Below are 121,348 nucleotides of genomic sequence, written 5' to 3'. Positions count from 1 at the left end.
TGGCAGGACTGGTCAGAACAGCAATGTGACAACATGACAACTGGTCGCTATTCCCGTTGCTGGGAATGCGATTCAGCCTGAGGCAGATCGTGCCCTGCCCCGCCCTATCCGCCATCTTTTAGAGAACATGACTTCGCCAGTCACATCAGCCCAACTTCATCGGCCGCTCTCCTGCAGCGGCTAACTCCCGCCTCCGGCACCGAGAGCGAGTCCGCCCGCTTGCGGCTGCCGGCCGGTCGCCACGCCGAGCCGAAATAGAATACAGAAGTCGCCGCGCGGCGTGTTTTTGCGCCGCCCGGCTATCTGGAGATGCTCCGGTGACCCCATGCTCTAGAATGGCCGCGCCGAGGAGGCTTTCGGTGTTCGGCCGGCACTTGGCGAGGTTTTACTGGGGCTCTAGACGTCACGGCGGGATGGCTATACAGACGAAAGACAGCATGCGTTTCTGAGTTTGGTCCATTCTGAGCCCAGGGCCGCGGGAGTCAGTGTTAAATGTGTCTGGGCCCAGGTGACACGTGAAACTCGGAATTCTGGGAGATGGTATATATCCGTGAGGACCAGGCGATACTCATGGGTGCGCGCAGGGAGGATAGCACAGGGGTCACAAGCCATCCTTCCCATTTCGCACACGTCAGACAACTAGAGCGTCCAACCACCTACAGTCTTTGGCGAATCGCACAGCCATTTATTTATACAATATGTCTGAAATGCACTTGCTGCACACCCTACCGACAGGCAAACGCGAAACAAAGTGCTTAAGCTATCACGAAGAATATCCCGAATGGTCCTTCGGGTCCCTCGTGACCAATGATCATCGGCTAGATTTGAGCACACGAAGAGCCCGAAGGGCTGGTCGGCAACGAGAGGTCCCGGCCTGCGGACCGGACCCTCAAATTCCTGACACAGGCCCCTCACGCCGATCAAGGGGTTTCTGAGTCGATGAGGGCCTTTTTGTCAGCCAGACACCACCAGTAACGAACAGTCGGATTCGCGTTGGCCTCGGCCTGTGTACCTACTTTCCAAGCACAGACGGAGCCCGCGATTTACATTGGCCGCAGCTCTTTAGTCAATAAGGGGCCCCCTGTGTCGGCCGGAGACGCACAGTGCTTAACAGGGTCCTGTGTTGGCAAGGAGCCCTGAACCGGCCAGGGGCAGTGTTCAAGTGGGTCCAAGGAGGGGCCCGAAGAGGGATCTGAAGAACATCTTGAGACCGACGAATTAGGGCCCGGTGGATGACCCGTTAGCCGTTGCACTGACTGAATTATCTGTGCCAATTATCGACTCCCTGCAGAGATAAGAGAACTTTTTGCGTCATTGAGGGCCCTGCGTCGATATCGGTCCAGCTGCCCTGGTCTGAGATCCTCCTGCGTTGGGAATGAGATCAGCATGTGATACATTCCCCTAAGGGCGGCCGGAAAGACCAGGGAACCCCGCTCTGTGTCTTCAGCATGGCAGCCGGTAGGCACACGGCGCGAGAGCGGAATGACCCTTCAGCCGCTGACCGGAAACGAAAATTTGCCCCCCCCCCCCCCCCTCCTGCCCTGCCCCCGTGTTTTACCCACAGGTCTCTTACTCGTAAAAGGTGAGGTGTCTCCTAAATGCTCCATAGGGCACATCAAAATGAGGTCAAAAATTAATACAGACCAGCTCATGCCTGCCTGAAGAAGTACATCTTTATTTCAGAACCGACTAGCAAAACAGATTACCTTCAACGTTTTGGGCCTGCGTGCTCGCGATCTTTGGAGCAAGAACACCGATGGTCTGGGTTGAATTTTCCGTAAAACCGAGCATCTTTGGCCACTGAGGCTAACACTGGGCGGCGGGTGACGGGCGTGTGAGAATGACTGTCGTAAAATATTGATTCCGAAAGTCTTTAAAATCAGTTCTTACCGGTCGAAGATTAGAATAAAGATCAGGCGCATATCTTAGCGTTGTAACTTTGAAGCTCTCCCCTGAACAAATGAGCAGTCTACAGAAACACGAAAATCGAGTTTCTACCTTTACTTGTCCAATTCCATCTCCAGATTGCAGTACCAATTTCGTCCTTCCGTTGGCTACAGCGTGATGTTCACCATGGAGCCGACGCCGCGTCGTCAATGAAGCTAGCAGTGCTGGACCTCAAGGTTTTTCTGTTGAAATTTCGAATCAAACACTTTATGTATTATAGCTAATCACCAACTCCTTTTGAAGAATGCTGCATGTTCTTAGAAGAACATGGATTAAACACAACTCATCTGAGTTCACAACCCTCAATAACTTGATGACTAATAGCTGTCTATCTCACCCCCCCCCCAAAAAAAAATCGGCGGAATCTCTGAGTGTTATCGATTCAAAAATAGTTCACTAAGCCATTGTAGACTGAATAGCACCGGTAGCTCATTCAAAGGGTCATTCTCCATTTAATCAAGGTGTCATTTAAAGTCTTGCTTCTTCAGGGTGTTGATATCAAAATATAAACAGAATTGCACCTTTCGACGGTTTCTGACCTCTGTTTGAAGAAAAGAAGGCGAATACTAAGTTAAAAAATAGTGCTCTCTCGAAATTAAGGGGGCCAAATCGGTGATTTTTTGGGAGGATCACCATCAGTGGTCCTTCGTCAACCCTGTGCTCCCCCTTGCCAAAACTCTGGCTGTCCAGGTGATGATAATGCAGTACCTGAATTTCCAGTAACAATACGGGACCCTTGGTTCGACGCTTTATCATGGCGCACGGGGCACAAGCGACGCCATGCAATTCTGGGTCCGAGGTGGTAGCATGGCAGAGACACGCCCGCCATTCCAGCCAGAAGTTTCTAGAGATGGGGCGCGATAATGGAAAATTTGGGCGCAGGAGTTCACACGACGGATTGTAGCGTTTTCAATTATCACAACATTGCTCTATTGCAACGGAGGTGAGTGAGGCGGTGGATGAGATGGGGCGGGGAGGGGCTCTCCGCCGATAACGTGCACCATGCTGTCAGGGCTTCGAGCCTATGATACAGGACGCTGAGTGCAGACCGCTGGCAAGGACATCTCAATTCTGCGTGAAGACATAAGTCTGTGAGTCTCGCGTGATAGCATGCAGCTATGCAAGGTCAGAGTGATGGCATGGGCTTCTGAGCTTTCGGTGATAACATGTGGACCTGATCCTCGAGCGGCAAGATGGGCTGGAGCGATGCGTATGTGCGTGCAGCTGAGATTTGAGTGAAAATGGACAAATGCTCTCCATACACCACTTAGTCACTGGTATTCTAGTAGCCAACCAATTCGCAAATGGGTGATATCAATCAGAAGCCAAAGCTGTGAAACCAGTTCGGCACACAGTCACGACACACTCGGCTTTGCTGCCGCCGCAAGTGCGTGAAGGAAAGCCGCATGACCACTTTCTAATGACTAATGGTCCTTCATTACACTCTTAAGAACTGACCGCCAAAACCTTCCTGTTTAATAGGATTATGTATATGCATGGATTCCAGAAACGAGTCTCCTGATCTGGTCTTAATTCCGAGATTGCAAATCTACACGACGTAAGATTTGCAGTGTAAATATTAAGATTGTTTGTGCTGGGCTTAATTCGTGGTTTGACGAATGAAGCTCTTGGATACGATACGCCCATGATGACATTGTCGAAAGGACGCTCAGGATCAGAGTCACGTTTTTTAGCTTTTCAGGGAGTGATGGATGGAACACAATTTTCTCTGAATACAAGGGGGTAACTTGTTTAGTTTAATAGACCGGCTGAAACCAGTTTATCTTGATTTTTTTTATTTTGCAACCGTAACTCTCAAATTTTACGAAAGGTCGCCCACGTTTCGGTAGCTATGTCACATTTCTGCACTGGTAACAGATATTTTGATGTCTCTACCTATTGGCTATTTATACGTCCCGTATAAGGTCTTTTCACTAACGTCACCAACATTTCCTATAGCAAAAACCTTGGCCCTAAGCTGTGGAACGACATTATGGTTCCATATTTTCCAAGAATAGCTGATATCCCTGTATCGAAAACCATCGTTAAGAACATCATCCGCAAGCATTTCGTGAACACATATTAACGTAACAAACATATTTGAAGACATTGCCATCCTTGTGCTGTACATATCCAACGCACTTCATATTTGACCTCCTTCATGTTTCATAATCAATTTCTGATATAAAGTCATGCACATATACCCAAATTAATGGCGCTGGCTCCGGGAGTTCTCCCAGCAACAAGCTCTGCTTAGCTGGGTGGACTCCCTGGAGATCCAGCCCAAAACCCAGCACAAAAATGACCAGGTAATTGCCCCCTCCGACTTGTGACTGTATAACCCTTACTGACACCGGGAATTGAGTGGTTGTAGATTATTGGGCAGTTGTAGCGGGCTGTCATTAGCTGATTTTGGCTAATGACTACTTTAAGCCTTTTCATCTATGATTTTTCCCTCCCTCTCACGTAAGCCTCCGCCAAGCTCCTGGCAAGGTTTGGAAGGGTTTGAAAAAAGCTTATACAGGACAGGTTTGAAATACACTTAACTAGCAACTGTTTCCAATTAGGTAAGAGATCTCTGGTGTTCCGTTTAGTCCAAATGTTCACCTAGCATTTTTATATTATTCAATTGTGTAATGATTGATATGATTTGGATCTCCCATGTGCTTTTCCAATTGATTTTCTAGGAACAAAGCTTTGTTTGCAGATTTCGTGGAAAGATCTCCTGGGATCCCGCCGCTACATTAAAAAAGCTATCAGCGATATCCCAGGATCCAAGGTCCACTTCTACTTAAAGGCCGCGCTATGATCTCCATTAAAGAACGCACTGTAATCCGGCACCCATTTTTGGGGTGCGCGCACCCGTGTACGAGGGTTATTGTGGTCTACGGATACGTGAAAAGCCCACTTATGATTTTGTAAACAGTTCGTGTCTTTTGCACGCTCCATGCTGGTTTTGCCTTCGAACAGCTTTAGGCTGGGCGTACCGGTTGATCTCTCTCGACGGCACTCGAAGAGTGTCCTAGTTGGACCGGGCCGGGCTAACTGGGCAAAGGTCAGATTACACAGGTAAGGCCAAGGCCAAAATTCACCGCGCACAGATAGTAAACAAGTGCCTTACTCATTCTTGCCCCTTTGTATTAATGTTGCTTAAAACTGCGCTGCAAAACTCAGTAGGACATTGCAAAACTTCTATCGCTATTTCAGCGTCACCAAAATTTCCTATTGCAAATTCGGCTTCCGCCAAGCTCTTGGCAAGTTTTGGAAGAGTCACACCTCGGCGCCGCCGATATGCCATGGAAGCGCGCTACTGATAGGAGCTCAGCCTGCAGCTGATATGCCATGAAAGCACGCCGCTGATAGGAGCTCAGCCTGCAGCTGATATGCTATGGAATCGCGCCGCTGATAGGAGCTCAGCCTGCAGCCGCGAGGTTCATCCGCTGTATTGGCGCTCCTATTCGATGGTGCCCCCCCCCCCCCCCCCCCCCGTCCTCTCCAGAGTAGAGATCTTTCTCAGCACGGGTTGTGCGTCTCCTCACTCACTCTGAAGTTTGAAACAATTGTTTCTGTAACATGTGGAACGAGTGGAAATCCTCCTCACACACACACACACACGCGCGCGCGCGCGCGCGCTAGTCATTGGCAGGCGACTACGGCCTTGTTTAAGAGCAGGGTTAGTTTACGAGCAGCCAAACCTGGTAATCATTCCATAAAGCACATTCAGAAACATACTTACCTGCGGCGCATGCTTACACCGGAAGTCAGTCGACTTGTAGTTTTCAAGGAGTGCAAGAGCACCGTTGCGTGCGTCTACCACGCCAAGATACGGCTGCATCGCATTTTTACTTCCACGGTAGTGCTGCCCGGATTACGGCAGCAATACGACTGAGAGCCCAAAAACACTACGCTGCCAAAAATGCTGTGCAACATTTGGACGAGCGTCTCGTAATTGCTGCGATGGCGTTCACGACCTGCGCTGCAGTGCCAGCTCTGATGACGTCCGGCGAGGCGGAGCGGGCCGGCCGCGCAGCCTGCCGGCACAGGTGACCGGGCTCGCCCAGGCTCCCCTTCCGCCAGTCGTACGGCCGTCATTAATACGGGGTCACACTCGGCCATTGGTCACAGCCTTGGCGGCAGCGACTATTGTGCGGCGCACGGTCGAGCTGCGCCCTCCCCTGCTGGTCTGCTCGTGGGCCCGCACAACCTCGGAAACCGCCGCGCCTGTCGACCCGGGGAGCGCCGGCGTCCACTGCGCATGCTCTAGAGGCCAGCTGGAGGCAGCGAGGAGCTTCCCACCTCTGAAAGCTCAGGTAGAGACCGCCAGCCCCTGCAGACTCGGGAACTCAGGAAGAAAGTGTTGAGAAAGATTCGCTGTCAAGAGCCCAGGGTGTACTGAAGGGATCGGCACGCATCTGTGAACTCAGAGAGCCGCCCAGGATTGTGCGCTCTCGGGACTCCAGAGAAAAACTGCAGGCTGTTCATCATCTTTGAGAGCTTCAGCGGAGACTACCTGTACCCGTAAAATCCTTAGATCCAGTTAGTCCATCCAGTTAGAGGTTCCATCCATCCATCCAGTCAATCCAGTTCGAGGTTGTATGAAGCTGCACATACGTAGGTACCCAGGTAGATGTTGTTTGTATCTTCAGCATTTCGGGACCCCGGGTAGAGAATGTCGAGGGTGGCGTACTCCCAGGATCCTATGTGGTGCTTGCCGGGACTTGCACGTGCAGGAGGCCAGGATTAAAGCTGTTGTGCATGCACATGCACGTACACATTTCTGAGAGTCCAGTTAGGGGCGTATCTACCTTATATCTGGGCCAAGGCCTCGTTTGCACTCAATGGGCTGCTGTAGGGTTTCTGATGCATAGTAAACTGCCTTAGGAACTCGGAGGTCTCTGGATGAGGCCTAAGAACCCTTCCACGTAAATGTGCGAACCGGGATGTACGTGAACGTCTTTTTATGCACAGGATGTCAGGCTCGGGGACATGCTGCTGAGACGCTTCGGCCGTCCACGGAGCCCTGTGAGAGCCGAGAATTACATTCCAACTGGTGTGAAAAGATGGCTGGAGACGAGGCGTGCAGGGCCCTTTTCAGTCACACTTCGGATGCTTGAAATATTGGATCAGTGTGGCAGCACGTAAATGATGTCCTTGGTCCGGGACAAGGTGCTCTGCTGTTGATATTCCGCAGCCGCTTCGCCATCGCCACGTCGTTGACGCCCAGGCCCGCAACCATGCTGTGTAAAGCAGCATATGGTGTGTGTCCCTGAGGCTCCCTCCTTACACCCATGCATAAGCCCGGTGCGCTGCGGTCTCGTTCGTTTGTTGACTGTTTCATGCCCGGCCTAGACGTAATCCGCTCGGCTATTTGTACCATTTCATTAGGCCGAGGATAAGCTGGTGCCGACTTGTCCAACCATCTGTCACGGCTGGACGTGACGGTCATTAAGCCCGGGCAGTCCCCAAAGCCAGCCCCAGACGGCCGTTTTTTCCGGAGCGAACTGCGATTCCAGTACGAGATGGGCGCGCCGGCGGAGAAAAAGTCGCTCTTCGAGGCCTCGGCGCCGTGTGTTATCGGTGTGCAGGGGCGGTCGTGCAGCGATCGTCGGGCCGCGCCGCGGTCGTGCCCCAGATGCGGCCGGCCGGCGGCAGCGTGTGAGTCCCCGGCGTGAGAAGAGCAGGAACAATGGCGCACTTTTGCCGCGCCTCCCGGGCGGGGACCGCCCTCGCGCCCGGCCGACCTCGACGTCTGCACGGCACGCCGACGCCGCCGATAAGGAGAGCTGGGACGGCCCAATCTACGCATCGGTCTAAGAGCTCCTCAAAGGGATCGGCGAGTGAAGCGAACGCGATGAGGCTGCGGCCATCGCAACATTGGGCACCGGGAGATGGCGCCTGTCCATAAGTGAAGCAACTATCAACTATGAGGAATAGGGCTGCTCTAGCTGTTGCTACGGTAAACCGCTGCTCCGGGAAGCGTGTTTCCGGCTGAGCCTTACTGTTCAGTCGAACACGCTCCGTCCTCATTCTGTCTGTTCAGCATTGTGACACGCGCAGTTTGTACTCCGCATACCAGAGCACACAAATCAGCAACAGCTGTCCGCCGTTGAAGGTGTTCCGATACCAGCGGGTGTTCCGATGTCCGAATCAGGGCAGCGGACACTGCCCGGCGCCCGATTAGGGCACAGGTCACACCCGGGGGTGCCCAGTGGTAGATCAGAGCGGAGTCGGCTCCTCTGGCTAAAAGAATGTATCTCAGTTGGCTTTGAGCAGGAATGGACGCCAGTCCCGATGGGCGATTTGTCTCTCCAGCATCTTAACACAGGGGATGGACTGTACGACATATCGTGACTGGGTGCTATCTGTGTTTCTGGCACGTTTGAGGAAGCTCACGGATGGAGAAAGAGCAGTATACAGGAGCGGCTAAGGTGGGGGCGTCAAAACGCCCTTGTCATGCTGTGCGATCTAAGGCAGGGTAGGCGTGCTCGGGTGAGAGGACATTGTACTTGCGTGCCAGGAAAGAATAAGCACAGTCAAGTTTTTTGGCCGCGAATGGAGCGAAACTACCAAGGCAAAATGGTGAACATGATGACGCAGGATCAATTAAATGCCAGCCGAGGGTATTTCATATGACATTGAAACTGTTGGCTTGGAAACATATCGTTATGACGTCGCGCCCTTCTTAACGTAAACGGAGGATGTTTCCTACCAAATACGCACAAACTGCCTTTCCAGCCGCATGCTGCGCTCAGTTTTGTCATGCATCTTCAACTGGACAGAACAAAGATGTCTTGCGAGTCAATGATGCGACTGAAACAAGCAGCCTCGATCACAAGTCACAACACAACTTCTTTTTGGAATAACCCACCGCAAACCTGCTTGGGTGAAAACCAGTGTAGCGTCTCGCGGAAAATCATGTCGATCTTGAGAGCAGTGTCATCACTATACTCGTCCGTCCCTATCTCGATAACCGACGTGTACATGCCACACACTACCAGGCGATCACAGCAGCTGCAGCTGTTGATTAACATTCTAACGATCGTTCGATCGCGTCGGCCTATTGGCGAACCCGTCCAATGCCCATGTTTTAAGGTCTCTGTGAGGTGGCTTAACATAGCTATGGCTGACATCGAGCAGTTGTTCCATGTCAAGGTCTGACATGCCGCGGGAGCGCTTTGCGCGACAGGCTTGACAAAACAGCAACTATAAATTCATGTGCATGCTACCTTCGCGTTCATTTCATGAAGCGCACGTGAGAAAACGACTTCTGCATTATCAGGCGTCAACGCAGTGAAGTGTCATTTTGCGTGTACCAGCTCCGGTGACTGGGATGCGTAGGGTGGACCTGGAAACAACGGTAAACGCACCTTGTTGCTGTCGGTCTCGTGGCTCCGTAGGTGACGTTTCAGGAATAATATAAAACCTGGACCAGTGCGATAATGTGAAACCGGCTGTGTTTTTGCCTGCCGGCCTGGTTCTGCGGCGGTGCGGTTCTGCTGTTGGAGCTAAGACTTCACTCAGGCGGTAAACGGGACATGATGAGAAGACGCCGTCCCAAGCAGGTGCAGAGTTTCATTTATGTATGACGTGCTGCGTTGCCGGCATGGAGTCAGCCGTTCTGTTTCGTACTCCAATGCCTGGATGCAACCGCCAGTGTTAATGGCCAGCGTCTACTCAACCAAGGTTTTGAAGACGACGTCGATGCATTGATCGAAGTCATCACTCGATGTTGACCTGACCGATGATGAAATCGGTACAGTTCGGTTTAGAAATTCTTGCAAAACACCCTTTGGGGTCATCAAGGCAAAAAGCTTAACACCAGTCGTAATGCTCAGGCGTCACACATGACCGACAGCTCAGTCCGTAAAAGTCATCCCCATTTGGAAGGCTTTAATTCGGTCCACGGATGTAGGACCATTTTGCGGCGGCACTCTCCAAAAATATTGATTGATACCTCCCGCAAGGCTTCTGAAACATTACAAATAACCAGCCACGAAGTTTTATACGAACCGAACTGCAGCTGTGTGTTCGGGAACAGATCTATCACGACCTGTTCAACTGTCTGCAGGATTGACATGTCAGAGAACCCAGCAAGGCCAAACCACGGAGAAGCATCTCGACTTCTGCTCTACCCCGCAGTCCTCCAAGCGCGTCAGTGCAGACAAGAAAAAAACGAATGCGACCTCACTCAAGAATGCAAGCGCTTGATATTGCCGATCAGTTAGCGTCCGTACCTTCGCGCGACGGACACGACTTTCTCATCAACGAGCGCCGCGTCGCAAGCAGCAGCGGTCCGCGGGTGGAGCTGGTCGCCCATCGATCAGGACGCCGCCGCGCCAGCCGCGCCGCGCTTGATCAAGCTGCTCGACACGCGGCTCTGATTGCCCTTAAATTGCGCTCGCGACCAATGGGGTCGATGCATCAGCGACGCGTCTGCCCTTCCCGGACGGGCTCGCAGCCCGGCCGCATCGCTCACGCCGGTCACTTAACATACGTCCAGCGGCGCCGGCGTATTGTAATGCGCCGCCTCTCCCGGCGCCGGCTCGGACACGCGGCATTCCCGCCGCCGCCGTGACAAATGCGGGGCGAACGCGCCGGAAAATGATACACTTCTGGGCGCCGCGCGCGCCGCCGCCCGGGCGGTCCTGTCAACCTGTCGGGATGACCCTATTCTTACGCGTCATAAGCGCGCCCGGGTCGGATCAGATAGCGCTGCGATTGTCGGTCGACTGGTCCCAATAGCGCGGCGCTGGTCGCCGGGCAGTCGCGCGCAGCGACGCACTGCCACCCGACCTGTCCCCAGATCGCACGGCCGAATTCACGTAACCCGGCCCGATTCGAGCTGACTCGAAATGACCTGATCTGACCTGATCCGGCTTTCCTCAGCGGACGAAAAGACCTCTCGGCGGTTGAGGGACGTCCGGCCGGCAGCAAGCCTCGGAGAATTAGTGCTGATCTGACATGACCCAGCGGGGACCATCGCGACCCACGTGCGCGGACGAAGGACGCGGAGGCGGTCCGACGCGGTGCCAGTCGCCGGCTCCTGCCGTCCGGTCCGTAATGCGGGCTGCGGTCGGTCCGGGCCCGAATTAGGCGTGATGTCACCGGTTCTGGGTAGCGGCGGCATCTCAGCGCGCGGTGGGCCCCAGCTGGCACTAGAGCACCGATTAGGCCGAGAGTAGCCACCGTCGGCGTTGGCGTGCGAGCGCCCGAGGTCACCACACTCTGCGACAAACGGCAGCGCACTGGCCTGATTGGGCGTACCCCGCTGTTTACGTGACGACGCCTGGCCGCCTTGGTGATCCGAAGCACGGCCCAGTGCGTCGCCAGTGATACCACGACGTCATGATGTCGTCATTGTTTGCTAAGCCGTCCTAATGATCACTGATTCGACGAGAGGATTGGAGAAAACACGGCGACGAGCTCGCGCCGCTTGAGCCAGTTCGGACTGAGGCAGCTGAGCTCGGCCAGTCGGCGGTCAACCTCCCGTCTCACGGCGCCTTTACAACCGCAGAACCGCATCCTGAACCCCCGAGAGTAAATCGTCCCCGCCCTCCGCCCGTCTTCATGTTCCAGTGAAGAGGAAAGACTCTCGTGGACCTCATGACCGCCGGGTAACCCTACGTGGCATCCGACCGATGTGGGCGGGGGACGGCACGAGGCTCCCGGGATTGCGGAGAGGCTGGGCAGGCAGGCGCGCCCCATTCCACCAGAACCAGAAATGCCCGGAATGTCGGACGGGTTAGCAGACGGCGCGATATAGCTTGGCGGGTGTTTCAGGGCCTGGCGTCGCTGGCGCGCCCATGTGGTCGGCCTTGCGCTACTGGTGTAGTTTTGGTTTAATCTTACCAACAAGGCGCCTTTTATGGGATTGGATGAATGAGATGGTAGCAGGTGTAATTATCACTGTGCAGATGGCACCCAAGCATAAGCGAATGGATCCGGTCGCTTTGGAAATCTATATGGATAACAGCTCTCACGGGATTCGAATATCTTAATTGCACTAGTTAAGAAGACGGAGGTGCACGAAGCTTTGCTTTGCACGCACTAGAGCATTGTGGATCTCCCAGCCTCTCTTGTGTTCTTTTTTCCTTCTTTCCATACTTTGACAGTCAGGCAAGTTGACAAACCGGCAACAACAAGCAACAAGTAGCAGAGCCGGACGCAAATAGCCAGCGTAGTTGACGAGCCCCAAAGCAGCAAGCTCACACACAGAGCTGTGGATGGAATCAAAAATCTTTAAACTAATAATGTTGGAATTCTGCGTGACTTCGGCCCTGCCAAGAACTGGTTCTTTTGTAGACAAGGGTAATACATTTGGAATAGCTTTCGTTCCTGGTTAGTGAAGAGAAAGCATCGAAAAAGGATATTGTGCACAATAAACTGAGCAAAGGTCCATGTGGTTTTGCGATCCCATCTGTCTCGTTTTTGTTTTTCTTTCCTTTTTTGTTGCTGTTGTCACAGCGTGTCGCATTTGACACCATTCCTGGAAAATGTGATGTTTTGTCTTTCCGCTTTATTATTGGCGTACCTTTAGGTCGGACAGCTGTGGGATCGCTGAATGATTGGTATATGGTGCGCCCGCATACGTCGTAAATCTTTAAACTAATAACGCTGGTCGCTGGCCTCAAGCCTCTACTTCCTCTTCTTTTCGTAATACGACAAAAATTATATAAAAACGGAATACGACAGACCCATGGTCTGCGCACGATTGCATGTGAGCCTGTCAAAAATCGGACAACCGCCCCGTGCGCCCGCGCGTCGTGTCCCAATTTCACCCTTCAGTGATCCGCCGTTTGCCCCATGGACGGCGCCACGCAAAACGAGACAGACAGACAGACGCTCCCTAAGTAAGTAAGATGTAAAAGTTGTATGAATGCTACAGGGTTCCCACATATAGCATAGGTAGGTAACACATCGTCCCTTCTTACCTGGCAAAGGTCTTCGCGGATTAATAGGGGAGATTTGGACGTTGGTGGATGATACGCCACCCTAGCAGAACTTGCCACCTTTTGGACGCCATGAATGATGATAAAGATCGTGAACTCTGTATAGTCAATCGTGATCCAGAGTATTCCAAATAAATCCACTCAGAACATCAGCATTGTCTCAATATCATCTGACGTGATCTTTGTAGTGCTCCCAAACACAGCTCCAGCACGACCTGTGACATTGACTAAAAAGAACACATGCCTATACACCTCCTCACTCTTGAGCGTATCAGACCGACCCACGCCCGGAATTTGCGGAATTCGCTGTATTGGAGGGACGTGGATATTATGAACTGCGAAATCTTCCTCGTTTCTTTGACACAACGCACCGTTTTGACCCGTAACTGATGCACATTTACCGGAGACAATGGCAATTCACCGGGCCAGTTTGTTTTCTTATCAACAGCAGGCGGATTGTATCATGCAAAACTGCACAGAAAACGTTCGAATGCGTTGGCAATGTGAGCTGAGACAACTTTATTTGCATTCTTCAAAATTTCAAAGTTCGAAAGGCGAGGCTGTTTTCAGTCGCAACGTCATCCATATGCCATTTGTCGGTTGCGAAATCGTACTAATGGGAGTGCAACTCAACCTGCCGCGGTTAAAACTAGAAAATGGGAAGAAAAGGAGTTGTCCTGTCAAGTGCTTTATGCCCACAAACTGACCGAACAGAAACCTAGCCCCAAGAGCCCACCTTGGCTCATGTTCATATATTTGCCCTGTCACTGAATTTTAAATCATAATGAACTGTTACTGGCATTAGATAAAAATTGGTCTTTTTTAATGTTTACAATACTACGCCTCCTGTTTCCGATATTTCATTACAATCAAATTTTTCCATTTCTTGAAGCTAGCACCCCTTTGTGATAGAACCGAAACCGAGCCTAATACAAAATGCTAGTGTCAAAGACTGAATCAGGCTGTCTTTCCTTCTTAACATGACCTTCTCCCACAAATTTTTCGTCAGAGCGGATTAGAGCCGCCCATGGATGAATAAAATACAAGTTAATTGTGAAGCCTTTCTAAATGCTTAAAAGCATTTCGAGTAACAAGTGTAAGTAAGATGTGCCATCTTAAAATTGTCATATCAGTATTGTTACGTTTCGCAAGAATTGACAACGATTTGAAATGTGCGTAGTCTCAATATTTTGATGGTGAGTACAGGCGGGAATTTTGACGAACATGTCCACGGTTTAAAGTCTTTCGGTCTAAGCATTAAATCGCTGTATTATTCTTAATATAATATTCAGCATCCATATATTCCTATTTACGTCACCTTCGAGAATATGTTTATTACAGATGTGATCACCCGTAGACTATTATCTTCACACCCGGCGAACCACAATTATCATTGGAACGAGGCCATAGTTTAAAAACCACTGAGCTATCTCACTGGCGGATCCGGCCAGCAATCACTGGCCCAAGCGACTCGGGACTGTTCCTCATCGAATTCAGCGGCAGGCCAACACGTCACTACCGTCATGACAGCGGCGGCCTGTTAAGATGGTCGTTTTTCTCCAGCGCCCTGCTGTTCGCTAGCCTTCGCAGCGGGCCTGCCAGTGGCGCAGGTCCAAGCCATGCCTCAGCGTAATTAGTTGATGCACCTTATCTCGGTCGGCGCCCCTGTCGCCGCGTTTGCCAAGGCCCTGTACCGACCTAATATGTACCTATACAAGTGCTGCCAACTGGTCGGCTTCGCACCACAGATGCGTTTGAGACGCTCGTGGCCGCTCGTCTTCGCCGGCGATGCCGTGCTGGCGGGGCGGCGCGCCAGGTTTGCCGGTTCAACGCGGGAGTCCGGCGCGTTCCAGTGCTGAGCGCACATCCATCAGAGGCGGCGGCGCCGGGCCCTGTTCCCGATAATGTTTCTCGCTCGGCCGGCTTACGACGGCGCATCATCACGGCAACTGTCGGCCGACCACCCGCCGCATACGCCTCGTTATCTCTCTATTTGGCTATCGCGCCGGCGCTAAATCGTGGCCAGCAAATATAGCGCGTCAGCCGTCTTCAGACTAACGACGGTGGGCGGCCTCCCCACCAGACCCCGCGCAGCGACCTGGGGAAAGGGCAGAGCAACCCCCGCCGCGGCAGCGCCGTCTCACGAGGCCGACGGAATTTGAGCAGACGCCCGATCGATTGGGACGGTCGTTTGTCTGCCGCCAGCCCCGGCTAGCTTCACATCTAATGGTGGAGCATCCGAGCCCGATATCTCACAGTTCGCCGGCTATCCAGCCTTAGAGGTGTTTCGTTCTGCATGGCGTGTGGCGAAGGTGCTTACGGCCGTATTCCCAAAACTTAATAGCATTACACACCCGTATTACACAAAAAAATGATGGCCAGCCCAGGACCGGCTTAAAGGCTGCCGTACCCAGGCAGTTAAGCGGGATTGAGACTACTATTCCCTCTGGCGTATGCCAGAAAAATGAAAGGTGGTTGTGACGAACCAACTCAGTTTGAAACTGAGAGGATTAGGAACATTCCAGGATGTCATACCTTGAAGCCGTTTTTTGCTGGGCATGAAAACGAAAAGGCACGTAATGGCTTAGATAAAAGCTGCATATGCATGTCTATTTGTAGACAGGATTCGGTGAATAGCTAAACCACATGACTGCGCATTCAATAACGCGAATAACCACTGTAGTCTTGCTATATGGCGAATGCAGCAGTTAAATTACTAATTTATTAGTTCATACGATAATAGATATTATTGATCCGTAGGTACAAGCAAATCTCGCATAGCATTGCATGTTATGTAACAGAGATAGCTAACCATATCTGCGCACTTCAATACAAACATATAACCATGTGCATGCAGGATCTGCAATATAGTCGCGAACGTCAAGTTAAGAGTACTAATTTATTTAGTTCTATATATATATATAATATATATATACATACGTTAGGTACAAGCCAAATCTTCTCTAATATGGCCTAAGTTCTATCAACTTTGTTGCTGTGAGGACCCTGGTTTGTTGTCGGAAGGAAAGTTAAGACCAGCCTGGCTCATCACCGGCAGAGGTCGTTCACGGGGCCGACAGGATCTGAGCAGTCCGGGAAGGGACTCATCGTCACAGGCTTTGACGATGAGCTATAACAATTGACTCGTTATAGTAATTGCTGCAACAATTTCGTGCTCTGTTCCGTCTATTAGCGTCACAATCTTTCGCACCGATCGTGACGAAAAAGTAAGTCACGATGCCGTCCTGCTCCCAACGAGATTAGAACGACCCCAGTGCATTGCCACATAATCTAACGATATCTTGCGCAGGGTGAGAACCGCACCGGCCGCGTCCGTCTTCGGGTCGGTTCTGGGTAATTCACCTGCGAAAGGCTAGCGCGCCTCGGCTTCTGAGATCAGCACCGATTCCGGCCACCACCAGCGCTCAGTCCGCGTTCTCGAGTAGCCTCGCGTCCGACGCAGCCTTACACCAATTCAACGCTCAATTCAATTCAACGCTGTTCTGATCGCAGTCAGTTCGCTTCGGGACGAGCGGCGCCTTTCAGTACGTCACGTCACAGACGCGGGCTTCCTCCCTCGGGCACTTTCGGATGTGAGGGCTCCAGAGTTGTGTTCGGAGTGGGAAGTCATCTGGATGAGGACTGTAGACTGCGTGAGGTTTGTGAAAACCGTAAGATGGAGGATCGGCTCTGTACTCATGGATTCCAGTCATTGCATTGAAGGCGTTGGGTGTCCTCAATGGCTCGAATGCAAACAAATTTGTGGAGCAGCACTAAAACAGCGATTTTCGCACATCATTTGGTTTTTTTTTGTGTGTGGGTACCCTTGGGACGATTGGCCATGGTCATTCCAGAAATAGGCTAACCTGGTGGGACTGGGTAGTAAGCCTGCTACCCAGCGGCGTGCGCACCGGGCAGAGAGCGGATCCAGACCTTTTCCACCAAGCTCCCCATGCAGGTGTCGAAAATTATGTTTATTGTAGCACAGCACAGAAAGATTGGACTTAGAATCCCTATTGCCTTTCCCTCCCCAAATTTGTCTGAGAACCGCTACTCCAAGTGTTCTCAGCAGCGCTAAGCACAAATCGAAATTAAAGACTTACACCCAGGATTGTTGAAACCTTTTACGACCCACGGCTCGTGTCCACGCTAATATACGTATACGTCCAAACCATGACGCAGCCATACGCTCCGAATTGTCGCCCTCCTTGCAGCTGTGGCCCGTAAGTTACCATCTTGATACCGTCTTATTCTTGAGTGATGTTGGTGTGCTGGTGTTATTTCGAAGCAAAGTCAAGCTGAAGTTATCTCAACGTTTGTATTTATTATGTATTGGATCGATAAGACGCATCAATCAGTTTGCACTGACTGTACCAATATCTGTGGCCAATCAAAAACATCTTACATCTTTTTAACAATCGAGTAGCGTAACGTATGTAAGTCTCAATAGAAACCCTTTCGGAGCAACTTAATGCGGTATATGAATTAAGCGACGTCACATCTAATGAGATTTATAACCGAGATTTCACTGAATTGATTGGCAGACGTCTACCACAAATTTCTTGCTATGACTGGTCATAAAACACAACCAGAAAAATGATGCATCAGATGACTACATCGAGTTATTTGGGGATGCTATATTACGCAGCAGCGGTGCATCGATACTATCTTAGCATGGATACATGCACATTGTATTTTGTAGCTGATCCTCAAATACACGCCTATTGACACGTCACAACAATCTCGTGGAAGGGTTTTAGGATGCAACTTTCACGTCAAAGCTGAAATAATGCAAAGGTAGTCCTCCAGTTTGATGCAGGCGCGTTCATTTCAGTCAGCGCAAGTTCACAAGCATACCTAGGACGTTTGCAGAGGTTGGTTGGGACAAACCGGGGTAATGAGAGAAGAAAAATGAAGATGCCGCGCGCTTGTGGCATTGTTCCTATTCTAGCGGTACTTGCATCCCTTCGGCACTGTTGTTTCGCCTGAACGTTACAAAAGCGATTGGAATGTTTTCCTCTCTCGCCGTGCATGTTATGCCCACTTGTCACCACAGCTTGGGAAGACCGGAATGTTCACATCAAACGATGCACGGCGTTCATATTAATCTCTGCAGAAGATTGCACGATGTTCTGGTGCACTCATGTAACCTTGGTGCGATGGAATCGACAAAAAGGCGTTCACAAATCTGCAAGGATCGATGGTGGACTTTATTCACCTGCTGGGCCAGAAAAGTCTGAGCGAAAAACGACTGAAGCCTGCACAACGAAGCTCTCTAATTCATACGACAATGCCGCGACCGCGACAATAAACCAGACCAATCGAACGGGTAATTTATTCTCTAAATTGGCACTTATAGATCAGATAGGGGCGCAGCGCCAGTCTCTGCAACAGGCCGGTGACATAAATGTGAAAAATAGGGACGGCGCGATCACGTCAGATGAGAAAAACGAGCGAATAAATGTCGACGGACGAGCCAATCACGACCGATACCGATCGCCAATCCCTCCGACATCGAATAACTGTTTAATAACTTATTATTCTCCATTAGCCGCTACCCAGGCTAGCGTTTCCAGCACCGTCGGAGTTTGACAAACGGTGCCGTTACCGTCCTACTAGCCGTTAGTCCGGTTTCGCGGCGCGTTACATCATGTTGCATATAATTGGGTGGTTGCGAGCACCGGAGATGTATGCACACTGACGCGGCCCGGCGAGGCACCCCCTGCCTCGCGCCACACCTGAGCTCCGGCGTTTTCGCCGGTGCCATGAAAATCCAGTTAGGTGTTAATGCCTGCGATCTGCCTGGCACGGAGGCTCGGGAGATCAGGTGCGGCTTTGTGGAGCGCCGCGCTTGAGATCGCCGCGATGCCGGCTCGCCATCCGCCGTCTCCGAGCCGCGTAAGGCCGCGGCGCGCGATGCGATTCATCCGCGGAATGCGGACCGGGTTAGCCGCGAGCCGGCGCAGCACGCCACAACTGGAGCGCTGCCCGCGTGGCACGGGCCTCTCAGCCTCTTAGCGAAGCCTCGGAGCCGGGCGCTCGCCCGGTGGGGCCCGGGGCTGCGCCAGGGGCCCGCGGGCGGTGGGCGCGGAGGTCGGCCCGGCCCTGAGGCAAGGCCGTGCACGGCGGGATTAGGCCGCGGTGGATTAGCGAGGCGGTGAAGGTGTGGAAGAGGTGTCAGGGCTGTTCAGGGTCGCCTGCTGCCGCCGACTTTATTTAGACCGGGGGAGACGGACCTATGACGTGCGCCGGCAGGCGCCGTCAGGGCCAGGTCGGGCCTAGACGGCCCTTGCGCTCCGCACGGCGGGCGCAGATCGCAGGTCTCTTCGCCGAACGGTCAAAGAGCTGCTCTCTTCGCACTATCATTCGGCGAATCGTTGCATGCAGCTGGCTTGCCGTGACCATTGGTCGTTTCGAGTGGTTTGAATTTAAGTGGTGTTTGATAACCATTGCTGACACATTTATGCATATTTCTCCCCGCTCGTCATTGAGAACGTACTAACCAGGCTTGTTGATAGGTCATCAATGAGTCATTTGGCAACAAAATATCGGAGACTAATAAGAAATGGACGATTTATAGAGTTATGTCTTAGAACTGAAACCTAAAGCTGTTAATTATGTGGGATGATTAAGACCTTGCACTAACATGCACTCACATCTTACCTGGAGTTGTAACCCAGACGCATCGTATGAGCAGCCACAGCTATATCTAGTCAGAGACTGGGCTAGAGGTGAAGCATGTGCATGTGTAGCTACGGTTTCCAGCACGTTAAAGCTCAGATGTCTCAGCAGAATTGATTCGGGGAGTACAGGCCCTCGCAGTAATTGATATAGCTTTCGATGGCGGCAAATAACACCGATCTGACTGGCCCAGTGTGATGATGTGCTAGTGAAGGGGATTGACTGAACTACACCGTGGCCAGCCGTGTGTGTGGCCTGATGCGCATCTTTGTTTGAATTCCCAGTGAATTATTATTTGTCTATTTACATGCTAGAAAAGTTGAGGAAACTTGTCGCTTGCGCAGCCAAGCACAGAAGAAAGGACCCTCTCGGCGTGCAGTGTTTGTGAACAGATGGATTGCACCAGCGACCTTCACGGGCAGCACCCCTCTGGCCCATTTACCCGTTATCCATGTGGCTATGCCCATGCTCCCCCAATGTCCATTCTATATCAGTTTGCCCTCCCGTTATCCACCCGTTTGCATTTTTCAGCACTTTATTTATAAATCACGAAGGTTTTGGGAAACCCAAGCCTGCTCTTCTGAGTTGGCAAATGCAACAGTAGTGTGAAAGGGGCTAAATGTGACTAAAGAAGCAAGGGCAGACACAGTGCGTGGCATCTTTCGAAGCATCTGCCTGAGATTTCGCAAACGTCTTACGCATGTTTCCAAAAACTGAACCATGTATAACTCGTCACCCATTCCACATGTGGGACAAATAGGTTTACCTAACCTGTGAAGTCTTCCAGATTGCTTTGTCTGACGACAGGTGATAACGGTGGACAGCTGATGGCCATCGGATCCATGGAGCAAGCCCACAACCACACCATCATATTAATGTTTTTCGTGCAATTACGCGATCAAGAGATGCCGCTAGGCCTGACTTTAACTCGAACTTCTCACCTCATTCATCTGCATTTTTTTCACTTAGCGTGACCACATTGTGTACCCCGGCCATATTGTGTACAAAGCACAAGTTTTGGAGTGATGCTTTCATTTGATGATTGGTTCCTCGTCCATGTACACATCATAAAATCTGAGAACATTCGTTGCTCTGGCAATGGTGTACAGAAAAGTGTGTGCATCAGAAGTGAGCAGCTGACTGTGCAGCAAATGTATTTTTTTGCTCATTGCTTCTGATTCCTTTGGTGAGGATGCATCATATATATATATATATATATATATATATATATATATATATATATATATATATATATATATATATTACGCTTGAATTGTTGAATGGCATGCCACCTAGCAAAAATTATGTGCACACTATTAGCGTATTCTCCATTAATATATTGGCCTGTTACCATAAGAGGAGGAAGCCCCTTTCCTATCCTTAGGCAGTTGGGGAAGCAGTGCTGCATAGCGATCGGCACAGTGAACTGCAAACCGATATTAGCGCATCTGTGAGCGTCTATTGGCATATCCACATGGAATATCATGGCATGTGGATGGCATGGCATGGCATATCGTGACATGGCATATCCACACAACTCGAGTCTCGTGTGAACAGACCTCTGTCCGTTACCTCAGGAACTGGGCTTGGTACTAGGTATGCTGGTATGCTGACAGGCATGCACAAAACAAGTCACGACCGGTGATTCCTGTCAAACTACATCAAATACCAGCTGATTCGATCCAAAGCGTCCCAAACCAAGCCGTGAAACGACAAAACACGTTCGCTTGCAATTTACCGGCTCAGAAATTTGACCTAACTTGACCTTAATGATATTAACTTGGGGTATGTAAACATCAAGCCTGGCAAACCTGCACTGTTGGCTCCGAAACACAAGACGTGACCGACGTTACCGTGGCAAATAGGTCATGGCTGATGCTCTGTCTTAGATGGGGTCTTGAAATTTTCCATGAGTGTTTGGAATATGGTAACATGAGCTTCTAAAACGTTAGCCTTATTGCACGATGTCGTCGAAAAAGTGGAGGCAAAATCTACGAAGCATTTCAGGCCCCTTGGTCCTATAATGCCCAAGGAATATGAGACTTAAGGGCTTAGCAGGCATTTAAATACAGCAGTCCAAGACCAAAAATAGAACGTGGACTCTGCGAGTCGTTTTTATACGCGAAAAGATGTTTACATTCCATACATAAAACCAGGATTTTCACCGCGACCCTGATAGAGGGTTGATGCAACGTCAAAGGTTATTTGAGAATAACCCTCCGGCATGCCGTGTAATGGCACCCAAATCTTTAGGAGTCTATGGGCATTCATTGCACGTGTTTTGACAATAAAAACTGTGTTTCTTATTTGTTTGATTTCGGAGCCGCGGCGGTTTTTGAGGACCGCCGCACGGCGAGCTACTCCCGAAGCGGGCGCGCGGGAGACAACCGGCGATGCCACGAACGCGTGTGGCACGCCGGTATTGCTACACTAAAGAAACCATATGTCATGAATGTATGCTCAAAGCACATGCATGTATACACTATTGCACTCAAAGGTAACAAGGAGCACAGCTGTTGCAGTTTTGTGTCACGACAAAGCACGGTCTCTTATGTATGATGTTGTAAAGCTGTAAAAATGCGATTTTCAGTAAATTCGACCTTTTTGCCTGTCATAATGAGGTAAATTATTGGCCAAACACCATAAAAACAAGTTCCAATCGCGACATCTCGATAGTAACAATTCACCGATGTTTTTCAGTTAGCCTCTATCTTCATTATGTTAGAAATTCCAGATGATTACATGAATCCCCCTAACAGTCCACTTTATGAAAAATGGCAAATCAGGGCGATGATTAGCGTATCACTGGTTAAAGAAGACTTCTGTAGCTAATCTTCCGTAATTTTGATACATTAAGATAGTCTGTGTCATAAAACATTAAACCACACATAAATGATGTCACGTCTCTATCGTTGGAAGTAAGAGGTCTGCCTAGCAAAGCGTTCACATCTTTTTGGCAGCTCATGTCCAGATTGCAAATTGTGTTGTGCAAAAGATATACCAAACCTTCTATACGTCACGATTACGTCACGTCCTTTTGCACTGGCCGGCAGGCTAGGCTAACGGCCTCGCCAGAAACGTCAACACCGCATAGAAAGAAAGCCGTGCGGTCGCCAAAATAGAGACTTTAACGTTGTGATGGCAGCTAATCGAGACTGGTTCTGCGTGCCGAAGACCGCAGCGGTGCTCTGGCGCGACTGCTGCAAATGTTTCCGCGGCAAAACTTACAGTCCTTTCGAGAAAGATTTTATTTCTCGGCGAAGTGTTCAACGTAAGAAGAGAGTATTCTTTTATATGCTATGGCACAATGTTCCGGCAAACTTTGACTACAACGTGATTCCCACGAAATGTAATGTATGTTTGTACAGTGCACAAGCATTGCATACGGTATTTACACTGCGGCACCTCCATTCACGTCGTAAATAGAAGCCTTATTGCACAAATATCTGTCTTACCCCCTGTCTGTATTGTTTGGTGATAAGCTGCTTTCAAGAACCAGCCCGACATGGTTCTAGAAATGGCAAAGCTGGAAACTTTTTTCCTAATCTTTTCGCTTGCAAAGAGCGGGTGAATTTAAGTGCATGAATACGAAAACAATTCACTTCACTTAATGTACTAATTGTACTTGCTGGTCTGGGGACTTCGTCAGCGCACACATGTCGAACGTATCCAAAAAGAAGTCCGATAAAATGAATTCGATTCTTCAATCGATGGAATGAATCAGATTCGGCACATGTCAAAATTGTATGGGGAATAGTAAATGGCGTGGTGTTATTTGGCCAAGCTGTGTCGCTAGCACGGATATATGTGCTTATATGTTACCCAACCTGTATGATTTGTTTGGCTGTAGTCGGAAAACACAACGCACTGTCTTAATTGAGCCGGTCGACTGATTTCATCATTATTCTTACAACTCTTAGAACTTCCCAATCTCAGCGCTGTGGTACAGCATCGATTAGAGTAAGGCCGGAATCCTTTGAGCAAAATGTATGCGTGTTATTATGCAGCAATGAGTAACCTCTGATTTCGTTGGGGTCGGGAGCGCTCCCTGCATCGGTGCATATGCCTATGCAGCCTTTGCAAAACGGTTCACGTATTGAATTCAGTATTATATAGCATGCATGCCATAAATCCTGCTAGACATTCGCATGAAGAATTCATTGGTGACTGCCGTATACTTCCTGGAGTCCGGGCATTGAGCGTACAAGTCCACGAACCACCCAAGCGTCTGCCAAGCAAAAGCAAACGTATGCTTGCCCCTATGATCTGTCTTTTATCTCCCTCTTAGCATGCATGATGCGGCACCCTTCCATCTCCTCTAAGGCACCTCGTGGGAACGGAAAATTACCGGGCTCGTAATTCCATTACTTTATTGCATGCCGCTCCTCCCTCACTTTAATTGTTCGCTGGACCATTAAGGCGCGCGTCAACGCTCGGCCCATCTCCATGGTCTAATTTCACGGCTTTCAGCGCTTAGAAGGGTGGACGCGTCTGTACGCCCGCCAGTTCGGCTCCGGGCCAGGTGGAATTCATGCGACTCCGGCACCGTTTGCTGTTTGCTCTCCAACAATAAAACGTGGACACTTGTCATAAGGCAGTTCTTGGAGCTGTGCCGGTCGCGCTGTTTGCTATTTCTGTTAGCAGCGCGCCGCGCTCTCCAAACATCCCGAGCCGGGCCATTCTCCGTTTGTCCAGACGCCATAAAAGCTGTATCAAAACACGGCCGAGTCGAAAATGGCTGGTATTGAAACCCTAAATGTAACCAGTGTCAGCCCCGATCGGCAGAGCGGCGAGATCAAAGCGTCAAAGGCGAGATGTAGAAAACCCAAATACACTTGAACCCTGACCCCAGTCTGGTCGAACAAGAAATATCGTTAACAAGCCCTAATTTTGCCTCGCCTTTCCACCGGCGCCGGTGTCGAGGAGGCAGGATGCTCGAAGCGCCTTCTGCCGCCGCCTATCGGCAGCTTTTGTCGGTCTGTGTCCGGCAGGATAGACACCGTTCGTCCATTAATTTTATCCGAATCGATTATCAATTAGCCCGCCCTTGCATGGCCCGCCCGGGCGCGCACCGGCATGATTTACATGTCTGGGAGAGAACGCCGCACGACCGGCCGACTTCATACCCTGGTCGGGGTGTTAGTCGTAATTGAAAGGTGGCTATTAGGGCCGTATTACGTGTCCATTGCCAGTGCGCAGATGCAGACAGGTCACGCAGACAGCTGCGAGCGGGCCTGCTCGTGAAGGGCGGCGAGGCAGCCATGTCGACTGGGCTGTGTGGGTGTGTGGCGGCTAGCGTACCGGAGCGGATCAGAGCTGTGATCAGTGGTACCAGTGACAGTTCGGCAGCAGCCGTCGGGGACATGCGGTGCAGGTGGCAACGGTTGGACAGCGATGGCGCAGCCATGGACATGACTTCATCGCAGGTGTTTCGCTGGTATACATTGTGAAGCACGGTCGCAAAACGCACTCGTCAAAAGCATTGTGCACCGCTTGACACCCAACTAACCTGTTACACGCACGGTCCGCGACCAGACCCAGCGTGCCACAACCGCCCCACGTGCCAAGCAGTCGTATGATCCCAGACAGGGCGTTTTGCTCTATCTGCACCCGATCGTAAGCACATTACGCATTCTCAAAAGGCGGATCATCCGGCCGGTAGCCGGCAGCGGACCTGAGTCATGAATGCCTCGCGAGTTAGTCGACTGCCGGGCAGGAGGTTGCCATCGGTGTACAGTGCGTGCTTTCAGGAAATATGGGGAGTGTTTGTTTGGATTATCGGCTAGTCATATCAGCAAGGACACTACATGTCATCGATGGCATGTCGCATTTTGTCACGATATTGACGAAATCGACGGCAAACGACGACACTTACGAGCATGCCGCGTGCCCAGCCAAGCGCTCCGTAGTTTGGTGGAGCGTCGCATGGTGGAATGTGCTGCATTAATCGGCCTAGTGTTAATTTTGTGCATGCCTGCATGTGCGTGACGTCTGTAGCATGTGCTGTCCAGTTGACTTACTCTGCGGCTTCTCCAGCTGTGGTCAGGCCGCCTGTTGCCGAGTGGGCAGCAAGTCAATCTGACTCGGGGATTCTGGCCTCTGGTCCAGCCCATAGTAAGTGGTCTGATGTGGTGCACCTGTAGCTTGTTTATGCAAAGGTGCTGCATTTTTTGGCAGTTTTTAGTTAAGACATTATTTCACAATTAGGCAAGCTTACTAAGCTATGTCCCGAACGAAATCCATTCTATGCTGACCTTGAACCTGGTGGCATCGGTTATGCCCGATACTCACGTGGTGTTTGCTTTTTCTTCAGTCTCTTTCCACTTAACGGCTAGACCGCTTTAGACTTCTTCATTCTGTTAGCTCCGGTAGCCCGACATCCGGCAACATGCGAAACTCCTCAAATTTACTGAACAAAACTAGAAGCCCGCCAGGTTAACTAAATATATCACACGACCACGTACAAGCCAAAGGTCGCTCTGGAATTCGTGATACCACGCTCACACATAAATTCACCGCCTTCGAATAAAGCGGCGACCAGCGCGGTCCTTGAGAAGCTGCCCCTGAGGCAGAGGGCCGGGGGAGGTGATGATTTGTCCTGCTGCGCGGTCGCGCTTCGGCGTTTGTGGGCGGCAAGCCTCTCGCCCACCTCACGGTGGCCCCGACCGCAGGAAGAGAAGCGCTTCCGGCGGTCTTCCCGCGCCTTGTGCGGCCCCAATTTACCCAATCCGCGGTGTTAATTACAGGTGCTTCTGTCAGCATAAACAATTTCCATTCCGATGCGCGCAAACGTCATGAATAAATTATCGGCCCAGTTTCTGACTGAATTAGACCAGGGCCAGTCAGCCAGCTGCCGATGTAGCGCGGTCCACGTCAGGACGTACAGGGCAGCTGTCGGTCTAACACGGCCCGCGAACAGATCGGCACCGGACGGAACGGCTGTCAGTCTGACACGGACGGGGCGGCCGTCAGTCTGACACGGACGGGTGGCCGTCAGTCTGACACGGACGGGGCGGCCGTCAGTCTGACACGGACGGGGCGGCCGCCAGTCTGACACGGACGGGGCGGCCGCCAGTCTGACACGGACGGGGTGGCCGTCAGTCTGACACGGACGGGGCGGCCGTCAGTCTGACACGGACGGGGCGGCCGCCAGTCTGACACGGACGGGGCGGCCGCCAGTCTGACACGGACGGGGTGGCCGTCAGTCTGACACGGACGGGGCGGCCGTCAGTCTGACACGGACGGGTGGCCGTCAGTCTGACACGGACGGGGCGGCCGCCAGTCTGACACGGACGGGGTGGCCGTCAGCCTGACACGGACGGGGCGGCCGTCAGTCTGACACGGACGGGGCGGCCGCCAGTCTGACACGGACGGGGCGGCCGTCAGTCTGACACGGACGGGGCGGCCGTCGGTCTGACACGGCCGGGCGGCCGTCAGTCTGACACGGACGGGGCGGCCGTCAGTCTGACACGGACGGGGCGGCCGCCAGTCTGACACGGACGGGGCGGCCGCCAGTCTGACACGGACGGGGTGGCCGTCAGTCTGACACGGACGGGGCGGCCGTCAGTCTGACACGGACGGGGCGGCCGCCAGTCTGACACGGACGGGGCGGCCGCCAGTCTGACACGGACGGGGCGGACGCCAGTCTGACACGGACGGGGCGGCCGCCAGTCTGACACGGACGGGGCGGCCGTCAGCCTGACACGGACGGGCGGCCGTCAGTCTGACACGGACGGGGCGGCCGCCAGTCTGACACGGACGGGCGGCCGTCAGTCTGACACGGACGGGGCGGCCGCCAGTCTGACACGGACGGGGCGGCCGTCAGCCTGACACGGACGGGCGGCCGTCAGCCTGACACGGACGGGCGGCCGCCAGTCTGACACGGACGGGGCGGCCGCCAGTCTGACACGGACGGGCGGCCGCCAGTCTGACACGGACGGGCGGCCGCCAGTCTGACACGGACGGGGCGGCCGTCAGCCTGACACGGACGGGCGGCCGTCAGTCTGACACGGACGGGCGGCCGCCAGTCTGACACGGACGGGGCGGCCGCCAGTCTGACACGGACGGGGCGGCCGTCAGCCTGACACGGACGGGCGGCCGTCAGTCTGACACGGACGGGGTGGCCGTCAGCCTGACACGGACGGGCGGCCGTCAGTCTGACACGGACGGGCGGCCGTCAGTCTGACACGGACGGGCGGCCGTCAGTCTGACACGGACGTCGGTCTGACACGGCCGGGCGGCCGTCAGCCTGACACGGACGGGGCGGCCGTCAGTCTGACACGGACGGGGCGGCCGTCAGTCTGACACGGACGGGGCGGCCGTCAGCCTGACACGGACGGGGCGGCCGTCAGTCTGACACGGACGGGGTGGCCGTCAGTCTGACACGGACGGGGCGGCCGTCAGTCTGACACGGACGTCGGTCTGACACGGCCGGGCGGCCGTCAGTCTGACACGGACGGGGCGGCCGTCAGTCTGACACGGACGGGGCGGCCGTCAGTCTGACACGGACGGGGCGGCCGTCAGCCTGACACAGACGGGGCGGCCGTCAGTTTGACACGGACGGGGCGGCCGTCAGCCTGACACGGACGGGGCGGCCGTCAGCCTGACACGGACGGGGCGGCCGTCAGCCTGACACGGACGGGGCGGCCGTCAGCCTGACACGGACGGGGCGGCCGCCAGTCTGACACGGACGGGGCGGCCGTCAGCCTGACACGGACGGGCGGCCGTCAGTCTGACACGGACGGGGTGGCCGTCAGCCTGACACGGACGGGCGGCCGTCAGTCTGACACGGACGGGCGGCCGTCAGTCTGACACGGACGGGCGGCCGTCAGTCTGACACGGACGTCGGTCTGACACGGCCGGGCGGCCGTCAGCCTGACACGGACGGGGCGGCCGTCAGCCTGACACGGACGGGGCGGCCGTCAGTCTGACACGGACGGGCGGCCGTCAGTCTGACACGGACGTCGGTCTGACACGGCCCGTCTCGGGGCGCACGGAACGCGCTGACCGACTAGCATAATCCAGACAAGTGACGCGGCCACCTGTTGATCCACTACAGCTCATGTCAAGCCCCAGACGGCTGGCTGATGGTAATTGCGCCAGGTTGCACCGCTCGGCGTCCGATAAGCACTGGCATCACAACAGGGCGTGCTGAGCAGCAACCGGCATGCACGCCCTCCAGACCAGAACACTGTAACCGCTCAGGAGGCGCGGCTGGCGAGCTCTCAGTCCGCCGAGGCGTGCTTGGGTGTCGCATGGGGTCCGTACGCGCCGCTTTACGTCCACGTCCTTGTCCACGTCCACGTCCACGTCCACGGCACGTCCGGGCCGCTACTATCTGCTCTGTCAAACGCCACCGCCGTCTTGAGGTCTCAGTTTTCCATTCTCTTTCTCCCCTACGCTCTGACAGCTTCTCCGTAGCGCATCACAGCAGTCCCGGGCACCACATGCGCTGAACTGAAGTTGCCTCTGTCGTCTGGCAAGTGGCTAGGCCTGAGCGTGCCGGGACGTCCAGACGTCCCGTGCGCGTCCCGCGTACGCGTGACGTCTGCTCCATCAGGTATGTGACGCTTAATCTGTGACCTCACCGAGCGTGCCTGTTCATGGAACTGACAGACTGACTGGCGACCGACCGGCCTGCTGCCTGCCTGGCATTCCGCCGATCCCAGTGGGACTCCAGATGATTCAGCGCAAGACAGATGGTGCCACACGGGTCAGGTGCCTGGCAGGCGCGCTTCAGCCTGACCAGGTGCCGGGCAGGTCAGAGCAGGCGCGCTCCAGCCTGACCTGGCGCCGGGCAGGTCAGGGCAGGCGCGCTCCTGCCTGACCTGGCGCCGGGCGGGTCAGGGCAGGCGCGCTCCAGCCTGATCTGGCGCCGGGCAGGTCAGGGCAGGACCGCCTCGCGCCTGATAGCCTGACTTCGGCTGCCTACGTCTGTCAGCCTGACTACGACCGGTCTACGGCCGGCCTACGCCGGGCCGGCGCGGCAGCTGTCTCGGAATGCGCGACCTGTCGGCGTCTAATTGGCCGCTCCCTGGCCGGCCGATGCAGCCCGTCCGCCGAGCAGCCGTTGACAGCCGAGAAATGGCGTCGGTGTTCTGTGGCCGGCGCCATCCATTATTGGCGCGGCACTAATTCAGCAGCGAACGCGGTAAGTCATCCGCATGCCACTTGAGCAACGGCCGGGCCGCGTGTGGGCCCCATTCATCAAAGGGGAGCGGGCCGGGCGCGCATCATGCGTCACAGTGCGCCCGCCGCCGCTGCAGGTCACGGGATGGCCCCGACTGGCAGCTGTCTGTGACCGGCCCGCCGTCAGACTTCCAATGCGGCTGCGGTGAGCCCGTCGGCGCTGGCCGGCCAGGTGCGGTGGGAGCATGGCTTAGCTCGGCTGGACTGGCAGCGCCGGGGGGGGGAGGGGGGGGGGCGCCTCTCAAGCGGCACTCCAACGCGACGCGACACGGGGCACGTTTATGGGCTGGTGCTGCAGCCGACTGGACATGGCGCGTGGCCTTGCATCGGTCGGATGTAGACCGAGAATCAGCATTCATGCATTCAGTGATCCCGGGAAATATGCAGCGACTGACCCTGGTAATCTATGGAACTATGTCGGTCCAGCCACTAATCAGATCAAGGGAGCATGGCTCGGCCGGAGGGTCCGGTTGGCCCTGCCCTGACAGCCGTGCTTCGATCCCGTCTGGTCAGGTCATTGTGTGCTAGGCAGAGCGCTTTGCGGCGTGCGCAGCCGGTCAGATAGACAGCAGGGGTCGCGGTTTACATGGTTCAGTGCACAGCACTGCATAGGGCAACGCTCCAATGTATTGGCTTCGTAGGATCGCGCCTGTTCCCTGTGACTGAAAGCGCGATGAAGGAACGTTTTTCGCAGTCACGAAGCACGTCTCGAAAAACAAAACATCCCAGGGGTCACGGCGTGCTATTCCAAAAGAAGCACGTTCATGATACGGCGCATGATCGGCATCCCGCATTGTGAGAGTTACATAAGGTGCACAAGCCCCGGTCACAATAAGCAGATATAATCCGAGCGTCCTCTGCGGACCCTGGGAGGAGGTGCTCACGGCGAACCGAGGCGCGCCGTTGCGACAGGAGGCACGGCGCCACCATCTCCCACTCCCAGAGCCGACCCTGCTCATCACCGGCCGGCCCAATTATTAATGACCCGCGCCCTGACCACAGAACACGCTCTAATACAGCGCATGTAATGGAAACGGATCGTGCGCTGCGGCCTGATTGATAGCGCCGTGCCGATCTCAGGGGCGGCAGGACGGGCCGGTGTCCGCGTGCGCGCGCTGGCGACGCCTCCTCATCGGCGGCCTGGAGCGGCGGCCTCCCGCCGCGGCGCCGCTGGACGCGCGCCTGCGTGACGTATGGATGCTGGCGGCGCCCGTGCGCGCGCGCACCGACCGCAGGCGGCGGCTGCGAATCCATCACCCGCTGATCTTTTTCAATAGCGGGCCGCGTGGGTCGGGCGGCCAACACTAATTCCGCCAAGCCGCCGTGTGATGGAGCGGAGCAGATAGTAATCGAAACTGTATCACATCCTCCGACCGAATGGTAATGAATTCATTTACGCCTCCCCGGCATGAAATTGCTTCCAGAACGAATGGAACGCGGCGGCCGGACGGCGCTGACGTTCCCGGGTCGGCCCGCGCCGCCCGACCGCTTTCCAAACTAATTCTTCATTACGAAACAAAAAAGCGGCCGTGTTGTCTGATGAATGATTCCCGGGAAATAGACTCGGTTCGCGGGAGCCGTTCGCCCGGCTGACTGGGGGGATCGGCCGGCTGTCCGTAATGGCAGCGGCGGGCCGCGGCGCGGACGTCGGGGACGCAGGTGCGCGCTGGCTCGGAGGCCACCGCCGCACCCAGCGGCCGACGCGGCCTTGCGACTCCTTAACACCACAGCTGCCCCAGAAGTGGGCCCGCTTATGAATAATGTCCAAAAGCTGATCCGCGAAGCGAGCGTGACAGGAGGATCGGATTCGGCTCCGCTGCTGAATAATAACAATCCAGGACTCGGCCAGCACGAAGGGCGTTTCGCCGTGACGTTGCTGGGTCAGTGGCGGCGAGTGCGCGAGTTGCTGCATAAATGCAAGGCGATTGTAATAAATTTGCCTGGAGATTGTTCTGTTTAGGCAAGCAGCAGCTCAGCGCTCCGAGCCAGATGTCTAGTGGTGTTTAACAACTTGTTTAAGGTTACTTCATTTGTTAAAATGACCGGCTTAATGGTCCTTATTAATTTATAGCACGATAATATGATATAAAATGCACATCAGACGCTTGTGAAAGCCGATAGCGCAACCGTTATCATTGAATGATTTACTGCTCGATGGGTGAACGTGGAAGCTGGGACTTCATTGACTGTTTAAAGTGTGCGTTTCCTACCACGATGTGTATCATCCAGTCCGAACTGACACTTCCTTTCGATGCAGACGCAATGTTGGTAACGTTTGTATAAACTGATAATCATATGAATCTGGAAAGTCTGTGGGTAACCACAGGTGTGGAGAAACATGAATGAAGAATTCACTGGGTAGGGGATATGCACCGTCGTGTGGTGCAAGTCCTTCGCTTTGGCCTGACGAATGGAAGCATGGAGGTGGAACTTACATTGGTGGCATGAATTTATCTCCTTCCTGGTCAAACATCTGGTCAGAGTATTAGAAAACACCCGCTCGGACCAAGAGACCATACTCAGCGTCATGACTGATTGCGAACGGCTGCAGCCCGCTTGAACAGGGTGAACGGTCTGATGTTTCTCCTGGAGAATGTTTGTCGTGCTTTTTTGGTAAGATAAATTATCTTCAGATCACAGATCATCTTTACTTGCCACCCGCGCCATGTGCGATTTCGCGCGTTACCTGACCGAAAAACCTTCGCGCCACCTGACCTTCAGGTCACAAAGGCCCGGGGGGCTTCTCCTGTAGACTCAACATTTTAGGAACCCACAAATGGGTATGTAGGGTGACCAAATCCGGAGAACGGCCGATTATGGGTTACCTTTCGCCTGATGATGCGCTCTACGAAGTGGTGCTCCAGCTAGGCCAGGATCATCCATGAATCAGTGACCCGCCATGGTTGGAATCACCTGTCAGGTTGGAATCAGATGTTCTCCCTTTCGCTCCAGCTGCTCGCAGAAGCACTTCAGCATGTCAACGCACCGCTGATTCGGTATCGTAGCCGCGAAGCGCACCGCCGTGGCTGTGATAGCCTGTCCTTCTCGAAGAAAAAAGTCCTTAGACTGCTGGAACACATACCGCACCACTCCTGCTTGGTTGTGCGGAGGGCCTCCAGCACGCTGTCTGGCAGCTCCAAGAGCAAAATCCAGCAGCTTTGGGCCTGACCCCATTCAATAAAATGTCCCATACAGGTGGAAGTGGGCCTCGTTGCCAAGCCAGATGAGGTTCAGAAACCCGAGGTTGACTCCAGCCTCCACCTTAAGATAGGTGACAAATGTCGTTCACTGTTGTTTAGCAGGTTCTGCCAGGTTCTGGTTGGTGGTCACTTTTTAGGGGAATAATGTGAGGTCACTTTTCAGAATATGCCGCACAGTTGTGTGATCGGTGCCTGCATCCTGCACGACCTTTCGAAGATATTTTAATTTGTCTTCAGTGATCACACACTTGCCTTTTTATGTCATCCGTCCTTTTTATTGTCTCCTATTTCGTCGTTGAATTAAGTTAAGAACAAGCCCGTCTCCCAGAAACTTTTCCCGCAGCCGCAAAACTGTCCTCCGCAAGTGGCGTTCCAAAGTTTACAGTTTAGTGCACTAGTTTACAGTTTAGTGCACTCTGATGTGCCTTTGATTGGCGACCACGAATCCAATTGGCCAAGTTAAATGGGCAAACTTTGCCTTTCACTCGGCGCTGAGCAGCACCACGGTGCTAAGCAAACGTGGAATACATCGACTAAAGCTCAAAAGCCTGTGCCGTCAAACGGAACCAAACGCCATGTGATTGTGTGTGATTAGGCCGCAGCATACGCCCATTAAATTAGGAACGTTTTCTTTCCATCCGCTTACATGCTATGTAAGCACGCTGCATGTCTGGCCCACGCCTGAAGTGACATGGCATGACTGATGAGCTACGAGGTACCAAGTAGCTGACGAACGTCACTGAGCCGTGCGTGGTTCCTTACTCGTACGGCAAAGAAACGGCAGGTGCACACCTCGTGGAAGTATATTCAGAGAGACGTAGTATTTAAAGACGTCAAGCGGGGACAGGCGGGCGGGTAGGGATATATAAATTTCTAACAGTTGAATGAAAACGGCTGCATTTATTTTGCGAAATGAAGTGCCAAATACCATGGTAGCATGACCGATCATCTAGAAAAGGCACATTCCTACGATACTTATGAGCTTTTTTGCTAAAAATAGCTCAGACTTAACGCGCCAGATTCGCCAGCCTTAAAACTGATATTGCTGAAGTGAAAGATCAAAACCTGCTCTGATGGCATCAAGTATTTCTTAAGCCCTCTGGATGTCTGGTTTTCGGATGTGTAGATTCCATGTGCCCGAGTCTACTCTGGAGGATATACCTGCACCATTACAGCGGGCGCAGCAGAGACAGAGCCTTGAGCACATGTAATCACTTGCTATTTTGTGACTCGCGTAGCTGTTGACGGTTACTAGAGATGTCGACCGTTGCGGTGGTATCTATTTGTTCATGCTAGCTTGAGCTCTGACGGTACCGCTTACATTTGGCCAGAGGACGAAAGGGCAAAGGGCTGAATGTAACAAGAATTAGATTCGCAGTTCAGCTTCATACGTGACCAGTACCGGTGCAGTATCCAATGCTAATTTAATTTATGTCTTTCTCATTACATGTCTATATAACGTGCATGGGGTTTCAGGTTCAGTTGCCTCAGTTTTCTTCGTAGTTTTGTTTTTCCCAACCGCAGCTGTTTCATGAGCGTTCCAATTTTTGTGGGTTGTAGGTGATGTAAGTGGCCATTTTAGCCAGAATCATGTAAACGCATATGATTCGGGATTGTTTGACGCATGGGATTTGAAACAATTACAATTTGAATAAAGCATACTCTGATAACGAAGTAAGTTGCTACCATTTTCTGTTTTCGTATCTGATTAACGCTAAGTTTTGTTGGTTTTGTGTTCTGTTACAACCGACATTATAATTTAGCAATATTTAGATAAAAATAATTGATTAAAAACGCTTTGTGAAACCCACATTGATCATAGGGATCTAGTGATTTGGAAAGACTTATGTTTTGTAGTCAGCATTTGCAGACTTATGTATGTTTAGGTAGTGTTTTGCTGCAATCAATTCGTAACAAATCACCTCCACTCACTTTGGTAGCACATAACCAAGAGAACTCGGCTGACATGACTGAAGCATGATTTCAGGTGGCTGATCACAAAGGTAACCACATGATCACAATGGACATGAAAACTTCTGAGTTGTGATAGTTTACATTGACGTGAAATTGCGATGACAGTCGGTGGCAAACGCTCCTTATCACGCCTAGGGTATTCGCAATAGCAACCTAACACTAGCGACGGTTACCCACCAGATTGTTGCATGAGGAGGCTTCTGCCACAATCTGGCGTCATGGTTTGGCGATATTGACACCAGCAGCTTACTCGTCAACTCGCCAGCCAAACTCGGCCTTTCTTTCCCACTTCAGCACCGCACATTGCGTGCCTGTCAATGAACACACCGATCTTTTTCTCTTTTATTGTCCGGCAGCTCCAGTTTCCTCCCGGCTATCACCTCGCGCCGCACGCGATTCGCTACCGATCGCGGCGCTGCTCGAACAATAGCGGCGCGTGCGATCAGCAGTTCTGAGCGGCGGCGCGCGCCGGGCGGCCGGCCAATCTCAAGTGGATCAGAATGCGGCGCGGCCCGGCGGCGCGCCGCGGTAATTGGTACCCGGCGCGCCGCGATGCCGCACATGCGCCATCCATCGCCGCGTCGCCCGCGCGCTGACGGCACCGCAGCGGGGCGACAGCCACTGCCGACGCGCTCCCCGGCAAGCGCCAGGAAGCGCGAGCGTGGCGTTGGCGGCGCGCTGGAGTTTGGTTCGGCGGACCGGCGTGGAGCAGGGTTTGGCAGGCGCGGTTCGAATCCCACCCATGGCATAATTGCTGTTCGTCTTTCAGTGCGATGTCCGGCGTGTGAGGGCGCGACGTAAATGGCCTAGCTGTCGATAAATAATCTGGCCATGTATGATCGATAAGGCGTGTCGATAAATAACTGATAAAATGAGGCGATGAATGATCTAGCAAATAATACCCGTTAAGCAAAGACGCGGTCAAACAATAACGACGGTGCTAGAGATGCAATCATTACGGACTTAGCCGAAGTGGGCAAAGACGCTCTTACAGAAACGCATCCAGAGCACAGAGCCGTACCTTTATGGTATCAGTGACATATCTTAAAGTGGTCCCAAGGACTTGCACCGAAGTGCTCCCTGGGGCCCACGCCCAAGTAATACAGAAGCAAATATCAAAGCCGATCAAGAGATACGTGGTTGGTGATACCGGGGACCCGCACCGGAGCGGTCCCAGGGGTTCACACCAAATTAATTTCAGATAGCCGTACTTCGACGGTTTCAGAGACCCATACTGAAGTGGCCTAGAAGCTCGTAGCAGGGCTGTCCAGCATCGGTGGCGATCTCGGCACCGTTCCCAGTCATCAGCTTCCCGCAACGTCCTCCGGTTCCTGCCAAAGTCTCCGGTTTGCAGACCACCGACTGAGGTTGATTTGCAGACCACCGACTGAGTCTGGTTCTGGTTCGCAGTGATCATCGCAGGTCTCGTTGCGATACTGAGACTGGACGTGTGCGAGAGCGAAGGAACGCGTGGCGAAGCGGACTCACTGAACGTACCAATCAGTTGCGGTGGAAAAGTGTGAAAGAACGCCTACACATTTGAGTGGCCATGTGCCCGAACCATTCCCTCGCAACCAGAGCAAGGGGCATGTCAGCCTGGGTTTAGGAAAAGCTGTCATGACATGTCGTAGCACAGTGATTTCGAGACATGTTTGTCCCTGAGGCACTCCGACAAACAAGACAGAGGACAAACGAGCGGCGTTGACCGAGCAGTCCTCTCACTGGGCAGAAGGAGGCGCAGCAGTTTGAAGTCGGCCGGAGATCCGGGTCCTCAAGAGGATACGCTGGTGCTGCTCTCGGTCATGTTCCCCGCCGGAGCCACTGAGCGGAATTCAGCTGGGCAGCCTCTCACCAGTCTCTCGCTTCGGCCCGGTGATGCAATGCACGACGATGGATAGTTTTATTGTTGGTCTTAGATCCACCTCTCTTCAGTCGACGCGGAAGGGGCGCGATAACAGCGAGTTTTATGTAAAAACAACTATTTATGCCTCCCGACACGCATATGGCATTGAATTAAGTCGCGGCGTACAACATGACGCCTGAGCGTTATTCACTTTCTCGTCTTTGCCGCATAAACTGGCAATGGGCGCGCCATAAAAGTAGCAGCCCACTGTGCGCGCGCGCCGACAAAAGTGGCGCATCAATCGCGCGCCGCTCGGAGCGGCGCCGCCGCCGCCCGCCGATGCGCTCGTAAAGCGCCGCGCAACGCTGCCTCAACAGACCGATACCAAAACACATTCAATTACACAACAACCGGCGCTGACGGCGGCTCCCGTTGGCTGGGCCGGCTCGGCGCCGCCCACCGGCTTCTCTCCCCTCCCCGTCGCTCGCGGCGGCCTGGCCGAGCGGGCCGGCGGTCATCGCCGGCCCAGCGTGCACTCGGGTGTTTTCGGCTGCCGACGCCGCTCGCGTGCCGGCCGGCAGGGTTCCGAGAGGTTAATTATAAGACGCGATAGGCCACCGGCCTCGCCGCCCGAGTCCGGCCGACGCATTGTCTGAGGCGATTGATAAAAGCCACGTGTCATTTCTCCCATCCTGTTTCATATTGCACGCGGGCGACGAGATTCCGACCGATGTTGATTAATGGCCGCTCGCCTCAATTAATGGTGTTTTGATTGCGCCGATTTACCAACAATGGCTCGGTAGGGTGCGCGCCGCGATGGCTTTGGCGCCGGACGAGCCAATAACAGTGGGCTAATGGACACGGCTTAGCTGCGCCTCCGCCGATTGTGATGAAAAATTGCCGCCAGTGACACTGCAGAACACGGCGCCGGGTCGGCACGGGCCGGAGCAGCAGCCGTGCTGGGTCGGTCGGCAGACCGCAGCCCGCGGCAAGCACGAGCGCCGTTGCGGCCGCCGCCACGAGCCCGGCACGGCTTCTCGTCGGCTTCCGCCGCTTACGCGGCGCTTATTGCGTCTACGTGTCGGCGCGACTGGTCGCCACGTGTCAAAAGGGCTGCTCGTCACGTGACGTCTTAAGCTGCTCGTCACGTGACAGCTTGAGCTGCTTGCCATGCGACAGAGAAGCTGCGCTGAATGCCGGAGGAGCTGCCAGGCGGTGAGCTGCGTGTCGACGGAGCTGCGTTACGTGCCGGTGCCGAGCCTGTTCGCCGTCCTGGAGCGCGGCCCGGACCACCTCGGCACAAACCCACCCCGAGGCTCATCCCGAGCCACCCCGCCCACGCCTCACCGTTAAACCGTAACCGCCCCAGCGCGGCCCAGCGCGCCTGACCTCTGGACAGCGGCGTTCGACCTTTCGGCAGCCGCGCCGGCCCCGGCCCGGCGCCGCGTGTCTGCGCCGCGACCGACGGACGCGACGCGTGTCCGGCGTCGCCGATTAGCCTCGGCCGTTTAGCCGCCGCTCCCCGGGTAGCGCCGCCGTCACGTGCATTATAGCGTGTCCGCGACCGCGGCGCAGGGAGAAATCCCGGCGGCCCGCTGGGGTGAAATCCTCACCAGCCACCCCGTCATTATGCAAAAACACGCATTTCAACTCAAATGCACTATTTTCAGGGGTCAAACGGGCATGACCCACAGATTAATTACAGGGGAGGAGACGATTAAATGTCCACTTTGCCGCACGAGAGCGTTCGTCCTGCCCTAACCCGATATTTTCCCATGGTCGGAGGTGGAGGCCGCACTCGGACACCGCAATCCGGCGCCGCTGAGGCAATAATGGCGCCGATCCGGCCACGGCGCCGGCCGGCCAAGTGATATGCAGGACGTCCCGCCGTCACGTGACACGTGACGTCGTGACGTCTGCCACGTGACGTCAAGCCGGGGTGCATGTGGAAGTCGTGCAACGTTCTGTTCCGCTGTCAGATCGTTTTGTTGAAGCTGAGTTGAAACATTGAGTGGCCCAACCGAAAAAGTAATGTTAAGGATTATTGGAGCTGAAGTTGATTGGAGCAGAAAAGCCTCCTCACTGAGCCGTAGAAGAGATGTCGGTTGCGCTAACTTCTCGTGCTTTCTCACTCATTGCATGACAAATTCCAGATTCCAAGGAGGCGATTCCGATCCGCGCTGTCGCGTGGGGACAAAATCCAGAGGAGACTCCCCCGACCTGTCATCTCGCAAGGTTCAGCGGTTACTGCGGCTCTATCTGTCACGTGGCAAGGTCAATGGATTTACTCCCACCCGACCCATCGCATGACCAATCTCAAAGGTGACCCCTCCTGACCTGTCACGTGACCATGTCCGGAGGTGATTTCCGTCCATTCCATCCCGTGAAGAGAGGTGGAGTCCCAGCCGCCCAGCGTCACGTGACCCACCGACATCGGCGCGCTCGCCGAGGGAGCAGATCGAGATCGCGCCGATAGGGCCCGCCGCCGCCGCCGTCGCCGCAGAGTCTAATAAAGTTTTACAGGACTGCGCGTCGACTCGAAGGACGTGTTTTTGCATTAACACTCAATTTGGTATCGAAGTAAGGGTATGTGTGTGGTCAGCTGTTGCTTGAGGTGCAGGTTTACGAGACGAAAACAGCATTGCTTATAAAATAATGTAAATGTTTCAGCAATGACATAATGGTCGATTGTTTCTGATTGAACTGATAATGTTACTTTATCGGCGATGATAGATTAGGCTATTTTGTGTGAAAATGGCGTATGTTTCCTTTCAAGGGTAAGGTTTTTTGTACTTACAGGCTTGACATGACAAAAATGTTCGCAACTCCTCGGGTTCTTTAACATTAAATACTGTCATCAAGTTGGGGTTACCACTTATCAGGAAGGCGGGCCATGACAGTTTGTATCCCAGCAAGGAGTTAGCATGTCCTCGTCTGTAAGCCAATGGTAACATCCTTAAGAAAGAAGCGAACAAAACGGCGCACTTTTGAACACAAAGCAAAAGTGAGCGTAACGATGCCGCTGGCCGTTCTGCCCAGCAGCAAGGCATCAAAATGTTTCCTGATGGGTCGATGTGCGAGGAAGGTGCATGATCTGCACGTGTTGTGGCCGCATAGCTGAGGCTAATCACCATTATAACGACATAAATCAGTCATATCTGGTGCGAGAATTAATTAATACACCCGCGCCGGACCCAGTGATTTGGTGGGAACTGCAATCAACGGAGCCAAGGGCCGGCCGTTGGCACGACCCGCCGGGCCGGCGTGTTTTCATGATCAATCAATGATCATTGGGATCGGCTCGGGACGATCAATGACTACTTACGTCTGTGTTAATCGGGCCGTTTTGTGGCGCGCTACGGCTAGTGCTCCGATGAGTGCATGAGGCCGGTACGTGTTCAAAGAGCCGCAGTACAGCACGGGTGACGTATGATCGGTAAGTAGGGCAGTCGGGCCATCCTCGCCGGATCGCGATCTAGTTTCGCAAGCGGCATGCTTGCACAACCTGCCGTCACTTGGAGCACGCCGAGGCTTTCACCCGGTGACAAGCTTAGCACGGGGTTCTTTTGGTGTCTGGAAACCAGGAATGCTCTCGCGGTCAGGAAACGTCTGCAGCATTTTTAGCGCGACGGTTCGAAAGTCACACCGTTCGCTGTCGACACCCGGCATGTTTGCAGTGTCACTCTTCAGATCCGTGCCGGCCGCCGCGCGTATTCCTGGATAAGATCCTGCTGCATATCTCTGTGACCGCAGCTATTCAGCCGAGTCCTCTCAGCATCCTGGCCCAGGACATTAATTGAGCTTAACACCACGATAGTGCCAGTCGTTTTTCTCCCCACGGTAAGAATTCCGTGCGTAACCCCATCCGCGTCCGGCTCACTCCCGAAGCGGCGGAAAAGAGAGCAGCGTTGCGGCGGCGACGCGGCGTCGCACAATGCGCTCGACATCCTGGTCGAGCTCACCACTGTCGCGCTGACTCAGAACTGTCGTCACGTGGGCAGCGGGTTGCCCAGGTCAGCGGTCCGGGTCGCCGGACCGGTCCGCTCCGCCGCATATCTCTCGAGCGGACGCGTCTGCCGCTCTTTGTGTGTGATAGCCGCGGCGACCGCCCATCGGAAAAATGCGCCCGCTCTCCGTAAAGTCGGACCGGTCGCTAATTAGATGGAGGGAGAATCTGCAGAATCCAGTCTGCACAATATGGGTCCGCAGGGCCTGGCCGTGCAGAACTGGATTAGTCAGTCCCGTCCGGAGATACGCGGCAAACAAAATGTCGGCTCGGTGTGAACAAGGGACAGCGCCCGGCATTTGTGCAACGTCCATTCTTTCTCAGAACTAGAAAATGCACCTCAAAAGTTGCATTTTTGGAGCGGTGCATCGCTGCAGTCTGGAGAGGCTTGCAGCTGGTGGCTGATGTATGCAATGCACTGATGCGGTGATGGCCATGGTATAGTTCTTTGATGAGAGCTGCGGATTGCGGTCTCTGCAGAGCAACGATCCGGCCAACAAGTGTTGAGATACTTTTATTCGGTTATCTGCAATGGCAATGTCTGCCTTAGTGTGTCCGTTTGTCCATTTTTGTGGGATCACATGTGATTCCAAGCACGTTTCAGAGATTTCGAGGGGATTTGCCAGTCTGGAACTATAACTGTGCGACTTATCAAAGCCTTGTCCACCACATGTTTAAGGCAAAACATGGAATTTTTTAAAGATGCATAACATGGAAACAGTAACCATCCTTAACGTTTCATTGACGGGCCAAACACGTGTTGAAACTTGGTCCGTGTCCCAGTAACCTTGATTCTTAGTAACGAGGGGAAAAGTACAGTTTTATAAAGGATGACCTCACAGTCGTAGTGGTGCATGTGTTCGTGTTTGCAGTGGCAGGTCACTTTCCCTCCATAGTACACTGTTTTACGTTTTTGAGCCGCGTTGAGAGTTTTTGTCTGACTTTAGTAGCTAGATTCAGATATAGTACTAAAATCAACTTCATGCTTAGTAGCCTGGTTCAACGACAAACCGCGGAGGCAGCTCAGCGCTGCCCTTATTCCGGAGGAGAGCCACCAATAGGGCGTGGGGATGTTAGAAAGTTTAGTCTCAAATGCATGAAGCCGCGGCTAAAGGTGAGCGGCTACACAAGCGAATGTATCTGGTAGTCCAGCCAAAATGTTGCTGACCGTTGTACCCGAAATGCGGATTATGATTTCCCCCAATCTGTACGCGAAAGCGGGTGACTTGTATGCACCGCTTACAGTGAGTGTTTAACATTTATATGGGGTTTTGAGCTGAAGTAGCCACCTTAAAGACCTTTCGGTACTGTCAACAACCTTGCCCTTTTTCAGAAGGCACCTAACCCCCTCCATTTTCTCAGCTCCACACACGCGAAAATGGGTAAAGATATATGGGGAAGAATATTGCAGTCGCCTTAGTATTCATGACGTCATTTAAATCCTTCCACTCCATTGGTCATGCGGCGATCGAGGCCAAGAAAAATGTGATTGTCGAGGCGCTTATGTCTGGCGTTCGTGAGCGCGATTCCCAGATATAACGGCCGTCCATTGGCTCTCAATCAATGTTGTGCAAGGTACGATGACGTAATCAAACCATGATGCATCGAGAAGCATATATACTAAGCAGAGAATTGTTCTGCCTAGAGCAGTTTATTTCGACTTTAAAGTTCAGTGGGCTCTAGTAACTCTCACGTGTTAGTATGGGATGATTCAGTATAAAATTCCACTGAGCATCCATAAGCACGCGGATGAAGGCTTGAGCCCGAGGCCTCACGTGGAAGCCGAGCATCCGCCCAACTGATTTTACTCGCTCTGGGCTTATGGATGCCTTTCACTATAATATTGAGCGGCAACATGAGACATAGATTATCTGATGTCATCGCCATCTACACACCATTTCGCGTATCAAATAATGCCGCTGTGATCAGCACTAGCTTATAACATAAGGAATGACAGGCTTTGGGCCGAATTGCACATCGCGCAACCTGGACATAATAAAATAAATGAAACGGTGACTATTCAGAGTATCGGGCCCTCGGTAGATCGTCCTTCGCTGTTTGGAGTCTCTTCATGTGTCAGGATGCGAGGGTGTAGTGACGGTGGCTCAGTAAATTAAGTTAGCTCTTAGTGAATTAAGTTGCCTAAAAGCATATTTCCCGGAGAATATGAAAGCTTGTTAAGACGAGGGACAACAAAGCTCAAACTTTCTAGATATTAGCACCGCCGGGGCAAGCTGAGGGTGTTTCAATCGCGGAAAACGGGCTGGATGAGCTGAGGCATTTATATTTCCAGTTGAGATGTAAAATGCTGCTGCTCCACTCCCAGTTTTGTAGAAGTTGTATGGCTTCAGGCGGTCATACCCACTCTGAAATCGCCCATTGCCCATGAAGCCCAATCAGCTCTGAAGGATTGGAGGGATCGTACGACTGCCTGTATGTGTGTGTGTGTGTGTTGTGTGTTGTGTGTGTGTGTGTGTGTGTGTGTGTGTGTGTGTGTGTGTGTGTGTGTGTGTGTGTGTGTGTGTGTGTGTGTGTGTGTGTGTGTGTGTGTGTGTGTGTGTGTGTGTGTGTGTGTGTGTGTGTGTGTGTGTGTGTGCGCGCGCGCGCGCGCGCTCACGTCTGACAAAATTGTGTGTTATTCGGTGTATGGTACTGAGTACTGCTTATTTCACGATATAATGTCGGAAAACTTGCAAGAATTCTGGTCACCAGTATTTTCTATCTCAAAGCCCAGCAGCAGTTTTTTCGGTAGTGCCCTTCACAGGCTCTCAGTCCCCATTCACACCGGTCACGTTTCGTAATGCAGAGCACACATGTAAGATCGTGTCTCACTGGTGGCAATAGCAAGTGTACTGTAAAATATGGCAAGCATGGACCAGCCTGTGTATTACAACGGAAGAAGGTGCACTGAAAGCTTTTCCATCCTTCTGTGTCAGCTATTAACGCTTCTAGAAGTGGAGATATCTGAATAAGTTGTTGATTACTGGTGTATGTCACTAACTACCTGTCGTTGGAAGCCTGTTCTTGATTTATTTGCAGCATACTTGATCTTTGCATTACCAACGTATATTTTCTTTCCAGCACATGTTTCAAGACGTCATCAAGAATCAGTCTCATGTCATTCTCGTTTTGCTTTTTAGGTCAATGTGTTCGATGACTAATGACATCATGAGGTGATATTTTTACAGTCATGTCACGTGGTAGGTCAACGCAAAGACTCGTGACATGACTCTGGTGCGCATAATTTGCTACCAACAAGTGCTTTAACCATTTGCAATGTGCATCGTATTTCCAGGGAGCTCAAGCTTATATGATAAACTGATAAGGACCATCTGCGTCTGCTTTGATAGAATATCACAGTTTCCTTATATGTTCTGAGGCAGGACAGACGCATCTCTTTTGTTTATCGCCGCAAGGTCTCAAGATTACGAGAACGGATTTCATTTTTGAAAAGAGGAGGCTTCATTTCTCAGCCGCTTTCTGCGGCATTGAATCAAGTGTAGGTGCAGGCACCTCCACTATCGGATGCATCGGAACTAAGTGCCTTTCAGCGACCTGATAAATGAATAGACCAGTTTTGTACAGACACGTGAAGCTTAGCAGCGTCTTTCTTTTCCCGTCATATCAATTCACTGGTCTTCCCAATTACAAAGACCCTTTTTTGTCTTGGTTATTACTAGGGCAGCATTCCAGCGGGAAACTGGCGCATACCTATGGCTATTTTCTGATCCCTGCGGATTATTGCTTTCATTATTGGCCTTCAAACCACCCACTCAGTGAATGTTCTGGGACCACAGCCGACATCACTCACGCTCATGCTAAGAACGCCGCACAGAAAATGCATTCCCGACCTAATACGTTATCGAATTGACAGTCTGTGGGCTCGATAACCTTGTCATAAAGGAACCAGATTTAAATTGCAACTCAGCTTAAGCACCCTGGTGCCACAAGTAACACTTCATAAAACCAAAGTATGATGCGATCGGAATGGGCTTCCCGAACACCAAGCGATAAAGGTATCTCACATACTCGCGAGCTGGTGTTTGGTGCCAGAACATGACGCGCGTTTGGAAGGTATCTTATTACAACATGAGTTATCAGGTACGCAGACTAATTCACATGGTAAATGAGTTGTGATGGCATGACATCGTCGGTCGACAAACATGTCGCTTCGTCAGAAATATGGCAAGATCTTTGACAGACGTTTTTCTTGTTTGGGTAAAATCATGGTCACCCGCATGCATTGAATAACGGGCGAGGTTCGGTTGAAATTTGCCGAAAACTACGAATACTTGGACGGGTATGGGTGGGGATAAGAATTGTTTGCGCCGGCACGACTTGCGCAATTATCAGGGCAAGGAAGTCTTGGAATAACTCCGCCTCAGTCTTTGCACAACTGATAATGTAATTCTCGCAAATGGCCACAGGGTGGGTAACCTGCGGGTATGACTGACTACCAATGCCTGACTGACTGGATGGGCAGCGGCGCCCACAGACTTTCTGCAGGTTTTCTGCGGGTACCCCGGCCAACCACAAGCATGACATGGTGTGTGGCGGGGTACCTGCAGAAAACCCTGCCTGTGGCTGGCGGTCTCTAGTGCATGGGCTCTTATAGCGCAGGGTCATGCGAGGTAATCGAACGCACAAGGTTCAACTCGACGTACATCAATAAGGAAATTACTTCCACAAGACAGAAGTTGTCGGTTGACTGTGGAAAAGTCCACAACGCATTGGAGCACATATCAATTCGTTCACCTGGCAGGGTGAAATTCACTGAGTTACATCTAATAGCAGTCCCACCGTAGTCATCAGACCCATCACATTCCGCAGCAGCAATGCACTTACGCGCTACCGCCACCTCACGGTACAACCGTCCACAGACTTGTGGGCGGGCGCAGGGCCGCTCGTAACGTAGGTGCACGGACGTAACGCACGTCAGCCGGTAGAATAAGTCCATTTGGGTAGTGAATGCCTCGAGACTTGGGCGGTGAAATCACCACGGACTCAGAAGTATGAGGCCGGATGTACGGCCATTTGAGACAAGTATGTGACGTGCACACACTCAGCAAGATTGAGTATGTGTTGCCATGGTGACAGTCGCCGTCGCAAATGAGGCATTTGTATGCGCGTCAGGCCCGTGCAGCAGCAGCCAGGTCACGAAAATGGTGCAAATTCGGCGATATCGCTCGGTTTGATCCGATTTGTAGCGCCATAGGTCGAAAGAGGTCAAGTGAAATGAGGTACGAGCTAATGAATTACACATTAAGATTGTCAGATTGTCATACCACAGCGCATCGGCACTGTATTGATTGTGAAGGAGGCGGAGGTTTCAAGCGAATAGTTTCGTCTGCTAACGGGCGAGAGCCGTTTATATTAGGCCGAGCGAACTGGAATAGGTGATTTAGCCGGGCGAAATAGGATTAACACCATGTTGTAAGAGAACACTGGCTGCGCTAAACTACTGAATAAAGCACCAGGTAACACCATAAAGTATAAATAATAGTCAAAATCAGGTTTTTAAAAGACGGCCGCTTGAACTAGCATTGCATGTGTTGCATATTCCTCATTAAAATCGGTTGCAATCTAGAATGCAATATATATGCCTGATCTAAGGTCGCAAATCAAATCTGACCTGCAAGTAGAGTCAAGATGATGGCCGTTTCACAACGTGCACGGATCTTGCTCATACCGACTCACTAGAAATGTCCGGTAACACTAGTCCTCTCGAATGTTTTATAATTGCGCACGCACCAAACGCCTGAGTAAGCGAGCTTGATGAGATGATGTCAGATTTGGGACTAGCGCCATCTCCTGACGCAGTATTTTTTTTTACACAAGTGTCGACCGTGTACCTAACTGCTTATCGTAGGGCACCGCTTTGTCCGGGAAACACGCAACGACGACCCACTAGCATATGCCCGTCATACAATACAAGCGGGTGATGCGTGAACACTAACACCACTGGCGACAGTAGTCTAAGCGACTATTAGACATTATAAATTTCTAAATTGTTTCCAAGTTGTTACAGATCGGTACGGACTGCACAGTTGTTTCACCTGGTGACGGTATTAAAAGCCGAACTGGACCAGCCGCCAGATGGCCTGATAACGGTATGAGCTAGTGCAGTAAGCTTAAGTGGAGAAATGTAAACAACTGTGGGATTGTCAACTTTGAAACGCTCTATGCAGAAAACTTATTACATGAGAAGACAACTTGTTGGCCACAGGTTTTCGCGACCCGTTGGTTTCCCAAAATGGCCCTACTCTCAATTTTTCTAGGTCTAGGCTAGTCGTTTGTAAAATAGGATACAAATCGCCAGGAAGAAATGGACCATCATAAATCGGCTAGCATACCAGTCTCAAACGTCGTGTTTTGAACTCTTGCACATAGGTCTGCCAGGCACAGTTTCGTCCGCGTATTTGAGAGCCATTGATGATGCATCCCTCCCCGTGAACATCATTAGTTGTAGTCAGTAATAAGTCCCGTGCGATTAATCATTACACGGCTATAGGCAAGCGCTGCACTCACAATGCATGTGACGAATGATGGATAACCTCCAATAATGATTGCACTGAGCATTTTTTTTTTAGATACGCTTCTGCGACCACTGTTACAAACCCTTCTTCAAAAACGAAGGTGATCCCCGCTGGAACAACAACCCTGCGTCTCAGAATTCCTAGCCATATCTTACCTCGCAGAAACGTTCTCTTAGCAATAACACAGTTGTCGAGTATTGTAGTCCAGGAGCGTAATGACCGAATGGTTAGCGCCTTCGCCTCCAACATAAGGTCCCGGGTTCGAACCCTGGTCGCGCCGTGTCTTCTGCAGTGGCTGGCACGCCATGACAGGCTGCGAGATGACGTGCCTCGCGTTCCCTTAAAAAAGAGGACCGCAGTCCGAACAGTGATGCCACGTGTACGGTACCTGGTCGTAAACGTCCCTTGCAGCCCAACTGTGACGGCCATGGTCCCACCTACACTGTGTGGGTACATCTACGCCACAGTAACTGTTCGGTTCCGGTCACTGCCTCGCCGCGTCAGCACATCCTGTCAATGGCTGACATTTACAGCAATATGTTCATAGCGCTTTCTTTCCTTGTTTTTGATAGTCTGTGCCATGGATATACCTATCTCAGAATGACCGTTTAGCTGTGATATTTGCTTAGCCGTGTCAACGCATCAAGCGCATGTATGAAGTTTGCGAAGGTAATGTAGTTATGATGCTTCCGTTATTTGTATTTGACCCAGCGTGACAAATTTGCTATTCAAATGCACTCCTCCTGAAAGCTTCACATGTGTGATCTATGGTATAGACCTGCGTCTGCTACGCGTCATATGCAAAATTCATGTAGGCTATGGCTATGGCTAGACATATAGGCTATGTACGGAGAGAGAGAGAGAGAGAGAGAGGAGAGAGAGAGAGGAGAGAGAGAGAGAGAGAGAGAGAGAGAGAGATATATATATATATATATATATATATATATATATATATATATATATACATATATAAAATACATATATGCATATATTTGTATATATTAGCTTTTTTCACTGTGCATTTTCAGCAGTGGAGCACGGGTGGTGGGCGGCTGGACCACGCTGGTGCATTTCAATTGTTGCCACGACTACCACAAAATCAGCGCTAGACCTTCAGCGGCGAGGCCTTCAGATGAAAAAAACGCTGTGGTTGCTTCCTGGTGTTACTCAACACCGCGTCAAAACGCCACAAGACATGCTCTTCTTTTGAAAAAGTGATGCAAGAATGCAAGCCGGCTGTTGGTAGTCAGCTGGACGGCGTTCCGTGACTTCACATCGTTGACTTTCACGGTGACGCTCAAGCAGACCAATAATGCATAGTTATGCTGCGTTATGTGCAAGCAATCTTTTCGAGAACCGAAAAGAGTTGCTTTGTTAGTGCCGTATCAGTTTCGTTAAGGCCGTGTCACGTAGAACACCTTAGAATAGAATAGAATAGAATAGAATAGAATAGTCCCCGCAATCCGCTATTATTTAGTAATGGGCACCCGTTTTTCCTAAAAACTGCGCACAGGTCATGAAAATAGCACGCTGCATTCAATACATATCCATAAAGGTTTTCACCACACATGGTGTGGGCCCAGGCCTTTTATACACATTGACAGTTACATAGAGCGCTGATCACCCGCGGGTTAAAGCAAGACTTATGTGCATTTATTCGAACACAAAGCATGCCGATAAATCAAGAGGCTGTGTTGCTGTTGATAACACCCCGCTTTATGTTTTGATTTAACCCAGGTAGTTCTCTTTCATGCTAATAACCTCTTGTGTAATTTGATGATCAGTTTGATGGTCTCCTTGTCCGGTGCCTTCTTGCATATAATCTTGGTGATTCACCTCTCGCCAGCAACTGGTGCTACGTGGTCTAATCGGTCGTCGTATCACTATACCTCCTGTGCTGCTTTTTTTCCTGTCTGGTCATTGACATGTGTCAGTTATGGTCCTATTCTGGAATCATCATCCTGGAAGTTACTGCTTGTGGGCCAGCGAATGGCATCTCGTTGCTGCATTGTGTGGCACCGTCAGTTTCATACCGCTGTGCTACCCCTGTTCCTGTCAGTAGCATATCATCCTGACTCCTGAATCCAGTCATATCCTACTCTTGGGGCTGACCTTCTGTCCAGCCTATCATGTCCGCTGGTGCTACTCCCTGGTCCGGTCAGTCGTACTTTTGCAGATCACTTCACACACACACCCTGGTGCTATCCTCATTATTACCCAATTGTTTCTCGTGGTGCTGCCCTGCTGTCCAGCCAGTCATCTCTCCTGGTGTTGTTATCTTGCTCGCCCCCACACTGCTGCCCGTTGGTTCCGTCAAACATCTCCCCTGATGATGGCTTCCTATTCAGGCAGTCATCTTTCCCGGGGTTGCCCTCCTGTCCAGTCAGTTAGCTCTCCCGGTGGTGCCCTCCTGTCATGTCAGCTAACTCTCCCGGTGTTGCCCTTCTGTCCAGTCAGCCAACTCCCCCGGTGTTGCCCTCCTGTCCAGTCGGCTAAGTCTCCCGGTGTTGCCCTCCTGTCCAGTCGTTCACCTCTCCATGTCGCCTCCCGTCCATCACCTCGTCAGCCGCGCCGCACATCCCCTCCCCAGCGGAGGTATACCCACCCGCCCGTCACCCCTCCCCTCCCTCTGCGCCATGCTAATCGTCGCGCCGCGCTGTCCTGCGCCGCGCCGCCGCTCGTCCATTTGTCAGCGGCCGTAATGAGGGCGACAGACGGTCGCATCGCGCTCGACGTGCTGTATGTCAAGTGGTGCCGGCCGACGCCCGCGCGTCACGAGTGGCGGCCGGCTCGTGACGTGCTGTTGGATCAGCTCTGGACGCCCGCTGGGCGCAGCGCCGGCCGCGCTCGGCAGTCGGGGGTCGCGCCGGCGCGCCGGCCGCGTGCCCGGCCTGCCAGCGCCGACTGGGGCTGAGCTCTGCCTTCCGGCGGCGCGCCTGCACACAGGCCTATCCGGCTTTGTTATCACTGTGTCCTATGCTAAGGATTTCGGCGGCGATGTTTGCCCAACAGGATGCGGCGGTTGTTTCGGGATGTGGTATGCACGTGGAGGATCGCATACGGAATGCCCTTATATGACTTTCTTATCCATGCAGTGATCCTTTTCATACCGCTTTAGTTGATGCGGAACCGATAAGACCAACTGGGTGCTCCCAAACACCATGCCTCACGTGCAGTATTCGGGTCCAAACCGTGTTTTCCAAATGCAAGTATGTTTTTATTGGTGTCGCAATGACATTTAGACCACTGCTGTTTGGTTGCGTTTTTGCACCGCCCTTTCAGAACTGTCCGAACTGCGCAGGATTTAATTCATAGTTACATATGTCATGACGTATTGCTGGCATATCACACAACTAAAAGTTGGCATGTAATGCTCATTTTCCCTAGCTGAGGAATATGCTGATTAATGGAGGGGTTAGATGGCACCATTTGGGATTTCCCTTGGAAAACTGGCATGCTGGTCATACGTTGCCATTCTAGACATGAAACATTTCATTTCAAACATGGACAGAAACCTATCAAACAAGCCAGGTGCTTTTCGCTAATCCTGCAAAGGCGGAATTATGATCTCCTTAACAAGATCCTTTGGTGGACTTTTTAAAAGAATAGTTATTGTTCGTGAGCTCACTAATGTTGCGGAAATGCAAGCAATAGTTACTTATGAGTCAACCGAAAAAATCTACCGCCGCGGTATTGTGGGTTACCAAGTCAAAGCGCACCGAGCCGGAAACAAGGGTTTTGGTCTCCGGAATAGGCAGGATTCTTCAAGCTGCAGTCTGTGGAGGTGTTTGTCCCGGAAATCCCACCCCCTGCTCTGCCCTGTTTCCTTGCATTATCTCCCGGGACCTCTTCTAAGCCAGCGGGTGTGTCCACTTCCGCGGTTCAACCTGTCCTGCTTCCCCGCATTCTACCTCGAATGCAGGGAGGCAGCTGCCAGGGTATACGCCCAGCCCTGAGTCGCGCGCAGCCGCCGCCGCCGGCCGTGCGTCCCGGCGCGGGCGCACACCGCCGCCTTCACCACTGTGCACGCCTGTGCACGCCTGTGCACGCCGCGTGCGGCCCGGGACGAGGGTCGATTACATGGCGGCCGGGTGGCTTCACCTTCACTTTCATCGTGACATCAGTCACAGGTCGTGTTTATAATTCCAGGCCAGGCCTCGGGGAGTGGGCGCTGACGTAACGGCCTCCTGCGCCGCGGTGCTGCTGAGGTGCAGCCATTGTGGCGACCCCTGCCCGCCAGCCGGGGGGTCGCCGGCCGCTCCTACTCCACGCCGGCCACCTCTGGTGCGACGGTCCTCCGACGCCCGCGGCCATCGGCCGCCTCCTTCCGCGGACTGATGCGGCAGGCGCGACGTGTGGCGCGCAGAAGGTCACCTCATTTTGCAAGACCGGAGTGGTGGAGACTATACCTGTTCTGACGGTTGGCTATAGCTTCTTTTGTTCGGCCTCAAAAACGGAGCCGGCTGAGATGAATGGAGATGCCTCCCGTTGTCACCTCACCAGAGCGATACAGATCTACCGGCGCTATCCATTTTGTCCGCTGGATGGAGACAAGTCCACATATTTGATATCGTGACAAAAGGGGGAAAACCCAGACCAGCAGAACAGAGATTGCTGAGCAGTGTAGCACACGACGCATACTTCTCCGAAATCAAACATGAACGTACATTAAAACGCCCAGGTTTAAATATAAAACCTTGTATTTTGTCTTAACCCGTTTTTGGCGTCCTGGAAACCTAAAAAAGAATCAGTGTGTATATAAATTTGCAAAATTCAGCAGATGGAAGGAAAGCTTATTAGGTCTGTCCTGTGTACCTGACAATTATGTCCGGAAACAACAAGCGAATGGATGACACAGCACGTATATAAACACGACCATTGCTCAGCCCCTGGCATCAGCTCCTGGGCACCGCTCTCTGCTGCCAGGCGCACGATGCTCCCAGCACAGAAATGGAAGACGTTCTCCGTGGCCTGCGTGCGTTTGGAGCACAACATCAGCAGACAAGCAGGCGCGCGGCCGGATCGTGAACATCATTATTTCACAATGAATGGTGCAGGCCGTGAAATCGGCACGACATCGCGCGACAGCCATCTTTGCATATGTAAAAACACCGTCAAACTCGGTAAGATGTGATCACGTTTTGCCCAGTCGGCTGAATCCACCCCCGATTAATGGCGGTCGTAAGTAACGCTCAGCCGGCCGACCGCTTTGGCCCTACTCGGCCGGCGTGATCTAATAAACACCGCCATCCCAACCTAATCTGCGACAACTATGGCCGAATGATTTGGCGGCGCGCCGTCATACTTCAGCGCGCCGAATGGGTGGCACGCTGCTTTACGGCTTGGCACTCCCTCTCCGGCCGCGGCGCATAAAGCGGCACCAGCCTGGCGTCACTGGGGGCGCCACTAGGGCGCCTCAGCCCCTGGCGGGGATCTGCGCTGGGGGCGGGTCGCGGCGCGAGGCTGGCGGCCAGCTGTCAGTCGTCTCGAGCGCAACTCCGGCTGCACGGAGCGAGGGCTGCCCTTAGCTGCAGCGTTCCCTTGCCGCCCAGCCGACAGGAGTCGGAGGCTCCGTCGGACCCCCGGCCCGCACGCGAGTTCCAGTCGTGCTTTCAGGCAAACGATTTATTTTGACAGCAGTGCGCTCCGTGGCAGCGGGCCCGTGAAACGTGTTTGAGGGTAAGCTGGTCCGGTTACGAAAGGTCTCAATGGGATGAAAGCGTTGCTTTATGGCAAGGACACCCGAGTACGTGTCAAGATGATGCTGGTATATCGTAGAAACAACGGCAGAGAACCACCGCCTGGTGAGCAGCGTCGCCTGCAGCCGTTCAAAAGGCCGTCCGGGGCGCATAGCTGCTAATGCTGTGCAAGCTTCTTATATGCTGAGTAGCCTAAAAGGATCTCAGTAGCGGCCGATTTATGGCGACAATGCATATGTATGTGGACGGAGCGGCCTGGCGGCACGCTGGGATCGGCCCCTGGGACGGATGTGTGGCAAGGTGAAATACAGCCGCCTGATGTTTGCACATTAGATTGGCTATAAATCAGGTGGCTCAGTCGGGTTTTCGGTCACGTTTCGCACACACCTGGTGAATGCGCAGATGGCCATTTATAAGGAAGGTGCGTGCGAAGGGTGCGCCAGGAGATTGCAGTGCCGGAACCGCCGCATGGGCGCAGCAAACGAACCGTTCGGACCGCCGGAGGGGCGCCACAGCGAGCCGCCGGGACCACCGCTTGGACGCAGCAAACGAACCGTTCGGACCGCCGGAGGGGCGCCACAACGCACCGCCGGGACCACCACTTGGGCGCTCAAACGAATCGCTCAAACAGGGAGCGCGAGATTAAGGCACTACGCCCTCCTCCCAGTTCGTAACGCGCTTGCCCGATAGAACACTTCATAAATCAGCATTCAATTAACACTTTAACCTCATTAGCGCAAACGGCTTTCCCGATGAAGAAAGCCGGCCGGCGCGCCGGCCGGGCGGGAAGCGAGGAGCGCGACTGGGCGGCCGTTTATGAGTTTGTTTGGCGCCCGGCCCGACAGGTCTGCCGGCTGCCGCCTCCGCCACCCGAATCCCGCTTAGTCTCGCCCTGAATCGCCTCAAAGCCGGATCGTGAGTCGCTATGTCTCTCCGTGCAACAAGAACCCTGGCGGGCGGTGATGCAGCAGATCTACAGTATCGACGAGAGGCGTGCGTGTGTTGTTTTTTGCCGCCGCTCCCAAACTAATGGATACTTTGTGCCATCGAGGCGGTAAATTAGTGGCGGGTTTGTGCTGTGCATGCCCGGAGCCCATTGCTCTCTTTGTCCGCACCTCCTTTCTAAATTCAAATTAGAGTTCACAAACGGAGGAATTGGTTTAGCCCAAACTGTTGGTAAGCCTGTCCCATTTTACAATTACTGCGGCCCATTTTGTTAAACACCGCCGCCCAAGGCTGATTTTCATGTGTGGTCTGCCGTTGTTGGCGGGATTTAGGGAGGCAAAACGATTAGCATACGAAAGGAAGCGCCAGCCGGGTCCAGAGCGACACAACGAGGAAGAACTGGAGCCGGTGATCCAGACGGGACAAGTTGCACCATGGAGGCATGGAGGTCAGGCCCGCGGGCTGCGGTGGATTTGACCTTCGGCCGGGCCGGGTGTAGCTACAGGCATGGTTTAATGAACACGGATCAAGTGCAAGATGGTGCACGGGAACAGGATCACCCACAAGGCAAGAAGGTGACTGACATGAAAAACTACATAGCTACATAACGTGTCAGTCGGCATGTTCGTTATAGACATTTCGTGGCAACCGCCGGCCATCTTCTAAATTTTAACCTTGTTGGTGTTTCTTCCTCGCCTCTTTTGACCGCCTTTGACATCCCTTCGAGCCTGGCCGGCTCAGTTTGTTCCACTTGCGCTTGACAGCAGCCTCCTTTTTGGCCGACTCGTGACAGGCGGTTCGAACTTCATGTTGGCAAAACGAGAAGACATGTGTCTTCAACCTCCCTGCGTCTTCGATGTGTCGGAGCTGGTGCCGCGGTGGTGCGGAACTCTCTCGAAATAGTGTGCTTTAAGCTTGCTCAGCTGCACGCAGGTAGCTTTAGCAGTGAGCGATTTGCCTTTTCTCCGTGGCATGATGCGCGGTTTGCCGCACGTAATACCGCGTCGATCTTTCTTAGCGGAGGGTTGTATGGGTTTGAGGGCTTAGGCACACTTATGTGAAACTTGCATGCGGCGTTCCACCACGGCACGCCAACCGTATTTCGTATGCACCTCATTGGGCGTGACTATTTCAAAATGTCATTGGCGCGATCCTCCAGCAGCAGCCAGCCAATAATCATATCCTCTTTCCTTTATGATGAAGTCGTGTTACTCAAGATGCCAGTAATGTGCTCAAAGCTGTTTTTATATAAATTCATGACCAAACTTTCTTTCGGTTATCAAGTTCCTCGCATTTATACCTCCAGGGTTAGCGCTGACCGCTGAAGTAAAAATTAGCCTTTAATTAACCTTGAACCGTCTCTTTACCATGCAATACAAGCCCAGAGTCTGCCATAAATAAGTGCAAACAATGCATGCAGTTCAAATATATTTAAAGGGTACCGTCCGCTCCGTCGCACTGTTCATTATGCAACCAGACTGGGTGACGGGAATTGGGCATGACTGAAGTGAAGGATTGGCAAGGTTGGGTTGATATCGTCATCCATTGCCATTATCATAATGCTTCATTTGTAGATCATCCTGAAGACAAAAAGTGGCATAAAGTCAGCTGACTGATGCGGATGGGAGAGCTACAAAGGGAGAATTGTTGCAATTGCGGGGACATCTCCTAAATACAGGAAACGTCGCATGCTGTAACGCAAACAAAACCCAAGCGCGGACATTCCAAGGTTTTTGTACTTCCCCTTGTCTAATAGGCACAGAGCCCTAGACGAGAGTGAGAGTAAGATGTTCGGCTACAGAGCACAGACAGCAAGTAAACATCAAATGTGGAGCTCACAGAGCCTCAACGTCTCGTCTGAAGCACCGTCTGCGCTGTGAAAACCGACAGCCGTCGTCTTGCAATGCAATGCATGAAGTGGTCATTGTGTCATCATGATATCACATCATGGTGTCATTGGGTACGATGAAAATCCTTTTCATAAGCCAATAATTTACAAACAGCCCTCTACCGCAGCGATGGACTCGCTTTTGCGAGGGACGAGGTCTCCCTTTCGATAAGCCACAGCAGTTGTTTAACTCCCCTGCACTCCCCCTCCATCGCAACCAGAAATCAAACCGAGTAGAGCTTGACAGCTTGCACCTCTTGCTCGGACGTCCATCGCGCCACACCCGCTGTCTGCCAGAACTCCCGCCTGCTGACGGCGGCCCAGGGACGGCAGAGTGACCCCGACCCCGCCGACCCCGTCAGGGGTGATGCCGACGGAATGGCGGCACCCCCGGCCGCGGCCGAGCCACGACAGGGCGCCGCTGTACTCCGAGCCCGTTTCCGCGCCCGCTGGACGTCATCCACGTTGGGAGGGGAGCCCGGGTCGACGTCGTGACAACCTTCGATCAGGCAGCCGCCAAAGCAGGCGATCGGCGAGTCGCAATGAGGCTGAACAGCCAGCAGGCGTTCGGCTTTGGTGAAAACCACGCCTGACGCTAGCGCAGTATCTCGTGCTATTCCCGCCAAATTGACAAATCCATGGACACTACATGCCCGTTAAGTTAAAACGTCCAAAACCCGAGACATCCGTCAGCGGCAAGCCAATATCCCGAAGGACGACCACCCTCTGCAGCGCGGAAGTCGGCAGTGGGCCACCTCGTGCGGCGCGGCGTCTCGGAGCGGGCTGAGGCCGCTGGTCGGCCGGGTCGGGTCACCCGGCGACCCTGCAGTCGGCCCTCGGGTCACGCTCTCGTATGCTCGCCGTGCACCGGGCGCCGTTCATCCCTGTAATTGTATGATTGGCCTGCTCCGCGGGCCAGCTAATCGGCGCCCGGTCCCGGCGGCGCGGCGGCGGCGGCTGGGTCCGCTTGTTTGTACTGCAGAGCGCCGTGTTATTTGGGGCGATGATTTACGCGGCGCGGCACCGGGCAAGGGTCCCAGCGGCGGGCGTCGATCGGCGAGCGGCCGCCGATCGCCGGCCACTGCAGGTTCCAGGTCGAGCGCGCCGCCGTCGCCGCCAGGCCGACCAGCCCGGAGGCGGCCGCGAGCTCGCCAACACGTGCGGTTCGGCCATTATCGCATTACGGTTGATTGTGCGGTGGCGAGCGCGGCGCGGTGGCGGGTACCGACGCGGGAGGGCAACCCGCGAGCCGAAGGCGGCCTCGCGACGGACGGCGACGGCAGCGGCGACAGGTGGGCGGGGTGTCGGCGGAGCGGGCGACGGCAGGCGCCACACGGAGCATGGCAGACGTCTCGGCGGCCACCGCCGGCAAAAAACGGCCCAGACCAGAACCAAGGCCGCGGCTGTCCCCGTAGAGGATATGGCGTACGGTGTTTGTCGTTACTTGTCGACTTGTGGCGGCCGCGTTAGCCCCATTCAGCTGCCGTCCTCCCGCAAAGCGCATGGTTTACTGCGACAGGTCTCCTTGGGCGTTCCTGTGAGGCGGCGGCGCAGTCCCTCCAGATCGGCAATCCCCGATCCCATGATCCTGCTTAGCAGAATTTCTTCATTTGGCGACCTTCTGCGAAGTCGCGAGAGTGGCAGGCGAAGAGCGGGCGGCTTCGACAACGGCCAGGATCAGAAATGACAGCTGTCAGGCCGCCGGGGGCTCCGAGAACATCTCCATGGCTGTCGCCGGGATAGCCAGGTCCCGGTCCGACAGGCAGACGTCGTGTGCAGCCCTGCAGCTTGCCGGCATCGTGCGCTTTTGAAAACCAGAAACCTGGTTAAAGGATCGTGCATGATTGAAGTGACAAGCTTGCCGACAGGTGTGATTGAGAACAAAAGAGATTTCTTTTCAGTTTGTTTGTATTCTATTTTACTTTGCTGCAAGCAGTTTTAGTGGTAGATATCGTCTGAAGTGATTAGGGACAAGGCATGAAATCTTATTGACTGGAAACTATAGCACATAGAGATGGCAATCATTGCCACTTGCGTCGCCATGGACATGTCTGTATGGTACGGAACGTGTGGGAGTATCTGCTACTCACGACGACCAAACGCTGCGTGGCTTTTGGGATTGACTCTTAAAGATCGCACGTTTCTTTCTGGCATGGCTGCAAGTTTAAGTCTTCGTAACTGTGTTAGGTACATATTATGCATAGCGCATCCATGTCTACTTCAGCGTTCATTCATCGCTTGCTTGATTGAATAAAAAGGGAAGGAACTGATGGTATCTTCATATAGCTAAGAATGTTTCCGATCCTGGAATAGCAAAGTAGGAAGTAAAAGATACACATCTGCTGATTTGGGTGTCGGAAGTGGTTGTCAATAATTCTCTAGGACTTGAGGAAAGATGTGAAACTATTTTCGGTGCATGTTTGGAATCTTCGGACTTCCATCGTCATGTTCAAAATGTCTCGTGTTACAACTTATTTTTCATAGGCCTTAAAGGTCAGATGACATTAAAGGGCACAACGGACCGTGCCGAGCATTGCGGTACGTTAAGCTATGATCGTAAAATTTTGTCATCCATCAGGAATTTCATGGTCGGGTGGTGGAGTCAGGGCTCATGCAACAAACGCTACGTAAACTGGATGCTGGCCTCAGAAATCCGTCCAGTAAAAGGTTTGGACTTCATGTAACGATGTGGGCAATGAAGGCCATGGGTTTGGACATGCGAGCTTATGATCACAAGTATAGGCATAAGCACACAAGCACAAGCTCAGCTTAAAACGTCGAGTGATGTCAATATAAGCAATGTTTGCTCTACAACGTCCTTTAAACGGCGTGCCCCACCTTTGCAGCATACTTTAAAAGCATACGCTGGTGAAACGTTGGAGCCTGTTACGTCTAACAATATCACTGGGTTGTGTCACTGCAGCACAGTCAGGGCATAACACGGATATAAATGTTAGCCATTGTCGAGTTCAAATTACGCTGTCAACGCTTTGTAACAGCACCACGCTTTTTCCCTGCTGTCACGACTGCCGTCGTTATGACAACCGTGCACAGCTCCACTGTGCGAATAAAAGAACGTTACTTTTAAAACGTAAGGAACCTTATGCATGCTACTGAGAAGCTGGTTGCTTGAAATTCGAACCAGTGCGTCACATAGACCATGTGATACTCTCATGCCCAAAGCCAAAGTGCGCCTCAAAAAGAGACACTTTGGTAAACGCCGTAGGGAAGAAATTAGAGCCGGAATTCAGGGTTTAGTTGAATTCGAGGGGTAACAGCTTCATGTTCTCACACGTTTTTGTGTTAGCAGAGTCTTTTAAGCTTTCGTAGCCTTTCTTGCGCAAATATGTTGGCACATTGGTGTGTTGCAAGCAGCACAGAACATACATGTTGGAAAAGGCAATGCAAATGGTATGCACTACTTTCATAACAGTGAGCATGCGGTCGAAGGAGATTTCTCCTGCAGGGTCGGCTACTTCAAATCGAAACCCTGAGCTGTTCAATGGGACGTCGAGAAAACTGATTTTACTGATCAACTCGCACGCGTCTGATGTAACAATAACTGAAAAGCGCAAAAGTGGTGGGATTCCCTTTTTAACCATTACCCCATGGTATATCGCAGGTCCATAGCCCAGTATAAGAACGCTTCGGTCATGGTACTACAGGTTTTGCACTAAATCTGAAAATATCTGAAAGACTCGAGTACTCCATCTGACTCAAGTTCGCCGCCGTGACTTTATAGCTTAAATGATGCAATGCGAATGCGAGAGCAAATCGGTAGCAGGGACCTGCGTCGTGTGAGCACAAGGCCACTTTTGAAGTCGAACTACCTTTGTCTGGTATATACGCTAAGATCGAACCAACCATTTATAAATGGCAGCCCCAGTTGACAGATCGGCCTTCTGGGCCAGCTAGCCGGGCAATCAGGATCATAATGTCACGTTGCACGTACAGCAGAAGTACGCATCCATGAGGACATGTGCCGCACGTGCACCCGTGGATCATATGATGAGGTCAGATTGAGTGTTCATGTTACACGCGCTGCTACCCGTGCCATCACCCAACGGAAGTCGCCTCCCATTGCCCCCCCCCCCCCATATCCCGTGTTCATGGCCCTTCCGCACGGGCCTCGTGCCCCTCCGCTGGGCTAGCGCCCGCGCGCGGCGCCCGGGCCGCCATCGCCGCCTCCCAGCGCCATCGCACAGCCTATTTGACCAGCGGCGGGCCCGTGCGATAAAGCACGGCGCCCCCTACCGGCGCGGCCGTATCGGCTCTGTCGGCGGCGCCGCGCCGCCCTGAACCCTGTGACCGGCGCCAGCTCCAAATAAAACCGCGCGCAGCGGAGCGCCGCCGGCCCCAGCGCTCGCGCGCGTCATAATCGTATCGGAAATGATGGATACGCGGCATTCTCGGGTGATTTGTTGAATCTTCCGCGTAAAATACGATATCCCGGGAGTGTTTACGATTTGACCGGGTTTAAAGGTCACAAATTTCATGCCGCGAGTAAATTTGCCCAGCGGGGGTGACAACAACACCTCGAAGCCTTGTTATAAAACGTTCCAAATAAGTGTTCGGTCGCTGCTGAGACTCCACCCGTGGCCGTTGGGAAGAGAACTATGTCCTGGTTCGAATCTCTCTCTCTCTCTCTCTCTCTCTCTCCTCTCATCTCCCTCCGCGGCTCTCGTCATCCTCTCTCAATCCTCTCTCTCGAGAGAGAGACGAGAGAAGAGAGAGAGAGGAGAGCAGAGAGAGCTCGAGGAGGAGACCGGATTGAGAGCAGAGAGAGAGAGAGAGAGAAGAAGAGAGAGAGCAGAGAGGAGAGAGAACGAGCGCAGCGAGAGAGCGAGAGAGCGCGAGCGAGAGAGAGGAGAGAGAGCAGCGAGCGCGAGAGAGAGGAGAGAGAGAGAGAGAGATAGAGAGAGAGAAGAAGCGAGAGAGAGAGAGAGAGAGAGGAGCGGAGAGCAAGAGTGAAGAGAGAGAGAGAGAGTCGAGAGAGACGAGGAGAGAGAGAAGAGTAGAGCGAGCAGAGAGAGCAAAGAGGAAGAGAGAGAAGAAGGCGAGAGAGCTGAGAGCGAGAGAATCGCGGAGATGTCGCTCGACGACGAGAAGATCGCGCTATTCCTCTTTCTATCGCCACCTCTCTCTCTCTCTCTCTCTCTCTCTCTATCTCTCCTCTCTCTCTCTTTCTCCTGTCTCTCTCTCTCTCTCTCTCTTCTCTCCTCTCTCTCATCTCTCTCGCTCTATTTCTCTCTCTTGCCTTGTGGCGGATGGTCGGTGTATGAGCGATCCGTCATTAGCGGTCATGATCAGCACGGCGAAGTGGATCCGTGTGCAAACATGAGATGCGGTGTGTCGTTTTGCCTGGCGTATATGCATTCATATTCATCTGATCTTTGTCGGATGTACACCTGCAATCAAAGAAAGGAAACATCACTGTTTGCAGCACCACCCAAGAAGGTATTAAGTTCAGAAAATTTGATCAGGCAAGAATCTGTTGTCGCCCGAGCCGTACAACGCCAAATTCAGCGGGTAACATGGGTCTTAAAAAACAACTTTCTTTTCTTGAAGCATTTTGTTAAAGTGAGTGTCTCACCTTTGGGCATATTGAAAAACATATCCTCGTGAAACATCAGCCGTAGTTACGTCTGATGACAGCACGATGTCATGCCACAGCAGCACCGTCAATAAAGAGTTATGAAATCAATTTTAATCATTTTCTACACATGCATCCAGTGGCAATGACCTATTAACGAAAAGTGAGTTGGTGGAGGTGTGGTAGAAGTTGCGAAATGTCGGGTGCTTGTCCTGCACATTTTGGACATCCAGTTTGTATCCACTTTGTTTGAAGCAATCACACATTTCTGCAAAACACGGTTTTTTGGTGGACATGGATCGCACCTACTTGGCCACTCAACTGCGTGATTTAACTTACGCACGAGATCGGTTTTTATACGACATTGGTCACCATCCGGTGGACCAGGACCGCGCCAACAGCTAGGACAGCATCCAGCTGAAGCATCATGTGAAACGTTTGCAGACGGCACATTTGACAGCCCTGCGCGGTCGGTTGCACATTCGTTGGTGGATCCGGTAGATCGCGGGCAGCTCTACGACCCGTATTTGAGCAGCGAGGGATCGTCTGTGCACAGCGGCACAAATGTGCGCCAGTGCAGTCGCACGCCCCTTGCTCTGGCAGGTCTTATTGACTCTATTTTGCTGATATTCTGCGCTCTGAAACATGTTTCAAGTCTCGATCCGTGTTGAGCAAATGTTTGGAACGTCCAATATTATATAACATTGTCCACTTCATCCGTATTGGTACTCAGAACTCTGGTTGCAGGGCGCTATTGAAATGTTTGCCCGCAAATACATCATAAATATTATTATAGCTTTAAAGGATTGGTGTGCCTGCTACTGAGAACTGCAGAAAGCTACGATGGGTGGTTGTCAGGCTGTTTAATTATTAAGAGCAATATTTGTCGATTTGGTTCGACGGCTCAAATTATAATTTTATGCTATATATTATTAATATGTATATATATATATATATATATATGTATATATATATATATATATATACCCTCATACACATCTAGTGGCCGTTGTGCTCGTCGCTAAGAAAAGTCATACCGGAATCGCGTGATCATTACTCAAGCTGTAAAATGGTGTGAATAGAAGAAGCAAATTTCCGCAGAGAGACTCATTTTTCGCGGAAAGCATCCATGCGGCGCCTATCCACATATTTCATACGACGTGCTCCGACGTGCTCCAACGCACCTTTTGTGGCCCTTGTCACATCCGTTTGACTGGTCGGTATTTCTGGCATGCTGCTTATTGTCAAGATTGCTCAAATGTCGAAAGATCCTCGCCACAGCTAGAAGCGGGAGTAAGACACTGGCGATGTATAATAAGTAGAAGATTGCGATTTAGGACAAGGTCGAGTCGATAGGACTCTAATTTAGCGTAGCTTCATCATCGATAACGTGTACACCTTACGTAATGATGGCATCCCGCATAACACCTTGTAGCGAGCGGATTCATGAAAGCATCACGAAAAGCATGGATCAGTCCCTGACATGACTTTGGACCATCCACAATATGTTTGTGGCTATCGCGGCTTCGCGTTAAGAAGATTAAGCATGAGGTCACTGGCTGTCACATGGCACACCCACAAATATTCGCAAACGCTATACGGAGGTTCTGGAACTTAAACCGTACCATCGGAGCAGCAGACGGCAAACAAGCTGGGCTTGCTGCACATTAATCCATGTCCGTGCACAGGAGGCGTCTCAAGTGGCGACGAAAGAGCGGGGTGGGGAGCTGGGGCGGATCCGAGAGGGGGGAGCCGCGGCCGATCCGAGAGGGGGGGGAGGCGGGGCGGGTCCGAGAGGGGGCAGCCTGGGCGGATCCGGCGGCAGCCAGCTGTACTGGCGCCGTGCGCGGCTACAAAGCCGCTTCCGTTATCTCTGCGCGGCTACAAAGCCGCTTCCGTTATCTCTGTGCGGCTACAAAGCCGCTTCCGTTATCTCTGCGCGGCTACAAAGCCGCTTCCGTTATCTCTGTGCGGGGCTTAGGCACACATAGACTGCCGTCCTGCCTCGTGCGTCGGCTACAGGCTTCCGACGCCCACATGGTCTCGCCGGCTAAGGTCTCCAGCTCGTCCGGGCCGCGCACCTTCTAGGTCAAACGCAGAGCATATGGTGCGCGACTACAGGTCCACAGTCATCAGCCAGCGCAGTTACTAGTTACTGTGTCCTGTGCTTGCGTGAGAAGTTCTAAGCGTCTGGAGCATCTCTTAAAGCGTGCACGATCTCTTTAAGAACTACTCGGGATTAAGAAGAGAGCTGAGTGGTAGGGTAATGCTGTGTCAACCAGGAAGATGTCCGTTGAAGAAGTTTATCCCACAAAGGTAGCCACGTGCGGGGTTTGTGCTGGTGCCGGGCAGGGCGGCCGTGAGACCGACTCAGGGGTTGCCAGCTGCAGCATGCTCCCAGGCAAGCAGGGTGTCGTGAGGATTAGTTTTTAGCCTACTGGGGCTTTAAGCCACTCCCTCCACTTTTCCGATATAGCGGGAAAATGCGGGCGGTAGTGCGCCGCTATCATAATTATGCGAGTAAAATTTGATTTCTCACGTTATTTACACTATTTGCGCCAGCATGTGAATAAAACTTAATTTCCAGTATGTAGATGGGAGACAGGACCCCGGAGTTCAGTAGGGCGATTGACCTCGAATAACCCTTTTTGACCTCAGTCGTTTCCCAGTCTGTTTTGTGCTGAATCGACCTCAAAACAGTTTTGCTTTATTTTAATGTAAATACCTTGTTTCCGGACAAATAGTTCATTAATATATATCACCGATATTCACCGCGCGAAAATGGACTGCAATCTGGGAGGTCAAAGGTACACCTGGCGAGATCCAGCGAGGCAACATTTTATGGCCAAGACACAGTGGAGGTCTATGGCGCACCCGTTGTGTTGCTGCGTTGTGTAGGTCTGGTGCACTAGCTAGGGAGGCCTTTTTCCATGATTTGGCTTGTCTTTTGGTCCTTTTTGTGACTTGGGAGGTCATTTATGTGACTTGAGAGGTCATTCGTTGACAAAAAACCGAAAACTGGATACCATTGAAAGTGCGCATAGCAGACATTGCAGTGATGTTTATCACATCGCTTTGTTTTTCTTAGTTATTAAACGGAGTGGGGGGATCTCTCCCGCCCGTTACGACGAGATAGACAGCAAGACCTGGTAGGACGCTGTCAAAGACGAGGCGGTGAATTAGCGCTGCAGAGAGAATATGTGCCGTGTGGCCTATCTGCCTGTTGGTGATGTGATGTCAGCAGTCACAAGGCATTTCTGTGGTGCGTTGTGTAAGAAGAATGACGGCTAGAAACTGATTTATGCAAAGCCGCCACGTAATGTCCCCACAGTTTATGATCCCCGATATCGTATCCTGTAATTCCTTCGCGCCATTATTTCCTGTTTGTGTATTTCCACGAGGCCATGAACCAAAAAAACCTTTTGCTGGTCTTTTCAGTCTCGGAAAATTCAAGGCAGCCCAGCATTTTTTTTTTAATTGAAAACAAGCTGTATTTCACCAAAATCTGCCGATTGGGTCTGCACAAAACACATCCAACCCAGTTTTCAATGGCTGCTTAGAAAACCTGCAGTCATGCGGAATAGCTCAGTTACAAGGTGGCTGGAGTTGTTAACATATAAGCGGCGAGCTGCAACTGGATCGAGCAACCATCTGCACTTTGCTGATTGCGATCTTCTTAGCATGAGACTCACCGCGTCATCTATGAACCGAACAGCCAAGTTTACAAATGGTTTGATTTGTTGGGGAGGTGGCGTGCGCATCGACACATATAGGTGGCAGTGTCATCGCCTCGTAACCGCTGTGCTCGCTGGAGGCTGGTCGGCGCCAGTGACTTTCCAGCGGTTTTTGGAGATAACCTGATTGGCTCTAGTAAGCGGACGACTGCCCACTGTTATGGTGTGCCATAAGATGCAGAGCTTGGTGAACCGGTGTAGTTTTTTGCAAAATACCATATTTTTAGGGTTTTCGAAATATGTCTCATAAAGATATGCCCAATACATAGCTTGGAAATACATAAGAAGCGCCCAGCCGACACTAGCCAAACTTCACTGTATGACGTTCTCCTCAACGCTAACAAATATAGCGCTGCAAATCACAGTTTATCTATTGTTTTCTTGACAAAACTTGCATCGGCAGTGTGGGTGTCGATTCCTGGAAACGACCCAGGCGGAGGGGGGGGGGGGGGGGGGGTAGAGTTGTGAACAAAAGCGACCGACAGGTACGAAAACTTCTCTGATTTGGCCTACTTACGTTTTGGGTATTCACTACAATCCATGCCTGCATCTTTAAAGACTATCTGTGTATCCGCGACATAATAAATATATAAAGACATCATGCCAACAAAGAGCCTCAAATCCCATCGAGGTTGGCTTACCTCAGGTTCCGCACAGATCCTCGACACTATCACCACCTGACCTGCCTGCATTTAGCTATAAATGAGATCCTTGTACCGATAGACCCCGCCCAAACACTATTTAAATATCGCTAGAAAGGGTTTCCTGCAACTTCGCCTGGCAGTATATTCCAATGACTCACTACTCTCTGGTTGAATGGCATTGGCCTCTTCATAGTCCCACTCTTACTTTTTGCTAATTAAAACTGTTTTTCCCTGAATCTCGGCCTAATATCCAGTGTTCCTCGTAGATCTACCTTGTGTATCCCTTTCATAACCTTGAAATCACATATAAAGGCCTGACAGCTTGCAGCAGCTTTTTATAACGCACCAGTTTTGTAAGAAAGGAGCTCAGTCGTAACACTTTCTTAAATGCTGAAGTGTAAAATCTTCCTACAATTTATCATCATGCGCTTAGGCAATCTGAGATGTATTTATTCATGTAGGTATTCCCAGGAATGGATTGTCCTCGATACATGTGGCTATCGCATCCAGTTGACACACACGACACGACACGCTGGCATGACGTTCTCGACATGCCAACACGTCATTATCAACACAGCAGCATTTTGGTTATTGTGAAATAAAACGTTCGAGTGTCAGTGGGTGGAACCAAATTTACACCACTAGCTGGCGAATGATGTCGTCAAGCGTACTCACCTGACCTTCTGTGATCTCGTTATGCATTATAATTATATCGCAACATGCTTCAGGGGAGTATTCGAATCCTGCTTCCAAATGACTTGTCAAATTCGTATTTTGAACTCAGCATATGCTTTGCAGAAGGCACCCATGGAAGTAGGCCATGGCCTGTGCCAGGGTCATGTGTTTAGTGGTCATATGATGGATGTGCACGTGAGTAGGTGCTCTTTTAATGTTTTTCAAACAAAAACTGCTCCTAAATAGTACAAACTTTATCATTTACCAAAAACAGCAGAAAGATATTTGACTGTAGGTAACTGGCTTTACGTTTTCAAAAAATATTGGACAAAAAAACTGTAGGTACTATCGTGTTCTATCAATGCAACAAGTTTGAGCAGTGACCCACAAACAAGCTGTATGGTCAAATATTTTCAAGGTTGACCTTTTTGACCTGACCTAGGTCACTGATCTTGGTAGATCAAAGCTTAAAATATGCACAAAGAATGCCATCTTGATATGTGGACAAATACTGAAAGTTTCTTGCTGCTGCAAGCGTTCATTTTGACCTGCGCTCGAAAACCGCAGAAGAGAAGTGAACTGCCCATTCCCGGCCGGGCGCGGGTTAAAATGATGGCCGTTTGCAAGTGCTGCAAGCTGCATGAAACATTTTATCTGTGCATAGCTGATAAGGAAATGCTCATAGGCGTAGGAACGTTTTGAAAAATGGGAGAGAACTGACGTCACCTGACCTTCAGCGCGACCGCTGACGCCGGCTGCAGACCTATTTGTCAAGGTCAAAAACGAGCACCTAAAGTGACTCAAACCCACTCCACCACTGGTTGATGGATTAGAATGCATGTTATCCAACCAACTGAATTATCGGGGCGGACGTTGTCCGCGAGACGGTTGGACTAAACTTACCTACGGACACATCTCTGCGACCCGGAATAATTGGTGTTTAATTTCTATCATGGACATGAAGCAGTGGATGATATGATGCGTGGAATAGCGCATGAGCGGAACGCTCTACTCTGAGCGCCTCTCCTGACGATGACAGAATGTGGTCGTCGTCGCCACCGGGGGCCACGGCCCACCGCCCATTCGTCCTCACTGCAAGCTGAGACGGGCCGGGCGTGCGCCGCCGCTCTGGTTTACACATATAGCCGTCTCCGGCCGGCGGCGGACGCCCGGCGCGGTAACGCCACTCAGTCGCCCGCCCGCTGCCCGCGCCCGCTGGAAGTTCTTAGGCGAATCGTTTGGCTTGAAGGAGGAATGCTTAGAAAGTTTTGCTGTCTGCTGCCCGGTGCAATTTTGTGGACCGTTATGTCTGAGACATATACTGAGTTGATCGTTGTGGGTGAGCTCAGAAAGGTTTGGAATGATGCGATCTGTGATATGTGGCGTTGAAATTCTGAATTCATGATAGCGCGGACAGTTCAATGCAAAGTGTGTATGGTCTTCATACGGATAGCCACACAAGCAAGAGCGACTAAGTGTGGTTGGATTTTGAATTTGGAACATGTGAGCATTTGGGTCTGACATTCACAATCTCAGGCTAGTATTTAGGATGTTACCAAGCTCGAATCCAAAGCTGTGATACATTGGAGTCGCAGCCACACCGCAGCGCTGGTACATTTCCCGTTTGAAGGAACGGGAAGACTGAGGGATGACACCTCAAGCGAGAGTTGGTTCCATCCGTTCGTATCTGATGAAACGTAGGGGTTTTGGCATGTTGAAGTTCTATTCGGTGGTAATGTGCCATTGCATTGTCTAGTGAATGTCCTGTTGCAAATGTTCGTGTGTCAAGTAGAAGTGCAGTGACGTTTGTTGGCAGATGATGTTTGTCATGGATGAGGGTGTGAAACAGCGTCAGTCTGGGCAGGTTTCCTCGTGACTCGAGAGTGTTCCATCCTAGATTGTCCAGCAGTGCGCGAGTGATGGCTGTAGAGTGTATAGGGGATTAGTCCCGCTGCTCTGTGTTGTGATCGTCAAGTTGGAGGGAGTCGCTGGTTGTCAAAATGCCATCATATACTACGTCATCATAATCAAACAAAGAAAAAATGCAAACCGTGTATATGTCGTGGAAAATATTTCGATGCAGAAGTCACGATAGGGGGTAGAGAAGCCCATGGGCTGTACTGATTTTGGAGATTTTGGAGTGTCATTAACGTATTGATCAAAGTGCAAGTCAGTAGATATCGTCAGGCCAAGGTGGTCGTGGGTTGTATCGGAATGGATCCCTTAGCCATCAAAGGCCAGTTGCGGTGGGTTATGTGCGTTTCTGTTGGTGAATGTTTGTTGCATTGCCTTCGTGGCATTGAGCGTGATGAGCCGGTCTTTACCGAAATCTTGTAATCTTGTATGCTATGTAAGTCGTGTTGGAGTGACGCCTGTGTGGCCGCCGGGTCGTGTGAGTGTGCTGTGTATAGTGTGGTATCCTCGGCAAAGATCAATATGTCGTTGTCAGTCTCGTCGGTTAGGTCGTTAAGATATCTAGGCGCAAGGAGAAGCCCCAGAACCAACCCCTGCGGGCATCCAGTATGTTTTGTGCCAGAGGTGCTTAAACCGTTGCCTACCTTGATTTTCTGCTTGTGGTCTGAAAGATATGATTCTAGCTAACTTGGGAGAGTTCCTGACAAATCGCAATAGTCCTAGCACTTGAGAAGGAGTCCCTTATACCATATATTGCCAAAGTATTAACTAATGCTCAAGTAGATGGCTGCAAAGTTACTGCCTCGGTACAAAGCTGCATAAGGACTGTTAAGTAAATATACAAGCTCAATTTGTGCGCAAGGTTTTGGACGGCATCCATTTTGTTTCTTAGGGATCAGCCTACTCTGAATCAGGTGTTGATAGGTACTATTAAAGATAATTCTTTCGATAATTTTTGACACACAAGGAAGTAAACTGATTGGTCTGTAGTTAGCAGGATCCCAGTTTGACCCTTTGTTTTTGAAAATGGGATGAACCTCTGCTTCTTTCCAGTTGAAAGGAAAAGTGCATTGGCTTAGCGACATGTTCGGTAGTTCAGTGAGTTCAGTCCGTATCAATATAATAATAAGAATATAACAGTTACACCTAATACTTTTTTCTGGGAGATTGTCAGAACCACACGATTTGTTTGGATCGAGAGAGCTGAGTGCGTTCAGTAATTCATCCTCTGTAATGGTTATGCCATCTAACGTGGGTGGTGGATCCGCAAACGCGGTATTGGGTACAGGTAGGTCGTCAGTTATGGGTTGTGATTGGCAAAAAAGTCACCTAGTAGGTTAGCTTTATCTACGTCTTCTGTCACTGGTATTGCATCAGGTTCTACGGGCGGTGGCACTGGCTCAGTTCATGTCTGTTCCTATACCCATGCCTTCCCGTAAATCACCCGACTGACACTGCGCTGCTTTCTATTAAAACTGGTAAAACTTGGTTAAAAGACGGTGGCCTATGTTAAAACTGTTGCTCCAAACTCTGACGAGGTTTTTACTTCCATGGACCAGAGAAAAGTTGCACTGCTCTGTCTCCTGGATTTGTCCAAATGTCTCGATGTTATTCTGCACCGGACCAACTTCCCCGTAAGGTTCGGCTTTGCGGTGTACGCGAGCACTGGTTTAAAAGCTACCTGACAGACCATTACCAGCCAGTTCGAGTTCGGACGGCATGTGGTGGGCACGTGACTTCTCGTTCGTTGCTGAACCCTATCGGCACATGCCGAGCGTCCGCCTTGGTACCCTCGATGTATTCGATTTATGGTAATGACTTGTCATTCGGTGAAGACGGCTTAGCTTTTGTGCAATATGCGGACGACACCCAGGTCCTTGTGTCTGGGAGACCCGACGGCACGGGCTCCTTTGTTAACTCCATGAAACAAAATCTGGTGTATCTGTCTCGGTAGTGTGACCAAAAGGGGATAAAAACAATGCACAAAAAAACTCAGGTCATTATTCTTGGGTCTTGTCAAAACATTCAGTGGCTTCCTATCATCAACATTCAATTCATAGGAGTCAATATTGCTGGTACTCCCACTGCGCGGAAACTGTGTGCCATATTGGACTAGCGCGTGGCATTTTCGGGACACGCTGACGACATTGTACGGCGATATACAGGCATACTCTGTGGGCTCAGTCTTGAAGGCGTAGCTTACCCATGGGTGTCGATTTTTCTAAATGATTGAAATTTGCAAGAGCCATTGAGGCTGCCAAAAGATGACGGGTACGAAAAATCTTTAGGATTTCCTCCCCTGTTCTGGTTATCCACAATACATGTGTATATATATATATATATATATATATATATATATCAACATTCACTGCGCTTTTAAAGTCAGTGTGTTTATCCACAGCAGTTGCATGTGGAAGTCCGGCAGTTTGTATCAGTTTCTCAAAAGCATAAAACGTTGGTGATACAGAAAGGATGCAGCTGCATGTCTCCATTGCAAACTGCGATGCAAAATCTTCGTAGAAGGTACTATTAGGTGCTTAGGTAATGTTTTGATTATTCAGTTATATATTTAAGAGAATGGTCTGCTCAGCATAAATGTGTTTATCGTAACCCGTTTATACGCACGTTCTTGACACACCAAACTTTAACCGGCCCAAATACGCTTAAGCAGATGCCTTCCCGTTGGGAATGTCTTTGCACTTTTGGGGTACACTGTTCCAAGTTTCTGTGCCTCTGAACGGAAAGTGCCCCTCTCCCGATTCAGTTTGAACGCACCATGTCATTCAATTGAACAAAATACCCGTCATGTTAATGTTATGCGCAATGTGAGTTGATTGCAACGGCGTTAGTATTTAAGCTGGCTCTTCAGTGGCCATGGGATTATGCTTCTGCATACATGCTCGGTGCTCAGTGAGCTCACCCACGCTCAGCCAGTCGTACTACCTCTTGAGTCCGGACGATGCTGACGATGATCTACGTTCGAGGGGTTGCCTCCACCAACAAAAAAGCAACTTTCAAACGCAGCACCAATGTAATTCCGGTTTTGAACGATTCAAAATTATGAAACTTGAGCCTGCCTGAGCTGAATAGGAAACTTCACTTCTGCTCCAGTACGCTTCCTCGTCCTATCTCGCCGTGAGATGCCGTAGTTAGGTATCATTCTAATTTTCCTAGGCCTCGATGATCAGAACGACGTGTCGGTAGGCGCCGTAGGGTTAATATGGTAGAGTCAATGTCGGTAGGGCTAATGCTATGCAGCTTTGGATGTTGTTGGACGTGCGTGGCTTGGGGATAAAGAGTGAAGCTGATGTGCGCAACTGCTTAAGGTCACGGAATACCCTGCCAGGAAGCTGCAAGCCGGGCTTCAGGCTGCAACGCAGCATTCGTGATGGGCATGTGCGAAGCGTCTGGTGTTGTTTTGCTGATCATTGTCGGACGATTAGCGCTATTGGCTTAGTTGCATGATGTTGATCGTCGGGTTTTCGTAATTTTGTCATTGAATATTCAGGTTGAAGTGGAGGCCGGCTCTTTTCGAAGGTTCTTTCGCACGCAGCGGCTTGTAAATTAATCGTGTATTTTAGTGCCAATGTTCGACTGCTTTACGTAAGTTGCGAAGTGCATTTGCGAGGAACATTATACACAAAACCTAAGACAATAGCAATAGCCTCATTCCTTGTAAAAAAGAGTAAAATTGGGAGATAGGTGCGCTGCTATTTCGGCGACATACCTATATTGAAACGAAGACCACTAGTCTGCTGATATTCGTTACGATAATAACATTTTGGCGAAATACCAACGCGTGTTTCCTTCTATCTTCCTGGATTTTCCACGAGGAATACGGCTATTACTACTGTCTTATCTACATTCGACCGAATTGTTGAATTCTCCGATAACACGTAGCAGAATATCGTGGCGAACGCAGCTTGCTACAGGTGATAACACTTGATATATCGCTGAATAATGCCAAAACTCTCAGAGAATAGCACAACATTGGACCAGAATTAACCAGACATAGAAACTACGCAATCAAAACACGAAAATGCTGCAAAAACAGAAAACGCTCCAGTAAACGTGGCGCGAACGCGGACCTCTTGAAGTTTGACGACCTCCGTCAGCCGCACCGAACTGAACATCACATCGCATTTGTACTTTGTTTTGCCTGTTGACAAATCATGATAAACCTTTGAACTCAATATATTTTTAAGCTTTCAATTCTAATGTTTTGCATGTGCATACCTAGGCTCCAGAAGGTTCATGGGGCCAAACTCACCGTTGGGCCACCAAAATGGACTTGGGTAGGGGGGGGGGGGGGCAGTGGCCCCCCATGAAGGATGCAAATCGACACGCGTGAGCCCGCCACAGTCTGCTCCGGTCACGCGGGTGGGGCGGCTCGTGGCGTGGTATGGCTGATCCGATACTGGACCACCATTTACGGAAGTAGCAAAAGTACTCAGCTAGGCCGACTGCAGAACCTTTTAAACTTCGCAGTCGTAGCTATTTCCGGACGAAGGAAATATGACTATATCAGGGATGTTCTGCGGCAACTTCGGTGGCTGCCAGCTAAAAATATGTAGTCGCTCCACGACCTCACCTTTCTCAGGAAATTTTTGAAGACATCCGAACCCGAGTCACTCGTTCGTAACATTGTCAACATGCATGACATTCACTATCGTGATAGCCTCAACATAATGACATGGTGATCATTGACATTATGATCGGCTCGCGACTCCTCTGATGCGCTCCGAGTCTGGGTGGTGATGGCTTAATTGCTCGATCGCGGCCGCAACTAGTGATTTGCCGGGCAATCCGTGCAAATCTGTGCAATTGGCCCCTCACGTAACATCCAACCACATGATATGAAGATAGACAGGCACCGATTGGGTGACGGCTTATATTACCGCGCATGATCGCGTGTATGCTTTGTATTGTTCTTGAGCGTCATCCGTTGAACCATGGTTTTATGCATTGTTTGAAACCAGGTTCAGAATAGCCACGCCGCGTAGAGTTGCCTCGCGATGTGTACGAGTACAGATGCTGAAACTTTCGTCCAGTGCGATTTGAGGAAGATGACTGGTACACTTAGTAAATTGGCATGCATGTTGAATGCAGCAGATAGACAAGCTGAACGCATTTTAAATCTGAAGGGTGGGGGGAGGCAGCCGTTGTTTCTACGTGTCGAAAGGAGGCTGTCCAGGCCGGCGTCTGCGTTGCAACGGTAAAAATAGTTGAATGCGCATGCGCAAAGGTGACGATATTAATCTGAGTTGATATACACAGACCTGTGACCTTGCGTAGATCGACTCAGACCCCATTTGTCCACAAAGGGATGCTGTTTTCAGCGATTTCAATCGTCAGTCGATGCACACGCTGAGATCTCGGTTTGGCGGCGACAGCGCATAAAACCTCAGAACTACTAGGATCTAGTGATATTCCTGGTCGTGCTGGTGACTTTTACCCGTTAGAATTTGGTAGCATTGCCTAGCGTCACAACGCAATTCTGTTGTTTTGTTTTGGTCAGCTGGTCGAAGTGGGTCGGTGCTGTTGAAGGTTACGGGACAAAGGCACGGCTGTGCGCGGCAGTGGGCGCGGCTAGCAGGGTAGAAGTTCAGTGATTACGTACCCTGTGGGCTGTATCTGAGTTATATTCGGTTACAGCTCTGAAGAATGCTTGATCTGGAAGTCGTCCCAGAAAGTAGTCTGTCCCATGAACGATGGGAATTCGTTCTAGGTAAGATGTTTTGGCTCTTGTGTAATGTTTAGCAGAAAACAATCCACATTTTTGAGTGGCATGCTTTCTTTGTCATTTCTCTCCCTTGGCTTAGGCTACTCTCTTTCGTTAGCAGCAAGACTGAAGTGCTTTATTTCGAAGCTGCCTAGATTAGGTATGTGCAAATGCCCTGTGCACAGTCAGGTATGTGCAATAGCTGTGTGAAATATATCTAGTTAAACAATCAGGAAATGTTGGGATACACATGCAATTACAGCAGTGTCTATTTTAGCCCAACTCAAGCGCACATGGTCACAACATACTAAACTTTGTTATCAGGTTCCATCTTGAATTTGTCTTAATATTTCTAACAGTTTCATGTTTATCTGCAGAATATAGGGGCTGTACATGCTACTTAGATTGAGCACGCTTGAGTTCAGGCTTGCTCCCGACAATCTGGTTGCACAACCTGTCAGATTTTGACTAAACTTGGGACATCTGTGCCATTTAAACATAAAAAGTTGCATGGGCAGTGCTATAAAGTAGACAAGGATGGTAGCTACCCACCCATCAGAGCAGAGGGGCATGCACTCTGTTGTGAGATTGGGTGGGGCTATCAAGGAGACTAATAACATTTTTCCCCATTGATTTCCAAAATGATGTCCTGCCATGGAGCATGGAGGGGGTATCCTGGTAAAGTAAGGATTCTGCATGATGGCATCCAAGGGCATGATGCAAGGCTTCTGTCCTAACCATAGAGGGCCTCAGCCACATACTGTAGAGTTTTGTGTGGTCATCATCTAAACAGCTTGGGGTGCTGCCTGTTTGCTCCATGGGGGCTAACAAAGTAAAATACACAGTATGATGTAAAATACATCTTTGGTGTTTTTTGTATGACAGGCCTTTGTTATAAGGTACCCTTTTGCTGTACAGAAACCCTTTATTCAGCAGAGATCTCCTTGAAAGGAAAATGTTTCCTCACCTATAGGCACAATTTTTGGTGCCATTCCTGAAAATCTTTTTTAACCTTTATGTAAAAAAGCTGCATCAGTTGCATTTGCTAAAGGGCCTTCATGTCTGAAGAGCAGATAATTTGTGATAGATGTTTTTACTTCAAGATTGCCTGTTGATAACTATATCCTTTAGCTCACCTTTTTATATGTTTCAGGCATGCACTTCTCCCAGGCCGTCTGTGTTATTCAGCAACAGGTCGGAGTGATACGAGATGTCCACATCAATTACAGTGACACTGTGAGTATACATATGTACACTGGTCAATTGCTAGGGCAAGTCTGTTAGGGTGTGTTTTAAGAGAGTGGGATTATGACGAAATATAGATGGAGTACTTGAGGAGAAACCTGAACCTGCGAGTCCACGGGACTAGCTGAAGATGCCAGTGTCAACAGATCATCACCTGAGGCAATTGACTTTCCACAAATGGGTTCATTCAGCACCAAAGTGCTCAACCAGGCCTCAAATGGAAAGGCAGTTCCACTGACCCTCCCATGATCCTGATGTGCTTCTCAGTGTAGAAAGCTATCCAGGTTTAAATGCCTCATTGTATGCTGGTGATAATGGTTTGGGCTTTACATCTCCCTAACTGCCAGAGCGATTTTAAGATGTTTCTTAGGCATCATGTGGGATGCGGTGGCGCGGCAGGGGCTTGAACCCAAGACTGGCGTGTCCGCAGCCGAGCGCCCTAACCGCTATACCACCACCGCATCAGTGCCATATCGCCATTCTGAAGCCAATGTTTGATGCCAAATGGGGGCTCTGTCGTCACGTGTGTGACATAGCTACCGAGTCGTGCACTCTGTCGCTGTCTGTTGCAGAGCCCGCTGGAGCACGATCTGGTGATAAACATGACCCATGATGGCATTCGCCTTCTCTTCGACCCTGTTGGCCAGCGCTTGAAGGTACGCAGACTGTAGTGACTACCGCAGGTTGTGTTGGTGCTGGGTGGGACCCATGCTGGCCGGTTCGGTCCCGTGAAGGTCGTGGTCTGTCATCTGAAGGTCAGTCCTGACACGGCCCTTGGTGATCGCCGCGGTCACGAGCAGCGCACTCAATAGCCAAAAGGTCTTGGATGGGTAATATCTATTGCCTCGGCTATGAGCAAGGCCTTGAAACTTCCTGTCCAGTCCGAAAAGGGGTCCGTCTGCCCGGAGGCGGCCTCGTCGAGCGCTTAATGTCCCGTAATACCGCGGGCGTAGTTTAAAAAAATAGGAACGGGATGAACAGTGAAAAAAGACCCCAAACTACCCTCAAAGTATGCCAAAAAAAAACAGGTTTCTCTTCAGATTCGGGCCACTTCCTTCGCAACATTGGGGGGGAGGGCTATAGCCCAAGTTGAGGGGGCTCCAGCCCTCCCCCCCCCCCCCCCCAACTGAGTAGGAAGCTATATCCCTGCGTAGGACCCTGCGACAAAGAGCCGGAAGACAGTGGACAGGTGAGCGGGACCGATCGTCCTTGGGTGATGCGCTCGGCACGCACGCAACAAGCCCTGCGGAGAACGTGATTCGAACACCGAGTCACCCATGTGCGCCAGCCTCGCTTGCAGGCTGCGTGTTGATGGATTCGGCGTCACGGGTTGAGTGTTGGCAGGGCGGCTCATCCCGTGGATTGACCTCGGTCGGCCTGGCTGAGCCGCGGATCCAGCTGCTCACGGGCTGCGTGCTGATGCGTTGGCGTCGCACGGTGGTGAGTGTTGGCAGGGCGGCTCATCCCGTGGATTGACCTCGGTCGGCCTGGCTAAGCCGCGGATCCAGCTGCTCACGGGCTGCGTGCTGATGCGTTCGGCGTCACGGGTTGAGTGTTGGCAGGGCGGCTCATCCCGTGGATTGACCTCGGTCGGCCTGGCTAAGCCGCGGATCCAGCCTGCTCACGGGGCTGCGTGCTGATGCGTTCGGCGTCACGGGTTGAGTGTTGGCGGGCGGCTCATCCCGTGGATTGACCGCGGGGCGGCCTGGCTAAGCCACGGATCCAGTCTGCTCACGGGCTGCGTGCTGAATGCGTTCGGCGTCACGGGTTTGAGCGGTGGTTAGCCCAGCTCATCTCGCGGATTGGCCTCGGTCGGCCTGGTTAAGCCTCGGGGCCGCCGTTCTTCCCGGATTACCGTGCACTGAATATGTCGCTTACCGTGAGAGGTTCGCATAGTTAGCTAGGTTAGACATATTTAATGCAAGAGATCCACGACAATTAGTCCGATCAAAATTTTGCGAACTGCTGTTGTACGGCAGGAACGTTTTGGGGTGCCAATTGCATCGTCGTTTATACTTCACTCCCATTTGTCTTATGTTGAGTTCAAAACTGTGTAGAATGATAATGTGATGTGTGAAATGTGAAAATGATAATGATAAAATGCCGCCTTCAGGGCAAACATCCATTTAAAAACTAATCAGTTTTTTCCGTGGAACAAACTGAAAATTCAGCGTTGGAGGCAACTTATCAACACAAGTAAACCCGGCGCAACTAAAATCTGGCGACTTTTGCTCGTTGGCTCTGACTAAAGCGCTGTGGATCGACGCTTTCACAGTGAAAGTACCACTCGTGCATGTTTGCATCCCATAGCGTCCATGCTTAAGTCCGAACTTCGCAGAATTGCTACCGCGTGAACAGAAAACTCCCATCAATAGAAAATAATGCAGTGTGTGAGGAGGTGGTGGCAACTTTGGAAATGCTTCACTCAGAGATCGGCAGGCTCGATTCGTACTGGCTGTCAGTCGTTCAGTAGTTGACGATTGGTAGCCATCGGCAGGCTCGATCCGTACGGGCGGTCAGTCGCTCAGTAGTTGACTATCGGTAGCCATCGGCAGGCTCGATCCGTACGGGCCGTCAGTCGTTCAGTAGTGGACGATCGGTAGCCATCCGTGTCCGCACAGATAGCAACGACGTGAGCGATGCAGGCACCTGTATCAAACTGGACACAGTCTCTTGAGAATGAAGGCTCCATTTTATTTTTTGATAGAGATAATTCTTGAAACGCCGAGGTTTCCGCTATGCCAATGTTTTTTTCGACATGCGAACGTGCTGTTTTTTGGTAGTTATTTCGGTGAGGGTATGGTCTCGAACGAAGGATGCGGGTAGCGTCGCTAATGTTCAATTTAGGAGAACGATGGCGGGGCTGCGGGCTGAATTGGCCTCAGTTATCCATCATAAGCTCTAACGAAAGTTGTGTGCCTCCGCCTGCCGCAGCAGCTGCGTTCGTCAACAACGCAGTAGGCTCGCCTGCAGTTGTTTGTGCTGCGCAGTTGCGGCGGTCACCGCAGTGATTCGTCCCTCGTCCCCACCCCCACGCGTCCCACTACACGTGTTCAATCACGCATCCGTGCCATGTGGTTTCGCGCGCCCACCCGACCGCTGTCACCTGGCGCGCCGCTTGTCTGCGCGCCATCTGACCCGGCACGGTGAGTCACCTCAGTAGCCTGTCCGCCCCCTCCCGCTCCCTCCCCATCCCCATCCCCATCCCCATCCCCATCCCCATCCCCATCCCCGTCCCCGCGCGTGAGCGCCGCTCCCCGCGGCGTCTTGCCAGGATCACGCACGTCCGTCCTCGCCAAGGGCGCGGCCCGAGCGCAGCCGGCCAAGGTCGCCTGCGACGCGCGCGCTCGCGGCCGTCCCGGGCCAGCGCGGACCGGACCTGCTCCTGCCCGGCTGCGCAGCGACGCGCACCGACCGGCTGTGCCCGTCTACGCGCCGCGCTGTTCCGGGACCCGTATCGATTTACGCAGCATCCTGGCTGCGGGACTCGCGCCGACCTGCGCGCAGGCTTCCACCCGATGGTTGTGTGACCGCGCCGGGACTGGTCTTTGGTGGATGTCTACATTTGGACGGGTCTTGGGTGGATGTCTACATTCGGACGGGTCTCGGGTGTCCGTCAACATTTGGACGGGTCTTGGGTGGATGTCTACGTTCGGACGGGTCTCGGGTTGCCGTCCACATACATTTGGACGGGTCTCGAGTGGCTCTCTACATTTGGACGGGTCCTCAGGTGGCCGTCCACACTCGGACGGGTCTAGGGTGGCCGTCTACATTCGGACGGGTCTGGGGTGGCCGTCTACATTCGGACGGGTCTCGTGGTGGACCTGTCCTCTGATAGATGTGGTGGCTCACAGCGCCGCTGTACATGGACCCGTGAAGCACGAGCACGTGTTTTCGGACAACCGGTCCCGTGGTTTTCATGTATTCCTGACGGGTCCTCCCTCAAAATGTACACTTCGACGGGCCCCCGGGGCCATTCATGCATATTGTGATCGGTTCCATGTCGGTATGTGCGCTCTCTCGAGGACCCCTTTGTGCACATTACAATCTGGCATTTTCATCTATTTCTGACGGGTCCTCCCTTAAAACGCGCACTCCGACGGGCCCCCCGGGCCGTACATGCATATTGTGATCGGTTCCCTGTCGTCATGTGCGCACCCGGGCGGACCTCTTTGTGTACGTCGTTCTCTGGCGGCCCCTGCGGTGTTTGCATGTATGCAGACCGGTCCAGATTCGGTACGGGCTGAATATCACGGACACATACAGACGCCGGTCGGGCCGTCCTCGCCGCCGCGTCGGGCGGCGGGCCCAGCTGACTGTCAGGCGGGCGGGTTTTTGTCGGAACGTTTTTGGCCCCAGAAGGTCAGGAGACGGTCGACGGGGAGCGCGTCCAATGTCAATTGGAGGGGAGCGGATATCATCTGCTGGCGCCGGCGCTATCAGACAAAGGTGCTGAACGGACCCGGGCGTGCTATGTTCCTGGGCCGCCTGCCGGCAATGACGGGATGAATTTGTGCCAGTCGCCGTATCTGACGTTGCTGTTTTTATTTCAGATAATCGAGGTATATAACCTGAGCAAGCTTACGGCTAAAGTACGGGTAAGTGCAGGGGCATTTGAAACAATTACCTAGAGGTGCACTAGGAATGTGGGGTGGCACGTATGGATTGGAACATTTGGGCTTTATTTCATTGGTATGTGCTTTTTGTGCTCGTCGTGCTTAAACAAGCGCGTGAACTCAGTCAGTCCTGGGTTGTTATTACCGAAATGTCCTTTCTCTCTCAATGCACGTCCGTAAGGGAATATTACCAACTCAAGGTAGATGGCGGGAATGCTGGGCCGGATTTCTTACCGGCAGCTGACTTAATTCCGTCCTTGTGCGTGTAATCCCAGCGCTGCCGGGTGCAGGGTGGTCGAAGGCTGTTCACTGCTTGAGAGCTGGCTGACTCTTCCGCAGACAGAGTCTACTGAGCGACGATGAATCATTGCCCGCTCGCCTGCTCCCCCCCCCCCTCCCCTTTCATATCTGTGGGCCGTTGGAGGACACTCTCTCATAGCGTCGCCCTTCGCGGTAGCCCAGTGCGCGCTCGAGATGGCTGTGCGCCAGTGGCAGCCCGCAACACGTGCGGTGGGATGATGCATGCGTCAGCCCGCGCCGACATGACGGGCTAGCTGGCGCAGGCTGACGGCTGGAGCGCCGTTGCGATTGCTACCCCCGACCTTGGCGCCCCGCTCGGGGCCCGGGCGGTGGGCGTCAACATTTGAACAGCTGGCGGAGCTGTTAGCGCCGCAAAACGGCGTAAATGTGAACAAGCGAACCACGATAAATGATATGTAGAGTTTGTCCATACATGTATGCATCCACGCGTATTCCACACATATACAGTTGTGCACTTTATAATTTTGCAAGTTACGAAACCTTGTGGACGTCAAGACCGCGTGAATTCAAGCTTGCTCTGGGGATGGTAACGAGCTGAATGACGCAAGCCTCGCCGCCGGACTGGCCCGTGCGCAGTCAGCTGTTGCATACGTGGCTCAGTCAGATCGGGGCGAGTTTAAGGGTGCTGCGAAATGGCAACCGCCACGGTGCATATGTCATTACCAGTGAGCCGAGCGTGCACAGTGCAGCGCCCTGGGCTCGGCTGTTTATTTTTCCCAGAGGCCCTGATTGCATCAATCGTGCTCGTTAATTGTCAAAGCTGGAGCGTGGAATACAGATCGTTTCTGTATTGGCTAGTGTTTATGTAAGGTACAAGTTCTTACCCGTGTTGAGGAAGTCTGTGTGTCTGCATTTTTGTGTCAGTTGTCCATGTCTTTGAAATATCACTCTTCCAGCATTTCAAAAGGACAAGACAAAGAGGGACAGAGGAATTCGAGGGACAAAGACCAGCAGCGGGACCTTGAACTCATTGTTGTGATTGTCGACTCACTCGTTATCGGGATTTCAAAGCCGTGGTTTTCACCTGACAGTATTGCACAACGCCGTTATCTCCTTCGAATCGACCGTTGACCCTGATGTATTGCGTCTCGTGGTGATCGCCCAGATGGTGCGCCTGACATGCTGGTTCTCGCGTCTGACACCGCGCACGTTGGTCCCGCAGAGGCAGCGTGTTCAGCTCCGAAGAGGTGGCGCCAACTATACAGCAAGTGGACCAGACGTTCGGCGCCACGCACCCGGGCATTTACGATAGGGAGCGCCACCTGTTCCTGCTGAACTTCCGCGGACTCACATTCCAGTTTCCGGTGGAGCCCAAGTTTGAGGTGAGCGGAGCCCGTCGGCCGCGGCGATTAGAAAGTGGAACGGGTTCTAGGGAACCAGAGTGGATTGGTAGACAGGCAAAGGAGCATCTCAGGCTTTGCGAACGTGAACTGGGGCGGGGCGAGGGATATTCGTAAGAATTTCGCAGGAATAGCTCCTTACGCTTTGCGGCGTTGAGTTCGCAAGGTGCTCACTTGCAGTGTTTCTTTGGTGGATATGTTAAGCCAAAAGATCACTGTGTAGTGCATGAGATTAGGCAACAGTACGCTTTTATTGTGAAATGTGATGCACTCATGTATTTGCCCATAAATGCACATTTAGGTGTCATTCTGAAAGTGTAAGAGATCCCGTGGCCCGGATACCGTGTTACGTAACCAAGTGGCCGGGTAACAAGCTGACCTGCTGGGATCCACAGCTTGGAAAGGCTAGGTAACCTGGGAGTGCTCTGGTTCAGTTATCGTGTGTTTTTGCGCGCTATTCGCACGTAAGAGGGAACTTACAGGCGCCTTCCTTCAGCACAGCATGACATGGCGTCGAATAGATCTCACGTTTAGGCCTGGGCAACTGACAGAGGCTCTGTCGGTGTAATTTGTTCAGATCCCAGTAGATGGCAGGTCGGTAATCATGAGCGAGACTGAAGGCCGAGCAGGGCAGACTCAGGCGGTGAGGAAGTTTTCAACTGAGGTGTCCGACCCGGCCCGCCTCGGCCGTCACGCTCTGTAGAAGTAAACATCTTCGCAAGCACCGATATCAGCTACACGCTGCTGTCACCTACGAGAAATGCAGCTGCTCAAAACCTGCGCCTGTAATGTTTAGACATTTGCGCAGAGGGCTGTTGTGTTAAGTGAGACGTCGTCTCTGTGCATCGCGGGCAAAATAAAGCCCTTCCCATTCAACTTACGTGGGAAATATAACACTTGCTAATGGCAGGAAAACTGCGCAGCTCAAGTCGGAACTAGGGTGTAAGCTCATGATATACTGTCACACGTCAGTATGTTGGAGCGATCGCCGAGCTCGCCGGATGCAGGCACTGGGCCCGCCGGTCCCCGACTGCCGCAGTGGACCTGTTCCATGTGGAAGCAGTCCAGAAGGCAAGGCCGTGGCCGGCTACCTCCCTGTTACGCTCGGCAACTCAAAGGCTATCGGCCGTTCCACGCGTGATACGGGCTGACACCGCATCGCGGCACAGCACACGCTCTTTCATAGACATCCTCGAGCGAGAGATTTGTGGCATTCTTCACGCTGCCGCCAGGCCACACCCAACTAAAAGCCAGTTCTTGTCGTTTTAACATGGCTGGGATGGGAGAAACATGAGCAACACTTCAGAAGTATGAACACTTACAAGAAGCGTATCAGAAGAAGAAACACTGCATGACTCGTCCCAGCGACACGAGGCTACCCGTTTTGATGTAGAAAGTATCGCGCAGTCGTGTGGATGGAAGTGCGAGTGATGCGTGCGACCAGTGGCGGGCTTGCGGTCGCAAGCTACCGGCCAACGCCCGATTCGGGACGTGTTTAATGATTGGTTTTACACTTCGGACAGAGGCCTCAAGAACAAATAGAGGCCTCAAGAACAGATAGAGGCCTCAGGAACAGGTAGAGGCCTCAAGAACAGATAGAGACCTCGAGCCACCGCACAGTGTAAGCCAATGTTTCGTGTACAATTTGCTACGTGATCCCAGTAAGATCTGATCAAAAGTTGCGCTAATAAAATCCCGACAGATCGCCATTGTCGTATTCTTCCTGGTCAGTCTCAAATACAACAGCCTGTGGCTGCACCAAGGCGGACGGGGCCTTGGAAACTGTACGGGTGTTGAGTCCAGTCCATGGAGAACAGCGCCTTGCCGAATATTGGCGTGTTTCCACAATACTGCGGTCGCCGTCACCAAAAGTGCAAACCGCTCCCAATGTGTGGACTTTGTCGATTAAAAGGATAGTGCCTGGCCAGACCCGCTATACCTGTAACAGTCAATTTCAAAGCAGTGTGGTTTCGTGAAGGTGGCGCGGGAATCCTGCATTTTCACCGTTGCTTTCTGAGTCCTCATGAGAGAGGACTTTCCTATGCATTGATGAAATACATTGCTGTGGGTTCCCGATATCATCTGGCTTCATTACGTACCTGGGCTTCAGGCCACATGATGATAACTGGTGATCCCCACGTGCGCCCAGCGCGCATCTGAATAACCTCGCTGACGTACCCACATTTGTATGGAAGGTCTTCTCTGAATGTCAGATATTACGCTGCGCGGCTGGGAAACCAAAAGTGTGTGGCCGCCGCCGTGTCCGACCTCTCTGCCAGTGTGGGAGGCGGGCGACGCCATGTGGCCCCAGCGGCTTAGTGCGCCGTAAAGTCCCGGTGACGAGTCTCAAATATTACCGAATTCACGTTTTTCGTCACCTTCCGCACGAGGTGCCTTTCGGGTAATCACTTGTGCGTGCCACCCAGGTGCAAATCGGTACCATCGCCATCGGCTTGGATTCAAAATTGAAACTCATGATTGCATCGCCACCAATCTCTTAATGGCGATTTAAAAGACTGGCACGCGCACGGCGTGCGCGCCATTGCCGCTCTAGAAATGGAATAGGCCACGGTTAAATGGCTTGTGTGAGCACCTTTGCGTCTTTGAAGTTCGATTATGTGGGCCATGACTTCCGAGACGGGAGGAAGCCGAGTCCCATATGTTACACGTGCATGCAGGCCCCGTCCTGGCACTGATCGCCAATGGCTGCCAATGTAGAGGCCTCCCATGATAGGGGGTGCAGCTCAGCACGAGCGCCCTGCATACCATAGGTTGAAGTCCCCGGGAGCTCTCAAGATAACGACTCGTCGAGACTGATCGGTGGGCCACGATCCGCGTGTCAATTTGCACCGTCCTAGCAGCCGTACGTTGGCGACAGTGATAGAGGGTGCTAATTTTTGGTCATGCCCCACCCGCGAATTACAGCCTCTTACCGGCTGGATCCGATCGAAGCCCATCACCCAGTCACACATCTATCCTGAAGCCCATCACCGCACCCGTCTCTGACTTCCGGGCCTCGGTAATTGGGTCCCAAGGAAAATGGCTGCAAAAGTTGAGCACGCGCACTGCGCGAGCAGCTGGGCCGGGAACAACTTAAAGGGTGTTCCGGATTGTTGCTTGCTTAAAATGTTGCTTGCTTAAACTAAGCAAGGTGCATCAGCTATCCGCCTGGTGTGAGGACTTTGCGGTGCTGAATTGTCATTTGCCTGCGGCGATCTGCGGTGCGTCCCACGCGCCAGAAGCGCCTCCTGACGCCTGTTGGTGGTGATGAAGGGCTCTGAAGTTGTCAGCGTTCGTGTCTGCGAGTCGTGTCGCGCGCTATGCGACGACTCGCAGACATTGCCCCGGGTCTGCATGCGCCCTGCGCGAGACCTTATTTCCTCTCACGAAGCCTCAACACACGCAGTATTTCAGAGGGCACTGAACCGTGTTTTGATAAATTTTGCTGGGATATTCCTGGTTTAATAACTTCCATCCGCTATATTTAGCTTCGAAGAACTCCATGGTGGTAAGTGAGGAAATGAATTATTCAGTGACGTGGAAATTCCTGAATAATTTATTAGCATGTGCAGTGATGTAGAGCTCGTCACGCGGCGCACCCCTATTGAGCGGAAGCCTCCATCATGTGGCTGCCCGGTCGCCGGGTCGCCGGCTGCCGTTGCTGAGCGGCCGGTCTGTCTTCACTCCGCTGACGGGCCCGGTCGGCTGGGCGACACTGACGGTAGATCGGGCACTGAAGCGGGTCGTGTTGCCGAGCGGCCCTGTAGTGTTCTCGGTACGAATATGGTCCCTGTGTAATGCTGGCTGGCGTCAAAGCCGGAGGCGAAATAGTACGTTGAGCGGGTTCTGCGTCAGTTGGGCGCCGGGGCTCATGTTCCCCGTCAAACGCACTGCCACGTTCGTCGATAATCACTAGCAAAAACGAAAACAGATAGTGATCTCCATATAACACGACTCTTCCCCAGCCTGCCGCGAAGGACCCTGGAGATCGGGCCGCTAGCCTCCGCGACGGGTGCTGCGGTGCACCATGATTCCCAACAGCGATACCCCGTACACAATCGTCGAGTTGTGATGGCGGACCGGCGACGGCCAGCTGCATCGTTCCATGATGACCTGGTGTCACGATGCGCCGCGCAGGCTGGCACTGTCGGCTTCTGTAGCGCCCAGAGCCAAAGGTCACATGGCGCAGCGCCGGGCACGATGCGAGCAGAGCAAGTTTGGGCCGTTGGTCCCGCCCGGAGCCGGCGGCGCCGATCACGTCGAACAAGCGCCGGGATAAACTATGGAACGTTCGATCAGGCGACGTACGCAACCGGTACGATACGGGGAGCGGCCGGGCGATGGGACGACGCGTGCTGGTGTAGATTCAGGTGACGGGGGAAAGCTCGCTGCTTCTGCGCTCGTAAGGGAGGCGAGAGGCACCGGACCGGTGACGGGCCGAATGGCACCGGGCCTCTGGTGGGGTATCGGTCGTGACCGCCGCCTGCGGGGCGAGCGCTGCAGTTCACGAGGGCGCCACTTCGGCGCCGGGACTGCCATCTGCGCTGTCTCGGCTGGGCGGAGCCGTCCCCGCTTGTGCCGTGGGGCACCGCTCTGTTTGCTGTTGCGGAACGTCGTCTTCGAATGCACTTATGGTGCGTTTGATTAAGGCGTAGACTCACCATAGCCCACTCACAGCCGGCGAGTGGGCCCGAAGCACGCATTGAGATGTGCGTCTGCCGTCTTTCGTGCGTCTTGCTGTGTGCTGTGTGCTGTGTGCTGTGTGCTGTTCCACTTCGCAGCCGTGCTTTGAGTGAGTTGTCATGCCTGAAACTGCTCAACTTAAGGCAAGGTATTGCCGGGCTTTCCAGGATTTGACCTCGAATTATCGCCATGTTTGTCAGCTTCGCGCCAGATAAAGTCCACGCGGCGAAAGTGAGGAGCGGACGTGGATTGGGGCCTCTTGACATGATGCGCGCTAAGCCAGCTTTGGGACCGGAGCGGCTATCCCTCAAAGTCAAGGGATTATTTAAAAAGGAAGGTAAAGTAAAGGACAGTAAAGGTGGTAAAACAGAGGCGATGTTTCGGTTTTCTGAAACACGCTGAGCTGTTTTTCCTCTGGATTGAGGTACTCGCTGCTGTATACAGTGTGTTGTGTTGCTTCGCAATCATAGTTTGAATGGGCCATCAGATCCGAAACTATTCGAGTGAAGGCAAGTTTTCGTTCTGTCTCCCTGGCTTTGGTCTTGGATTATCAGTATGTTTGTCATCTTCGCGCCGGATTAAGTTCTCAGCGTGATTTAAAATGAGGGCGAATATGGAGCGGTGCATCTCGTCAGGAGAATCTTGTCCTATTAACACACACACACACGTTTCTCCGCTGGCTTGTTTTGTTCGATTATATGTTGTAATTTCAAAGGACTTCCTCCGCGCCTGACCACTGGCGTGTTTAGTCGTTGGTGCCGCAGCCGAACCGGGCGAAGTCTCGGAAAGGTAGTCCATCTAGGAAGCTAGCTTTTCATGGAAATTCGTCACGGTTCGGAATGATATGCTGTGCGGCCCAGAAGCTCGTCAGAAAACCTGTGAGTTTGTCATCCTCAGCCGGCGCACGAATGTTGAAAGAATTTACGCGAATTCGTGATGTTTGAAGAATTCGTGCTGTTTTTGATGGGGTCATTTTCGAACCAGCAAAACAAGCGTTTATGAGGCATTGGTATGTAAAATACACGTAAAATCTGTTTGTTGCCGCTTTCATTTCCCCGAATTGTTGTCGAAGCCTGCTCTGACTTCGTCATAATCTGTATGTATGTTTCAGTTTGTTCTCAGTTGGCTGTAGAGATCGGCTTGAGATCAAAAGCAATGTTCAGCCGGTTTTAACTGGTTTCGTGGAGTGCTCGCTGTGCAATCAGGGTTGCTGTATTAGCCCGACTTCATCACCTTTGTAGTCCAGTTCCATTCAGCGGATTGGGTGACTTTGATCCCTGAGCTGTACAAAGTGACGCAAGGACGGGATGGTTTTCCTCGTGCCGTACCGTGCCGTGACGTCCACGCTGCCACCAGCTGGTGATCCGCTTCCCAGCTCGCAATCCGATGAAAAAGCGGCGACCAAGCGGCCTCGTTCGAAATTCGGTCGAAACAGCTGTTAGCTCACAATATCTCTCGCCCAGCTATGTTCATATGTGAAGAGTGGTTCGACGCATCACGCAATAGGCGCATACTGTGGCTGAGGGTCGCTGGATGATGGGGCCAAGCCGACTCCACGCAGGATCGCCGTCCGTCTGTCGCCGGTCTGTCGTGTGTCAGCTGAGCCGTGGCTGGTCGTCAGCTGAGCCCGTGGCGGTCGTCAGCTGAGCCGTGGCCGGTCGTCAGCTGAGCCGTGGTCGGTCGTCAGCTGAGGCTGTGGTCGGTCGTCAGCTGAGCCGTGGCCGGTCGTCAGCTGAGGCCGTGGCCGTCGTCAGCTGAGCCGTGGCCGGTCGTCAGCTGAGCCGTGGTCGGTCGTCAGCTGAGCCGTGGTCCGGTCGTCAGCTGAGCCGTGCCGGTCGTCAGCTGAGCCGTGGCAGGTCGTCAGCTGAGCCGTGGCCGGTCGTCAGCTGAGCCGTGGTCGGTCGTCAGCTGAGCTGTGGTCGGTCGTCAGCTGAGCCGTGGCCGGTCGTCAGCTGAGCTGTGGTCGGTCGTCCAGCTGAGTCCGTGGCTGGTCGTCAGCTGAGCTGTGGTCGGTCGTCAGCTGAGCTGTGGTCGGTCGTCAGCTGAGCCGTGGCTGGTCGTCAGCTGAGCCGTGGTGGTCGTCAGCTGAGCTGTGGCCGGTCGTCAGCTGAGCTGTGGTCGTCGTCAGCTGAGCCGTGGTCGGTCGTCAGCTGAGCCGTGGCGGTCGTCAGCTGAGCTGTGGTCGGTCGTCAGCTGAGCTGTGGCCGGTCGTCAGCTGAGCTGTGGTCGGTCGTCAGCTGAGCCGTGGTCGGTCGTCAGCTGAGCCGTGGTCGGTCGTCAGCTGAGCTGTGGTCGGTCGTCAGCTGAGCCGTGGTCGGTCGTCAGCTGAGCTGTGGTCGGTCGTCAGCTGAGCCGTGGCCGGTCGTCAGCTGAGCTGTGGTCGGTCGTCAGCTGAGCGTGGCCGGTCGTCAGCTGAGCCGTGGCCTGTCGTCAGCTGAGCTTGGCCGGTCGTCAGCTGAGCTGTGGTCGGTCGTCCGCTGAGCCGTGGCTGGTCGTCAGCTGAGCCGTGGCTGGTCGTCAGCTGAGCTGTGGTCGGTCGTCAGCTGAGCCGTGGCCGGTCGTCAGCTGACGTGTTTGCTTCCTGCTAGCCCGGTCGGTGGCAGCTAGCGCGCCTCCTGGAGGTAACCTCGAGATGATCTCGGGCACTCGCTACTCGTCGGTCGCTCGCTGACCTCGGCAACGGTCACACAGTGCGTCGTTATGGTCGAAATGCTGAAAGCTCAATGTTTTTTGTGTATTTTCACGCGCTTAAGATAGATGAAACTGGCCCTTACCGGGGGGGGGGGGGGGGGAGAGGGGTGAGTGCATCATTCGCCCCATCAGATTATGTTCCCTGAGTAATACGGACGCCTGAGGAACTACTGTTCGGCTGACCGTCAGTGTCGCCGTTACCACTGCCTGGCACGGTTATAGAAGTTGTCCTGACAGGTGTCGACCTGCCATGTGTCGAGAGATACTGATTAAATGACGCTATCATGCGAGCATTTCTTCCATTGTCACTGCGTGAAGTTTCAAGCTGCGTTCGTCGGCACGGACAGGTTTTGGCCGTGGACCGCTTGACACTCGTGAATTTACAATATACCGATGTTTGCTTGATAGCGACCGAAGCGAATAAATTGGTGTATAGAGTTCTGATATTTGGAAGGTCGGTGAATGTCAGTATAAGACCTCCAAAGTCAAAACTCAAACCAGGAGCTCAACGCTTTTCTTGCTGACATCAAATGGTTAGAGAAGGCTATGCGGCAGAATGCCCGCTGCGTCAGAGTCGGGCGAGAGGACGAGCGGTCGGCGTACCTTGGCAACACATTTCACCTGCGCAGCTCGCCCGCGAGCGGATCCGCCGGCAGCGGACAGCGACACCTGGGCCCACGGGACCCGCGCGCCGCCAGAAACCCCATCTCGGTCGTCAGAAGCCCGGGCCGGTCCTCGGGGACCTCCTGGCGCTGCGGTGTAATGACCTCCGGGAACCCGAGGATCCGGTGCCAGGCTTCCCTGTCCCGCGAGTGTGATGGCCGCACGCCATTGCGAGAGACGTGTGCTTGACTCCGGCGAAATCGAATTCAGTGCCGCAATGTTTTGGCCGGAATCTGATTGGATTCGGCTCCATTGGCTGCGCGGCTGAACCCAGTTGAGAGTTGATTCACATGGATTGTGACAAAATCAAAATGGATCCATTGTCGCCTAACAATAGCCAGCTCACAAACCGATTCAGCCACAGTCGCCACGGTGTTAACACAGTCGACTCGGCACTGCACAGGTTGAGCTAGGACCCACTAGGCGCTAAAGTTAAATGTGAGCTGAAAATTTCTGTACCACTTGCTCGCTGCCCAGTGACTATGCGATGGATCGTGCTGAAAGGTTGTCGAGCCCCCTCCCCCCCCCCCCCCCTCCCGGCCTTCCAAATCGCAGCTTGGTTGGTGATTCACAGTTGATTCGAAATCAGAATCACCAACCTGAACTACGATAGAGACGGATGGGCATTCGATTCAATTTTTTTTAGTAGCTGCAGGGACAGTTTGACATTGGATTCAATTTTTTACCAGCTGCAGAGGCCGATTCGCATTCGATTCCAATTTCCAACAGCTGCTTGAAATCTTACTCGGATTCGGCTCCGTTCGCTTTGATTCGAACCCAGAATCGATCGCACCCAAGTGGAACCAAGCGCAATCCTGCGTCTAGCTGACGCGGGTCTATCCGCGGCGGCGGCGGCGGCGTCACGCGAGCAGACCGCCGTCCGCGCCGTTCAGGTGCCTGACGTCGGCTCGGCTGTTTCAGCCTCGGTTCGCCGGCGGCCTCGGCTCGCTGCAGTTCCCTGGGGGAGGCTCGCCGCTCGTCTCCAGCATGAGCATCTACAGCGGCAGCAGCCGCACGGGTACCGAGGTGAGCGGCGGCGGTGGCCACCGATAGCCGACGGGCTGCTGCGCTTGACCGTGGACTGAGAAGCGTGGGCTTGATTCCCGCGGCGGGAGGCTTTCAGTAAACCGGCTTCCATCCTGTATTGCGACGCTTATGACCCCGTCCTGTACCTGCATGGATAAAGATCACATGAATTGTCGTTATTGTGTTGCGGCAGACCCGTCACTTGTTTCTTCCATCTGCGCCACTCACTGGGACGCGCAGTTGCTTCGCCCCCCCCCCCCTTGCGTAAGAGAGACTTCGTGCCTTGAGATCGAGGAGGGGGGGGGGGGGGCAACACGTGTGCCTGTCCACCAGAACCGCTGCTCCAAGCGTGGTGCCCGCGGAGTCCGTGTGGTTTTCGTGTTTGTCAGGATGACGTCATAACAGGCGTCTGGGCTGAGAGATCGCTCCGATACATCTCAAGACTAAACATCGCGCTGATTCCGGCAGGCACCTCCCATGCCCGTGTCGTGCTTCAGCGGACAGGTCTACACAGAGAAGTGTGACGTCATACGATCCGATGACGTCACCATCGGGGTACGGCTTCGGCTGTTCGCCGCCGGTGAGTGATTTCTCGTCAGTTTCTCCATGTCATGTGCATTCACGTGTGAGTGATGCTTCTGATTATTGACGTTGTTACCATGGGTGTTTTGTTTGAACGCGCTGACATGGCACTGCACCTCTCCTGACTGTGTGCATAGTTACCGTTGTATAATATCGTTACCGCTGCTGTTATCGTAGGAGTGCATTCCATTTATCGATACGCATCTTGTTGTATACTCTGTCATTATCGCTGTTTTGCAGTGTTCTAACTAAAACGGTAGTCAGTTGTCACCTTGGATGCATCTGTTATTGATTTTGTTGCACATGTCGCTCCCGTGGCCGTGCATGTGTGCGGTTACCATGGGTGGGAGGGTCCGGTCGCCATCGGTGGGAGGGTCCGGTCGCCATCGGTGGGGGGCTCCGGTCTCCATCGGTGGGAGGCTCCGGTCGCCATGGGTGGGAGGGTTCGGTCGCCATCGGTGGGAGGACAAGTTTGTATGCCTGTCACTCCTGGCGCCGGCCGCGCCCTCTGTCCCGGCTGGGAGCCTTGACCCCGCCCGGCCGGCGGCAGGCGACTCGCACCCGGGCCTGGAGGGCGGCCTGGAGACACTGGTGCGCGAGATCCGCTTCGGTGACTCGTGCCAGGACGTGACCTCGCTGCTCGGCGCGCCTACCAAGGTGTTCTACAAGTCCGAAGACAAGATGAAGATCCATAGCCCGTTCGCGCACAAGCGCGCGGCGTCCCGGCGGTCCGACTTCTTCTTCAACTACTTCACCCTGGGCATGGTGAGTGGACCGCCGCGCGACCTCAGCCCTGGCTTGGGCAGGCTGGAGAAGCGGGAAGGGGGCATCTGGGGCACGCGTCTCCCCTGTGCCTGCCGGCGGCCGGCTGCGGGACGGGACCAGGCGCCTGGCGAGTGTCCTTCGCGCGTGGGACTCGGCGCGGCCGGCTGACCGGCCCGCCTGCTGCCTGCGGGCGAGCGACCGCAGCGGTGTGGCAACGCCACGCTACCCGCAGTCGCCAGCACGCGGGGATGGCGGCATGGACTGGGTATTCGGGTCTGGGGCCACGTCGTCTTCCGGTTCCTTTTTGTTTGCTGGGTTTCCTCGTGCCATTCCAGGTTGGGCCCGTCAGACCCGCGTATGTTATGGCTCTGCTCTTGTGTGTGACTGAACGGTCTCAACAAGGTCGCTTCCCCGATGTTTTAAGTGCATGTGAGACTTTCGAAAGGTGTCAAGGCACTTTTCGGTGTGGGGTTGTTTCGCTCACGTGGATGTATGCAAGCTGTGATATTTAACAATGTTTGCTTCCGTTGGATTCTTTTCCGAAAAGATCTCCCGCTTTGGGACGGTTACAGACTTATCGGAATTGCTCTGAAGACCTCAGTGTCATAGTCTGGTTTGTCGTGGAAGTGTTGAAAGCTTTTTGTTTTTTCGTCATCATCGGCTCTCGGTTTATTTTGCCGCCCCACGCTTTAGAATGTATCCAGCTCAAGGCGTGCTTCTGAATGCCTCAGAACTTCTCTTGCCAATGGTGGAGATGTCATTTGATGATGCCTTCCCTTTTTCCCAGGACATTTTGTTCGACGCAAGAACCCATAGGGCGAAAAAGATCCTTCTACATACGAACTTTCCCGGGCATTACAACTTCAACATGTAAGTCACCGTTGAATAAGATGCACCATCAGCAAGTTTGTTATAGTTCATCTTGCCGCGACTGAGTTTTTTAATCGGAGGTGGATAATTTTTTCATAATAATATTTATATGGTGCAGGTGGAATGGTTTTGCTTTGTCTCCCTCTCCTTTTTCGGCTTGGCCACTCTCCAGCATAATTACTTGCCACGGCAATCGCGGCGCACCAAGCACGCTGCGGTACAGCGCCCTTATCAATGGTATGTCAGTATGGGTTGTACTTTCTACTGGTGTCCGGGCCACACGTGCTCTCTGTGTATACATTGAGTCAGGGTTTTCGGTCCCTCTTATCCACTGTCTTGCTTTGTCCTGCGTCCTCGCGACACCCCGCTTGTCCGGGGCAGGCTGCATGCGTTAGCAACGAGTGGGCCGAGTACCCCGTGGGAAGGGGACCCCCACCGGGTACCCAGCGCGCATGTGCGGCTTAAAGCTAGGCGGTCGGCCCTCTAGGCGCATGTAAGTCTGCCCCACCGTTAACCATTGTCCTTCATCCTATAGCCCTGAAATGATCATTTCTGGTCGAAGGGGCTCTAATCCCCACCCCAAAAACCAAGAGTCAGGATTTTCATATCAGCGTTGCCGCTGTGCGCCGCCGGGCGAATGAGGCTGACAATGCGAGGCAGCGGTCGTTTGTCTGTGAGCGTGCGTGGCTGCTGTGTGGACTGTGAGCGTGCGTGGCTGCTGTGTGGACTGTGAGCGTGCGTGGCTGCTGTGTGGACTGTGAGCGTGCGTGGCTGCTGTGTGGACTGTCGGGGGTTGGCGTGTGCGTGGGATGGCTCGCCGTTATCTGCGGTCGGCAGCCGGTCGCGTACCGTGCTCGTGTGGCGTTCCCAGAGGGGTGGTGCGGCCGCCAGAGACGAACAGTGGCCAGACCCACCCGAGCCGATGGACGGGGGATGACACTGCCCGCTCCCGGCCAGCCGCCAGCGACGCTCGGCCGCCCGCGCCGACCGCCGACGTGTTTGTGTGTGGGGGAGGGGGGGGGGGCACACTGCCGCCCCCGCCAGCTTGTACACGTCCCAGGGTGCTCATTTTCGGGTCGTCCATGTTCCCAGGGGGGGGGGGGCACATTGTTGGGCCGTCCACATCCCTAGCGAGCACATCATCGGGCTGTCCACGTCCCCAGGAAACACACTATCGGGTCGTCCACGTCCCCAGGGGGCATATCAGGGAGCACATTGTCGGACCGTCCACATCCCTAGGAAGCTTAGTTTCGGGCCGCCTACGCCTTCAGGGAGCACGTGCTGACGCGCTGATGCGTCCCATATCCATCCCCGTGTAACACGTGCGCCGAGCCCGTGCGCGCGTCACATCCGCCAGCCCGACGGGCCTCATATTCCGCGAATCTGTGGCCATTTCCGTCCCTTCGCCATTGTCGCGCGGTAACCCGCCATTGGCTCCATAATTAGCCCGCCGTAGTCTTCCTGAAGTGGTCCCGGTGCGTGGGTCGGTCGCTCCGACGTGGCGGAGAGCTTCGCATCAGCCGTCCCCGCTGGCACCGGTGCATATATACCACGGCGTTCGATACGATTTCGGCCCTCTGACGTCAGCTGGGGAAGTTTGCGCCATTGTTCGGAGCGTTGCCTCGCGCCGGGCAGCGAATCCGACCCGAGGCGGTTATGAGCGGCTGACGTGGACGACGCTGCCGGCAGGTATCACAGGTGTAATTTCGACCTGGCCGTGGAGCCGCACGCGTCGCTGATGAACTCGGCCTCCGAGGGCGTGCACGTAAGTAGCGGGCGTCGACCGGGACGGTTGTCAGAGCCCGACCGCGAGTGTGATCTGGCAACACAGACGAGGGGATGGACGGTCATAGCCCGGCTCCGAGTGTGATCTGACGACACAGACAGGGGGACGGCCGTCAGAGCCCGGCTCCGAGTGTGATCTGGCAACACAGACGAGGGGATGGACGGTCAGAGCCCGGCTCCGAGTGTGATCTGACGACACAGACGGAGGGACGGCCGTCAGAGCCCGGCTCCGAGTGTGATCTGGCAACACAGACGAGGGGATGGACGGTCAGAGCCCGGCTCCGAGTGTGATCTGGCAACACAGACGAGGGGATGGACGGTCAGAGCCCGGCTCCGAGTGTGATCTGGGCACAGACGAGGGATGGCGTCAGAGCCCGGCTCCGAGTGTGATCTGACGACACAGACGAGGGGACGGCGGTCAGAGCCCGGCTCCGAGTGTGATCTGGCACACAGACGAGGATGGGACGGTCAGAGCCCGGCTCCGAGTGTGATCTGGCGACACAGACGAGGGACGGCCGTCAGAGCCCGGCTCCGAGTGTGATCTGGCGACACAGACGGGGGGACGGCCGTCAGAGCCCGGCTCCGAGTGTGATCTGGCGACACAGACGGGGGGACGGCCGTCAGAGCCCGGCTCCGAGTGTTGAACAGTCAGCGCAGAGGAGCGGGACTCAGGTCTCAGAGCGCCGCTGCTGAAGGCGTGAGGAGCTCCTGCCGAACGCTGTTTTAGGTCGCTGGAGCTGAAGCGGCGCGGGCAGTTGTGGCTCAGCGCGGGCCGGGTCAGTCGGCGCCTGCAGTGACGCCCGCGACGATTGGTATCGTTTCTAGCTCGCTCGCCCCGCACTGGGCGCCGTTTTCGCTGATGGTTTCCCCGGGCGCTGATATGCGTGTGGGGCATCGAGTTACTGGGGAGGCGACTAGTAGTCATCAGATGGAATAGGCGTACTCTGGACATGTCGCTTAAATGTTCCACTAATCAAAGCATAGTCTTCGCTCTTGCGTGGGAGGAGGATTCTTTCATACCTCGAATTCGCAGCGGGTAAAAGCCCCAGGGTATGCTCGACATTGTTAAGTCTAACATTTGCATAAGACACACATTGTAGTCTGCTCGAGCTTTGTTGTTTGATTTGCGTTGCGCGCCAGCGGCCCGTTTAATTTGTCTGTTTTGTTTTTTGCTGGTTGGTTAGCTTTTCCACATGTATGTTTAACTCTACCTTCTAAACTTCTTCCGGAACTTCTCATCGTGTATGTACTTGCCAGGTCGAAGTGAATATGCCGAACTTTTCCAACATTCTGCCGCTTGTGAGAGATGGCAGTGTGTATGTAGACGCCCCCCCCCCCCCCTACTCCTCCCCCTCTCCTCGACTAGTAGGTACAATACATGCGCAGGATTGCTGCTCCGGGGTAACCCTTCCATCTGATGCCTGGCATCGGTACACCAGTGTTACCGCTCCAGGTCACCCCTTCCATCTGATGCCTGCATCGGTACACCAGTGTTACCGCTCCAGGTCACCCCTTCCATCTGATGTCCTGCTCGGTACACCAGTGTTACCGCTCCAGGTCACCCCTTCCATCTGATGCTGCTCGGTACACCGTGTTACCGCTCCAGGTCACCCCTTCCATCTGATGCTGGCATCGGTACACCAGTGTTACCGCTCCAGTCACCCCTTCCATCTGATGTCTGCTCGGTACACCAGTGTTACCGCTCCAGGTCACCCCTTCCATCTGATGCCTGGCCTCGGTGCGGCATCGGTCTGAAACGGGAGGTGGAGGAGTGGCTCACATCAGCCATTTGGTTCCAAGGTGGTGACATCAATGCTAAGGTTACATTGTAAGGGCATTAATGGCATTAGGGGGGTGGTAAAGTGGGCAGCGTCATTGTTTAGCGGAACAGGATTCGTGACGATGAAGTGAGCGACAGCGGTGCGGCGACGCCGCGGTCGAGTGATGACATGTGGATTACAAGATTACTCGGAAAACGGCGAAATGCAGGAAAAATCACCGCAGATAGCTGTGTTAACTGATCGAGTGCTCAGCGTGCGGTTTTGGTGTTTTTGTTTGGTGTGACAGGTCAGCTGTTTTCTCTGGGGGTCCGTGTACATCGGCCGGCGCGCAGGTCACGCTCACCCCCGCGCTGGCGTGTGTGGGGCGTCAGCTGCGCCCTCTCCGGCCGCACGTGTCCGGCAGCCTCGAAGAGAGGAATCCGTTCTGCCCTGCCCTGGAGCGGAGCCCATGGGACCCGCTGCGGGGTCAGCATGGTCGAGCGCAGCTGGGGTGCAGGCGCAAGGCGGGTCAGTCCAGGCTTAGTACTGCTCTGGGTTCAGTTCGGTCCAGCCCCATCGCTGAGCCGGATCACTGTCCCGACGCAGGTCAACGCTCGAGCCGTGGTCCGTGTCCTGGCCGAGATCCGCGTCCTTATACTCCTGACCTTGGGTCGTCTCCATCCCCGGGGTCATGTCGCTTGACTGGGGCGGTGCTGTGACCCCTGGCTGGGGCCGCCGGTCATCCGGTCCCAGACGCAGACCGTGTCTGGCGACGGGCGGCGACCGGCAGTGACCCCGCCGTGACCTCACGATGACCCGGCGTCGGTCTCCGCAGATCCGGGCGCACACCAAGTGGGATGAGGTGTGCGGCGCGCTGAAGCCCTCCAGCCGGCCGGTGGTGCTCAACCGCGCCTCCACTACCAACACCAGCAACCCTTTCGGCTCCACGCTCTGTTACGGCGTCGAGGACTTCATCTGCGAGGTAAATGACGGTCGCGGTCGCGCGCGACGGACCGGCGGCGACGCGCGCCGGCGAGGAGGGACGCGGGGCGTTGGCAGTCGTGGTCCTCGCGACGGTGCGGGAGAGGAGTCGTGCGTTGGGAGGGGATGGAGGAGGGTCGGTTTGGGAGGAGAGGTGCGATCTCCTGTGCCGTTGAATCGGGAGTTCTGTCGCCAGCGTGTTATCGGATCGGAGTGCCCGTTTCGGTGATCTTGCCGTCCCACAGTGGGAGGCGGTGCCGGTCTACGAAAGCATATTATACCGTGCTGCGAACTGAGGTCAGCATGCGGAGGAGGGTAGGGTGCCAGTCCTCAGGATGCATGCCTAAAGCCTCTGGTGATAATGATGATGACGACGATGATGATGATGATGATGATGATGATGATGGTGATGACGGTGGTGTTGGGGGGCCCCTGGAAGACCACTGATAGTTAATTGCTGATGGACATGGGAAGTGGGCTCCACGAGAACTAATCAAGAAATGTTCCGTCCAAATAGCTTATGGCTCGGTGGATTCTACGATTTACGTAACTGTCTACATCAACGTTCGTCCCAGTGGCTCAGTTGATTAGAGCGCCTGTCTTCCGATCCACCCACCTTTGGGGGGGGGGGGGGGTTCGAGTCGCTTTAGGGCGCCCGCTATTTGCCCTTGACAGGTATGGCCTGCGGCCGGTGGCAGCGGTCGCGCTGAAGGCCAGTTGAAGTTAGAGGGCAGGACGGACCGTGCCAAGCATTGCGGCACGCTCAGCTTTCGCCACCAAATTCTGTCGTTGACATGGAATTGCGCGATCGGGTGGAGGGGGTCAGGGCTCACACAACAAGCACTGCTTAGCGTATACTCTGATCCGTGAAATCCAGCCATTCAAAGGGTTCGGATCAAATCTTTAAAATAGCGTGGCACCCAAACTGGCGCGCTGCTCAGTCCCGGCCGTGGTGTTAAACTTCCACCTCCATGGTCTGGATCGAGTGGTGCACGTGGCGTAAGGGAGCACTTACAACCACGGAGTGATAATGTGCAGGAGCGTCCATGTGGCAGGATGCCTCACCTGCCCTCTCGTCTCAGCCCATTTATATAATAGGGATGGATAGCTCCGGCTCGGTTGTCCGCGTGGGAGTCCCGTTATTGTGGCTTCTTCCGTTGCGGGTCGTGGTAGCGCAGTGTTTCTCTGTGGCAGCTGTAGCAAGACCTGTAACGAGCTTTGTTCAATACGTACCATGCTGCTTTTTATGTTCCGCGGGAAGGCATACATTTGTATTGACCGCTCGGACTGGCAGGAGTCTTTTGCGCCATGTTTGCATTCCCGTCAGCACCCAGTGCGGTATTATTTCGTCACCTTCCGTCCCGGAGCGGCGCGCTGCGAGGTCGGTTTGACGTCACGGGCTCGTCGCTGTTCGCCGCCGTGTCTTGCGGTGGCGCGAGCGGCGCGTCCTCCTCCGCCCGCCGGCCGCAGTCGGCCGGTGCCGCGTCCTCCTCGCTCGGTGTCAGCTGAACCCGCGCCCTCCTCGCCCGGTGTCAGCCGAACCCGCGCCCTCCTCGCCCAGTGTCAGCCGAACCCGCGCCCTCCTCGCCCGGTGTCAGCTGAACCTGCGCCCTCCTCGCCCGGTGTCAGCTGAACCCGCGCCCTCCTCGCCCGGTGTCAGCCGAACCCGCGCCCTCCTCGCCCGGTGTCAGCCGAATCCGCGCCCTCCTCGTCCGGTGTCAGCCGAACCCGCGCCCCCTCGCTCGGTGTCAGCTGAGCCCGCCCCCTCCTCGCCGGGTGTCAGCCGAACCCGCGCCTCCCTCGCCCGGTGTCAGCTGAACGGCCGGTCGATGCTGCCTGCCGCTGTCCATACGTGACCGGCTGGGGCGCCGGACGGCCGCCTACGCACCCAATCTCGGCCCGATTGGCGTACGTGCGCCGGCGGAGGAGGGGGCGGGGACGGGGGCGCAGTCTGGTCGCCGTCGGCGGGCGGCTGCCGGAGGCGGCGTCTGTCGTGCCGGCCTGAGGGCCCGCTCCGTCCGATGCCGCACTGTCTGCTACCGTCCGCCCCGTGTGCCGTCACTGTTTCTATCGTCAGCCTCTGGACATGTGGCCCGTCACTCTGCCTTACGCCACCGCTGGACTGTGAGCCCATCTCCCTCCGGTCGACCACTCTGGCGCACATGTTATGTGATTGGCTTGACCTTTTGAAAGTAACACCCGACTGGCATTCCATAAGACTGCGTCAGGTGCGATGTTGCCCGCAACTTTTCCGGTCACCAAGCATTTTCTTTAACGCCGAAGGGAGATACCAACAAGGTGCGTGCTGCATCAGCCATGTATCTCGCAGCGAGTCACCTACTAAGCGTCGATCGTGTCTGTTGTCTGACAGGTGATGAGCAACGGTCACCTGGCGTCGGTGACCCTGTACCAGCCGGAGGAGGTGTGACCGGGCGCCCACACCCGCTAGCCAACACCATTGGACCGCGGTGGCCACCGGGGCCGCCACCAACCAGAAAAGTACAAAAAAAGACCGGCTGGTGGCGGCTCTAGTCGGCGGCCCTCGCGCTTGTCTGCGGACGCATCAATATTGGTTAGAGGGTGGCGGCCGGCGGCGGGCGCGGACCGGCGACGTCCGGCGCCCGCCGGGGGCGTCGCGGCGGCGCGCCCCGTCCGCCGGCCGGCCTGCGAGCCGACGATGGCCGCCGCGCTGGTTAGAGTTAGTCTAGGGATGGAATGTGGCGTGTCGGCGAGGCGACGCGCTGGCCTGTGGCCGGCGCGGGGTGTCGCGCCTCCGCGGCTCTTGCGGTTTGTTACCAAGCCACGGACTACCTCCTGCCGGCGGCGGTCGGCGGCGCCCGGCGGCCGCCGTGGGGCCGGCGCGTCTGCCGTGTTCTGGGTCGCGCCCGCCGGCAGGTCGGCCGCCGACTGCCGCGCCGGCGGCCGTCGCCTGCGCGTGACAGGCCCGGGGAGTGAGGCTTGTCGTGCTTTGAGTGTAGGGTGTGTGCTGACGGCGCCTTTCGCCGCCGCCCGGCTCTGTGGGCCGTCGTTGAATAGGCGGCCGGGGAGTGCCCGCCAGGAGATGCGTTGTAGTGTCGGCCGTGTCCAGCCTGATTGCGCCTCGGCTTCCCCAGCCCCCCTCCCCTCCCATCCCCCCCCCCCCCCCCCGCCTCCTCACGCCATAGAGTGGTGCTGTTACCTGCGTGGGCGACTTGCGCTATTCGTTATTCAGTTCCACCCGTTCGCCCAACCGTTCATACACCAGTGCCTACACAGCAGTCCCGGCGGCGCCCGCGGCGCGCCGGCCGCCAGATCGGCCGCGTGCGTCCCAGCTACCCGCTTACTGTAACCACCGCTGCTGACGCGCGCCAGTGTGACGAAGATCTCGCGCCAGGGGGCGCCCGAGCAGGCGACGTGCTCGCCGCGGCTCGGTCCTCCCGCCGCCCAATAAACAGTGATATTTTCCGTGCGTTGTTGGGAGCGGCTTGGTAGGTGGTGTGACTTGCGGCGGCTGGAGATGGCGGGCTTGAAAGCCGTCGAGGCGGCTGCACTGTGGTGTGAGATGGCCGTTTTCACAGCTTGCGGGCTGTTTTCAGGCTGCTGCCAGTCAATTGCCGTCTTGCGGAGCAGAAGGCTGTAAAAAGCATATTGGGAAATGTGCAGCAGGCAATACAGAACGGAACGGAATGCTTTGTGATGAGTGTAGTCCAGCACCCTCTATCAGAGTGAGTAAAATGTACCCTGACAGCTTTACGGAATGGCTGAGTGAGGTGTCAGTATTGCGGAAGTCAAATTGTTGGGACCATCGCTCTTGTCTGGTGTAGCAATCTTAACGCACCCAACGTTTCGGTCAGTTATTTTTTTACCGTTGCCGGGAGTCCTGGGAAGTATGGGATGGTGTTCAAAATGTTACGTACGTAACATTGTAATGTTAATGTTGCATACATCCTAACACACCAGACGAAGACGATAGTCTGAACAATGATTCCGTGCGTGCGTAAACGGACAGTGTTCGGAACTCACGAGCAACAGACTGGTGGCACGGGGTTCGATTTCCGGCGGCGCCCGCCCTTCCTGCCTGGGTGAGAGGCAGGCGACGCCACATAGCCCCAGCAACTAAGTGCATCGTAAACCCTAATGACGACAATAATAAGAGGAAATGCCTGCGTTTTCTACTCAAAGAAATGTTTTGGAAGTGGGCGGAGCAATGGTATCTGAGCATAACTGGAAACGGAAAATGGCATATACAAAAATCTCTAACCCCCTGCCGCCCGTGAGCCTCCTTGTTCGTCACAGCTTCCTTGGGTGGCGGTATAGCCGAGTCGTCAGTGGCGTCCGGTCCGTGTGCGAGCGCGTTGTAATCACGTGCAACGCGTACATCTATGGGGCGTCGTAGGGTCGTAAGCCATCCGCGTACACAGCTTCAATCGCGGACCGAGTCTCGTCACTGCCGTATTTATTCTGTAGAAGTGCATTTCAAAAGCCCAGTGTCCTCACCTGTCTCCTCTTCTTCTGACGGGGAAACATTTTGAAGACATGACGGCAGAACGAGGGTTGCCTCCAATGGGTTTTATTATTTCGTGTCTCTTACGACAGAAATGTGTAGGAAACTATTATTATTGAATATGAAGACGCACAAAGGCGTACACCTGGGGCACCGACGCAGTGGTTTTGTCATGGTCCTGGCTGGCAGTGGACAGGTCAGACCATATCACCCGACGGGTTCAGCGCGTTCGCGGGACAGCCCGTCAATCGGATAGAGACAGAGGCGTCGCGACTCTCACTAATCCAGCTCCCCACACGTTCATGACACCCGGCGGGCGAGTATCAGGCGTCGTAGGCGAGTGCGCAGCTCCCGTACGGTTTTCAAATTGCCAGGAGTCAACAGATGTCCCTAAGACATGCTGTACGTGGGCTTATGCCCACGTTCATCTCTCCAGGAAAACTACGGTAGAACCTCGCCCGAAAGAGCCATGTTAACGACCTTACCCGGGGATGGGAGCTTGACAGAATCCCATGCCGATTCTTGAAGTAAGACAGTAGGGCATCGACCGAAAACCGGCGGGGCAATAGTGATCTAAGCTTTCCATGAATATCTGTGTTATTATTATTGGTCAGTAGGTGACCCCCAGGCGACGATGATGAGTAGAGGAACATTGTCGGAAGTGATACAAATGCTCTAAGCAGGATAATTTCCAAGCCACGAAAACCAAAAGTAAGTTTGTAAGCACCAGTGTACCTGTTGCCTTCTTCCGGTTCTAAAAATGGCCGCGATTCGAGTCCGGGCGGACCTTTCAGGCCACGAAAACATCACCACAGCCGAAATGTTCATTGGATTGCATGATGTATAGTTTCAATACCGGTATATGGCATGCGGAACGAGTTATGGTGAAGGAGAAAAACGATGCAATGATCTTTTAAGCTGTTCAATTGCGCTTCCTGTCTGTTGGGTCAATTTGGGGCACACGTTTGCCACCCATTGCAACCAGTTGGCTACCGGTTGCGTGAAGCCGACAGGACTCTCTGCATCAATGTGGTGCCTTTTTCACTGTACGCTATGTGATTTTATCGTGTCCGCGCCTCGTTGAGTCACTCGACGTCACTCGACGACGTCAGACGATGACGTCACTCGACGACGTCACTTAGCGATGACGACAACGGACGACGTCCGCAGGCTTCGTCCCTGACGACTAGCAATGTGCTTGGCGGCATCTCAGGTAGTCTTAAAATGTTTTCCAACAAAAATCACGAGGCGGATATTACAGAATAAAAAGCAGCATTGAACGAGCGCACACAACCTGCACCAGTCACATATTTCAACTGCAATCACAAGTGGCGGCGGGACACCTCAAATGTGGCATGCGGGCAGTAACAAAGTTCATGACGTTGCTGGACACTTGGAAGATTAGTGTGACTTGCATGCGAGTGCCCATAAGCAAAGAGGGTTGAAAAATGAGCAGTTACCAATGCAACATCTGTGTGCCAACAACAGCGCAAACAATGTCAACAGGTTCTCGGGTATCTGTTTGCATTTCTTTGACAAGGCGAGGCCGTGGTCCAAGAAGTTCACAACAACGGGTGGCACAGTTTTCGTCCAAATAGTGCTGATGCGGTGTGATCATGACACAACATTCTTGCATGACACCCACAAAAAGAACAGTTTGACATATTTGACCTTGCTTGTCCTTTAATGACCTGACCTGCTCACCCCTAGACGCACGCAATCAGGTCTGATGTCACTGATGTAGAAATATTGTTTATAGAACAGAAAGAGAGCATGTCCCAGTTGCTATAAAGTGAGCCATGTTCTCGATTTGGCAAGAAACATGACTGACATGACTTTCACAAGTGAGTCGTAGGCAGGGTTGTCACTTTGTATACTTTCGAGGTGGTCTGAGCCCCCTCTTGGTGCTGGCTTGAGCCCCTCTCATGCTCTACTGAGCCCCCCCCCCCCCCCAATGCGTACGAGAAAAAGGCGAATACTGAGCCAATGAAATGCAGCAAGCAGCTGATCTGCTGGTCCACGAGGTATCTTAACGCATCACTATCAATATCACCATCGTCATGTATCATTGTGCCGGTCGCATTGGCTGTGAATGGAAAGTCACTCCACAACATCGGAACGATTTTGGAACCGACCACGTTGTTTAAGTTTGCCATTAGTGATGCCAATCAAAATAGCCGAAACTAGGGGAGAAATCAGGATTTGAGGGGAGGCAGGTTAATTTAGCTTTATTGGCTCAGCCCCTTCCCCCTCACAACTGATCTTAGAAAGTGACGGCCCTCGTCATCGATCACGACAGATTGTGAAAAAGTGCTAACAATTGGCAGCATGGTAAGCTTATTCAGCTACCGGAAAATCAGCATAATTTCCTTAATGGTTGTCAAGTTATTCAAGAAAACCCCAGACGGCTTTCGTCCGACCACTCATTCGACAAGGGTTAACCACGTGCTAGAGTGGAGAGCAAAACACGCTTTGTAGAGTGGACATGCCCCATTCCATACCCTATTCACTTCCCAAGCGTCCGCAGGTCCCACCTGTCAAAAAAGGATTAAGGACGGACGTGGAAATACTACGGGTGCTTGGATGCGTATAGACTCAAATAATGACGCCGAAATTGTCTTCATGGGTATCGAGATTGTGCAAAAGTCAGAAATGGCACAAATCGGTTGGCATAATATACGAGTACTAAAGTGGTTTAAAATGTGGTTTGTAGATTGTCTAGCATAATTTAATAAGCTAGCGAAAAGCTGTCCTTTGGTACAGGCGAAGGCAGGACGTTCACTGCGTGAATGCAAGCTGCGTCCCATGTCAAGGACGGAGGGTAATGGATGCCAATTCAAAACGGAGGGTAAGCTGTTGTCCCCATCGGGACACAGCTTTCATTCACTGCGTGAAGCTGTGTCCCCCGATGGGTCAGTGCTAGCGTGACCGCATTAATTAATAGGGCGATGTTAAGATGTCCGCTAACAGGCATTGGCACGACCCCGTGCTGATGCGCCGCACGCTGTCGGACATTGGGATGGAATATCACTCGGGGACATGTGCTTGGTGTTACATTAGGGAATGATAAACAACAAATGTACTTGTAAATGTACAATAGGAAAATGTAAATGTAACTGGCCACGTGAACAGGGATATCCCGCTCAATGCACGGTTGTGCGGAGCGAAATACGGTTATGTACCTTGTATGCATAAAGGCCGGAAGTGCGTGCTCAGCATCGCTATGTATATGTATGGTTTTGAAATTAAGTATTTGACTGACGTTGAGACTTTGTCAACCTGTCACTACCACACTGTGGCTGTACGGATAGTTTTAGCTGTACTTCGCATTATGAAACTGGCTGGACCCAAAATAATATTAAGAGCACTCGTGAATATCATACAATGTTCCAGACGGCCTTTTAGGATATATGGTAATACCAAGGTGTGTCATACAGCACTACAAGCAGTTACCAACGGCGAGAGATTCTCATTCATTTCCTGTGATTTCGTGCATCAGTAGTCATTGCAAATCTGCAATTCTGCAATCATCTACTTTCTGTCAATCATGCCCTATTGCAGGGGCATGTCATAATGTACCGTAAAATGAAATTGGTAGTGAAGACGGTTACCACCGAGATCAGAGCCCCTGACGACCAGATTCCAGAAACCAGGGGAATCGGCCCACCAGATGATTCAGGGAAATCCTCCTCGCCTTATGTGAGGCAATGAAAATCACAGTGGCTTTTAACACTAGCGAGACGCCTCTTGTGACTTCGAGACCAACGAGGTGCTAATAAAGATGGCTACAATGTGATGTAAACGACCGGCAACATACGCGAATGGAGCTCGAAGCCTTTATGAACGCATACCAATGGGACTTGTCAATGCATTGCACTGTGCTCCTTTCAAGAGTTTGGGAAGCAGAGATGGATGGATGTGTAGCGTCCGCGCACAGTTCCTATGACTGCTGGAATATTGTCTGAATGGGAATGCCAAGTCCTGACATCTGTGATCGACGTGTCGGACGAATTCGGAAAAGTTAACAGTTCCGGTGACAGAGATTGGGATGGGGTACCCATTGGCGGCGGTAAGCTCGGCACTGCGCTTATTTAGTTTGCATGGCCAAATTTCTGTCCAGTCGAGCAACGGCGTGCTATACTGATACCTGCTCTGCTTCTCATCTCACGGTGCGCCTATGGATGGGACAGGATAAAGGTCGCCTGATGATTTGCAGCCCTCGCGGTCAGCGTGTAGGTGCCGTTCCACACCGCAACACATCGCCCCGCGCTGCCACCAATACGATTGGCTGTCATCTCGTTCGCCGGGATTGGGCTCACTTCGCTTCGAAACTTCGTTGTCGATGTTTGGATCTGTCCTCGATCCGTGGTCCCCAGCTTTGTCGTGAGTTGGGAATTGCAGGCACCCTTTCTGATGGACTAGAGATATGTGACGGTCATTAGGCCTACAGCGCTTGCCTGGGTACAGGGGCACGGGCTCCCTCTATCGTGGTTTTGCATGCCTCTGCTATCTACGTTGGGTAATGTATGCGATTAAACGTCCGCAAATAAACGATATAGGCAGACACGTGGGAATATTAGTGTTATAAAGCACGCAAGGGTGATATAAGTTAAGCAAAAATTTGCCCGCCTGTGACGCGCTCAACTACGAGTTTAGCGCGGCCAAGGTGATTATTTTGAGTGTTAATGAAGTGGGCTGTGGTCCATCGCGCCCTCCTGGCATTCCCCGTGCCTCGATCATTGGTTTGCTGGGATACGAGTCTGTGAGGCACGAGCCATGCCACTCGCTGCGAGCTGTGCTCCCGCCCGTAAAGAAGTGCTCATCAGGAGCGCAATCTCTCCCCTCCAGCAAACTGGAACAGCAGTTGTCCGATGTGGAGTAAGCGGATGTAACTTTTGTCGTCTTGGAGACTATTTCACGCGTCCGGACGTTTAGCTGATTTGCTGAAACTGCTTGAGTTGCCTGGGACTTAATGTCATTGAGGGAGGATCGACTGATGTTTTATGGAGCGGTGTGGGGTCGGTATAACGGACAGGCGTTCCCAATCGGGGTGAATTCTCGTGAGGAGGAGCAAAAAGAGTCTCAGTGGGGAGTTGCTATGCAGCCGAATCATGTCTGAGTTAAGAAAGCGTCAGCATGTAAGTGCTGAGTAGAAAGTGATGTTGCTGCTCTGTTACAGTAGCCAAAGCGCGGTCAGTATGTACGCTGACATGAAGGGATAACGCATGAAGAAATACGGGTTTAATAGCGTGATTTTATTTCTATTTAAATTCGCATTTACCCGGGAACACCAACCCGGAGTCTCCACCCCAACAAACGTTCTAATTCGCCGTAATGAGGCGTTGCGTTTTTACCGCTTGTTTGCTTAAAGGCGTCACAGGCAACAGCATGCGCAGGCTTGATGTGTAAAACAGCTGGTGGAACACGTTCAGATTTTCTGCTTTTCCGAAATTGATTTGCGACGTGGACCGTCTTGCCTGTCGTCTGGACCGTGTCGTCGGACGCACACTCTCTTGTTGGCGACAATAAAGTCCCGATAACGTCCGCATCCCTGACCATTTGATCCACATCGAGAACGACGTCCAAGTTGTGGTCTGATTTGATGTGACTTCGCGGCGCTTGCCGTGGTGGGATTTGGACACAGATGGTCTTTGCGGTTGAAATTAATGCACGCTTCAGAAGCAAGTATCGCTGAGCGGCCTGAAATGTCCAATAAGGTCCGCCGTAGGTTGCGCCGGTCGACCCGTGAAGGCCTTATGACCATATCAGGCAATTGCAGCGCATATCACGGGCGAGGATGAAGCCCGCCGCGTGAACCAGTTGGCCACAGCGCCAAATATGGCCCACCTGGCGGCGGATTTCGCGTTTCGCTCCGCAGAAATAGTGCTCACGCGGTCCATGAACTGTGGTCGCTGGTGACGGGGCGCAGGGAAGCGAAGGCTAAACCGCGGGTCGACCGTGACGTGGTTTTGCGTGTGATGACGAACTTCTTCTTCAGTGCTAGAGGCCGAAGCAAGAGTTATCCGTTATACTGGAAGTGCTCTCTGTGGTGTTGGGAATTGTTCGCAAACGGCTTCGTGAGCAAGATTATTGTCCCAGGACATCAATGGAAGGGTATCTTTTTAACTTTTTGTGCGCTCCCATTATACAAAAAAACAATGCCAAAAAACTGCATCAAAATATTTTGGTTAAACGCCGGAATAACGCCCTGCGTCAGGCAACTCATGGTTACCCACCACACCCAAATTATTTTACTTGGCAAAGTTCTATCGTGGAAGATCGGTAATCGTTGGTAAAATTATGTTCTCCGTCCCGCGTCGTCGATTATGGTAGAATCTGCCAGACGGCAGCTGAGGCTCAGGATCAGTCACGGAAATTGACGTCTCAGGAATAATGTATTAGTCATGTTTCTAGTCCATTGGCGACGGTGCACCAACCTCTAAGGCGCCGGTTACAGGTGTTACGCACCAGGTCAGCGCACCGGTCCACCACTCGGCCACCGCGACCTTTAGTCGACGTTTATGTCTCTACAGTGCCCAACTCATCACACAGCGGGGGGCGTTTCTTCCGCATAACCAGCACAAATAATTATACATTTTGACTGTTTGGCTAAAGTTGATCACTGCGTTACCTGTGCCTCGTGTTGCTCACTGCACCACGCCTTTGCTTCTAATCACACCAATAATAGCATGCCGTCATAAGTTACTATGGTTACTCACAACGCTTCACTCGGGACGGAATGACGAGCAGCCACGTTAACCCCAGCGACGATTCCGCCGCCCGCCTCGACGTGACTCGAGATAGCTACGATATGTTAACGCAGTCGTTATTCGGACCCATGTTGGCACGGGGGGGACACCCAGCCCCACATCAGAGACCATCACAGTTGGACCACCCATCTCACTGCCGGACGCTGAGGGCTGATCAAGGGCCGGTCTGCAGATCGGCGACCTGTGCCGGCATGTGCAGGCTGGCGGCTGGCAGCTCGGATCAACGTAATGCGACGCTACGACGGCCAGTAGGGGTAGGAGATCGACTCTGTAGTCGAAAGTCAAGTGATCATGTATGCGGTTATACACACGCATGCGTGAATGTTACTACACTACGGAGAGCCGCCGCAGTCGCTGCTCGGGAATCCTTGCCGTCGTCTCCTGTCGTCTTCGTTCACGTCTGCTCTGTTCCTTGAACTCCCAGTGGTGAGACGGCTGTGGAATTGACGCTTCATCAATGTCCTTGCAGACTGTGCGACAGTGGGTGCCTTTGCTCCTCAACGTTATCAAACATTACATAAGCCTAAATGTTAGACAAACCTTACGTGGGAATCCTGTTCTCGCAACTGCAGCAGCGATGACAGTCGGACAACAGTAGACCGTGGCAGCAGCACTTTTGTCTGCGCGCTTCCGACCGGGTCTGATTCCTGCCTTACTTCTGCCCCCCAGAGTCCCATCCCCACCCCCAGTGTCCCAGCCTCATCCGGTGTCCAAGCCCCAGTGCACCTAGTCCCATCCCTAGTGCCGACAGCCCCATCCACAGTGCCCCAGTCCATGCCCAGCGCACCAGTCCCATCGCCAGTGCCCCAGTCCCACTGTAGCATCTCAGTCTCGTCTCCGGTGTTTCAGTCCCCATTTTCGCGGTGCATCAGTCGTATGCTCCAGTTACCCTGTTCCGTCCTCCAATGCTCAGCCAGTCCCCGCCACCTAATACTGTACCGTAGTGGTCACTCAGCTCCGTCCCCAGTGCTCCAGTTCCGCTGCGGAATGTTTCGATCCCGCCCAGGATCTCAGTCCCAGTACTCCCCGCGTCTAAAGCGCAATTCTCAGGGCTTCAGTCTCTACTCCATTGCCGTGCCTCAATCCCACGCCCGAGTTTCTCGCCCCCCCCCCCCCTCTCCTCCCTCCCTCCGCACCTTCTCCTACCCCAGCACATGACTCCTCGCACCCAGTGTCATGCTCTTGCTCCCCCGCCCCTTCCATTGATTTGTTCCTGCCCCTCCCCCAGTGGCTCATACCTAGTGACCCAGTGCCTTAGTGCCGGTCCCCTGAGGGCCGCTGAGTTTGCGTCTTGCGTGGGTCTCGGGCCCTTACCAACTGCCTCCGTGGTGTATTCCTGTTGTTCAGTGCCCAGCGCGGTGGTCTCAGCTCCCCACCCGGGTCGAGCGTAGACCAGAAGCATGTTCGTAAACCAGGTGCAGATATCGCAAATGTTCGTATTTTCCCAATCGCCTCATTTTCCTAGATGCTGATTTCTGTATTGCCGGATGTTTGCGCCTCAGATGTTCGTAACCACACATGTCTGTGTGTGCAGATGTTCGCACTGCAACTGTTCGTAAACGCTGGTGTTCTTATCGCAGGTGTCCGTATGGTACATGTTTGCTTGTGTAGATGTTTTATCGCAAATGTCCTAAGCCCGAAAAAAATTACGGCTGGGAAGTTAAGAAAGTCGCACGATTGGACAACAACGGCGGTGTCAATCCAACTCTCATGACACCGAGGCCAACGCATTCCGCGCTTGCTGTGTTTGCAATTTGTACAGTCTTCTAGCCCACGGTCTCTCCCTTCTCATAGTCCTTCACGAAGGTAAGTCCATGGCATGAGTCACGTCACATTCAGGCCACCCGCTTCCATCTCTCGTGAAACACCGCCGATATGGTTAACCAAGACGCCATAGAATGGGCGCGGCCAGACAAACGGCCGTTTGCCATGGAGATATCGAGCCATTTGCGCGCTGTTTTAGAAAGATCGAGCCCGCCAAACATTAATTTTGTGTCTTGATATGGGCAGCGTATTCTGCTCATGCTAATCCATGTTAACTTCTCTGTTTTCATATGTTATCTTTACAGCGTAAAGGGGAACTGCTTTTTCTGCAAATCTCTTCGGCTTTAAACACTGGCTTCAACAAGCGATGAGTACACCCCTGGCAGTGCTTACACAACAACAGTATCGGCACTGCTTCCCTTATTCGCCTGCTTTATCCTCCACTCACACAACGACCACCTTATCCGGGGTAAGCTGTATGCTTCAGCCAGGAAATAGACTGAAGTACCCCCTTCCCACCCTCCATGGCGCAAGCCTCGCCCGAGCGCCCACGCCCTGCCCATTTTACCGAGACGGGTCCTTATGGGGGAGTCCCAGTAAGCAGCACTACCAGTCGTAATATATATATATATATATATATATATATAATATATATATATACCATGTCGGTGGGCGACAATATGAAATCAATACTGAAGTCTGAGGGTAATTGGGAAGGTGACCAGGATCCCTACATATTTATACGGCATTAGGCGCCCTATCTGAACATTATTATGCCTCTCTATGGGTACCGGATCGTTAGCGCTTACGAACGTCTCTGGAGCGGGCATTTGAGGGCACAGTTAACGACAATGGTTTTCATCCGAACGTTTTGTGCGCATGAACATGAGCGTTTACGGCATAAGCGTTAGGAACATCCGCAATGAGGAACGCATTTGCGGTTGCAAACATCTGCAATGCAACATTCCGCGACATGAACATTTGCAAGTACGAATATTAGCGTTCACGGACGCCCTGCATTGCAGACATCTGCGAATGCGCCAACAAAAATTGTGTGCGAACTTTTCCGTGCGAATATCCGCCTTACGAGCCTGTGTCACGGAATCGGACCGTATCTCAGTCAAATGCCCACGTCCCTTTTAACAAAGAGTGGCACACGACGCGCTCCCTTCCCCCCCCCCCCCCATGTATTGCAGCAATTGCGTAATGAGCGGAGTGATTAGCGCCTTCGCTCCACGGGGAGGCCTGAGTTCGAATCCCAGTTGTGCCACGACCCCTGGGTGCTTATATGGCCATTGCAGTCAACGGCTTTACATAAAAGGGCACGCGACGGCGTTCATAGTGGCCCCTTACAAAAACAGCGATTTGCTTAGGGCGCAAAATCAGCCATGGAATCGACGCATAATCTCGCGTGAGAGCCCGGCGCTCAGACCGCTACGCCCATCACGCCACCAGCGTACTCGCGCCCTCACCAGTAGCAGCTAGCGGCCGGTGACGTCTCGGTACCGCTGGTGTCGCTGTGCGCCGCCTCAGTACCGCTCGCGGGCTTCCCGGTACGGCTCGGATGGCTCTCGGAAGGCTGGTAGCCCCACTGCTTCTGCCAGTGGTGGGTCCAGTACAGCTCGCCCTGATCGTTGGCGCGTTGCGCGTCCTTGCACACCCAGACGCAGTACACCAGGCAGAAGATGAGCGCGCAGAAGCCGCCAATCAGCAGCGCCAGGCCGATGAACCTGGCCGGCGACGCGTCACGTGTCACGTAATTGGCAGACGTCAGTGAAACGCACCTATGCGTGCACGTGCGCCGGTGTGTATGGTGGGGAACACTGCGTGTGTGACCACAGCTAGCGGTGCGGTCTACTTGAAGAGCTCGCGGTATACCTGTGCGGGGACACGGCATGTGACCGAGTAGGTATTCCCGCATGCCGGCAGGAAGGGGCTCTGAGAAGCACATCTGGTTTATCCGCGGCCAATGACTCGATGCGCGTCACAGCACATGACCCTGCGTGCACGAGAACACGGTGCAGGCACCTGGGCAGGGCACGGCACGTTCGGGGGAGGCCTGAACACCGAGTTTTCTCAGCGGTATACGGGAGAAGAGTTTGGAAATGGAAGCATCAAGCAGTCGAACCATCAACTACCTGAGACCCCGCGGCGTTGTGTGTGCGATGGCTCGGGGCATAGTGGCTTAGAAAAGGCGACAGTTTCACATTAATGATTGTTCACATTCACTGCAAGACGGCAGTGAGAAGGTAGTAGTCCGCCCGCGTGCCTGCAACAGAGGCACGAGCACCACCGACGAGTCTCAGGCCTGAAGCCGCGTGAGCACTCACCATACAACGGCGGAATTGAAGAGCTGGAGGATGATGACAAAACCTAGCGCGATCAGCAGAATGGCCCAAGTTCAGCAGCAGCATGAGCAGCAGACGCCTGCAACAGAGCGGGCCGTGTCATAATTACCCTAACAGTCAGCTAACATGCGACGCCCTCAGGTCTCAGTCCCCGGCATGCCCGGCGCGGTTTCAAACGACAACGGTCCAATTAAAAGCCAGGGGCAACGTCAGCAAGGTCCAATCAAAGCCAAAGACAACGTCAGCAAGGCGACGAAGGCTGCGGGGTGGCGGACAACGTATGGGTGGCAATGCACGGCGGCAAAGCATTGCGATCAAGCGTGCGGCCGGTGACCATGCGCTCTGAGAATCTGTGAACCCGTTGCCTTTCGCCGCACAAACGGTCGGAGTGGAAGACGAACGATGAAAAACGTTATTTTCGGGCACGTTATTTTCCACACCGCGTGAAGCCTGCGCTGAACGCGGTCGGCCACCTGCCGTCGGCTTTGCGACGCTGGTGAATGGGTACCGAAGAGCAGGGAAAAAATGGCCGATGCGAGCCGGCCTGGCTCCTATATTAGCCACCCGTAGCCACATGTGCGGTGCTAGTCCATCGGGGGCTATAAGATAGGCGAACGTTAGCTCGCAGAACAACATCTCCAACGCAGCACCCGGATGGCGCCCGGTCGCCGTGGTCCCTCATCGTGGTCCCACCTTTCGTGTTGGGGCAGCACGGGTGAGGAGCTGCCATGGTCTCCATCATCAGGTTGCCGTGGCGGGACGTCTTCGTCTTCATCGTGCCGTCTGAGACCCCGCTGCGGTAAGTGCGCTGGCTTGGGGCGTAGTGGCTGGAACAAGGCGACGGGCCGACATTAATGAAACCTGAATGTGACTGATGAATCACAAAAACACGAGTGAATTGCGGACATAAATACTGAGGCATGCACATTACAAGCGAAACAATGACGGACCAAACAAATACGTCTCTGTATTTTCTTCGCTGCATCAGGGTTTTAATAGGGACGCCATATGGCCAGGGTAGCCGGCGCGCCCTACGTCCCAAATCATCAGCATAACCATCATCATCATCATCATCATCATCATCATCATCATCATCGGTCATGTGCTGTTCGTGCTTTCATTTCGTTCATTCTATTCCCGTGCTTTCATTTCGCATGCACGTGCTGGCTATCGGCCGAGCGTAGACCAACTGAGCTGGCTTCGATGGCGAAGGACGTAAGGCGCCTGTCTGCGACACACACAGACACTTGCCTGGGCTACTCGGCCTTCTCACTGGTCAGCGCGACTCGTCTTTACAGCTCCTCTGATTAGGCATTGGTATACTGGTTACCTTGCGGCGAACTAGCCGCGTTTTGGTGACTTTACTCAGCCGTTGATGACGTGTTTCGTTCCCACGCCAACTACGGCACCCCACCCCCATCCCCACCCCCACCCCCACTCCCACCTCTTCTCCTCCTCCCCCCACTCAGGTAAAAGCGCTCACGGGCACTGATTCCGTCCAACACCCATACAACACTCCGCCTCCAAGCGTACTGACCTCATCTCGCTGACCGGGGGCGGCTGATGCGCCTCGGCGTATATCTCGCTGGCCTCGCGCTCCTCCGGGTCGTAGCGGCGGTCGTGGCCGCGGTCGTCGTCGTAGCGGCGGTCGTGGCTGCGCTCCCGTGACCGGCCGTGGTGGCCGCGGCCCGTGTCGTAGCGCTCCTGCTCGTGCATGTCGTAGCGCGGCGTGTCCAGGATGAACTCGCTCACGGCCCGGTCCGACGGCGCGCGCTCTGTCTCGCTGCGCTGCTGCGGCGAGGCGGCGGTGAAGGTTTCCCCAGCGGGAATCGGGTCCTGACCTCTCGACGTACAGACTCGACCACGTACGCTCTCCGTTTGTGACGGGCAGTTGGCTCGTGTCCGGCACCGTATCGTACATGTCAGCAAGCAGGTAGAATGTGCAAGTCGATCCATTTTAGAGATATCTATGAAAGATATCGAAAGATATCGAAGGTATCGTCCAGCCGTTTTGACGGGGCGAGCGATGTGATATCTGACTTTGCTGAGTAAGACGACCGGGACGAATAGTTTATCTGCGCCTAACCCGTGGAATCACCAAATACAGAGTGGATGTGCCGTAGCGGAGTATCATGTAGTGCTCGCCTTATTCGGGGGTTCGGATTGCATTACAGCAAATGACACGTTTCTCCTTTCTTTGGTCGTTGGCGTTTACCTCATCAAAAACCGCAGTAATTACATCATTAGGATAACAAGAAATGTGGAAAAGGTGAGACTGGGTAGCTAAATTTGTGGAGTTTGCAAGCATGGAAACGCCAAACTCCTGTCTGCCTAGCGACGGAAAATGGCCACAAAACGGTATACAGCCGTTCTGAGTTGTCCTTCCGCGATCCGGCGTTTGGCGCAATCTCATATTCACCCTCTCCCTCCCTACCTCGTCATAGTCGCGGTGCATAGCCCGCTGCCGGTGATCGTCATCTCGATGTCGGTAGCGCCGGTCGTCCTCCTCGTCCTCCTGGTACCGGTTCTCCACGTCGTCCCGATGGTGGCGCCCCTCGTGGCGGTGTTGGCGCGACATGGTCACCCTGGAACGGGGGTGGCGTCAGGGAAAATGCGGTCTGTTGGCGCGAAATGGTCACCCTGGGACAGGGGTGGCGTCAGGGAGAATGTGGTCCTCAATAGACTTCACATGAACATATATTTAAGACAGACATTGACTTCCAATAGTAGGTTGCAATGTGCCAGTGCGTGTCTTCGACAGCCTGTGATTTGTCCTGCCGTGCTTTCAACAAACCGACCCGGGGTTCCGTCTGGGTGATCCGTGTGCCAAAATGTCTTCAGGATATGTTTAATTGATGGCCAAGAAAAGTGTTAAATTTCAGCTTTCTAGCTGAAACAGCTTGGCGATGATGTAAGACACAAAAGGGAGCCGAGTTCCCCCCGTGTAAACATAAGGTTAAAAACTGAGGTGAAGAGAGAGACGATTTGCCGAAAAAACCAGCTTCAGGCACATAGAGAAGTAAAAAGAGATTGGAACACCTCCTGTTTCGGTCAGTGATCTCACCTTGACCTAGACAATTTTGAGGGTTGTGACGCAGAAAATATGAGATCGCGAAGCAAATCGCCTTGAGCCGGCAATGAACCAAGCCTTGTAACCAACTCTTGAGCCCTTATTGTGGGAGCTAGCGAGGTGACGTCACGATCAGCTGACCGGCGGACGTACAGCGCCTCTCGGTGAGTTATTTCCAGTTGAATCATGAGTTTCGAGTTTTGGACATGACTCTGAGTCAATATCCGCCTCCTCAGACTGCTCATCTGTCAAGTTTGAGTTCAAAGATGACCCCTGTAGAAAATAAATCAATCCAATCGAGTTTGAGTGAGTCCCAAACAATCACGCGTCCCGCGTGGATTCTGAATGCGGCTGGCTCGACTCCTGCCCGGTTGACGCTGCGGGGATGTCATCAGCCCCATGCGTTGATGAACAGATTGGAACACACTCGAGATTGGGCCGTGTGGTGCTGTCGGCCCTCAAAGCCGTCCAGAATTAGAGGCCGGCGACAGATGGCGCGGCGGCTGGTCGTTTATTGGCGCCTGGAGAGCGTCGGACGCGGCCGGGCAGTGACACGATGGGGTCGGGTTGAGAGATGAGGGGTGAGATGAGGTGCGGGGTGAGAGATGAGGTGCGCTACGGTGCGATCTGCGATTGTATCTGGGAGGGGCGGACTTGCTGTGACAGGGGCCTCACCGAAATCACCGAAGCTGGCCCCGGCAGCACCGGTCTATTTTATTCGCTGGTCCATGAATCTTGCTTTTGACGACGTAGGCTGTCGGAACTCTGGGTCGGGAACGATGGGCCACGAACAGTGGTTTTAATGTGTTTCATGTACCTCGCATGAGATGAATAAAAATTATAGTGTGGACCACTGTCTGTTATTTTGTTTTTAGGAGTGCAATTTGGGTATCGCAATGGGCACGGGGTGGTTTGTAACTATCAACGGCCTTTTCACCAGGGCTTATTGGACCGCCATGTCTTCACATGTTTTCCATTCGCACGAAATCCGATCGATCGCACGAAAATGTGTGTTGCTCAAGCGGCTTCAGCGTATCATATCTGAGTTACAAACAGTTTTAATGAGTAACGAAGCAGGGCGCTCTTATCTCGAATAACTGCTGAATCTCTTTCAAATCCTAACTATTTGAGTACAAGTTGCCGAAACACCCACGTAACAACCATTCGTGAAAACAGCATGTTCAGGTATCTGGCCTGCTGCTAGTACTACATTTTTCCTTGATACGGTTGAGAGTATCGAGACTGGAATTGAGATATGCGCTGATATGCAAGATATGCGCAAGATATGCATACCTACACCTCCCTACATATCCGTACCTACACAATGATGCGCGTAGCATAAGATGAAAATTCGGAGCAAAAGGTAAAAAAATATGGATGGGTTGACTACAGCTCATGAACGCACGCCCGGTGGCCGGTTAAATACCGTTCGTTCGGGTGTGGGTCAGTTTGACGCCATTGATATCTCAAAAACTAAGCGAGCTAGGAGCACTAAATTCAAAGGAAGTGTTGACTCCTGCGTGAACTCGCTTGTGCTAAAACTTCAGGCTCCTAGCTTATGGCTTTCGTGTCAAATAAGGTCTAACAAGGTCAAACTCCAGACTGGTGTTCAAAGTGCCCCCAGACCTTCCGATGAACCGCCGTGCACCTAGATACCTACTCTAAGTAAAAATCACTGGTGTTTATTAGAGATCCGTGACCTATTGTGACCTTTCCAAGGCCATGGTTACCAAAACCATACACGACTGCTTTAAATTTTTGTCATCTGAGCAAGCATCAAGAATTACGCCAAGCAGTTTGTTCCTAAAAAAGCTTACCTGGGCCATTTTAGGTCATTGATCTATTCTGACCTTCAGAAATTCCAAGGCAGATGTATAATGTGGTTCCTGTTGTCAATAAACTGAAAATGAGCACCACAAACTACCCCATCCAGCAAACTCTAGAGCAATAAAACAGGTCGGTTTTGACCTTGGTCTGGCCTTTATATCGCACCCCAAGTCAATGGAATTTGTTAATTCAATTGTTGTGTTGTCCATTTAAGTATCACAGAGATGTATGGCTTCGTCTAACGCTCCGTTGTTGCATCAAATTGAGCGATTCCCTTGAAATTGCCCTCGCGGAATCTATGGTTTGACTTTGACCTACTGTAGGTCAGTGACCTTACAAGGTACATCTAAATTTTGGATGTCAAACGATTTGCTATTTTGTTGTCTACAGCTATGCAGAATTTGGTGTGGCTACACCATACCGTTCGGAAATAATTCCGGAAAATATTCGGGGGTCAGGGCGTGGACGTTGGAGTGGCTATGTCTAAAATGTTTCCGACGTAGACGAAAAATGTTTTATCTCGGGAAAAGGGACAAGTTCTCCAGTTGAAATGTTGCAGACGTTTCATCTGGGGAACTCGTCTCTCTTGGTGCCATTTGATATGGTTAAAACACAAAAATGATTCAATTTGCCAAAAAGTTAGTGAGGTCCGGACAATACCAGTCTTAGTAGTGGTCACGCTTATGTGCTGCTCTTTCGATCGAAAGATGCGTTGCTAGCCGGACGTTAAAGTCTCGCACGCCTCAAATGGACGCGTTAGACTGAACATTTGAATTATTGCTGAGTTTTTTTAGGCTTTGGTAGTTACCGACAGTGATCTTTCCACTTAAGACAATTTCATTCCGCACAATTTAACTTTTGCATTGTTAAGGACGTTTGGTCTGCATACTCTCAAACGAAATACAATTACAGTGATTCGACTTCCCGATTTCCAAGGGAATTCAGCGCAATAAAGAGATTAAATCATAAGGACGAGCCTCCAAGCGCTTAAAGTTTTTGCAAGATATGAATGCATAAAGTACTCTCCAACAACGTGCATACGTCAAATGCCGCAGGCGATTCCTATTCCGGAGATCCCAAACATCCCCGAAAGGAAATCGTGTTCGTCGACCGGCCATCGAGGTTTGATTCACACTCGATTTGGTGATCATCTGCAGGCATAGCGGGGCAGGGTGCATCCCCCTGCGATAAGACTCGTCTCATTTCCGTAACTGCGCCTGCACAGTCGTCGCTGGGTGCGCCTGATGGCGATCTGCACAGACACCCAGCCTGCACCGCCGCTGGGCCCGCCGCCGCCGAACGGTAGCGCAGGGAAACTGCAACGCCGTGTAGGAATGTAGCCACGCCTGCCGGGATCGCCCACACGGAGATATGTACCGAACACCGCAGGTCGCCGCTGCGCAGCTGCAGTCGTCTATGCAGATTACGCTGGGGGTTGGAATCGCTGGAAACGCATGGGCTATGTGCACCAATCTTGCCTTGTCACAAAGGTGGCAAAGGTGCCCCGTGCCCCTAATATGGTGTCGTTTGGCATGGCGTGGCATTATCAAATATTGATGAAAACATTTTCACATTCATAGGAGCATTTTCGCATGAAGTATCCCTGTAGTCTGTGCTTAGAAGAGCTTGGCGTTACTTCTAATTTGCTGATGTGTTTGACTCTAAAGGAAGCAGCAGATACCATGAGAAAATAACTAAGAATACATCCGGCGAAAGCACCCAAGGCTCAGGGTAAGCAGACTACACACCATCTTTTTACGCTTACACTTCGATCCAGTCATGCGGTTCAAAGCTGAAAGTGTCGCGCGTGCTCGCAGGTGGTGTGACCTCACAGCTGTCAGCTGAGCTGACCACCTGTCCGGCCGCCATACCTTGGCGCAGGGCGTGACCGGAGAGCCTGTCCGGTCCTTCTTCGCCGACCTGGTGTCCTGGAAGGTCACGAGTGTCCTCTTCCGCCGACCAGCACCACCCACCGGCCGCCGCACCCGCCTTCAGCGCCGCAGCAGCCCCCTGCGCTGCGCTAGCTCGTCGCCGCACGCCAGGCACCGTCACACGATGACTTTCTTGGGCTCGCCGCCGGCAGCGCCGCCCCTGCGAACGCCCTTGAAAGTGAAATCCAGCGGGCGGGCAGGGGCCTGTGCAGGATGTCGGTTACGTGAATGCACGCTACCCCGACCGTGAGAGGAGAGCGGGGCAGTGCAAAGGCACAAGCAGGCGGGGGAGTGGAGTAGCCACACTGACATTGCAGTTCGCACTGCCAAAGATGTGACTGCGGTTCTGTATTGCGATGGAGGCAGGGGTGAAGTTTCCTATTCAGCTGGGGCTCCAACTTCCCTCAATTGGGCTTCAGCCTCCCTCTCCCCTCCAACTTTAAGAAAAAGTGAGCCAAATCCGAGGAAAACCCGGTGCGTTAGTGTGCTTTGCGAGCATATAGCAGTATTGTTTTACTGTTGAACCGTCAAACTTTGTGACGAAAGAACTTATTTGCCGAAACTACACGCCTGAATGGAGGGAACAAACACAAAACATGTATGCTCGCTGAGCCTGGACAGAGCCTAAAAAATGTCAAAATGCAGAGGTGGGCACCAAGTCGTCAAACGTAAATATGCTAATCAACCAGAAGAGTATTTCGTTCACGAATTAATGTATTCGTTAGCTTCAAAAACGATCAACTCAGAATTGTGTACGTCCGTTGAATTTTGCCTGTTGAAACTGAGACCGCTAAAGCTATGTTGGAAGGCATATTTTCAGTTGAATTTGGAGTGTTATCTTTTGCACAAGTGTTGGGTAGGGCCTATTATCAGCACATGGGGGGATTCGAGGATATGGGCCTTGGGAACAACCAAGTTACCCGGGAACAATGGTTGACGTTGACAACCTCATGCTGACACGCAGCGTAAACTATTGTAAGAAAAGCACTTTTCCATTTTGATGAACTGTAATAACATGAATGGAAATTTTGAGCTTTTGACTGTGCAGGGTGAAACGTTGATCTTTTGTGCACGTATAAGTGTGGCAGTAAAATATGTAACCTATGTAATGGACGTAATTTCTGAGTCTTCGTGGCCGCGTCCGATGCACATCTAACCGTGGGAAGGGTAATGTTCCACGTAGAGTGGCAGCTGAACAGTATTTGTCACCTATGCGAATGCATAGATGTTCCTGGCTTTTACACATTGGCATGGGATAGCTATATTTATGTTCATCACTATTATGTCGGAAGACGGCATTCTCTATTCGTCGACTTCCGCTTCGCTTGCCCGCCTTGTGTCTTTGTTTTGCTTTGCTTTGCATCGATCATCCTCGCTTACGATTGGCTGGTCCGCTTTTTGTGGCGAAACTCTTGAAATGGGCAGTATGGCTCCTACTGCAGCACAGGCGACTGGACTGGTGACTGGTGCATCCAGCGTAGTTCCACCGGACCCCAGCTCAGTCCGTAAAAGGGTGCTACCTGGTCCCACGTCGGAGAAGCCGCCCCCCGCAGGGCACCACTTGGTCCAGCACTAGAGGCATCCTGGAGCGGCCCGTCGGTCACATCCGCCGTTGAGAATGCCTACTCGGGGAGACTTCTCTGTCGAAGAGAAGATCCCAGTTGCTCTGAGCGCGGACTGAATGCTGGA

The 121,348-nt window shown here is 53.0% G+C and overlaps 2 protein-coding genes across 2 annotated transcripts; one reads left to right on the top strand and one right to left on the bottom strand.

The window, feature by feature from the left end:
* Window positions 1-73,939: 73,939 nt before the first annotated feature.
* On the top strand, window positions 73,940-100,574 carry LOC119114499 (UPF0183 protein CG7083). Its single transcript, XM_037238608.1, has 13 exons — window positions 73,940-74,144; window positions 75,292-75,374; window positions 75,956-76,039; window positions 79,937-79,975; window positions 81,352-81,365; window positions 81,489-81,642; window positions 90,619-90,723; window positions 91,192-91,303; window positions 91,856-92,070; window positions 92,858-92,940; window positions 94,630-94,705; window positions 97,321-97,467; window positions 99,838-100,574. The coding sequence occupies exons 1-13, from the start codon at window positions 74,081-74,083 to the stop codon at window positions 99,892-99,894; spliced, it is 1,233 nt and encodes a 410-aa protein (XP_037094503.1). The 5' UTR covers window positions 73,940-74,080; the 3' UTR covers window positions 99,895-100,574.
* Window positions 100,575-111,951: 11,377 nt separating this feature from the next.
* Window positions 111,952-119,796, bottom strand: LOC119114498 (uncharacterized). The gene is made up of 6 exons (XM_037238607.1): window positions 119,600-119,796; window positions 115,266-115,416; window positions 114,369-114,622; window positions 113,525-113,658; window positions 112,713-112,752; window positions 111,952-112,213 (listed from the first exon to the last, which is right to left on the bottom strand). The coding sequence occupies exons 2-6, from the start codon at window positions 115,407-115,409 to the stop codon at window positions 111,952-111,954; spliced, it is 834 nt and encodes a 277-aa protein (XP_037094502.1). The 5' UTR covers window positions 115,410-115,416; window positions 119,600-119,796.
* Between the last annotated feature and the right edge of the window lie 1,552 nt (window positions 119,797-121,348).

This window comes from Pollicipes pollicipes, unplaced genomic scaffold (genome assembly GCF_011947565.3).
Source record: "Pollicipes pollicipes isolate AB1234 unplaced genomic scaffold, Ppol_2.1 Scaffold_832;HRSCAF=956_pilon_pilon_pilon, whole genome shotgun sequence".
Taxonomy (NCBI): domain Eukaryota; kingdom Metazoa; phylum Arthropoda; class Thecostraca; order Pollicipedomorpha; family Pollicipedidae; genus Pollicipes; species Pollicipes pollicipes.
The sequence above is the reverse complement of the archived record's forward strand: the minus strand, read 5'-3'. Positions and strand labels throughout refer to the sequence as shown.

What these genes read in the sequence shown, in the direction of transcription:
- LOC119114499 (XM_037238608.1), top strand. Translation starts at nt 74,081, where the DNA reads ATGCTTGATCTGGAAGTCGTCCCAGAAAGTAGTCTGTCCCATGAACGA. An exon ending in ACGATGGGAATTCGTTCTAG is followed by an intron (nt 74,145 to 75,291) that starts GTAAGATGTTTT and finishes TATATGTTTCAG; the next exon opens with GCATGCACTTCTCCCAGGCC. An exon ending in CGGCCTCCGAGGGCGTGCAC is followed by an intron (nt 94,706 to 97,320) that starts GTAAGTAGCGGG and finishes CGGTCTCCGCAG; the next exon opens with ATCCGGGCGCACACCAAGTG.
- LOC119114498 (XM_037238607.1), bottom strand. Translation starts at nt 115,409, where the DNA reads ATGTCGCGCCAACACCGCCACGAGGGGCGCCACCATCGGGACGACGTG. An exon ending in TGCACCGCGACTATGACGAG is followed by an intron (nt 114,623 to 115,265) that starts GTAGGGAGGGAG and finishes GCCTCGCCGCAG; the next exon opens with CAGCGCAGCGAGACAGAGCG. An exon ending in CCCCCGGTCAGCGAGATGAG is followed by an intron (nt 113,659 to 114,368) that starts GTCAGTACGCTT and finishes GCCTTGTTCCAG; the next exon opens with CCACTACGCCCCAAGCCAGC.